Below are 144,179 nucleotides of genomic sequence, written 5' to 3' on the forward strand. Positions count from 1 at the left end.
GGCCCAAGGTCCCTTTTCCTCTACACACAAGCATTGTACTTTTGAAATGAGGTGGACAGAGGAATTAAAACAGAAATTCCACACAGCACCTAATATACCATTGTATGATAAAGCAATGCCCTTTTCTATGACAAATATCCTTTGATAATGTCCAACCACTTCCATTCAGCAAAGGTTCTTTCCAACGTTATTTGAAAGCTTCTTCTATATAGCTTCATCCTGTTTTATTGATTCCTGTTGATCAAGGCCAGGGAAGTAGTGATGAGTAGCCCATGATCTGCACTTTCAATATTCTCTGTTGTTTCAATGCCAGCTTCTCCTCCCACTTGTTTCTTCTCATTTTTCTTTCTTTGTTTAATGGCGGGTTTTAGGAAACCAGTAATTAATACCTACATGCCTGCCTGCCTACACGGGGGGGGGGGGGGGGGAGAGGAAGAGGAAGAGGAAGAGGAAGAGGAAGAGATGAGTATGGGTGGAAGCAATGCTATTCAGGGATTATTGCTATCAACAGGGAAAGAGTGAAGGCACAATCCTTGGCAGCATCCCTCTATCACATTGTTGTCAACACACCTACAGATATCAATGAATTGTGTGTGTGAAGGGTTCTTCCCCCATACTTTATAGTGTTGTTGTTGGTGGTGGTGGTATTATTGTAAAATTTGTTTAACGCCCTTTATCCAAATATCATAGGGCAGTTCACAACATCAATAATCCCCCCAAACATATTTAAAAGGCCACTGGATGTTAATCAGCCGAAGGCCCAGTTGAAGAGAAACATCTTCACCTGCCACCTGAAGATATATAATGAAGGCACTAAGCCAGCCTTCCTCGAAAGAGCATTCCACAAGCGGGGAGCCATCCCAGAAAAGGCCTGTTCTCATGTTGTCACCCTCTGGACCTCTTGTGGCACGAAAACCCAACTTCCACTCTGATGGTGCTCCTACCCCTGGGCCACTGCCACCATCCCATTTTCCTTATTCCATCTGGACTCTTAATTTGCCAAAAAGCTGGAAGCTATGGGGTACAGGTGTGTGGTACAAAGCTAGTCAGATACAGTTACTGTATTAAATTAAAGATATTAACATTTGTTTCAAGATTGTGAAGTCCACAATAAGTTTAGCTTGTTGTCAGGGACTGGGCAGAGGAGGAATAGTGGAGACCGCCTCCCCAGCCTGACCCTTCCAGAGAAGAGGAAGACAGTTCAGAATTACAACAGGGGTTTGAGGGACGTCACAGCCCAGAGGAAGATGAGGGGGAAAGTTGGGAAATCATGGGAGAGGAGGAGCAGGCAGAGCCGGAGCAGCAGCTGGCTGAAACGTTATCATTAGAAAGCATTCCAGACCCACCATCTCCTAGAACCTGGCAGGCCTTAAAAGTAGGAGAGCAAAGAGTTTGAAGCAGAGGGCATCCATAGAGGAGGTGATGCTGATGATAAATGAGGAAGTGGGAGAGAAGGGGGGTGTAGATTTACTTGTGACAATGCCATTATCCAAGAGGCTGTAAATACTGAATAAAAAGCAGACGGTAAGAAACTTTTCCTTGTCTTTGTACATGCGAGGCAACCAGCTGTGGGAGTTGCTTGCAACCGCCTGACACTAGTTACTTTAATATGGTACTGTATCTTCAAATGAGAATTGCTTTGAAAATTGGCTACTGTCACTTTAAATGGCAACTTATATTTACCTAATAATGTTAAAGCAAGACAGCTTTGAGGAAGTAGTTACTCCTATTAAAACTCTGGATATGTTTGGTAGATTTTTAATTTCTGAAATTCATTTTAGGATGATGAGCAGCTTATACATTTTTGAAATAAATAAAGAATGCATCTTACTCTTTCTGGGAAGCTTGAGGTTACTCCTCCTAGAAAGCCTGAATTACCACTTAGTACCATTTAACCCCATTTAATAACAAAAAAGTTGATAAAATTCTACAAGGAAAGGCCTTTGGTTCTGAACATGGGGAAAATTTGAGTCATTTTCGAAGCAAAGCTGCAGAAAGCTGGCCTTGTCAAAATCCATTATGCTGTAAACAAATTACCCCAAATAAGATCAGGCATGTCAATTTATTATCTACTTGTGAATCAAACAAACAAAATACCCAAACAGACTTCTATGTTTTTAGGAAGAAGTTGCATAGCTTTTAATGCATCTCATTACTGCCATTATTGTCATACAATTAAATTTATATAAGTGAGATAAATGCACAGGGAAGGCAATATGGAGTTTTAAATAGTTGCATTTACTGTGGTTGTAATGTCCCAAGATCATCATGTCTGGGGACAAGGGCATTTGTAAGAATAAGTAACCATGGGAGAACTTGACAGGTGAGTTCTTGAGATTTATTGCTGTCAACACTAGAAAAACTCTGTCTAATCAAGTATTCTAGATACTTATCTGTAGACTAGGAGTTGTGCAAATAAAGTTGTTGGCTGTGCCACTGCAGATTGCCAGTGGGTAGCGTCATAAATGCTCCCATCAGATATAGAGAGATATAGATATACACACACATGCAGATCTACCTGAAGGTAATAAACTAGGACATCAAAAAGAAATCCTCCTCCCTGATCTGTTCACTTACTATATCAGGTAACTTTTTACTGGGGGGAACATATAAAGATATGAAAACACACACACATGTAAACTGAAGTGGTACAGTCCAGAATTTCACCGTATCAGGTTGTTTAAATGGGTGTCAGACAGAGTGAAAGCAGAAAAGTGCCATGGTCACAGTGGGAAATTGTTCCCTTAGCATATCTGAGCTAAATTCCCTCCAGTAAATCATGTTCCAAAAAGAGTATTGCCCAAATATATAGAAGCAGTTACAGAAACACATGTATAGAGAGACCTGAGTCCCAAACAAGCCTGGTAACACTGGTTAACTAACTAGTACAGTTGTACCTGGTTTCCGATTGCACTAGCGCGCCAGAAACAATAGTGGAAGCCAGTGGCGTAGCGTGGGGGGTGCAGGGGGGGCCGACCGCACCGGGCGCAACATCTGGGGTTAGGGCAAATCCACAGGTTAGGGGGCGCAAATCCACGGGTTAGGGGGCGCAAATTACTTGCCTTGCCCCGGGTGCTGACAACCCACGCTACGCCACTGGTGGAAGCTGCGCCAGATGTTCGGCTTCCAAAAAAAGTTTGAAAACCGGAACACTCACTTCCAATTTTTGATCGTTCGGGAGCCAGAACGTTCAACTCCCAAGGTGTTCGGGAGCAAAGGTCCGACTGTACAGTGGTGCCCCGCAAGACGAGTGCCTTGCAAGACGAAAAACTCGCTAGACAAAAGGGTTTTTCGTTTTTTGAGGTGCTTCGCAACACAAATTTCCCTATGGGCTTGCTTTGCAAGACGAAAACGTCTTGCGAGTTCTTGCGAGTTTGTTTCCTTTTTCTTAAAGCCGCTAAGCCGCTAAGCCGTTAATAGCCGCTAAGCCGCTAATAGCCGCTAAGCCGCTAATAGTCGCTAAGCCGCTAATAGCCGTGCTTCGCAAGACGAAAAAAACCGCAAGACGAAGAGACTCGCGGAACGGATTAATTTCGTCTTGCGAGGCACCACTGTATAGACTTCTTATAACCTATTGAAGAATGCTAGTTAGGCAACTACAGAAACCAAAAATTATGCTCAGTCTATTCTATTTTCTATTCTATTCCCAGCACAACAGGAAACAGAAGGCTATGCACCAACAGTGATACAAAGGAGGCAGGCCTACTTAAAAAGGGGCTCAAGGTATCCCACTTAATGTTATGAAGCAAAATAAACATGCCAGTACCTGCAACACAGTTGAGGAGATCAAAACATGGTGCTCATTCATTGGTGTGGGACAAGGAGACAAGATGGGGATGTACTGTTGCCAAGGCATGTCCAGAGAAGAGATGCAACTTGATGACATAATTGTTGCCACGGCTGGTTGTGGCTTGTAGTCGGGATTGCCCAGTGAGTGTGAGGAGGAGCAACAACCCTCTGTCATTCATGGTCACCAGAGGAGGGGAAGGTTTCGGCCCACTTAGTGACTGTACCCATTTACTTATTTCATATATGTGAAGCACTGCCATTCATTCAACTAGAAGGGGATAAGGCATTATATTCATTTTTTCTATATTATCACTGTTTCTTCATATTTTTGTATCTTCTCTATATTCTATATTTATTTGAACAGAAACATACACCCACATGGCCCAAAAAACGATACTGCAGTTTGAGGTAAAGTATAAGTAATGGCATAGTCTGACCCATCCAACAGAGTTGGATGATAGTCTCCACTGACAAGGACCAATGGGCACCGCATTAATATATGACATGGTGCCTAATGATGGGTATCTCATTACTACAGAATAAATAATAGTACACTGAATAAGGCACAATTGTGTGGAATATTTATGCAAGTTCCCTCAGTTCTGGCCAACCTTTTAAAATCTGGGGGCTATTTGAGCTCTAAGGTGAAAGGACCGGATGGGCTCCTTAGTCACCATGACTTCCTTTTGGTTTTTTTTGGACACAGGTAATTATGTAACATTTTCCCACTGGGAAGAAGTGTAACAGAGGTGCCTGTATGTGTTTTAATAAAATTGTAAAGACAAACAAGTCCAAAGATTCTGTGGGTGGAAGAAAGAAACTAACTGCTAAAGGCAATTTAGGAGAGATCCATTAACACTCTGTTAATGTGATTTTGAGAAGGAACCCTGTAGGTTGGAAATTGGCCAGTTTAATGTCATAATTAAGGGATGTCCAGAGGGAGCTCCAGAAGATTATAGACCAGTTAGTTTAACTTCAATTTCACAGAAAGGCTTGGGCACTATTTTTAGATATCAGTTGGGAACACTAAAGAAAGAAGCGTGTCTTGATTAAGAATGGGCAGCCTATTGCAGGGAGGGCATGGTCATGTTTCACTAACCGAGCTAATAAAAGATGTCATTTAGAGATATTAAAGCGGAGGGGTACAAAGGGATGCAGCCAGCATTCTAATTAAATTTTCAGGATGCCTATGAGGAAGTTTCACTATATAGAGGAGGTCTAAAGGGGATTTCAGAGAAATGGAAGAATGTGTCTTCTGCCGAATGCCATATATTAACCTGCTGCCACAGCAGCAAATGCCTCAGCACTAGAAAAATTGTTTTAACTCTGGAGAATGATTGTCCGGGATGGAATCAGTTGAAGGTGGCACCATAGAGTCATGGGTCCCACTGGTAGGATTAGCCCCACTGTTTTCTCTGGTCAAAGAGGTCTGGCAAGTTTGGTGCGACTCAACAGAGCTTTAATAAACTGCTTAATCAAAGAATCCCTAAGCAGTGACTATAGAACAATATAAAGCAATTATCAATATACAAATAAAATCAGCATAATGTAAAAACAGATATATTACAACTTGTTAGCATGTCTAGATAGGCTTGCCAAAACAAAACTTGTTTGTGTTCAGTTTTGGTGTTATAAACATAGACGTAGAACATGGAAGCTGGCAGATCCCTGAAAATATACTCCATAGGAACAGAAGGAATAGGATTTGTCAGTCCTTTCCCTTCCCTATAGCAGACCAGTTCTTCTGCCATCCTTCTAATCCCCAGGTGGAAAATTGTTCTTCAGCACATCTCCACCGGCAGCAATTTGGGTAACCCTCTGCCAGCACCCATCTTCCTCCACCAACACCAGCTTAGCCAAAAACTACCTAGAATAACTTGGGGAAGGAGCCATTACTGGCAATGGATGGGAATGACATGCTCTTTTGTTCCCAAGATACTTTCACCTTGGGACAGAAATTAGTGGAGCACCTCCATTACACACACACACACACACACACACACACACACACACACACACACACACTTCGGATCAGGTGGCTCTTTCTCTTTCCTGGTGGTAAATGTACTGTTTTCAGCACATTTTATGACACTGTTTCATTTTATGACACTGGAACAGAGGCATCAGCAGTTAAAGGAATTTGCAGGAACCAGGGTGGGGATATAAATGTTGAGAGTCTGGAGTATCAATCTGGATGGAACCCTGGGTCCCCTTTCCAAACCTACAACCTGAGGATAGAATGTCTAAGAGGAAGCTTGCCAAACCAGTTCCTTGGTCAAAGTAATAGGCTTGACTGGCTTGTTAAATACCACAATTTAGCATATCCAAATAAGTTGCTCTATGTGATAGAAAAAATGGAATGGGTCGTTTCCTCACTCCCCACACCTGGCTGATACAGAGGAGAATAACAGAGCTGTTATGTGAAAGAGCTGCAAAGCTGGATGGGAGCTAGAGGTGTGTCTTGCTCTGTGCTGGACTTTGGGGCTCTCCTGGAATCCTAAAGGGGAAGCAATGTGAATATTAATTCTGTGAGCCCCAACATCCTACGCTCAGGTTGTATATATGTGTAGATTGAGGTCATTTTATTTGTTTTAGTGTTTTAACTATTGTATGTTTGTGACTTTTTCTCACTTATATTGTTTTGTCTTTTTTGTAAACCACTTTAATGGGCTTTTTTTTTTTACAATTAAGCAGCATATACACTTTATTAAACAAACAAACAAACAAACAAACAAACAAACCGTATGTCCTAAAGATATCATAGTCTCTGCTGTCTTTAATTCCAAGAAAAATATGTCCTGGATATGCACCTCTGGAGTCTCTTGACACTTGGAGATTTGGGTTGCACATAACACATTTTTCTTTGATTGTCATTCCAATATTAGTTTCTGAAACAGGAGCTAATATATTATGCTGAATGATGGTGTGTTTCAATGAGTAAATAATAAGTACTGCATATAACTGTTCTCAGTTACTTTGCAGTTCCAGCCTCTGGAAGTAAATTAGAAGACTTTTTTTAAAAAGAAAAAATTTTGAGGTCAATTTTGTAAGTCACCAGGGAAGGACAAATGTCCTTTGTGGTACCCTCCAGATCTTTTCTGAGACTGAAATGCACTCTGCAAAACATTATTTTATCAATTAGAATTATTACACTTTTAGCAAAGTGTGACCTATTTACAAGGTTCAGACTCTTCAATTTACCCATTAGTGGGCATGACCTAGCGAGATTTTTTGCTGCATTAGGCAATTAAAGTGTAATTCAGCTAAAATATTCTAGAAAATCAGGCAAACAACTTCATCATCATCTTGACCTATCTATGGTACCAGTGATTCTAATGGATTTCATTTACTTCTAATGCGGTAATAAATTATATACATATTCTCTTTAAACTTTAACTCAAAATATATTAGAAAATATAACATGATTATCAAGCGATATACTACCCAATCAGTTCAAAAATCCTGAAGAGCAATATATGACCTGCACCTCAGGTCAAGCAGACTATTAATTCTCAACAGCATGTAGGTCAGAGTGCGGCCCCATCAGAAAGCACAATACATCAGCTGATTCAAAGACAGGAGAAGTTGGTGACAGCATCCTAAAGATCAGAGTGTAGAAAATCTCTGTTCCCTTTCTCCCTAGAAAGGTCATTCACACAAACCCTTCCACATGTTGAAAGAAGATGTGGAAGGGTCACAGGGCAAACCCTGCCTGCCAATAGCACCATTCTCTAATGTAGTGGTTCTCCAACTTTTCTCTCTGGGCCACATTTTCAGAATAAAAATTTGCTTGCACCACACTGATTTTTTACGGATAAGAAATATATTGGAAAACAGAAACAACTCCTAGCCGTGCTTCATTTATAACACAGAACCCAACTACTTTATAATATGACCATGGGCCATCTAGAAATGATAAAACAATGCATAAGAACATGAATCATTCCTAAAATATAATTACCGTATAAACAAACCTCTTACTTATGTATCTTAAGTATGCATACAAACTCAGTGAGAGGTGTGAGCTTGCTTTTGGTGGGTAATCTCATTTATTTTAAACAATATTATCTTATTTGAGATAAACAAATGACCACATCAACACAAAGAAGTCTTTCTTTCTTCTGATCTTGCATATTTCTCAGAATTTAAAATCCCTGTTCACAATGACATGCCATGGAGAACTGTAGAAGAATAGCTAATGGTCTTGAAGAGAGGCATGAATGGTGTTTCTGGTTGTATATCAAAAGAAGAAGAGGAAGAAGAAGAAGAAGAAGAAGAAGAAGAAGAAGAAGAAGAAGAAGAAGAAGAAGAAGAAGAAGAAGAAGAAGCAGCAGCAGCAGCAGCTACTATACTATACAGGCTCTCCTGTTTTACATACAGTGGTACCTCTGGTTGCGAACGGGATCCGTTCCGGAGGCCCTTTCGCAACATGAGCAGAACGCAACCCACGTCTGCGCGGTCGTGATTCGCCGCTTCTGCGCATGACGTCATTTTGCGCATCTGCGCGAGCGCGAGCGGCAAAACCCGGAAGTAACCCTTTCCGGTACTTCTGGGTCGCTGTGGGACGCAACCTGAAAAAAAGTATCATGAAGCAAACGCAACACGAGCTATGACTGTACATTCAAAGAACGCTCAACCATGCATGGGCCATTTTTGGACCCAGAAGAGGGCATGACAGGGATGTAACGGGATGTAACAGAGGTTTGGAGAGCTTATGTGTGCTCTTCCAACACGCATGAAGACCGGAACACAACCCCCAAGCAAATCGGGGGTTGCCTGTACTATACTACACTGAAATATTTAAATGTTTCTTTGATTGTTCTTGAATCTTCCCACCACACTCACCATCCTTTCCTGCCACACCAGTGTGGAGTGCTACACACTTTAAAACCACTGTTGCAATACCTACCGTACTCATGCCAACTAGTCTGGTTCGCACATGACACTGAACTCAGGTACCAGTTGTCTCTGCACACAGACAAGTGTTTGTATGAAAGGCATTTGATTTGTGCAGCTCAACTATTTGTACACACAGGTACAAAGGGTGTACATACCCTTTGAATGTAATGTGTGATTGCCACTTCATGGCGTTCAACTCACATATATATGCATAGTGCTCTTTCAGGCAATAAGTGGCCATGATTGGGTCATGCAAAGAGGAGCTCTACCCATGTAAATGGGTTGGAGCCTAGACCTATCTCACATCTTCACTTCAGAATCAGTCTTGATATACTGTTATATTTACAGGGCAACTACCTGATCTGATGAGGATGTTTATAATTAGCTGTATTGTGTGAGGGTTGCACTTTTCTCTTTTGCATTTCTTTTCAACTAATTTACATTATTCTTGATAATGTTTTTTTTATTTGCAGGTGTTGCTACTTCTGATTTATGCCATTATTTTAAATAAATTAGTCTGAACATTGGACATATTTTTATTCAGCTCAAAAGTTGTGGCTGAAAAGCATAAACTAAAATGATCCAAAAATAATATTAATCTTTAAATGAAGTAGAGACTCTATTAAACCATAATGCAGGCTTTATTTGAGCAAATTATCCACTTGTGTGTACTTCTTTTAATTCAGAAAAAGTCAGAGAACGTGAAATGTCAAGAACATAGCAAATATTTACAGCTCTGTATGAAAATGATACAGAAGTTCCAATAGCATAAGTAAAGGGTTGCAGAGCAGTGCAGGTTAGTTTCAACAAAACCATTTATTGGAAAGTTCTTCTGTTAATGGATTGTTGGGTTTTTCTCCCTTAGTTAACTTAAGTGAGATTCTTTGCACGAACAAGAGCTCCCCCTCAAGGAGTAAAGTGAAAAGTTCACTTTCCCAATTGGAGATTACAAGCCTAGCATAGGTTTATCAAAGTGTCAGGGTAGTCTTAACACATGCTACTAAAGGAAAAACCTCCACGTTGTGTTCCAATGTGCAACAAGGACTTTCTGTGTATCACTGCATACACCCAACTCAGTGATGGTAAACCTGTTAGAGACCAAGTGCCCAAACTGCAACCCAAAATCCACTTTAACCTGTGTATCTCATTTTTTTCTGTGTGTTTCACGTTTCTTCTTTATGACTGCTGTTGTAATAAATAATCCTTCATAAATGTTATTGCATTACATTCTTCATTAGATTATCTTTCCATTGATATATAATTTTATGGTATAACTCAGTGCTTTTTTTCTAAAAAAAAATGTTTAGGGGTACTCTCATTTTGACTCAAGAAAATCATCACCGGGGCAAAATAAAAACAGTTCAAATTGGGGGAAATAAATAACGGTGAATTTCTTCTCCCGTTAAATTCACAAAATGTTTAGGGGTATGCGTCCCCGCAGGAAGAAAAGCACTGGTATTACTCCAAAACGAAGTGGTGTTATGAGCCATCAAACCTTGGAAATACATTTTTTTCCAGAAGGTTCCACAATCTTGGCCACTAGTGTACACTGGAGGGCTGTACTAAGAGCCACCCTCTCCCAATTTTTAATATGAGATAATGATTGCCTGAGTGTGCACATACAAATAAATATAGATAAATAAATATACCCAGCCAGATGGGCAGTGTATAAATAAATTATTATTATTATTATTATTATTATTATTATTATTATTATTATTATTATTATTTGCCCTTTCTTTGGCTGCCATTTGATTGCAGCCTCCCAGCGAACATGTAAACCCAGCAGCCCCTTCTTAGGTTGCCGTCTTTATATGCTTTCTGACCTGGAAGTTACGGTAAGCTCTGGTGAACTCAAGGTGGCTTACTCCCAAGTAGGAAAAACAGACCAGCAGGAGGCCCTGGCGCATCAAAAGTCAATGCCTGCTCGGCCCCTCACTCACTCGCTCGCCAGGCCCTGGTGCTGCAGGCTTTGGACGGCATACGTGAGCCCTCATCTCCTCCTCCTTCCACCCCCAGCATGGAAGCTATGGCTCTGCTGGAGCAATGGTGCACGTGCCCACAGAGAGGGCTCTGAGTGCACTCTCTGGCATATGTGCCATAGGTTCACTACCACTGCCCTAACTTGTTTGCAGCACAATTCCCCCCCCCCCTCTCTTCCTGGAATCATTCATGCTTGTCCTCAAAAAGCTCTTTAAATCTAGATTGTTTTTAGATCCTACTGTCCACAAGGGTGGTTGTGGTTACTTGATATAAGTTTTAAAATCCTCCCATTTATTAGTTCATCCATACCTTTGTCTCCCTGGACATGCTAAAAGTTAATGATGAAGGAAGTGATGATTGTGCACTTGGTAGACGCCCACCCCCAATGTCATTGGGCAGGTGTGGATACACAAACACATATTTCTGGAACTGCCTACATCTGTTTTAAAATGGGCACACTCTGGGTTAATGCTATGAGCTTTTATTTTCTGAATGAAACTACTTTCTCAGGAAGACTTCTAAGGCCAAAAAAATGCAATAAATCTAACTGGTGTGTGGACCACATGGAAAAAAAACAAGTATTCAGTCCACATTGATCCTAAAATAAAATGTTGTGTATATACACCCTACACAGGCTTACATTCAATGGAATGTGTCTTTTCTAAGTTACTTACATCTCAGTCCTGCCCATGTTTAATCTGAAGCAAGTTCTACAATGGAGCTTACTCGTATGCTAGTGGAGAGATGATCACGACCGTAATTCCCATTCACATCAATGGGGAAAGCAGATTTATATGTGGAAACCCTTACTTATTTACAGCATCTATACCCTTCCCTTTAGCCAAAAAGGCTGTCAGAATGGCTTACAAAAATGGCTGTCAGTTCTAAGACAGTTCTAAGGCAGTTTCTGCCCACAGATTCACAACCTACAAGCACATGACACACAAGGAAAAAAAGAAAGGGAGGAAGAAGGGAAAAGCTAGCCCAAGCACTAGTTCTTAAAGTTAGTTTTTAACATCACAACCAGAATCAGTGGAGGTTCTGGCTGTCTTGCTATCTGGATGAAAAGCAGGGGTTTTTTCCCTTGTCAATGGGGAAGGGGTTTTATTTGGATTCAGGTAGTCAATAAATGAAACACCAGTTTGATTTTTAATAATGCTTATTTTGCTAGATGAGAACAGAAGCACCAGCATTAGAGAAGCAGGCACCTTATGGCCCGTTGAGTTGCTGGCAAATTCCTTCCCAAACAGCAGCACATCCTCCTACCCCTCCAGTCAAAGTTGCTGTTGGAATCTCCCTACTCCTGGGCTAACTTCATGCACTTGCCTAGGCAGCTATTCAACGTCTTATCTTGACGGCCTGTAAGGGAAGCCTACCACCCTTATTCACATGGTGTGGTCCTACCCCTTCGCATGACATCATCCTTTTCTACACACAGTTAATTCTTTATGTAAGATGCAGCCTAGAAGCATTTTATTATTAGCTAATCAATTTCAGGTTACTTATACAAGGCTAACATAAAACATGAGAGAAAGAACTGTTAGATGCCACCCTCTCCTTGTGATACAGTACAATACTTTCCCATGTATTTTCCATTAAAGGTAAAGGTAAAGGTACCCCTGCCCATACGGGCCAGTCTTGACAGACTCTGGGGTTGTGCGCCCATCTCACTCAAGAGGCCGGGGGCCAGCGCTGTCCGGAGACACTTCCGGGTCACGTGGCCAGCGTGACAAAGCTGCATCTGGCGAGCCAGCGCAGCACACGGAACGCCGTTTACCTTCCCGCCAGTAAGCGGTCCCTATTTATCTACTTGCACCCGGGGGTGCTTTCGAACTGCTAGGTTGGCAGGCGCTGGGACCGAGCAGCGGGAGTGCACCCCGCCGCGGGGATTCAAACCGCCGACCTTTCGATCAGCAAGCCCTAGGTGCTGAGGCTTTTACCCACAGCACCACCCGCGTCCCGTAAAATAATTACAGGACAGTTACCTTCCTCTCTCCCCAACGTCAATGACAGCAAGCTTATGCTTCTATAAGAAACTGCTGAATTAGGGTAGCATGTATACTCCCTAATGATATGTTTGCAGTAATGTGGCTACAATCCTATGTGGTATTTCTTTGAGGAATAGTGCCTAGTGAATATAGAATTGTTCCACCGGATTGTACTGAATATGTTGTATGACACCTGGGGTGAGACTAGTACTGACCACTAGCTGCAAAGCAAATGAAAGTGAAATGATTTTTTCTGAAAACAATGAAAATGACCGGGGATATTACATACACTTTTATCAATATACATAAGGTCCAATAAAAACTAATCAGTCTTGCTGCTTTTGCATCTTTCATTCTGGTATCTTTCACTCTGGTATTTTTCATTCTTTCACACAAAGGTCTGTTCTGCATTAGATCAATGCTTTAGTGCCAAGTTTTTAATGCAAGCTCTGAGTCTTAAAGACCAATACTTTTCTTGGCATAACATAAGGGTGTGTGTAACCACCAAATCCAAACTAACCTACCACCCCAAATGCCCTGGTGGCCTCCTGTTAAACTGACAGTGGGCGAAAAAAAGAAAGAGACAGTTCACCTCCTTGATGAAGAGTAAACTGAAAACCATATGTTCAAATTCCATCTCCCAATCCATATTCCGAACTGCACTATTGGCAGTACTTTGATCTGATGAATAAATTATTTTTAATTTATCTAAGTGAGATGGTCTGTGCATCCCTATCATTTTCCATTCTGTGTGCAAAACAGAGAGCAATTGCCACATGCTTGTAAATTGGGTTTTGTCAGTAAAATATGCTTGTTTGATACTGGAGGCATTTGCATTTTATATACTTCAATTGCCATCTGCTAATGGTAATTTAATCATTCAATAAATAAAACCAAAGAGAGCAAACATTAATGAAGAAGATGGGAGAAATTCTTAATGGGATAAATTTTTTATTTATTTTTAGAAACCACAACTGCAGCTAGTAATAAAAATTAAAAAGGATAATCAATTAAAACAAGATGACAATATTAAAAGCGGTTATATTTCTGGCATATCAGCTGACTAGAGAGGCCTGGAATTCCCAAAATACAAGTCATTATTTAGCAGAGAAAAGCATATTCAGTTACATGCTGTGGGGGAAGTGCTCTGCCTCCACACTTGGGGGGTATACCAGTTGCTAGAAACCAGAGAGAGAGAGAGAGAGAGAGAGAGAGAGAGAGAGAGAGAGAGAGAGAGAGAGAGAGAGACCATTTGTTCAGGTCCTGACTGCAGGTTTCCCGAAGGCACCTGGTAGGAACAGGGTGCTGGACTAGATGGGCCACTGTCCTGATCTTACATTCTGAACTTCTGAACTGAAAGTTGGACTGTGTGGAAAGAAACTGCCTCACGAGGGACATTTCCAAGGAAGAAACAGGGTTCACAAGAAAGAACAAGCACCTCCACCTTCTACCATGTTCTTATTACCTTATCTAAAAACAGAGCTGGGATCCAATGCCTGCCTACTGAGTATCTAACTCTTCCTGTCTCAGTAAGCTGCACCCGAAGTTTCATTTTGCCATGTGAGGCCCATGTGCTGACCCCTTTTGCTCCTGCGCTCAGCCTAATTCTCTTTATGAATCATCTGCGATTCATGCACTCCTCACCATCACCTTGTGTCATCTGATTCATTATGGAAGAAAGCAGTCATCTCACAGGTTTGCAACAAATCTCAGGTAGCAAGTTGCCTGTTTGCTATTCTGGACGAGTCACCAAATGCTAGAGGTTTTCAGCCCCACATCCATTATTGAACTTTCTAAATAAGGGAATAAATACCAAATGCTGCTGTTCATGGCAGAACACCCTTGTTCAGTGACCTTTTAAAAAATTCTCAGCATAACCACTTGACAGTGTTAAAAAAAAGAAGTTTGTTTTGCTGTAATGGAAGTTCGTCAAGTCTATTTGAGTTAATAATGCAATGTCATAATTTGATAGGGAGGAATAGAAAATATGGAGATTGCTTTAATTGACTTAGTTGTACTGCAGGACTTGGCTAATGTGCTTTATTCAGGAATAAGAAGTGCTATTTCCTTAGCCCCGGTCCCCACCAAGAGGTGTGGGGTCAACTTGTAAGTGCTGCTTTTTCAGAGGTGTTTTTTTTCTGTTTTCAACACAGACTCAGGAAGTGCAGTTTCCTTAGAAAGAAGGAAAGCAAAACATCTTTGTGTGTTTCAAGGGCATATGGCTTTGAAGAGGAACAGGTTGTGCATCTAGCAAACCTCCAGCCCACGCAGTCAACTTGCAACCAGTATTACATCATGCACTCATTGCCCAACTGTCCCCTCCTTGCAGCATCCAAAGCTTCATAAACTGGGAGATATTTCCCACACAATAAGGCCCAAACTAGACATGATGTTATTTACCAGAATGCTATTAACATGCATATGTATATTTGTATTATGCAATATACAGCAGCTGCCTTGGAGGCCTCTATGAGAATGGCTTGACTCCAACTGGTGCTGCTGCCAATTGATTGGCTTGAAAGAGAGAAAGCAGAGTCAGATGACTTTATTTCCCCACAGGACCTTGGCAGGGGCTGAGTTTCCCCCCGTGAATATGCTAGACTACAGCCTCTCTCTTTCTGTCATACAGTTCAACAGAGAGTATGGCTGTGCATCCCATTGGATTAATTAGGGTCAGGGAAAGACTGCAGCATGGATAAACACCTGGTGAACGACACAGTCTATGTATACAATGCCAGCATAAAACACAGAGAGGTTACTGTCTTCCACTGCATTTCAACTTGCAGACGGACATCCTTGTACACATCAGTACAGTTGGATGTGTTTCCAAGTTGCCTGCTGTCTGCCCATACCAGTAGGTAGAGGCTGTGGATGTCTTCACATGGCTTGAAAAGGATGTTGGAATAGCAAAATGATAACAGAATGTAACAAAATGAATCTACTCCTCCGTAACTGGATCATGTCCAAACAACCTCATCCAGTCAAGTGGAAATCTAAACAATGGATTACTAGCATTACCCAGATCCAAAAGATTTTTGCCCAAAGCACATCAATTCAGGAAAGCATCAGTCAGAAAAATATGGTACAGAGGAGTAAGATTTTTCTCTTGTAATGTCATGGAGGCCACTTCTCACTCAGGCACTAAATCTGATCTACACCACTTCAGACTGCATGCGGGATTTCACGTTTGAATATTTTTCTATACTAAACAAAATAGAAGAAAAATATATCTGCAAATAGAAAACTACATGTCAATGAGAAGAGTGCTAGACTAGTTTTCTATGTGCTGCATTCAATCAGGTAAGGTCCACCTACATTCGAGACATAGAATTACCACCCCATTGAGATCAGTGACCATAAAGGCACAGAAGCTATTATTCATTAGAAATGTTCTGCACTGTTTGGGCTGAAGCTTGAATACTATGTGCAATCACAAGAACACAGCATCCTTTAAGAAGGACATTGACAAACTGGAACATATCCAGAGGATAATGACTAGGATAGTGAGGGGTCTGGAAACCATGTCCTCTGAAGAATGGTTGAAAGAGCTGGGTAGCCTAAAGAAGACAAATGTCAAAAGGATGCGCAATGGCAGTCTTCAAGTGTCAAAAGGGATGTCACGCACAAGACATAGCAGGCTTGGTCTCTGTTGCTCAGAGGGCAAGACTAAGAATAAGTTGGTAGAAAAAGCGCAGGGTAGCAGATTTAGGCTAAACATAAGAAGGACCTGCCTAACAGTATGAGCTGTTTGACAGTGGAAGATGTTGCCTCCGCAAGTGGAGGGCTCTCCTTTGCTGGAGGAATTTAAGAAGAGGCATGTCAGAAACACTGTAGTTGCATAAAGCATCCTATGTTGCAGGTCATGCATGCAGCAGAGAGTTGGACTAGATGAATTCTAAGGTGTGTTCCAACCTCATAATTCGAAGAAATCTTGTTGCATTAAGAAGGAACAGTTGAATCAGCTCAAAATAAGGTTCCTTTTGTATACCAATATGGAAAGGAGTACCCTGAAAGAAGCCAACATTTATTTTGCTTCAATTTGCTAAAATTTTCTTTGTTGTGTGCTGTGTTTTCCCTGCTGTGCTCTCACAGCTTAAAGATTTGCCAGAGGCAGATGTTGACCAATATCAGACCGTAGGCTGCAGTACTAACCGCACTTACCTGGGAATAAGCCTGTGGCAATCACACAGGGTCCCCGGACATTTGACGGTCTATTGATCTCTGTGCCACCACTGTGCTCGCTTCCCCGCTGCCACCAATCCATTACTCTCGGGTACACACTGAGTCCAGACAGTTGTTAAAATTAAACCAAATAAACAAGTTTATTTTATAAGCATTAACTAGTTTATGGTTTCTCAGATAATTTTCTTGTCAGTTTCTTAACCTTCGTTTCTTTACCGGCCTATACCTTCCTAATACCTTCTGACTGATTATCTCAACTGTTTGACTGACTCCTCTTAACAGATTCTCCACTCTCTCACATCAGACTAGCCCAACCCACATACTTATCCTCCCTCTCTCTTCTCTAACTCCAGACTGACTTCTTAACAACTCTAACTCTAACTCCTCCCCTTGGGTTCCTATAGGTTGGTCATTTTACAATTAGTTAACCCTTTCCTTATGAACCCAGTATGATGTCACACACCTAGGAGGGCAAACGCCACAAAGCCCCATTGAAGTCAGTAGGATTTCCTTCTGATTACACAGGGTTAAGATTAATAACATCAATCTTAACCATTAATCTGAATTGTTAAGATTAATCTATCACTTAAACAAAAAATTATGCCATTTTATTCCTTTAGGTATCTGCTAGATTTAGAAAGCACTTAAATTTTCAACGGTTGGGAAGAAACTACTTGAACAAAAACTGACCTTGTCTTTATATACTTCAAAGGATGAAGAAATTCTTCTTTATTTTCCCCAAAGGCTTCAAGCAAAAACTGCTTTGAGGGTTTTTTCCCTACAATTAAGAGGTATATGTGGGACGTGGGTGGCGCTGTGGGTAAAAGCCTCAGCGCCTAGGGCTTGCTGATCGAAAGGTCGGCGGTTTGAATCCCCGCGGCGGGGTGCGCTCCCGCTGCTCGGTCCCAGCGCCTGCCAACCTAGCAGTTCGAAAGCACCCCCGGGTGCAAGTAGATAAATAGGGACCGCTTACTAGCGGGAAGGTAAACGGCGTTCCGTGTGCTGCGCTGGCTCGCCAGATGCAGCTTGTCACGCTGGCCACGTGACCCGGAAGTGTCTTCGGACAGCGCTGGCCCCCGGCCTATAGAGTGAGATGGGCGCACAACCCTAGAGTCTGTCAAGACTGGCCCGTACGGGCAGGGGTACCTTTACCTTTAAGAGGTATATAAATTTTATGAAATAAATGAAATGTGTTAAGTTCTCTTCCCTCATCTTTTTGGAAAAGTTAAAAATAGCATTGCATTGCCATCTCCTCTCAAAAGATGAATAGTGTGAAGACTTTGGAGCTTGCATTAAATTAGAAACGGAAAACCTTCAGTCCCCCAAACCCAACCATTTGGCCTGTGAAGTCATTTCAGGCATGCCATGCATCCTGCCCTACACCTGACATAAGGTATGGGACAGGTAAAGGTGGGATTTGCGTAAAGGGGATTTTGAAGAGTCTTGCTGCGCATTGATTCCCAAGCACCTGGCAAACAGCTGGCTGCCAGGCAATTGCTGCACAAAGTGCTTCTCAAATGCCCAACAGCTAGGTGTTTGTGGGTACTGGAAAACCACTGCACAAAGCACTTTTACCAGCCCTGTGCTCTGCATTTCCTAAGGCTTTGCAAAGCATTTGCATGGTGCTTCCAGCTGGCTGTCAAACATTTGCGAAGCACTGCACAGGGGACTTTGACATGTGTCAATCATCTGGCACCATCATTTTGTCAGATGATTGACTGGTGGGTTGTCCCACCTGTCAAAATTGGCCACTGGGGGTTGGGAGAAGGATAAGAGTCTGGCCTGCTGGGCCAAAAAGACTCTCCTGCAGTTTGACTTCATCCCCAGAACTGCACACCATTGTCATTCAAGACAGACAGATGCCAACAATAAAAGATTAGGAGGCACTATAGCATGGCTAAGGGCAAAATTACATGTTATGAGGTAAACATGGAGTTTCTTCAAGAATGTGTGGCCAAGTTGCTGCTTCCACAGTAGACTGGTACATGAGATGGGGCATACTGTGGATCTGGGAACCATGTCTGCAGTGACACCCCAACAATCATTCATTCCCTAGCGGGGTCAAGTCAACCTTGGTCTGATTTTCTTCTGGAATGCTTCTGAGGTGTTCTAATCATTTTTATTCATACAAATGGTCAAGTGCCACAATAAAGTTGGTGCAACCTAGTAATAAATAATATAATAATAAAAGGCATATGTGCCCAGGCACAGCTGGACATACACAATGATAAAAATTAAAAAGTTAAAACAAAAACATGGTATTAAAACTTTTTACTCTAGATGAAACTTGGCCAGTGCCTGAAAAGGCAGGGTAAAATTGTTTCAGGGGCCAGACTCACTCTCCCAGCCTTGCTCTAATCACAGAACACCATTATTGTTAATTACTTTTTAGTTGCCATCATGGGCGTAGCTAGGATTTGGGGGGGGGGGGGCAAGATATATGCTAGAGGGACAGAACCAAGCTATCTGTATTTTTATTTATTTACTGGATGGGGGGAGCTGCCCCACTCTTAGTTAAGCCATGGAAATCTCCCTGTAGACTTCTCTTACTGCTATTTATTTTTACTATGATATCCAATAGAATGTTTGTTTCTCCGTATTTGTAAGAATTACAGAATTACACACAAATATTTTTTTAAAAACTCACTACCTGAGAGCTCTTTTAGATACATTCTATAAATCTTTCTTTTAGATACATTATTTTATATACATTCCTAGAATTTAAAAATAAACGTATTATGTCACACTCCTTTATCACTCACTAGGTATTTGCATGCTTCTTTTCATTGCACTATTAAAGATTTGGGAGAAATATTTTTGAACAGCTTGAAACAAGCTCTGTAGCTTTAGTTCCTTTCTCAAGTCTTATTAGTATACAACACTCATTTACTCATATGTAAGCCCCACTGCATTTATTCACAGGTGTGTAAAGTGTGTCACACCAATGCTAAGAATTAGATTGTGTCAGGGTCAATGCCTTTCGTTGTAGACATAAATAGCAAAATGATAATAATGAAATAAAAGTAACCTATAGATACCCACATAGGGACGCGGGTGGCGCTGTGGGTAAAAGCCTCAGCGCCTAGGGCTTGCCAATCGAAAGGTCAGCAGTTCGAATCCCCGCAGCGGGGTGCGCTCCCGTTGTTCAGTCCCAGCGCCTGCCAACCTAGCAGTTCGAAAGCACCCCCGGGTGCAAGTAGATAAATAGGGACCGCTTACTAGTGGGAAGGTAAACGGCGTTTCCGTGTGCGGCTCTGGCTCACCAGAGCAGCAATGTCACGCTGGCCACGTGACCCAGAAGTGTCTCCAGACAGCGCTGGCCCCCGGCCTCTTAAGTGAGATGGGCGCACAACCCCAGAGTCTGTCAAGACTGGCCCGTACGGGCAGGGGTACCTTTACCTTTACCTTTATAGATACCCACATATGCATCCTAGGTGCCATTCAGTCCAGGGTGCCCTGGCTGGCTCGGAAAGACACAATTTTGGCCAGGCCAAACAGTCGAATGGAGCCTGCCCTAAAATGGCTGGCCACACAGCAAGGCAGCCACTTGCTTGAACAACATTGGTGGGTAATTATTTGCAAGGGTTAATCTGTGTTGGCGCTGTGGGTTAAACCACAGAGCCTAGGACTTGCTGATCAGAAGGTCAGCGGTTCAAATCCCCACAACGGGGTGAGCTCCCGTTGTTTGGTCCCTGCTCCTGCCAACCTAGCAGTTCGAAAGCACGTCAAAGTGCAAGTAGATAAATAGGTACCCCTCTGGCGGGACGGTAAACGTCGTTTCCGTGCACTGCTCTGTTTCTCCAGAAGCGGCTTAGTCATGCTGGCCACATGACCCGGAAGCTGTACGCCGGCTCCCTCGGCCGATAAAGCGAGATGAGCGCCGCAACCCCAGAGTCGTCCACGACTGGACCTAATGGTCAGGGGTCCCTTTACGTTTACCTAAGCTGTTCTTTAGTCAACATGAAACTCATCTAAGGTATCTGTTGCTCACTTCACTCCACAACTATCTTCTTCTTACGTGCCCCAAAGCCAAAGGGTAGGAAGAGAAGAACCCTTTTGCAACTAAAAGTCGTCCACAATCTCCCGTCACCATTGTGAAGCCTTGCAGGGTGCCATCACTCCCTATCACCACCCTGAGGCCTCACAGGATGCTGCCCTTACTGCCACCATCTCAGCCCTGCAGGTTGTGGCTGCTACTGCTGACATGTACCACAGTCATGGCAAGTTGTTTCTGCCACTGCTGCTTCTGCTTACTAGCAGGCCTGCTGGCAGTCTAGCAGTCCCAGATTATTTGTACAGTGGTACCTCGGGTTAAGAACTTAATTCATTCTGGAGGTCCGTACTTAACCTGAAACTGTTCTTAACCTGAAGCACCACTTTAGCTAATGGGGCCTCCTGCTGCCGCTGTGCCACTGCTGCATGATTTCTGTTCTCATCCTGAAGTAAAGTTCTTAACTCGAAGTACTATTTCTGGGTTAGTGGAGTCTGTAACCTGAAGTGTATGTGACCTGAAGCGTATGTAACCCGAGGTACCACTGTATTCTCTATGACTGATCACTGTACTTTGAATTGTCCTAAATACCACCATTTGGTAAAGGTAACGGGACCCCTGACCATTAGGTCCAGTCACGGACGACTCTGGGGTTGAGGAGCTCATCTCGCTTTATTGGCCGAGGGAGCTGGCATACAGCTTCCAGAGCAGCGCACGGAAACGCTGTTTACCTTCCTGCCGGAGCGGTACCTATTTATCTACTTGCACTTTGACGTGCTTTCGAACTGCTAGGTGGTCAGGAGCTGGGACCGAGCAACGGGAGCTCACCCCGTTGCAGGGAATCGAACCACCAACCTTCTGATCGGCAAGTCCTAGGCTCTGTGGTTTAACCCACAGCGGCGCCCACAGAGGCGAACAGGGCAATGTCCTGGCAACTGCTACTACTTAGAGGTCTAAAATGGATAAATGACAATATTATCAATCATCACATGTAGCCAAGCCCCAAACCAAAAGTCCTGTTGGGATGCATTTTGGCTTGCCTGCTGATGAAACTGTGTGACGATTGATAATATTGTCATTTATCCATTTTAGACCTCTAAGTAGTAGCAGTTGCCAGGGCATTGCCCTGTTCGCCTCTGTATCACTCCATCCTCATTTCAGACATTGTGAAATGTCTATTAGTAAAAGCGAGAGGGGGTTGTGGGGGTTTTTTGGTGGAGGCCTGAGAAGAAAGGAGTAGGGGCGGAGCCAACACTCTCGTGGTCATAGCCCATACAAGCAAGAACAGAGCAGATGCTTCTGCGCACGCGCTCTGCAGAGAGTCTGACCAGAATGGCCTGTACCATTGCGACTCTGCCCGGGGGGGAGGGGCTGACCGCTCTACGTTTCCTCCCATTAACCGGAAGCCTTAGCAACTTACAATCCGAAGCACCCACGGGAACGGGGCAACGCGTTACAAAGCGGTTCAAAGCCGAAAGAGAACTTCCGTGACTGCGAAAGGGGGGCGCTAGATAATTTTGTCTCTCTCACTCCCCCCGTTTCAGGGTGGTTCCTCCGGGTGGCACCAGTCGCTGCTGGAAGAGGCGGGACCGGGTCTTCCTGAGGCTGCCCCCGGCTCCGGCGTCCCTCCTGCTGCTGTTGCTGCCGCCGCCGCCACCGTCGACGTAAATCCCGGCCCCTTCAAGCCTAGTCTCGCCCGGCCCCGGGTTTCCCCTCAGACAAGTCTCATGGCGTACAGCCAGGGAGGCGGCAAGAAGAAAGTCTGTTACTACTATGACGGTGAGGGGGGCGGGGCACGGCGCCGGTTTTTGTTGTGTTTTGTGTGTCGGTTGGGGTGCGTGTGCGAGCAAGAGCAGCTGTTCGTCTCCGCGCGCCTTCCCCTCCAGGCCGCGCTTATTTCGCCGTTGGGAATGTTGGTTGGCTCCGTCCTCGCGCGCCCCGGCCCCCTCGGCAGCCCCTCGGCTGTCCTCGCGCGCCTTCTCGTTCCGGCGCACGCGCCGCCTCTCCAGCCATCCCCCCTCCCCCTCTCTCGCTTTTACCCATTGTGTCTGCAGGGGCTGCATCTGGCTTGGAAGGAAGGTGCTGAGCCCCTGGTTTCTTAAAGCGCATCTATACCCCCCCCCTTTAATTTTTGTATCGGGCGAGCCTTTTCGCCTCCTTCGAAATCCGCGCGCATCTACTAACGAACGCTTTGCAAAAGGGGGTGAGGGGTGCGCGCCCGGCTCGGCCTAGCAACAGACCTCCTGGGAAGGGTCCCCATTTTGAGAGGGGGGGTCCGAGGCTGGCCTCGCGATCCTTTTCCTACTAAGCGTCCTTAGAGTGGGACTTGCGCGCGCGAGTAACTGCGTTGCGTTGAGACTCTGAAGGCCTCAACGTTGAATCCCTGAAAGGTGCGAGACTGGCACGCTCTGGCCAAATCTGAGAGCCCCACTGGAAGGATCTGGATGATGAATGGCCTGCCTATCGCGTCCTCATAGCTCCATAGAGCATCTTTCTTGCGCACCTCACCCTGGTGAATACAGGTTGTCCCCACTATCCATTGGAACCTCATCACTAATTCAGGAAATGGTTATTTTCATTGTAGTTAGGGGTTTATATCCTGGATATAGGCGTATTGTTTTGAACACTGTACATAGTAGCCAAAAGAATGGTAAAGATTTAAAATTATGTAGTAGAGTGGAGATAATGTAGAAAAGTGAAGATTCTACTCTTTGTGAAATTTAGTAGATATGAATTACTACAGCCATAAGAAGCACAATGTGCGTGCAGGACAGCCCATGGGTATAAGGCAAACATTTGCAGTGGTACCTCGGTTTTCGAACATAATCCATTCTGGAAGACCATTCAAGAAACATTCAAAAACTGAGGCGCAAAGGGTGGTCTGCAAATTTAATAGAAAAAATTGGGGGGGAAACTCAGCGGAAGCCGTTCGACTTCCGAGGCGTGTTCGAAAACAAGCATTTACTTCCAGGTTTCCCGCGTTCAAAAACCGAAATGTTTAACTTCCGAGATGTTCGAAAACGGGTGTACCACTGTATTAAACTTCAAATGCAACATGTAAATGTTTTGAACAGAGTGCATCTTCCTGGGCACTTAAGTAAAAGCAACCACTAATTTAAAGCAAGACTTTATTTCTCAACCACTTAGCAAAAAATAGGTTGCATATTTCAGCTGTTAAATTTTATTCTCAGTTTATTTGCTCTTAGTCTTACAAACTGCAGGTGTAAGGACATTGCAGGGGAACTTTATTTTGCTTTACCAGGCTATCCACAAATAGACAGCAGAACATGCATCTATTGAAAATAATACAAGAAATTGAAGCATCCAGCCTATTTTGTGTGTGTGTGTGTGTGTGTGTGTGTGTGTGTGTGAGAGAGAGAGAGAGAGAGAGAGAGAGAGAGAGAGAAACCAAGAGGTTGTTGTATTTATACCATTCTCCAAAAAACTAATGTTTTTTGTAATTTTTCCCTAAAGTACGTATATTGATTCTCAAAACTTGAATATGTTGGATTGTTTAAAGCAACAAATCTCTGGTCTGTCATGCGTGAAATCTTGACTTTTTTGCTTTGGAAATAAGGATTGTTCTAGGTTACTTAACTTGTATAGTGATAAAGACTTGAAAGTTGTGAATGTTACCTATTTCTGGTAGAATGTTTGCCTATGGGTGCTGTTTAAAGAAGTAGTGATAGTGTCACTCCGATTTTTCTGCTCACTCATCATTTAGGGGCATTTTCACATCAATTTAACACAAAATTAACTTTAAAATGGCATCTTGAACTGGAGACTCCAGAAATGTTTTTTCCAATACATCCTTTATTTGTTGGCACTGTGGCTCTAGTAAGGTGGACAGTATACACTTGCAGGGATACACAGTTTTCCTCAAAAATGTTAGGGACCTCCTAGAGAAGTTGATCCCACTGGATCCGGTGGTGGTGGAAATGTCATCTGAATTAAATGGGTTTAGAGTAGGAGGTTGAATTAATCTGTAGTTTGTTAATGACTGCAAAAATCTGGATAGCTCAACATTGAGGAATAGGGAAATGTCATTCATTATACTTTGGGGGCAATTATTGGTCACACATCAGCAGGCAAGTTTAAAACTGACTGCAGTTATTTTAAGATGAAATCAAGTACACAGAAAAGATTAGAACCTCACAAATAGATTCTTTATTGTGCAGAAATACGTTTGCTGGGATTAATTAAATTATTATGGTTCATTATTATTTCCATAAAATTTTATAAAAGGTTTTTTATAATACAATACAGTGGTACCTCAGGTTACAGACGCTTCAGGTTACAGACTCCGCTAACCCAGAAATAGTACCTCAGGTTAAGAACTTTGCTTCAGGATGAGAACAGTAATTGTGCTCCAGCGGCAGCGGGAGGCCCCATTAGCTAAAGTGGTGCTTCAGGTTAAGAATAGTTTCAGTTTAAGAATGGACCTCCGGAACGCATAAAGTTCTTAACCCAAGGTACCACTGTACAATAAAAACAGACTAATCTAAATAATAATAAAAAAAGAGAAAACCATCATTATCACCATGCAAAGTCATCTCTCCAGGGTAGATCGTAACCGTTGTGTCACACAAAAAGGGGTGGACCCACCTGGGAGTTTCCCTTTCTCCTCCCCCCCCCCCCACGGGAGATCTTCCATTTTCTGCCTCTAACACAGGGTCTTTCACCAACCACCCATCACCTTCATGTGCATAAGCAAGAGCAAAGCAAAAAAATGTAGAAAAGAGAAACCAAAATATAAGAATATAATAATAAAAAAGAAGAAATAAAAAGGACTTCCAATAGTTATGCATATAAATATTATTCAAAATATGCAAAATATTTATTCCAATATGATATCCAGCTGTTTCTCCTTCTGCTATGTGATATTTTCCCAGTCTTCAAATCTAGGCATCTCAAGTTCATTCATTTTTCCTTCCACACAAGTCTAAAAGAGCTTCTCCAGTTATTAATATCAATAAATGTCAACAGTAGTCTTCCTGCAGTCCAGCAAAACAACTTTGCCTCCAGTGTTGAAAAGCAATAAATCCTTTGTCTTCATTTACACAGGAGTCTATTTGCTGTTGTCATACATCAAAACAGCAATCCATAGTTATTTCCACATTGTATATTCATCAATTCACACCCAGTTCCATATACAGTGGTACCTCTGGTTACGTACTTAATTCATTCCGGAGGTCCGTTCTTAACCTGAAACTGTTCTTAACATGAAGACCACTTTAGCTAATGGGGCCTGCCACGCTGTCGCCGTGCGATTTCTGTTCTCATCCTGAAACAAAGTTCTTAACCCAAGGTACTATTTCTGGGTTAGTGGAGTCTGTAACCTGAAGCGTATGTAACCCAAGGTACCACTGTATTCCAATCTCATTTCCTGTCAGCTGTGATTTTCCATCCTGATTTAGAACAAAGAGATTCTTTTCATAATCACTTCTTCCATTCTTTTTCCAGAGGCTTGATAGTTTTCCTCTCTTAATTCACTCAAAATTGTATACAGAATCCTTTCTCAGCTCTATCTCTGCCAGCCCAGAATATTTCTTAATCTCTCCATCCATGGTTTCATTCCACTCTTCCAACTTCATAATTCCACCGTTGGACGGTTTCACTTCTCCAGGCACCTATTTGGAGGTCCTCTCCATTTCACCATCTACTGCTTCAGTTTTACCATTCCACTCTCCTGTTCTGGTAGTCCTCCAATATTATTTTCCAAAGGTTCTGTGCCGCCTTTAGCCTTATTTTTCTCTGGTCCATTTTCATTCACCAATTTATGCATCCCAATTCTGAGCTCTTTCAGTTTCACATACAGCAGTTGCTGCACGATGCCAACAGTAAATGGGGTATCTAACTGTATTTTTGCCATACTGAGTGTTCTTGGTCTTATTAATAATTCTCATTCCTCAAAATTTTACAGTCTTTGCTTTACGCCTGAGTCCCCTGGCTTCTTATCAGAATGCATTCATTCCTCTCTCATGGCAGCATATGTTAGCTTCACGTTTGCAGCCAGCACTTTAACTAGGGGGATGGAAGATTAAAAATAAAAAAGATAAAAACTTCAAACAGCCGTTTAAAATCTTTCTTGGGCACAGACAATTAAAACATGCTTTCTCTCTTGCTTTCAGCCTTTTAATTTAATTATTGTGTCTTCATAAGCTCATTTTAAAGTTCTTATTAAGTTCATTTTAAAATGAATACTGCAGGGGCAGTTTAAAAAGCTACATATTGTAGCATCCTGGGGTACAATTTGTCAGCAGATGTTTCCAGGAAACCCAGAAGTAGTGAATGAGGGCAGTAGTTTTTCCCTTTCAGCCCCCAAGCTCCAGTTGCTGGGTTTCAGTAGCTTGCTACCTCTGCAGTTATTAAATTAATTTTAATGGTTAATAAAATTGTTTCATATATTATGTTTATTATTTATTTTAATTTATCATAGCAACAGAAATTTCTAAACAGTTTGCAGGTTCCAAAAAAACCCAAAACCATTATCAAAAATACAATAAAAATTTCACATTGAGAAACAAAGAATACTATACTATTACGAATCATCATACTTTCACATTTCCCTGAGACAGGAGTATGAACATGCTCAGAATGTGGGCTTGGGAGAGCACATCCTAGTTTGAGATTCTGTCTTGCCATCAATATGCTAGCTATAATAATTAGAATAGGATTTCAGTCCTAAATGCATCTACTTGGGAAATGATTCTTAAGCAAATATGCTTAGATCATATTAAATATATAACCACCAATTAAGTGATTCTTTTCACTGAGAGAATGGATAGAATTGGGGAATCTGATAGTTATGCCCAGTGGGAGCTGGGTGAAGAAAGGATATCCTCAGTACTTTGCACACTCTGAATAGACAGTTTTGGGGTAGATAGCTGTGCATTTCAAAGTTTGACTGTAGTGCAGTTAATCTGCTTTGCAGAGACAGAAGCTTTTCAGCCTAGTATAAATTTCTAAAATGCTGCCAAGAAAGGCAGAATGGTGGTTGCAGCAGCCTTCTTTGTTGCTCACTCTTCTTTGTTTAGTTTTCAACAGGAGAAAATAGTCCTTAGTAGGGAGAGCTGTTTGTGAACTGAGATTTGGTTTTTATAGGCAAAGGATAGCGTTAAAATCTTGTTGTATGTCCAGTACTTTGCAAGAATACAGGGAGAATGCATGCTGATTTTCATACATTAAATAATGTATTTAATTGTTGTGTTTGTCATTAATCTTGTTAAACGGAAGTCCAAATATTTGACTTCAGATATTAAATATAAGTGTAGTCATATAAGTCCAAATATAAGTGTAGGCATCATTTTTCTAGGTATAACATTACTTAGCTCAGTATATTTCCTCCTCTATTTTCTAAGTGATTATTCTGTTTTCTTTTAAGAGTGTGTGTTTATAGCTCCCCTGATAGCAATGCCACAAGTTCCTCATCTGTGGTGTTCTTGGGACAGCACTATACAGGTGCAACTTCAGTCGGGGACTCAAAAGCTCTCTTCAGATAAATTGGATGGGGGTGCTTAACTTCTCCCTTGTCTGCAAGAAGTAGAGTGCTGCAGAGAGTTGCTTTTTTGCCACTTTCTTGGGCAAGAGAGTCCTTGTCTCCTGGTGGAAGACTGCCCAGAATCCATTGCTCTATACTGCTAAATAGTAAGGATGTCATGATTCATTGCTTTAAGGGGGGGAACCCCCAGACTTGTGACAAGTCTTTTGTGGGTCTTCCTGTAGATGATAGTGGGCAAATAGCAAACTCTTTTCTTCAGAGCCATTTATTTGAGTGCTAATCAAATGAGCCTTGCCAGCTTGAAGAACAACCAACCACACTCCTGCAGAAGATCTCAGTGATCAAGCTGGCATGTGACAGGGCTGGGCGATAACTGCTTTTCAATAATGTTATATATCACGATATCTGAAAAAAGGAAGGAACTACTCAGAGGTGAGCAGAACAATGTCCTGGCAACTGCTACTACTTAATGGTCTAAAACTGATAAATGATATTATCAATCACCTCATTGTCACTTTCAGCAGCAGGCAACCCAAAATACATCCAAATGAGACTTTCGGTTTTGGGCTTGTATTCGGGACAGTCCAAAATTTGGTAATGAGTCATAGTGAATACAAATAATCTGGGACTGCCAGCAGGCCTACTAGGCGGCAGAGGCGCCAGTAGCTTAGCAGCAGCAGAATCAACAGCAGCCTGTGAAGCCTTGCCATGGCAGTGGGCAGAAGCAGCTGCAGCCTGTGAGAACTTGTAGTGATGGCCTTGTGGCAGTGGTAAAAGCAGTGACAGCCTGCAAAGCCTTGTCATGGCGGTGGCAGTAATGGTGGCCTGCGAGGCCTTGTGGTGGCAGCAGGAGACGGTGGCTGTACTTTGGATTGTTCTGAATGCCACCATTTGGTAGCCAAGCCCCAAACCAAAAGTTCTTTTGGGGTGCATTTTGGCTTGCCTGCTGGTGAAACTGAGTCTGTGATGATAAATAATATTGTCATTTAAGTTTAAGACCCCTAAGTAGTAGCAGTTGCCAGGACATTGCCTTGTTTGCCTCTGTATAGTTCCATCCTTATTTCAGACATTGTGGTAGATTGCAGTGTTTAGCTGGTGAGTTATTGCAGTGTTGAAAACCAGATATCGCCTAGCCCTTACACACATTGTGATTTGCAATATATTGCCAGCTCAGATACTATGAAACAATTACCACAATGTGAACTTCAAAATAGTTTTGGACTATATATCAATATATCACCCAGCTCTAGCATGTAATGGTTCAGGCAGTGCCTGAGGTATCCTGCACTAAGTTGTTTTGTACAAGCCCTTTGTACATTAATCACTTTGTACAAGGACCATGAACCAGACTCAGTAGTAGCTGGGTAACCAATGCAGCTGTTTTAACATTAATGTCACATAGTGCAAGAACTCACCATGAACAACTCCGTCATTCTCTTCTAATGGCAATGGCGCCCACCTAAGAGATGCTGGAACTGAGTTCTATCTGAATAAAAGCTTTGATGTCACATATTCTCAGCCAGATGCCCCCTTAAAGCACTCTGACTGTTGCATTCAACACCAACTGGAGCTTTTGAACAAGACCCCAGGGCAGCCTCATATAGAGTACATTACAGTATGGTGGTACCTTGGTTTACGAACTTAATCTGTTCCGGAAGTCCGTTCTTAAACCAAAGCGTTCTTAAACCAAGGCGTGCTTTCCCATAGCAGCGGGGGACTCAATTTACAAATGGAACAGACTCAACAGGAAGCAGAACTATGTTTCTTCCCTACATCCTCTTGAGATGCAAAGGGAAGGCACAGTCTTACTTTAGGAATACTCACCAAAGCAGGAAGGCAGCCTGCCGTTACGACTAGTGTTTGTATTGTGAATCCCTGTTCTAGAGAGAGAACTTAGTTAAGTAAAGCCAAAAAAAGTGATCATTACATTTTCAAGCATGACTCATTTGCTTTCTTTTAGGTGATATTGGGAACTATTATTATGGACAGGGGCACCCAATGAAGCCTCACAGGATTCGCATGACACACAACTTGTTGCTAAATTATGGCTTGTACAGAAAAATGGAAATTTATGTGAGTATACATTTACAGTTTTGTCACTTGAAAGTTGATGAGCAGTGAAGAGACGATATTTTCCTAAGATTTTTAATTCACTTCAACACTTTCTTTGTTGTGGAAAATCCTCTGGCTGATTCTGAGATAACATTTTTCTTCCAAAGAAGAACGCAAACTGAGCCTGGGTCAGATGGTCAGAGTATGGTGCTGATAATGCCACGGTTGCAGATTTAATCCTCATACAGGAGAGCTGTATATTCCTGCATTGCAGGGGGTTGGACTAAATGATCCTCAGGGTCCCTACAATTCTATGATTCTATGAAACCTATGAGTACCTGTGAAAATGCCACATAAGGAAACAAAATTCACAAGCATTTGGTGTTCAGATATCTGCTGGATGGAAAACATGATATGGTTACAGTAAAATATATACAACAAAGTGTTTTCTGTTTATAATGTGTCGTTGAGCCAAAGCTGAAATATTTTAGAATATTTCAGCAAGTTTCAACTTAATGCATGCCTGATCAAATCTGTTTGAAGTACTTGAAATGCTACTGCTTTTTATTCTGTCTCAGATCAAATTCAATCTGTTTCTTTTCCAGCGGCCCCACAAAGCTACAGCAGAAGAAATGACGAAATACCACAGTGATGAGTACATAAAATTTCTTCGCTCAATTAGACCCGACAATATGTCTGAATATAGTAAACAAATGCAAAGATGTAAGTCTAATGCTAAAAATAACTGGTTTCCCTCAGTTTCCCACCTGGTTTTGGGAACTTGATCTGTTAAGATGGAGAGTATTATATTATCTATTTTACTGTAATGTGCAGAACCCTGTCTATATGATGTTTAATCATTTTGAATTGTTTGTTGTTGGCTATAGTGGTTATAACATTCAGGCTTGTTCAGATGTAATGCTGCCCAGTTACCAAACCATAGTTTGATAACTGAGTCATATTGCACATGATTCTTTCTCTAGGAGTTGCACATGTCTCCCTTTTCTTCTTAGGGGATAGTTACTGCTAGCCATAGTTAGCTTTTACACCAGAAGTGGAAATCAGCTTCTAATTTCATTCTCTAGTTTCAAAGCTATATATCTGAATTGGACCATAGTAACAGGTTTGCCACATGTATTAAATTAAACTAGTGTAATTTTCCATCCCAAAATTGAGAACATTAGATAGCATGACAAAAAACTGTAATATTTATCTTTTCAATTAACTTGTACTTTCTTTGATTTCTGAACATTGATTTCCATTATGAATTCTGAATGACAGCATAACTTGCTACTATCCAACTATTTTACTAGTTGGATAACTATTTGCTCACTTTAAACCACCTATAGTACCTTAATTGGTAATTGTCCTTTTGCTGAAACTTCATAAGCCATAATTTGACATATAGTGATGCTGTAAATTTAGGCATACACTCAGCTACAAACTGCTCTGAATCCATAAAAGCATATTTAAATATACTTAACTGACAAAAAAAGGTGTCTACCAAGTTTCACATCTGTGGTAATGGTTAGGTTAAGTTTTGAAAAATACCTCTGTTCTAAAGTTTTGGTTTTCATTTTAAAGATAGTGTTGGGCATTTAACGGATCAAAAATTATTTGATCCATATCACTGGTCAAGTAATAGACATTTAGCATTATTATTATTTTAGAACAATACACATAGATTCAACATCAGCAGCTTGAATGATTAACAAACAGTGAAATCAGTTTTGTAAAAGGTATTGTAACCTATGGTGTGGCCACATTTGAGATAATGCTACCAATGCAGAGGTGTTCTTTTTTTCATGGAACATTTGACAATGTTTAGTCAATTGACCAACATGCTATACTTTAAAAAAAAAATTATATACAAACTTAAGTAATAATACATTTAAGGATAAATAAAACTTGTCTTGTATAGTTAACGTGGGGGAAGACTGTCCTGTGTTTGATGGGCTGTTTGAGTTCTGTCAGCTGTCAACAGGAGGCTCTGTGGGTAAGTATGTCCTAATGTTTTCCTGGAGTTGCTAATTTTTAAAAGGCTGTACCAGTTTTTTTTCGAACATTACCCATGTGACAACTTTTATAGCTCTTGCGTAAATCAATGAGGGAGAAAGAATTTAATAGAAATATAAAGTGAAATGTTTAATTAAAAGAAAATGTTGTTATCAGTAGCTACTAGGCATGATAGATATGTACTACCTCCATTTTCAGAGTCTCTGTGCCTCTGAATGCCAGTAGCTGGGGATCATGAGTTAGAGAAGTTTAATGCACTCATGTCCTGCTTCTCTGCTTCCTCTAGACATCTGGTTAGTCAATGTGAGAACAGAATGCTGGACTAGTTGGGCCTTTTATCTTTCAGCATCTCCCATTACAAATTAATAGTTCATTCTGCTGCATGAGTTGGTATATCCAACTGTAGAAGTGCCTAACAATAAACAATTAAAATCCAGGCTGCACCACGATGTCTTACATTGAAGCTCTCTCTCTCTTTCTCTCTTTTTTTTCTTTTTTTGGCAAGACATACTGTCTACCTTTTTCATTCCTTACCTGCATTTTTCTCCATAATGGTTCTTTAGCTGGAGCAGTAAAATTAAACAGACAACAAACAGACATGGCCGTTAATTGGGCTGGAGGACTTCATCATGCTAAGAAGTCAGAAGCATCAGGTTTCTGCTATGTCAATGATATTGTGCTTGCCATTCTGGAATTACTAAAGTAAGTTCATGTTGGTGCTATATGCACAACTTGTCTTCTAGAGATGTTAAAAATATAGGCTGTGTATTGGCTTAATCTGTATATATTGACCAGAGGACTAGCGATCATTGTTCCTTGGTCATTTTAAATTATATTTTGTTTATATATGTGTTTGTGTATGCGTGCAAGCATGATATAAATCGCAAAACCCTTTTTGTTCTAAATAGCTTACTGATCAATTCAGACTCTGGCTGGAGAGCAAGCATCAGGACCAAATAAAGCAGCAGAGTTATTGTTCCATCTGAAGCCTTGCCCAGGGCAAAAAGTGAGGGGATTCAGGCTTTGGGGGTTTCTGGGGGGACATTGTTGCTGCATGGGCTGTAGGCTGGTGTAGCAAAGGCGCCCTAATTTGGTCCCTCTCTGGGAGCTAAACAAGTATGGCTAATTTGCAGATAATTTTATGTTTATTAATGAGCTGTCAGTATGGCTATACACAGTGCCCTTCCTGGTTCTTGATATTGTGTCATGATACACATAGTTTTAAGCATTATATTGGAAAAGGGAGAACAGATCTGTATACATGTAGTCACGCGTCTTTATATATCTGATTTAGTCTGGGGATAAATCTGGCAGCAGATAAACTTTTTGAAAGGTAAGTAGTGAGTTTTATTGGTACTGCTCAAGTAAAGTCTCTCTCTTCCTCCCCTCTCCCTCCAGATACCACCAAAGAGTATTGTACATTGATATTGATATCCATCACGGTGATGGCGTTGAAGAAGCATTTTACACAACTGATCGTGTAATGACAGTATCATTCCATAAATATGGTGAATATTTCCCTGGCACAGGCGATTTGAGAGTAAGTTCAAATATGAGGTTACCATTTGATTAAAGTAGCATCTTGCAAATGCTATATTTAAGCCTGGTTATCAAGTTAACAATTTTAATTTAATTAGTTTTTATCCTTCCTTCTGAAGAAGGACACTTTGAATTGATCAGGGTGAAAAAGGCTAACTCTTAACTTGATGAGTCCGATTCTATATATGGTGTATTTTTTCATCTTAATTACAGTATTGTTTCCTACACTCATTGGGCTATTATGTAAACAATGTGTGTTGCCCCTGAGTGGCATAGTGCTGCAACATTGGAATGAATGTCAGTTTTGGTAACTAGGGTTACTTTTTTCTTGTCATTTTATATCTGACATCCATTTTTCTAATCTAAAAACTGTATCTTCAAGAGTAGATCTGAGTTTCTTCCTTCCTCTCCCATCTCTTTTACCTTTTTGTGCTCTTTAGATTGTAAGCCCGCATCATTTTATTTTGATCTATAAACCATTCTGGGAGTGGGCAAAAATACTTTCAAGCATATCAATGATGAGTAAGATAGGTATACAAAACGTCAAAATAGCTGAAAAAAACTGCCCAGCTTGCTAATAGTTACTAAAATGCCATTTAAAAATCACCAGTAATCATAGTTGAAGCTTATCTAGAACGTTACTGTAGTAGAGATGCTTGCATTTGCATGAGCACACGAAGTTGTTCATTAAAAATTCTTATGCATAATATAATCCATTTCTGTTGTTCCTAGCTGTGGTATTTGTTCCTTTTTTCAACAGAAATTAAATGTGCTAGCTTGGAAACAGCTTTTTATATCTCAACCTGATTGGCCACAAGATGGTACTGTTGCTTCATGCTAAATGCAGGCCTCTAAAGAGCAGAAGCACTGACCTTAAACTAGGCTTCTCACCTGTCAAATACATGAAAGCTTAATTTCCTGTTAAACCTAATCTTCTGATATCCTTAATAATCTGTCCAGAAAGCAAATTCAGTTAATTTTGACATTAATATCTCAGCTAAACAGGAATATATTTGTTTGATTCCCATATTTTCTGAGACTTTTTTATTTTGCTTACTTAGAGCATGGTGGGTGTGCTGCCTATCATTCAATATATAATATAATAACTATAAAAATGTACTGTATAATACAACATAGTAAACTTAAGTTGCTTACATGCCTTTTGTGTATGTTCCAATGTATGCTAAGAGCATTGCGTGTTAATTCAGCTGTATCTAGATAAAACCATTGTATGAGATTCTCTTAATAGCATTTTGTTTGTTTGTTTTTTATTAAATTTGCATACTGCCCTTCATCCAAAGATCTCAGGGTGGTTCACAACATAAAAATACAATATAAAAACACAAAATACATAATAAAATAAGAACAAAAAGCAGCAACCACAAACAAATAATAAACACATTTAAAAGGGATATATAAGATGTTCATCAGCCAAAGGCCTGGTTGAAGAGGAGCATTTTCACCTGCCACCTAAAGGTGTATAATGATAGTGCCAGCCAGGGAGCACATTCCACAAATGGGGAGCCACTGCAGTAAAGGCCTGCCTCGTGTTGCCAGCCTCATGGCAAGAAGGCACACAAAGAAGGTCCTCAGGTGATGATCCCAGGGTCCAGGTAGGTTCATATGGAAAAAGGTGGTCCTTGAGGTATTGTGGTTCTGAGCCTGGATGCATCACACAGTTTTGCTTCTTATGAAATAGTAAGGAAGGACACATGGTGATAAAAAGTGACTCCATAACAAATTAGAGCTCCTCACTTTAAGATTTGACTCTTCTGGAAAGAGGTTGTTTCCATAAGAAACATTTTCATTGTATCGCTTTAAAAATCTGCTACTGTTTACATATATAAAGCTTGTACTGAAGGAACTGCTACAGTAACTCAAAAAACAAAGAAGACTGTTGCCCTGTACCTGCACAATTCTTGGAGCTAAACTGTATAAAACTTCATGCACTTGAAGTGGACCATGAAAGCTTCTGTCACAAAATAATCATTTATCCTTAAGGTACAATAATTGTGGTTCCCCTCTAGAACAACATTAACTTCCTATTAGTAAATATGAAGAATATAGTCAAACTGGAAACAAAATGTCTTTTTATCTACTGATGTACTAAACAGACGTCAAAGGTCTTTTATTCCGTTTGTAAATCATGAATGTTGAAGCAGGTACAAAAAGGAATAAACTCCATGTGTTTCACTTAGTGAATTGTGGCACATTTCTCGTAGATATAATAACATGTGATTTTACGGATCTGACACAGCAGACCCATGACATTACTCCCCATCCCCAGGTAACTGGTTGTCTTTTAAAGCCGATCTACCCATATGTTTCTGTTTTATGCCATCCCCACTCTCGGTGATACCCTATTTAAATCCCTGCAATGATTCTAAAACCATACTTTGGTGAATTTCAATAAAGTCATAAAATCCAAATTATACTTTTGGGTCTGATTCTTCTGTATTTTCACATGTCATCCTTCTGTTCTTTTGGATATATTTCCTTGTGCACTGATTTCTTCTACTGATCAAATGTTTTATCTGAAGATTTAATGCTTTATTTGAAGATTAAACTTGAAGTATTGTTTGCTTCCCTGGGCTGCTTTGGGAGAAAGGGTGAGATAAATTTAATAATAAATATCTGGCACACTTCTTATATGTGCAGTTTTGGTATTCATTACATACTCAGAATTTTTCAAATGTCTAGGTAGCATCTAAACTACTTTCAAACACTCTTGGCCACAAGTGGTCCAGTGGTAAACACAAAATGTGTTTTGCCTTTTGATATGAGTTTGTGATTTTTGTTTTTGTCTTGTTCGTGTTCTCTTATAGGACATAGGTGCTGGAAAAGGCAAATACTATGCTGTCAACTTTCCAATGAGAGATGGAATAGATGATGAATCATATGGTCAGATATTTAAGCCAGTGAGTATATTCTAGATACTTTTTTTTAGAGATGCTTCTGTGAGGCTGAATAATAGATTTACCATGACTTCTGCTTCTTTACAGATTATTTCCAAAGTCATGGAGATGTACCAACCTAGTGCTGTGGTGTTGCAGTGTGGGGCAGATTCACTGTCTGGTGACAGGCTGGGATGTTTTAACCTTACCGTCAAAGGTCAGAGAGCAAAACATTCCTGTAGAGTCACAGTTACATATGTTTTGAAACAAGTACTGAATGCAGATTTAGTGGAAATGTTTTTTTGAGTATCAGTTCTCTTGCAGCCATCTCTCTGGCTACCATCTGTAATGTTGGGACTCTTGCAGCCATTTCTAATGCTGGGACTCCACCCCCCACCCCCCCGTCACACACAAACACACTGGTGACTTTCAAGTATGCACCCTTTTGGCCATAGTACATCTAAAGGAAGATGCGAAAAATATATTCCATGTGAATGTCTTTATTTGCAGTGCTTCAGTTTTGTGTGATTTTAGGAAATAAGTTTAGGTCTTAGTAGGCAGACATCACATGTAGAAATTCAGTGATGTTTATGTGAATAAGCTATTAAATATGGCATAATGTGTGAGATACAATATGGTCAATACTTTACTATAATTAGATCAGTAATATATTAAATGCATTCACTTTATGAATAGTTTGCAAGAACTATTAAACTGAGTGTGCATCTGTTTGCCTTTATGACTCTTGCAAAAAAAAACCTTGCGTAACTCAATGCCATAAATGCAAAACAGAAGACTGGATTCCAAAATTGATAGGATACCTTATCCTATTCTGTTTTTAAGTTCTTGCATCTTTCAGTTGTGTTTAAGTTTGTTTTTCTAGAGCTGATGTTTCTGTATACAGATCTTAATTGTGTAATCTTGAAATGAATATAACTGTATGTCTTTATGGTTTGTTTGTTTTTTTAGGACATGCTAAATGTGTAGAAGTTGTGAAGACTTTCAACTTGCCTCTTCTGATGCTTGGAGGAGGTGGATATACCATACGGAACGTTGCTCGATGTTGGACCTATGAGACTGCTGTTGCCTTAGATTGCGAAATCCCTAATGGTAAATATTTGGAACCAGGGCTTCCCAAACTGGTCCATGAGCTTCATTCAAGTGGTCTAGAGCATGTCTGTAAAAATACATGAAAAGTCATACATTACATAGTGCAGTGTATTACAATTGCTACAACAGGCAGAAAAATCATTAAGTGGTCCACAAAGTCCCTCATGAAGTGGTTCATTGGGAGAATGGGTTTAGGAGCCATATGAAGAATAACATGTGACTTAAACTTTAGCTTGCCTTAGTCATCAGATCCCTCATTTCAGTGGCCAGGGAGATTGCCAACTGTTTGTATTGTGTAACTGCAAATAATATGTATTGCAGTACAATGTATCTTGCCATAGAGCCTATACCAACCTGCTACAGAGGATTGGAGACTGACAGAAAAGACTTACAGCATAACCATTCTTTGATCTACAGGGGATTTTGCTAATGGTTGAATCATTAAGAAGCGGGATATCTGTCTTGACTCATGTGGTTTCTGGCTCATTAACCAGACTCTTGGTAGCTTCAAATGGCTTACCTAGATGGGTGAACACAGATGTTTTAGAAAGTATTAATGAAATGCATAGAAATCTGCATGGACCTTTTATAGATTGTATAAATGAGTAAGTGTATTTGGTGTGTTTTATTTAAACACAGTGCGTTATTTTCAACATAGTATATTTTATTTTAAACTATTGTTTAAATAAGCTATGGTTTAAAATGTGCAAGAGCTTTGCTCCTCCCAGCTCCTGATTGTGCTGCGCAAGGGAAGAAGCAAGTCAGAGTCTGGATTGTAATGACATGTGAACCCTGGGCTCATGTTGGTTTCTCTCCAAACAACCACATCCAGAAAGTGAAGATTTATTTATGGCTTACTGATTGTTGTCTACTTTGAGGAAGCAAAGCCTAGTTTCATGACAACCTAAAGTTGAGCTTGTTTCCTCTATTTCATTCAAACCATACAATCATTTAAACTTTACATTCATAAACACCAGATTTCTTCAACATAATTTGTGGTGTGTGAAATATGCCAGTAAGTTGTTGTTGTTGTTGTTGTTGTTACTACTAATTACCCACCTTTCACCTTAAGATCCCACGTGGGTTCCAAAAACCAGCACACATTATTTAAAACAGTTTAAAGCAACTTACAATCACAGAAACAAATGAGGCTTCATTTTTATACCACAGTGGAGCATCTAGATTTCTGCTATAGAAGATAACTGTAGCACATTTAGTCTTGAAAAAATATTCTTTCTTCCTTAGAATTCAGATACTTCCTAATGTATTTATTCTGGATCAGAAAATAATTTTGAATTTCTATTAAATATTTGAGAACTGTCATATGCTGCATTGCATTCCTTTGAATTTGTTCTCTTTTCAGTATTTAGTAGAAGAAAACAAAAGCTATGCATACTATCATATCTGACCACTATAATCTGAAGAGCAATAAGGCTGTTTTAATAAGCTATTATTACTTGATTTTGTTTTAACAGAATTGCCATACAATGACTACTTTGAGTATTTTGGACCAGATTTCAAGCTGCATATTAGCCCTTCAAATATGACAAACCAGAACACCCCAGAATATATGGAGAAGATTAAGTGAGTATTAATGCCATAAAGACACATAAATACTATAACGATCTAAATCTTTGCAATGGGTAAGGATCCATTTTCTTTTTTATGCTCAATATGAAGCAGGGAAAGGGAGGGGTTAAAAGGTCCTGGGCTCTTGAGATAGCAGAATTACTGCTTTAAAAGCCAGCAGGTGAAACTAGAAAGTCAAAGACTGTATTCAGTTAGTGTCCCTCTGTTGAAGAAAGGCTCTCTGATCAGTGAATGCTTCTGTCAATGGAAGGGGGAGAAGCACTTTTCACCAGTTCTCCCTCCTTCCTGTGGCCTCCTGTGCCACCTCCCATGTCGTTCTAAAAGCTAGAGCAACCTTCTGGAATGGATTTCTGGGGCAGGGAAAAAGCAGAAAAACCCCCAAACCTCATTCTTCTGATGGAAGCCTTTGCTTGATCAAATTATCTTCTGTTGCTGGAGGGACATGGTTGGAAAAACCCAAACCTGTATTTTAATGTTTCAGGGTTGCATCCAACTAAGTCATACTCAGAGTAGACCCATTAATATTAATAGACTTAAGTTTGATTTCATTAGATCTACTCTGAGCATGGCTTAGATGGCTACAGCTCTCAGTGCTTAATGGTTGGAAAAGAAAAACCTTTTCATCTTTCAAAATTTGGTACACATTGTTAAAATCATTTTTTATTTTTGCAAAAGAGCTATTAAGTCTCAGTAAGCTCTTTTGTCAGCAGAAATGCACAAAACATGATCAAAGTATCACTATATGTTGCTTAATTTCATTATGTTGAATGCCAGCCATATGTTCTGAGATTTTTTAAATGTGTTCACCTCTAACCATAGATGTTCTGTCTGGCACATGTATTTCCTTTGGATACCATGGCTTGCCTTTTTCAAGAAAATTGCCCCTAGTCCTCTTGCTATGTAACTTGCTTTTCACCTTATTTTCCTACCATTACTAGGCAGCTGGGTATTTTTATGAGGACGAGAACTAAGAAACTCCCAAGCTATTAAGAAGAAAGTTGTCTCATAACAACTTTTCCTTGGATTACTTGCCTTGCAGACAGCGTTTGTTTGAGAACTTGCGCATGTTGCCCCATGCCCCAGGTGTACAGATGCAGGCTATTCCTGAAGATGCTGTTCATGAAGACAGTGGTGATGAAGATGGTGAAGATCCAGACAAACGTATTTCTAGTAAGAATGGGCTAACATTAATACTGGGTGGATTGTTGAAGAAGAAGTACTAAAGAAGGTGGAACAGAAGTGCCCCAATAAGTCAGATGGACATCTAAAGTGACCATCCAGAAACAAATTCACTTTAAGTGCTTTGTGAGGAAGACAGCAATTACATATCAGAACATGAAGGCAGAAAGCCTGGGAAATAAACACAACTGGCAACCAAGGGGAAGCTGCTTAATTTTTAAAGCCAATCTTGAAATCGTATGAACTTATACAATTTGCGGTGCCATTTTTGGCATAGTTCTTAAATTTTACACCAAGCTTTTTAAATTAGTTCTCCTAGCAGAGGTTTCTGCTAGCATAAGACAGAGAATATGATTTTTGCCTATTTTCCCTATAGTCCCCAGTCCTACTAAAAATGATTCTGGAGTATCGGGGGCTCTTTAGAGCAGATTTGGGAAGTGGGCACTGGTGGCTGCAGGGTGGAGGGGGAATTGGCGAAAACTGCCTCTCCTTCTCCTTCAGCAAATTTTTGCCTTGTGCCTGTTTAAGGGCACAAATTAGATACACAGGCCTTACATATTGTACCAATTCAATAAAATCACGAGACATTTGAATTGGCCTAGAAATTCTGGTTTTTACTTAGTTTCCAGGAAGGGAATAACTGAGTCAGGTAGACGCTGCAGGTGCCATTTTGCAATAGTAACTTCTACTTTGGACTTTATAACCTGTTTGCCTGTGAACGAGGACTGATGATGCTTATATGTTGAAATTTCATGTCGGTAAAACATGCTATTTCTACTGCAACTTTGGGCTAATAAGCAGCAAATTTTGCCCCAGGCCTGAATAAGAGCTAGAGTACACATTGCACTTATCACCAGTACACTGTTGAAACTGCAACCACATTATGACTTCATTCCCCGCCCACTCACTGTAGTGTAGAATTTCTTTCTAAACACAACATTGCTGTCATATGGAAAGTTTTCATTATGGTTATGATCAATGCATCAGGACTTCCTTTACTGATGCAAATTGCAGGGAAGAGTTGTTGTCACGAAATAACTTTTATTTATTTTATGCCTTCCCATGGTGAGAGAAATGGAACACACAAGAAGGTGATCTTGGAGGAATGTGTTTTCTAATCCTATTTCCTTACTTCTAGTTCGTGCATCAGATAAGCGAATAGCCTGTGATGAAGAATTTTCTGATTCTGAAGATGAAGGGGAAGGTGGACGCAGAAATGTTGCAGATCATAAGAAAGGAGCAAAGAAAGCCCGACTAGAAGAAGACAAAAAAGAAACAGAAGATAAAAAAGCAGGTAAAAGTCTAAATCAGTATTTTTCTTTCTTTTACTTTCCTTGTTGGCTATATTCCTAAGCATATCATACTCTCCTGAAAGTAATGGGATTTGCTTCCAACTAAATATTGTTGAGATTAGGTCAGACCTACTTAATTTATGGTGGCAAACTACCCATATTTGTTATACAGTGGTACCTTGGTTTTCGAACTTGTTCCGGGAGTCTGATTAGACGTTCAGCTTCTAAAAAACGTTCGCAAACCAGAACACTTACTTCCAGGTTTGTGGCATTTGGGAGCTGATTTGTTCGACAACTAAGCCATTTGGGAACCAAGGTACCACTGTATTCATCATTCTGCAAAAACAGTTGAGGCATAAAGCAGCTCACATGCCATGGTCCATAACTGTTGGTTTTCCTTTAGTTTGCATCTAAGTTGTGCATTTCTGGATTAGGCTGTTGGTTGGAATGTTTATCTTTCTGAGAATATCTCTACTTTAACCCTTTTTAAATTTGATTAAAACCTTTCACCTTCCAGGTGTTGCTAAACTACAACTCCCATCAGCCTCAGCCAGCATGGCCAGTAGTTGTAGTTCAGCAGCATGTGGTGGGGCCAAAGATTCCACACACCTGTTTTGAAAGAAGAAGAAATCAGCACTGGCAAAGGTGCTGCTTCATTCAAATTCTTCTGTCAGTGTTCATTTTCATTGTAATTTGTTAACAGCTAAGTCAACAGTTGTCATTTGAAATTTATTTATATAAACCTGCCACTTTTAATTATTTTTAGACATTAAAGAGGAAGATAAATCCAAGGATAGCAGTGGTGAGAAAGCAGATACCAAAGGGTAAGTAAATTGTGGCCATCCTATAATGTGCCTGTTTCAGAACAGCCATTAACTTTGAAATGTTATTTATGCATCTGTTATCCATTATGGATGACAATAAATCAGTGCCAATAGCTATTAAAGAATTTATAATGTGAGCAATGCAACCCTTACTGTTTTTAAATGAGCAGAGAATGGCATTAAATTGTGACCCATGTTAACAGTTTACTTTTTCCCTCCTCTAAACAGCACAAAGTCAGAACAGCTCAACAATCCTTGAATGTAGAGACTCACATCAATTAAAGGACACAATACAAAAGTGGGGGGGAAAGTTAAAAGGAACTTTTCATATGAGAAGAGACTCTTGATTTTCATTTTGTACTATTTGGCATGGAGCGTATTTATTTTCAAACAACTGTGTTTTTGTTTTTGGCAAGTTGTATTGTGAGTTTTCTAATTATGATGCAAAATTTTGTTCCTTCCGCCAGGCTTTAAGTAATAGTATTCAAAATGGATGTGCTATTATGTTAGACGTCTAAATGATCTATTAAAATTTGCCTTTTCCTGAACTGATTTTACCCCTTTTTGTAATTATATCTTTATTAAAAAAAATGTACTCAGCCGTCTTGTCCATCATTGCCTAGAAAACACATAAATGTCATGCTGGTATGACTATTATGAAGAAATATAGTGAAGGTTGAAATTGCACTGAACTACATTGGATAGTTTACAAAGAATGCTTTTTGTATAACTTTGTTGGGGCAAACAATGAATGTTGTGTTGAGAGGTTACTTTGCATGGATAACTACTAGGAGATTACTTGTGAAAATCATGTTTGGAATTATAGCACACTATTTAAACCACAGAGTTATGTTCAAGTATTCAGTAAAAAAAGGTATAGTAACCTAAGAGAATCTTAAGGGGAGAGCAGCATAGTTATCACTAACAATTTTTGATATTTTGAAATTAAATGCTCTATTCAGTACTATCAGTGATACAGAATATCAAAGAATGACTCACCAACTAGAAAAACATGCCACTATCAATATACCACTCCCTCTATCAATATATAATAGTCAAGTGCTTGAGAATCCTGTTCTTGCAGTTCAAAACTGACAGCAGAGTGTTGACCCTGGCTGGCAGGTTGTGTTTGGCTATGTAGCTCAGGTTGTACAGGCTTTTAGTGAATGAAGAACTACAGGGTTGTATGTCAAACCATCTTCCCATTAGGTCTCTTGCAATTCTTCCTCTTTTCTGCACCCCTGCCCCACCATCCAAATGCATCTTAGGTGGTAACAGTTGAGAACTCACCAGAGAAGTAAACATTAATACAGTGATACCTCCGGTTACGAACGGGATCTGTTCTGGAGACTTGGCCATATCCTGAAAATTTTGTAACCGTAGGACCACTTCTGCACACGCTCACAGAGCGCTTCTGTGCACGCATGAGCAGCAAACCCACTTCCAGGTATGCCGAGTTCCCAACCCAAAAATTATGTTACCCAAAGGTAACGTAAACCGAGGGTCCACTGTATGTAGGAAGCAAGCTTGGCACAAAAATATTATACCCTGTAAGGCTGCTTGTGTCATTTTAAACAATCTTCCTATAAAATTTGGATTATACTACTAGCATTTGTAAGTTGTATGTAGTTTTTGGCCTTTCTTACTTCCCAGGTTGCTGCAAACTGATTTAAGAATAAAAATAGTGTTTAAAGGGTGCAGTGTTGACAGGACATGTTTTATAATCAGATTCTATGGTTTTCATATATGGGACAGGTTTCTATTTTGGAGGGTTCAAGATAAAGTTTGAATCTGTCTTTAGTACAACCTGCCCATGAAGCTCCCTTCTTCCTCATTGACAGTACACCTATCTTCTTAAAAGTTTCATTTCTTTAATGGCAAGAATGAAATGAGAGTGCACTCAACACTGACCTACAACAACATCAGCGCCAGTTTTTCAGCTTCTGCTTGGTGATTACAGTTTAAGACTAGCATTCTGATTGGAATGTTAGCAATAAAACATTTTATTTGGGGAACTGATTCTAAAGAGTGCAAAGTGTCTGTAGCACTGAGAGTACTTTATTTATTTAATAGAATTTGTATACCATTAGCAGGCTCTGGAAACCGTAAAGGTGCTTGCCTAATGTCAATGGGCAGAGTGTTCCAGAGTGTAAGTGCTGCCACACTGAAAGGTTGATGGACTGTGGAGTAAGCATGCAACACTTGTAAATGCATCAGTTCTGCAGGTCAAAGTGGTTGAGTGAGCACACATACAAATGCTTAGTAGCCTGTGTAACAATTTCCCACTTAGCACCTTTTTGAAATGCTTACTCCTTCAAAATGCTTCCACACCTTCAGATTGTGATCTTATTTGAGAGACTAGAGCATTAGTAGCTTTATCAGTATCTCTTGAGCAAAGAAGATGAGATGATGCCTCTCATTGTGAGAGCTAGAATCCGAAAAATAGCAAGCTTTTGAAATGAAGCTTTGCTGATGGAACAATAATGATTGGGTGTGGTAGGGGGAGTTATGGAATGCAGCCTTGAATCAAACATAGTAACTGCACTTTAGATCAAAGAAATGGGATCATTTGAGCAGAAACTCTTTACAAAGAGTCTGATTTTGCTTAGAGGACTAGGGTAGCACAGTCTTTAGCAACAAAACGAGAAAGCTTTTGAGAGACATTTAGTTTGACTATTGTGAACAGAGTTCATAGAATCTTCCTACTCACAGAAGAGTGGGGAAGGCATTTTTTCTGATTTTTCTCTTACCTGCCTTTGGAAGAATTGCTTTTGAATATCATCTGAACAGTATAGGAGGCTGCACAGAAGGGGAATCTGCTAAATAAAAAAACCCTTCCATGGACTGCCCTTACACAAATGGAAGGAGTATCTTTGTTTGCAAAAGATCTACTCTGAATCCAAGCCGTTCCTTAGGATGCAAGCATATATTCCAGTAAGAATATAGGGTTGTGATTATTACCACAGCTCCCATAATTCTTTGGGGAAAGCCATGACTGTTTGAAGTGGTATCGTAGTGCTTCAAATGTATGATGTGACAGGCCATAGTTTGAGAGCTTCTTCCTAAAGTTGAGTACTTAAGTTTAGGCCTGCTACTACTGTTTGGCATTTGCAAAGCACTTTTATAATTATTATTTTAAAAGCACTGAATGCAGCGTCATTCCGTACCAAACTGGTCATGTTTTAACATAAAGCCATGGCTAAACACTGCATTGTAGACACAGCCCTTGATGTCCTTGTTAAGTGTCCCTTTTAATCTGTTGCAATAATTAATTAATTTTCTGTTTCCTGGAAATAATTTGCATCATTCTTCTCAGCTTCATTGGCACACACTATGGCACAGATGGCGCAGACATATACAGTGGGCAGCATTAAAAACTGGCCATTTACCATCTGCGGCTGTTTTCATGCAGTGCTTGGTATCCTAAATTGTACATGATGAATTATAAATAACACTGAGTGTATATTCTTAACAGATGCCAAGATTGGGACATCTGAACTGGCAGTGGGTAGGCAGAAATAAATGGAACCTCCCAGCTTTGAATAAGAATCCATTTCCAACCCCCCCCCCCTGCACTGCTAAGAAATGCACAAAACGAGCTGTGGGCAAGTGTTCAATCATTCCACATCACATATTTGTCAGTTGTTGAATCCAGCCCTATTTTTAGGAGAGTACGCTTTTAAATAAAGTGTAATTCTATTTTTAAAAGCTATTAGGACATACCTGCTAGTGAAAGGAGTTTTATATCATTAAAGAGAGAAGTGATAGGAGTGGATCCCAGTAGTAGATCACATGCTTTGCATTCAAAAAACACTGGGTTCAGCCCTTTCTATCTCCAGTTAGTAAAGGGTTCTGAGTAGCAGAGCTGCCTGAGAATCTGGAGAACTGTCAATCAAAAGTACTCGGCTAGATGGACCAGTTGAGCGCTTATGTAAGTTTCAGCATTCAGATTTCCCCCACCCATTAGCTACACAATCCTTTGATAAATATGGGGAACAAAATGGAAATACAGCTCAAGTTCTAAAATACTATTATACTGTTCCATGGAAGGCACCTTCTGTAAGTGGAACATCAAGATTTCTCTCTTCACAACACATATCCAAATGTAGACTGGAGGTCTTCTGCATCCATTTGCACAACTTTCTTCATTCTAACAACGAAACATTGCAGGGTTTGCAGAATCTGTAATTTCTTTCAGTGGCTGGCATTGTGGGGAACAATAGAATATTGGGGTTCTGGAATAAGGTTGCCATTTACTGTAAGAAACAAGCTTGTGCTTCTTTAACAGATGCACAGAATGGAGCAAAGATGTGTTTTTTAGCTCTTTAGAGGGAAAATCTGCTGAAATTATTCCTTTTGCAGGCAGAAGTTTCCTCTGTGTTGACACTAAGAAGTCTATTTTGCAGGGCAGCTGTATGAAAGAAAAAGGGAAACATATGCAGGGATGGAGGCTAGCCTATCATTTGAGCAAAGGTTATAGAAGTCAGAAAAGTCATATCAGAAAAGGGGGCATGCCACTCTATATAGAGGAAAACTCTTGCAGCTCAAGATGGCTTTCAGCCCTGCCAGTGGAGTGCATTGTCAGCATGGCTGTGGGCCTATATTCACTCCAACAGAAATGTATGTGGAAACTTTTCAAAGCCACGCTAAGGGCTGCATTGCATGTTATGCCATCAATAACATTCCTGTGGCAACTTTGACTTGGGCACATGCACACACCCTGCTGTTACTGTTGGAATGGCTTGCCCACAGAAAAGTGGTTGCCATTGCACTGAGTTTCCATGCTTCTGCTCCATGCTCCTGGCAGCTGCTGTTGGCCAATTCTAAACATTACACCAGGGTGCAAACATGCAAAGGACCCACTAGGGGGATTATATCTTTGGCAATAATAATCTGGTGTGTCGTTTCCTGAAGCTCTCAGATGTCGCTTTGATAGATTTCCAGGCATATTTCTGTCTGAGCTGGCACAGGCCACAGCCATACCCACAATTCATTCCATTGGTGAAACAGGAAGCCATCTTGAACTGCAAGGGACTCTCATCTCACTGAGAGGCATGTCTTTTTGCTGGTTCTGCTTTTTTCACTTCCCAGCCCCAAAGCACAGTGCATTAGGCAGGAGTAGGATATTTACTTCAGAATGACCACTTCAGCCTGTGCTGGCAATTGCTCCCTATTTGGCTCCCTGTCTACCCCCTCAGACAGCAGATGCCAACAGCTCTGGCGACTGAGAGAAAAGAGGGGCATATTGGTGTGCTTGACAGAACCCTAAGTTATACAGGAGGACAGAAGGAAATATTTTGAACAATATAAAACAAAGGGAGTCAAGAAATGCACATGCACAAAATTAGTTCCATGAGCATGGAGCAAAGTAACTGTGGAGTTTGTGTTAGCTGAGGAAAAGGGAAAAGCAAGGCGATGCAATGGAGTATCCTAGAGCAGGGTATGGCTGCATGGCAGAAACCTTAAACACACCCACTAGGAGATGAAGATATACTATCATGTTTTATTACAGGTCCACTTGTATGAGTGGAGAGGGGGGGGGGATGAGGAGCTCTGCCCCCCTGCTCACCAACCTCCCTGCCATATCCTATTGGATTTGCTTCTCTCCTTTTTTCAGTAGTCCTCTCCAAATCTCCACCTTTCCATCTCACACCCACATGGCCTTAAGTCAGCAGCAGCTTAGGTGCCATGGTGTGTGGAGGCTGCAGGCATTCAAAAGCAACTCTGCTGCCAGAGCTAGGTTAAGACTTACATCCAAGTCAATATACATAGAATTGAGCTATTTTGAAGGTATTCTCTTCGGAATCCCAGCTCTCTCTCAAAGTGCATTATGATGGGAGGCTGTTTTTGTTTTTATTTGTAGTCCGCCCCTTTCCCTGAAGGTACAGGCAGTGGCAAAGGAAGGGGTGGGGGGGTCTGCCCCGGGTGTCTTTGCTGAGGGGGGTGACATTTGGCGCACTGCCCTCCTGTGACTCCCAAGCCTACCACGAGCCCTCTACTCCACCCCCGGCTGCAGGGCGCGCGCACTGCTCTGTGCACCCGAGCAGCTATGCCACACCTAGGAGGGCACTCTCCGTTCCCCACTCCCCTCGGGAGTGAGCCCCACCCTGGGCAGCACGGGTATATGCTCCACCGCTGGGTACAGGGCAGGTACCAGGTTGAAGAGTAAGTTTGTGGAATAAAAACCTGTTGCAGCACTACAGGTGCACTAGTAAGTTTCTAATAAGTGCCATACTGAAGATATTGTGTCCATTTGACAGGTGAAATGATGGCAATAACCATTATCCTGATACTAGACAGGACACAAGTCCCTAAATGAACAAAATGTGGAGCTTTAATCATGATTTCTGCATTCTTACTTGGCATGGTTTTGCTTCTCCAATACTTTTCTCACTCGTTCCGCTATATGGTTTCCTGTGGAAGACTGCGGCTTCTTTTTTCCTGCTGAATTCTCTTACTTTTCCACTTCTGTAAATTCTTCAAGAGTTTCTCATCCCCCAGCCTGTCGTCTTCAGTATTCTGACAGAGTACCTCTGGCTTGTCTTCTAAATGCCCTTTCTTCCTAGAGCTTGTTCACTTACCTGTGTGAGTTAAATGTGCTCCGTGAAGTGACCCTCATTGCCCCTGCACACCTGGAAATCTTGTCTGGGAATGCATAACTAGGGCACACCCTGGCACTGTGAATTTTTCTGTGTTTGGAAGTGTCACAATGAAATTCAGTGACACAAAAATTCAATTAATGCAAGAGTGAAAGCTTGTTCCCAATAGCTAAGGCCTCAGTCTTGACAGGAAGACCAGTTGCACAACAAGACTTGGGAGGAAACATGGACAGAACTGAGCTGTGAGGATGCAGTTTTAATCCTTCGCTGGAAAGACACCCAATGAATAGAAAGACAGATGAAGCACTATGAACTTAGGCTGCATATATAATCACTGCACATGGTTTTAATTATCCAACTCCTTTTTCACTTATCCTGGAAGGGGTTTTGGATGTGGCAGAGGCATCTTCCGTGGAGGTCCCTGCTGTGCCCATACTGAAAGGACAGCTGGTGGAAGCTACCAATGGCCATATACCTGGTTGTGAAAATACTGAAACAGGGCATTACTGGGACACATGGGATAGCATAGAGCTAGACTAGCTAAGGATTCACTGCATGCTAAGTGGTCCAGCTACTATCAGTAGTCGAGATTTGTGCTTCCATGCAACATCAGTCTAGAACTGGTGCCACAAAGGAAGGAGCAGGATAAAGCCACTCACTATCATAATTTGCCCTGGAGGTGACACTACAGCTCTGTTCAGCCACATCTCCCTGCAGACAGGAGTTAGGATTGCTCCCTAACCTGAATTTGACTGATTTCAATGGGTATTGTGTAAATATGACTATGTCTGGATCCAGTCCTAGAAAATTTAACTATCGTGAGCGTTGACAAGAATTAGTATGTTTAAACATCATCTTTCCCCACCCCCCAATCCAGTGATTTCTTAAGAGCATGCAAACTCCAATGCCCTTTAGAAGCTCCCCATTTTCATCAGCTGCCCTGTTCATTTGTTTGCCCATGCGGATCTGTTCCTCTATTCATGAACTATCAGGTCATTTATATTAATGGAATGGTCTGTTATACAATTGGATACGTACCACTGCGCACATTTGAAGGACGCATATTAAAATGCATTTAATAAAATGAGCAGATCAAGATGTCTTCAGACATTTTGCCTAGTCAAGATAGAACAAGCAGGTTATATGATTTTCCTTTTTTTAAAAAAAAGGTCTCATGAATATTTCCAATAAAATCTTTACTAATTCAACAGCTCGCTCTGAAGTAGGTTTGCTCTCCTCTCTCTTTCCCAGCAGGTAGTCTAGAAAAATGCACTGTTCTTGAGCACTACTGATTTACAGACCCAAATAAAAGAGGCTGGTAATAAAGGGGGGAAAGCAGCAAAACAAATCTTCAAAAGGTCAGCCAGCCACTAAAGCCGAAGAGGAAGTGCCTTAATTTGGGAAAGGGGGCTGAAATACTGAGTAGGAGTCTGTAAACCAAAACTATTTGCTGAAGTGAGTGTATTACTCTGTGTCACTTGATATTTACAGATAACAAAATTAACCTATCACCTGGGATTTGAAGTTGAAGTGGGACAGTTGTTGATTTGGTAGGAAAGAGCTGACTCCTGTCAGCAAGTGTTACATGAGTAAGTAGGAAGGGTGGTTAATGGAAGGGAATGTATGGCTCCCACTTCCTCGCTTTCCCCACAGTTTTATCTATTATGTATTTATTTTATTTTTGAGGGCTTTGCCATTTCGATTCCAACTTTAGGCTTACGAAGAAAATCCCCAAATGGCTGAGAACTTCACAATAACAAAATAAATCAAGACAAAGCTCACCATTAAAATCCAGTAAGACAAATTGCAGAGCCCGAGTTATAAGAAAAAATCTGTAATTGTGGTTTTATTCTTCACATTTGTAATTTAAGATTAGTTTTTTGACTGGGGAAGGGTATGTTTTTCCCAGCCCCTAAGTCGGTGACGCGGGTGGCGCTGTGGGTAAAACCTCAGCGCCTAGGGCTTGCCGATCGCATGGTTGGCGCTTCGAATCCCCGCGGCGGGGTGCGCACCCGTCTTTCGGTCCCAGCTCCTGCCCACCTAGCAGTTCAAAAGCACTCCTAAGTGCAAGTAGATAAATAGGTACCGCTTTCTAGCGGGAAGGTAAACGGCGTTTCCGTGTGCTGCGCTGGTGCCGACTCACCAGAGCAGCTTCGTCACGCTAGCCACGTGACCCGGAAGTGTCTCCGGACAGCGCTGGCCCCCGGCCTCTTAAGTGAGATGGGCGCACAACCCTAGAGTCTGTCAAGACTGGCCCGTACGGGCAGGGGTACCTTTACCTTTACCTTAAGTCGGTGATAAGAATGTTCAAGAGCACTGTGCCCACGACAGAGCTTATGATATCCCACTTGAATCCTCACTCTAGTTAAATGAAGACCTTTGTCAGCACTGTTTTACTACAGTTTTCCAAACAGCTGTGACTCCACCTGACAGCAGTATCATCTAGTATACAATTTAAACGGTTTGCTAACCAAAATATCATGGGGCACATTGTCAAATGCTTTGCTGAAATGATAAATCACATCCACAGCATTTCTGCAATCTACTAAGCTAGTAACCCAATTAACAAATAGATTTTTCTTGGGCAGGGTTTCTTCTTGACAAATCCATGTTGGTTTCTGCTAATCACTGCATTGTTATAAAGATGCTGAGTGCTTTGTAATTTTCATGGGAAAATGGCCCAGTATGCATAATGCAAAATGAATTCATTCAGCTTGAGAAGCAGTTTAATGATGTCTGTTTCATTTGGTTTCAGGAAGACTTTCAGGTATAACCAATAATTAGGAAAAAGGACCTTCTGCCTGATAACCATTTTGTGCCAACAACTCAGCGTCCCTTCCAACTCTGCAAGTCTATGGTTCTATTGTTGCATTATAGTATTTAATTCTAAATGGAGACAACATATTACTGTATTTAAGTTGTAGTCCTATATACACACTTACCTAATAGAAAATCCCATGCTTCTGAGCAGATATCCATAGGATTGCACTGTTATTATTCTTAACAATCTGTGGCAAACTTCTTACCATTTCTGTAGCAAGTCACCCAAGATATCAATATTATAGTTGTTTTAGACTTGGGCATTTCCCAGCTACAGAAAACTGTATATAGGCTCAATAATGTGATGCTTTGGGGGAGAACAAATATAATCTGGGCTACAAAACCCACAGCTTTTATTTATCTTAATTACCAACAACGATAGAAAATGGATAGAACTGGGGTAAAGAATAAACAGCACAAGCTAATGAGCTCATCACAGGTGGAAACTTAATTTTTGCAGTGGCCACCAGCAAATCTGGAAAGTATGCTTCTACTTCTTTTGTAAGTGTTCCGGCAAAGATTCATTCACAAAAATTCAAAAAATCTGAACCGTCCAGTACTGGTGTCTGGCATCCAGAAAATCCTTAACACTTACATCTTTGAAGCTTCCTTTTAGTCTGGTGAGGATTACTAGTTAAAGATGAAAGGGTTTTTATCATTTCAAACCAGTGATACCTGGGAAGTTCCCATGAATGGAATTCGCTTCAGCCCTACCCTGTTTCGGCAGCCAGACTGTCTCTTTGTTTCCTTCAGGTGAAAGTCTTCCATTCTTGAGGCTGCAGTCCTATCCAGGCTTACCTGGTAGCAAGCCACATTGAACTGAATGCAGCTCACTTCCAAATACATATAAAATTGTTCTGTAAATCACTTGTCCTGTGAACTAGTATTCTCAGAAGAGCAGCCGAGAAGCGGATGCCAAACATCCAGCAACATGTCATGTCTGTAATGGCATCTTATGATCTTACAGGCGTATATCTGGGGCAAATGTGTGTGGAAAAGGAGCAAGGCTGTGCAAGCAAGGCCCACCCACTGTATCCCAGCACATGCCCATCTTCAGTGCCTTCTACCGGGGTCAGACTTTGGTTCCATCTAGCTCAATATTGTCTGTGCTGATTGGCAGGGTCTCTCCAAGATTTCTCTCTTGGTCCTACCTGGAGATGACAGCAATTTGATATGGGACCTTCCGCAGGGAAAACATGTGCTCTACTGTTGAGCGTTGTGCTTTGGAAACCCTGATATCAGAAGGCGCTTGGTTGTCGGGAGGCTTCCAAGCACATTTGTGGTTAGAATCTCCTTTCAAACATTTGTGTTCAATATATTAAGAGCAGAAATGGAACGTGTGTGTGTGTGTGTGTGTGTGTGTGTGTGTGTGTGCAGACATTGGCATCTCTTCCCTACTTTAAACCCACACATGTTCACATAGGTGTATGGATAGGGCTTTGACATGTGGTTGATTGCCACTGTAAAGGTAAAGGGACCCCTGACCATTAGGTCCAGTCGTGACTGACTCTGGGGTTGCACGCTCATCTCGCTCTATAGGCCAAGGGAGCCAGCGTTTGTCCACAGACAGCTACTGGGTCATGTGGCCAGCATGACTAAGCCGCTTCTGGCGAACCAAAGCATGGAAACGTCGTTTACCTTTCCGCCGGAGCGGTACCTGTTTAGCTACTTGCACTTTGACGTGCTTTCAAACTGCTAGATTGGCAGGAGCAGGGACTGAGCAACAGGAGCTCACCCCATCAAACCACCAACCTTCTGATCGGCAAGCCCTAGGCTCAGTGGTTTAACCCACAGCGCCACCCGTGTCCCTGACTGCCACTGTGCAGGGGTCTTTTAAAGGAAGCCCTGCCAGCAAACAGCATCCCAATGCACCCACCTAAATGGTGGGCAGAAGCTACTGTCACCAGTAAACCCACTTGCAGTAGCCAGCAAAAACTCCTGAAACATGATATTTGGGGGTGGGGATGGGGCCAGGCCAGGCCAGGCTGCTCTCATGGGACAGGAATAGGTCCCCAGAGGAGCATTTTCCTTCCCTTCCTACAAAGCTGGCATGAAGGGAGGGGTACCACTGATGCAACACTTTGGCGCTCCATCGAGCCCTGATCCTGCCAGTTAGGGATTAGGATTGCAGCCTCAGTTATTTTATGGTATCTAAGCTATCTTGATAACGTATTTGCTAGATAAATTACACGTTCTTAAATAAGTATGTGAGTGCAGATCTAAAGGTTTTTGGAAGTCTTATCACATGGGCATTAAAGTATTGTGTGAACCATTCTACAGATAATGCATTTTGGCTACTTAATAAAAGCAGCCATTTTCTTTTTCTTTTTTTTAAAAAGTGTGTAGTTTACCTGAAACGATTGTGCTGCAATCATCTTTGGTCTCTGTCATTTCAAGGAAAATGTGGGCTTCTCAGAGAAAAAGGGGGGGGGAATGCAACATACTTTGGAATCTGTTCAAAGTTTGAGATTTAGAAAGGAGGCCTTTTAAAAGAAGAATATTTGTGTTAAGCGCACAGGAATGTAGACTGATTTAAGTTATGATAACTTTCCAAACAAATGCCATCAAGGATCTGTTGATTGAAACTCTTTTGCACAACAATGAAGCTCCAGTTTGAACTATTAACTTTTCCAGTTTTAAGAAAAGAAGAAGAAAAGAAACCACATTCCTTTATTAACAGCATGAAGGAATGAACACACATATACAGCTGCTTACAGTATTTGCAAGTGATCTTGGTGCCACAGTTTTACTCACGGAAGTAAAGCCATGGGGATGGGGGAAAGGGGCAAGGAGTTAAAATGACCCGTGCTTCATCTGGACATCAAAGTGCTAAAGGGGAAATGGAAGCAATCTTAAAAACGCTGCTCCAGTGAGCCCAGTCAGCAGAGCTGAACTGACCCAAAGCAGGAGAAGGAGTGGAAGGATGTGGGATGGGAAGATCAGACTGCAAACACAATGATAAACATTACAAAGTTATGTCTGACATGACTCAAGATCTCTGTCAGTCTTCCTTGCTCTAATGCCCTCCAGACTACAGCTCCCATCACCCCCCAGCCAACATGGCCAAGGGTCATGGATTATGGCATTTGTAGTCTAGAACATCTGGATGGAACCAGATTGGGAAAGGTTGATATAGGTAATAAGGGAAAAGTAAAGCACCCTTGGATGGTTATGTCCAGTAAAAGCCGACTATGGGGTTGCAGCACTCATCTCGCTTTCAGGCCGAGGGAGCCGGCGTTTGTCCACAGACAGCTTTCTGGGTCATGTGGCCAGCATGACTAAACCACTTCTGGTGCAACGGAACACCGTGATGGAAACCAGAGCGTACAGAAACACCATTTACCTTCCTATCACAGTGGTACCTATTTACTTGTGCTGATATGCTTTCGAACTGCTAGCTTGGCAGGAGCTGGGACAGAGCAACGGGAGCTCACCCCGTTGTGGGGATACGAACCGCCAACCTTCCAATCAGCAAGCCCAAGAAGCTCAGTGGTTAAGACTAGTGGTCTAGTGATGGACTAGTAATGGTAGCATCATGCATCCATGCACAAAAAATCCTCAAAAGCTTTTGCAAATGCAAATAAAAGGTTTGCACACTTTGGTTGAAAGATAAATGCCATCTGTATAAATGAAATTCTTCGTAAGACATTAAAGGTTGCTTGGAAACCACCCTATGGCAGGATTCTATCCTTTGGATGCAGGGTGCACAAACACTTTATCCTCTATAGCAAGGTGTACCTCACCCTTTCTTCTCTCACACAAACACCTCTCCAAAACCTCAGATTACAGCAACTAACACAAGGAAACACATTAAAGGCCAATAGCAGGTACCTAAGAGAATGCTTGTGAAGCAAAATGCCAGAAATCTCATGGAGGATTTTCAATTCCAGATACAAAAAAAACAACCCAATATAGTAAAAAGGTAAAGGTACCCCTGCCCGTACGGGCCAGTCGTGACCGACTCTGGGGTTGCGTGCTCATCTTGCTTAAGAGGCCGGGAGCCAGCGCTGTCCGAGGACACTTCCAGGTCACGTGGCCAGCGTGACGAAGCTGCTCTGGCGAGCCGGCACCAGCGCAGCACACGGAAACACCGTTTACCTTCCCGCTATAAAGCGGTACCTATTTATCTACTTGCACTTAAGGGTGCTTTCGAACTGCTAGGTGGGCAGGAGCTGGGACCGAACGGCGGGAGCTCACCCCGCCGCAGGGATTCGAACTGCCGGCCATACGATTGGCAAGTCCTAGGCACTGAGGTTTTACCCACAGCGCCACCCGCGTCCCTCCCAATATAGTAGGTCAGGGCAATTAAGATGCTCCATCAAAAAAGGCACTGCCTGACTCTTCACCACAGCCTTATGACCAAGTCAATTACCCTTTGGGTGGAAGTCCAAGTTGTGATCCAATGTGAGATCCTTGTTGGAAAAGAAGGCATGTATAGACATAATAAGTACAAATGCAAACACCTGACCCTAGATGGAAATGGTCACCATGAAATATCTGATACATCTGGAGCAAGCACATGATCTGCACTGATCAGCTTTCATTGTTACCAAAAATTCACATTCCACCATCAAAGACAGAAATTACAGCCTGAGTTTGACCTGAATGTGTTCCCCACCCACCTGCAAAATATATTGCATTTGGAAATCTGTTAAAAAAGCATGATCAAAGATTCTTTTAAACCAAAGCAAGAAAGCTTTGGAGATTTCATTGCAATTTTTAAAAAATCAGGTCCTCTGTTTAATTGTATGATAACAAGTAAGTTAGTACAGCAAGAAGATGAACTTTGGCATCACTTGAAGGGTGCAATTGCAAAATTTATCTCTTGCCCTTTTGATCTATTCAAAAGAAAAACGGATTATAATTTTAGTGAAACTAGAAGCGAACTGTATATCATGAACTTGATGGCTCAAAGAGCAAAAAAATAAGACCTAGTTCATCCACTCATCAGAGCTTTGTAAAATGTGAACAAAAAAAGCAGCACAAAATACTGTAAGGTAACTTTATATTTAGAGAAGGAGGCTGCGGGAGGAAGAGGGGGGGATAGAAACCCTGAGGTGCAAACATAATATTTGGTTACAACCCATCACATTTTTAAAAGAAAACAATGAAAGTGTGTAAAAAGGAAACTTAACACAGTTTCTGCAAATTTTTCCACTCCAACTGTTTCACTTCTACTCAGCTAATAGTTTGTGGTCAGTGCTATAAAAAACTAGAAGGAGCCCAGGGCAGCAAACCCATCCACAATATTTTTTTTTAAAGCATCCTGAGCACTTAAAAACATTTTAAAAACAGTTACAATTAAAAAAAAAACTTCACCCAGTGATCTCAGGGTTGCTACAAATAGTATTCTTTAACCACCAAATGCTTGGAACGTTTTCAAACTCCTCCCGAAAGCTAATAATGATGGAGACAGACAAACCTCACGGGGGGGGGGGCATTCTACAACAGGGGAACCACCACTGAAAAGACCCTGTCACGCCAGCATCAACTAGGCATTGTTAATTTTCTCAAATGACCTAGAGATACATACTTATATATAATGATTACTTATTCTAAGTGGACATTGGGATAGCATAGTCATATTTTGGGTTTTTGTTTTTTTTAAGGAGCTAGATCTGCAGTTGTTTACACAAACTTCCTTGGGAGTAAACCCCATAGAACATATTGGGATTTCTGAGGAGGCAGATAATATGATAGCAGTTGAAAAGTATTCCGCCTCTTATTTTTGTATTGTTTATTTATATATCTTATTTACCTGTGTACAGGAAACCCCCCATTTATGTATGTTCAATAAGTGTGGAACCGTGCAAATGCGCATCACACTGAACCCAGAAGTGACCCCAAAATGTCACAAAAAGGAGTGGGGCAGGGACAGAATGGGGTGTTTGCAGGCTTTTTCAATGGTGTTTCAAATATACACAATTTCACTTAAACGCATGGTGCTTTGAAACATAAACCTTGCATAAATGGGGTGTTGCCTGTACAGAGGTATCATGGTTGTCAAACGTAATCTGTTCCGGGAGTTCATTCAACTCCCGGAACCGTTTGAAAACCAAGGAGCAGCTTCCAATTGGCTGCAGGAGCTTCCTGCACTCAACTGGAAGCCACAGAGGCCATGTTGGATGTTCGGCTTCCAAAAAACGTTTGCAAACCAGAATACTCACTTCCATGTTTGCGGCGTTCGGGAGCCAGTTTGTTCAGGAGCCAAGCCATTCAACAACCAAGGTATGACTGCATTTGTTTATTCATTCAATACAACTTTAAAGAGTGTAATAGGTGGAAAACACATTTTCCTTATGTTTATTTGACAAGGACCAGCTACAGGTTTCAGGTATGCCATTTTGACTAAAAAAATCCCATTCATCCTGTTACATACAACATTGTGGTTATATTGGCATCCATCTGCCTAACATTCCAAACCTAGGGAAAGGTGTGTGTGTGTGTGTGTGTGTGTGTGTGTGTGTGTGTGTGTGTAAATGAGTGCACTTTAGCAAAGCACTGAATAGTCAATAGTGAGCAAATGATTTATTTAAGTTTTTAAAAATCTACATTACATTATGCTGAAATATGTGGCAAGTTCAGACATACTTGGTTCCTTGCATTGTTTGAAAGGTCAGAATCAAAAGGTTTTCCTAGAAAACCTAAAAATAAAAATGTCAAGGCCAGAACTAGCAATACCATATGGTAAACAGCCATCCAGGTGGATCAGTTTGTTATACATATGCCAGATTAGTTTCCTAGATGTACTTTGACAAATGAATTAGGACCGGGGTTTCAGAGGAGGAAAACAACATTATCACCCTGAACTTATGAGCTAGTTTGCTGGCTGGCTTTTACATGACACACATGAATATCTAAGCAGAAAGAGTTTCATGGCTCAGCTCAAAGGTGTTTCCTGCTGAAAAGGTCTGCTGGGTGCTGAGTGATCATATACCATTTTTCAAAGAGCAACTCTTGCTGAATCAGTAAAATTAATTCAGCCATCTGAAAAGAATTACAGAAAAATTATAATGAGTACAAAAGGGGGGGAACCTCTTGCTCTGCCAGGGAGATTTAAATATATATAAGCAAGCAGTCACACATACTTCTTTTAGGAGGTTGCCTGGAACTTTATGTACTATATAGTACTAATTTCATACTGAATTGTCGGCTGATTCATGACCTTATTTCTAATTACAGGCATCACTTGTTTTTCTTTTGTTACTCTGCCTAAAACTGTTTGTTCTATTGCATCAAGAAATCATCATGTTGCTTCAAAATTGCACCCATCGATTTACAGCAGCATGCCTCACATTGCAACATCTAAATGTTCTTGACCTTCTCCCGTGCACATTCACAAGGACCACACATTTAAGTAGTAGCATATCCCTTACAGTACCAGCACTGGAGTGCAAGGGATCAGAGCCCTTGCATGGTACTGCTTCTGCACAAAGCACCTCCGTGTTGAAACCTCTGTGAGGTTCATATGGAACAGAAAGACCAAAACTCGTCTTTGGTGAATACACAAACAGCATAGCCCAACGGAGATAATGTTCAATTTAACGGTCAATTTAGACCTGGGAAATCTTGAGTGCAAATAAATTTGCACTCACAAACTCACTGGGAAGCTTCCAGCCTGCTCATGCAGTCATTCAGCCAGCTTCCACTGCTGATTGGGTGAGGAGAGAACCAACTTAAGGAGTTGTGGAGACACATATTGCTGCTTCACCAGCCTATATTGCAAATAAACCTGCTGGATCACTGAATTGTAGAGTTGAACGTGACCCTGAGAATCATCTAGTCCAACCCCCTGCAATGCAGGAATATGCAGCTGTCCCATGTGGGGATCGAACCAGCAACCTTGGTGTTATCAACCCCAAGCTCTAACCAAATGAGCTATCCAGACTGATGATCCGGCCCACTAAGAACAGAATTTATGGATAAAGCCTACCAAGACTTTCTGAACTGGCTTAATATAGTGTTTGGGGTTCCCCACCCCAGTGACTATTTTGAAACATTTCTTTTATACTCATGTAATAAACATATTCTCTCTGTGGCAGTGTATTTAGCAGCAAACTAGACAAATAGATGCACTGAGGTAATACACTACAGTGGCCTCACTGTGTCACCAGAGAGCTTTCTATAAAACCCATACTTCTTTCCATGTTCATTTTCTACATAATGATAAAATCTGTTCAAAATATGTATCTGCTTTTAATACATTGGTTTCTCCCCATTCTTGATTAAAGTGTTGCATTCAGCTTCATTAATATCAGCTTTGTATAACAGTCATTTTTTCCCCTGGAAGGTGAATACTAGTGAAAGTATAATCTATGAGGCTTACATACCTGACTTACATAGATGTTTAAATTGAAAGCCTCCCTGAAGGGGCCAATTGTGATCTAAATTTTATCCTCCATAGAGAAATACCTGTCAAGAAACAGGCACACAAAACATTACATTAAGATTCACAATCCATTTACTTTTCAAAACAGACCTCTGAAGGGATACTACAGGTAGAAATCTCACTTCTGTATGCTCCTAACATAAGTATAGCTCGGTGACAAATAACTTGACTTTGAAACTAATCCAGTGTTTTCGTTTGCTGTGCAGATCAGTGCATTGCATCTGTTTTGCTTGATTTTGGAGTACTGACACATGATTTTCACATGCAAAATTAAGAATGACAGAAAACAAAATGTTTAAGGGCAAGTACAATCTGCCCATCATCGGTTGCCTGTCATTGACTCTCCATATGCAAATAGTTGCTCCTCCAGTCCAAAATCCAGGGTGACAAATCTGTGCTAGAGAGCAGTTCCAGAAAGTGAATAAAAATAGACATGGTATGTGGATTTCCCTAGCTATCCAATAAACAGGGAGAGACAAGGAAGACAATTGCAGTGATCTAGGGAGAGGCTGCCATCCTATGCACACTTACCTGACACAAAGCTCCCCTGAGCACCACGTAGGGCTTTCTTCTGAGCAGACGTGCAATGGGTCATGTTGCGAAAGAGCAAGAAATGGAGGTTATAAACAGCAAAGGTATCATTGGCAAGGCAGGCAGGGAACAGCGGACAATTTATTTTATCACAATTTCTTAATCGTTTAACTTGAACCTATGTGTTATTCCACAATCAATTTTGTTCTGGATGTTTGCATAGGCATTGGTGTAAAAGGAAGCAAAATGTTGCAGGTAGTGGGGTTAATGACCTACCAAGCCAAGACCTAGAGTGAGAATTATCAGGATGATTGGACTGGTTTACCTGGGAGATTGATCTGACATTTTGTTCTATCCTGGACAATGACACTTCATATACACACCTCGGGTGGTTGGCCAATTTTGCCGCTTACATTTTCCCTCTTTACTCCTATTGTGTATGCAGACATCCAAAACAATGTCAGTAGTTAATATGGAGTTCATGCTGGAGTGATTTTATGAATGACTATATCCAATAATGGTATGCAAATTGGTCACAGCAGGCTAGCAAGGCTCTTCTGCTCTCTCACTCTGCCCACCCTCCATAAACACTACTGAGAGCAATACGAAATGGGCACTTCAACACTTGGATCAGCTCTACAGAGTGACACTGGGCAGATGCAATGGTGATGGAGAAGTCAGCTTCCTTTGCAATTGCTGCTACAGACTAGAGTCTGGTCCATGTTCAGTCAGCTTAAGTCTGAGTTTCTGCCCTGCATTCTAACCACCATCCCTGCTGTTCCATCACTCGAAGCTCCTCAGAAAACCAGTAGAAGACTCATAGAATCAATGCAGGAATCTCAGCTAAAACATCCATCACAAATGGCACTTTTGTGATTCAACACTTCTGCTTAAAAAACTATTACTTTTCAGAAAGTTCTTCCTGATGTATCAAGAAAGCACTTGATAAATTATGTGACCCACCCAGGTCATCCTCCTATTCCAGAGATCAACTGGGTTTGGACAGGGCCACCATTAAGGGCAAGAAATACCCCCCGAGTTTCTGGGGGAAAGATTCAGACCTTGGGGGCAGACCATCCAAATTGCCCTTAAACCCTGTGGAGGTTAGGAATTTGTTTACGCAAAGATGCATGGTCCTCCTGTTTAGCAAATCAAGTGTATGATGCTGACATATGTAGGGGACAGGTGTAATTTGAGAAAAATCCATCATTATCATGGCCATGTTACCTGATGGGCTACATGCCAGTGTAAGGTAAAGGTAAAGGGACCCCTGACCATTAGGTCCAGTCGTGACCGCTCTGGGGTTGTGGCGCTCATCTCACTTTATTGGACGAGGGAGCTGGCATACAGCTTCCGGGTCATGTGGCCAGCATGACTAAGCCGCTTCTGGCAAACCAGATCAGTGCATAGAAATACAATTTACCTTCCTGCAGGAGCGGTACCTATTTATCTACTTGCACTTTGATGTGCTTTCGAACTGCTAGGTTGGCAGGAGTAGGAACTGAGAAACGGGAGCTCACCCCGTCGCGGCGATTCGAACCGCCGACCTTGTGATCGGCAAGTCCTAGGCTCTGTGGTTTAACCCACAGCGCCACCCACGGCCCTTACATGCCAGTGTAGGCAGAGGCAAAAAAGTGGATGGAGCAACTGATACAACTTTTACCTTTGTACAATAGGTTGCATTCCAACAACAACACAAAAGTCCGCTTCCCCTTCCCACCCTTCTCTCTCTCTCTCTCTCTCTCTCTCTCTCTCTCTCTCTCTCTCTCTAGCACACAGTTCTTCATCCAAGCAAGCAAGAGGCATTATCCCTGGCCAAGGATACATTCCACTGCATAACACACTTGAGGGCTTGGAGCAGGGACATTGTGTGTGGAGGGGTGACCTGGGGAAGAGACATGGTCCGAGAACTGTCCTAAGGGCCTGATAGAAAAGCCTGGAAAGCTACTCTTCACTTCCAGGCCTGAGCTTCTCCACCCTTGGTGCACGTGAAATTATGTGGTGCATGAAAAGAGATGAAATCCTTAAGGAACTCGGCACACATTAGCATAGCTCCGGAGTTGTCTTCTGCAGTGCAGGATGCAAATGCCAGCAAACGGTTAAGCAAAGGTCAGAAAGCAAGTTGATTTCTCTGGCTGAAATCAACCAAGCACATTTGCCCTATGCAGTTCCAGGAAGGCTTGATGACATTCAAAGGCAATCTAAGACTTGCAGGTAGACACCAATGATCTTATGCAGATAGTTGACCTATACTCAGTGCCCAACCGGAGAAGGAGGAAAAGAAGAAGAACCCTCTTTTTCTTGCTTTGATTCTTATTTGGTTCAAGGATTAGTGGACTTGGATTTCTTAAAAAAGGAAGTGCATCTTAACCTGCGGAAATGGGGGGAAATCTCACATGCAACACGATTGTTCTTCAATTTAAGTTCACATCATATTCACATTAAATAGACATCTTGGTTTTGTTTTGAAGCACCCTAGGCAAACCCTTCCACACATACAGATGAGTAAATTAGCACTTTCAATGTTAACTTGCTTTCCTTATTCCAAGGTAAATTGATCAATGGCAGTTTTACTTCTACATTGTCCCATGTAGTCATACACAATTATTATTCTCATGTCTCCCTGGAGAAATTGTGGTGCCCAGAAGCGTGCAAACATACTTATTTGTCTCCAGAAAATGTTAACAAGTAACTATCAACTGCAACACTGTACAACAGGGGCGGGGGAACAGTTCAAAATAAATATTCTTTTCTAACATGTTCCAGTCTTGAGTGTCAATACTTTTGTAGGTCTTTGAAAAGGCCAATCCCAAATATATTCAAGTGCTTTCTAAAATTACAGCTCAGTTACAACCACTTTTTGATTAGCTGGCGTAAAGTGCCCGGAACAGCTTGTAAACACTTTCAAACCCCACTTACTAAATGTTGGAAATATTATACAGTCATCAGGTACAGAACCTTTAAAATAGCTTTTAGGAAACATATTTGGCAATTCTCATAATTAGTCAAGAGTATACAGGCATAAATGGATACTGTAAGTTTATCACAGCTTTGACTGTTGGTTTCAAAGCCATTCCTTCTACATTCAAGCCATATTCCAGATAAGCTAACAGAAATGAATTTGGTCGATGTTTATTTATAGGTAATGTGTGTGCCAGGGGCAGACTGAGGGAGGCCTTGGATTCAGAGAATCCTACCCAGGAAGAAAATGAATCCAGTCCTGATACTGGCATAGGGAATTTCCCTCCCATAGGAACCAATGGGCGGAAAATAAAAGAGGAAACACACAAAAATTGCTTGGGGGAAATCTGCCACCCCACAGTCTCTGCCCTGACTGGTGCAAGCCCAAAAGGGCTTGGATAGGGTAGTTTCTATGCCTTGAATGCCCCCCCCCCCAAATAAGATTGCTATGACATAGTCCAACATTTCAGAACACTTGCTGCTCTTCCATTTATTTCATTGCAATTCTTTACATAGGGTGACATCACCACCACCTAATTTTAGTGAATATAGATCAGGAAGATTATGGCTGTTGTTGTTTTTAACAAAAATAGTAGCACTGGGAGTGGGGGGCGGAATCACTGGTTATTAATCTGTGGAAGACAAAGCTTTATGGTGGATTTAGATTATCTTTGTTCTAAAATATTTGGCAGCCTGTGAAATTTCCAGTACAATCCTATACACGTTTACTCAAAAATATGCCCCACTGAATTCAATGGAACTTGGTACTAGTCGGTTTAGGAACAAGTACAATGCACTTTGCTGAAGGATGCCACTGTATAAGACTCCACAGCTAAAATTTGTTGAACAACCAGGATGTTCAGAGAGCACAAGCTGGCTATTGCACACAATCCTTTCAGAAGAATTTGTTTTAATCAGTTCTCAGCTTGGTGACAACCAAATGTGTCTTGTTGAGCAAAAACCCACTTGTGCAACAGGACTTTTGGCTTCTCTCTCCTCCAGCCTAGGGAAGTATCATCTCCAGAAGATCCCTCAACCCTCTGGAGTAATCATTTTGGGAACGGGGACTGCAGGGGAGCAAGGTCCCATTACTGTATGTGATCACAACAGACATCCATTCATGTTGTGTTGAATCTCATCTGTTATCTTAAAAACCTACTATAATTTACTATGATCAGGCTGCTGGAAAACATTGTTAGCGATCATGATGGGCCAGCCAACAGAGCATCAGGACTTAAATCTTTGCATTCAAATCTCAACTCAGACATAACAAAAATGGTCTCAGGTCAGTAACCCTGAGATTGTTACATTTCCCATTGAAATCAATGGGGATTGTGTCTAAGTACATATCTTTTGAACTGGAAGTCCAGCTCCAACCACATTTTCTCAGAAGTGGGATTTACTTCCACATCTGAAGGCAGCACTGTTTAGAGAAGTTTTTACGGACTGATGTTATTACAGTATTATGTTTTCAGGTATGTTGTAAGCCCCCCAAGAGTGGCTGAGGAAACCCAACCAGATGGGCGGGGTATAAATAAATTATTATTATCATCATCACATATGCATGCCTTGAATTACAACACTGATTCTTCATTGGTTTAAAAAATGGAAATCACGATCTAGCACATGAGGCTTAATAAGATACCAGCACCTAATTCACCCTTAGAAAGAAAGTGCTATTTAACGAATGGGCTGCTTCAAGGTTAAGAATGCAGCTTCAGTACTTTTGTTCATCAAGTACTGTGTAAGTTAGCTGCCAATTAAAAATATTCAACAGTAAATTTCCATGGTAAACTCAATTGTTCCATAGAATTCTATTGTGTGCTATTCTTTTTCAACATCCACCGATTTAATCCTCCACTTGCTATGCAGCGGCACTCATTTAATTAGGTAGTTCCACTATGGGACATCTGATAGTATATTGTTTGAGAAATAATCCCTGCAATAATTTAAAATCCACAGCAGTGTTTCCTGTACTAGGAAAATAAACGACTGTCCAACATTAAGATAAATTATCCAACTTCAGTGTAGACTGGAATCTAGCAGACTACTATAGAAGGCCACATGGCTGTCTAACCTAGCATTTTGCTTCCAACTGGCTAACCAACTGTACTGGTGTCAACAAAGCACTTTTCACTCACACTACTGCTTGTAGAAGCCAGACATGTTCAGGGAGGAGGAGCAGAAATTTGTTAACTATGCAGTTAATTCTACAAGTGACCAAGAATCTTGAGTGATGCAATAGTGGACATCTTTGGGGGGTGGATGGAAATAATTAGTTTAACATAATTAAGAAACCAAGACATGTAATCTGCACATTTCAGAGAGTGTGAATTCCAGCCATTCTATATATTGCACAAAGCAATCTTCCCAACCTGGTGCCCTCCATATTCTTTGGTTTAGAACACCTGTTAGTCCAAAGCATCTAGCAAATACCAGGTTTGGGAAGACCTGATACAGAGGCAAATCAAAGGTATTGCTCTACAGAGAACTGCTGCCCCACAAAGTTCTGAGATAAGTGTACCTTACAATACATGCGTTTCCCAGTTTGCAGCATTCCAGCTGGCTCTGTTCTATTGAAAGCAGTGGGACTTGATATACAGTGGTGCCTCGCAAGACGAAATTAATTCGTTCTGCGAGTTTTTTCGTCTTGCGAATTTTTCGTCTTGCGAAGCACCACTGTATTAAGTCTGCAGTAATTTTAAGAAGTGGCCCCAACATTCTCCAGCAGGCTACCACACCATGTGCTATGAGTTGCTCCTCAAAGTCAAGTCACAACTGCACCTCTTCAAGCAATGCACCCTGGGTATTAACAGTTTTAAGAAAAAGGAAACAAACTTGCAAGACGTTTTCGTCTTGCGAAGCAAGCCCATAGGGAAATTCGTCTTGTGAAGCAACTCAAAAAACCAAAAACCCTTTCGTCTTGCGAGGCATTCATCTTGCGAGGTACCACTGTATATAAAACTGTGTCCCAGCTAGTTTTTGGAGATGGAGAGAATTCCATTTAAGTGCAGAATATGTAAAAAAATAAAAAAATCAAGCCCAGCTTTATTTTACTGACTTAAGAACACACATTTATGACGCACCAAGAGCAACAGAAGAGAGGAGGGCAGCCATGCTGTTGTCAACATTTTATCAAGAGGTATGAATGTTGTGTTCCCAACAGATGCAGTCCAAGAACGACACCAGTATGGAAGATCTCATTTTACATCCATTTATTTCATCCCATGGCCATTTAAAGCATAATAGTCAATACATTTCTAACACTACAGAGAAATAATACCAGGGTGACCAGAGTATATATACAAGCCAAAAATAAAAAATAAAAAAGATGTGGACAGCTGAATAAGAGTATGTATTCAGTATGGAATCCATTGAACTTCATTCAGCTCAGGCTTTGTTCTTTAGGGAACAAGGTGCTAATGTGCCACTCTCATATAAAGTGAGTGTAATTGCTTCCAAAGCAAGTTACTGCTGAAAACATAGATGGAAGCAAGTTAAGTGTAACACTAAATTTCACCTATAAACCTAGGAGCAACACTTCCTTGAATCAATTTCCACCCTCCAACACCATTACTACTCTGTATTTGTTTTTTGTGGTTTTTTTGTTTTTTACAAAAGCCTACTGTTTTATTAAGGCATATTTTGCCCTGAGCAATTTTGGTGGAAATTAGCCCAAAAGTCTAAACAGTTAAAAGGCAAGCACCAAGTGACCCTTTTGTAGACAAATATAGCAATCTTTTTTGTTTGTTTGTTTGTTAGCTCACCTATTAAGCTGGGAGTAACATACAAAAAGTATTGCTCAACAATTTGGTAGAACAAAAACTTTTTTTCTTTTCTTTTTTACTTTAGGCCAAACTTCCAAGGCTGGCAAGCTTAAAGTTAGGCACTGAAGTAGATGCTGAAATGGTTAAGAAGTCGCATGTAAGATTGGACCTTTGCTGTCTTACACCTGAATTCAGGCATCCCTGTTTGAAAACTCAGGCTAAGCCCAAGATATCCCAAACAACCACAGCCAAAGTGTCAAGTCAACTCAAGCTAAGAGATAATAATCTAATGTACCATAAAGTGGTCCTCAAGGCTCTGACTACACACATATCCATTCTAGCTAAAGTCAACTTGTGCAAGCTTGTTGTGAACACATTTATCTTGTCCCCCCTCCCCCCAGATCTGACATATTAGCCAATCATATGTCCAAAGTAGCACAGGTTATTCATTCAAAAGCCAATGCACATCTCTATTTAGAAGGCCTGAATGCTCTTCCCTCTACAGATACAGCTTTTAAGTAGGGCCAGAAGACCACACAATCCGTAATTTAGAAATAAAGAATAATGTTAAGTGGCAAACAAGTGCCTTCTTTTATACAAATTTAGACAATACAGGCTATCTACTAAGCTATCAAGAGTATCCAGAAAAAGAAACACAGCCAATTCTACATTTTATTCACATTTATTTTTCGCTTTTAGTGTGCTCACAGAAAATTAGAACACCTTAAGCAGGAATTTAATAGCAATTTTGTAAGCAAAGTTACATTCCATCTCTAAGTCAAATTGGTCAAAGCTTCTCCAGTATTTACAAAAACATGATAGACAAGATGCTACACAAAAACCATTGCATCTGAAACTGGTTTTTATTCTTTATTCTGAAAGACAACTGGAAAAAGAAAGCATCGTCTGCTGTCATCAAAAACATACCACAGTATAAACAGTAACCATTCCACTTATCACAGCTTGGTTGAGTTTAAAATTGTGTGTGGTTTTTTTCTTTTTTCTTTTAAGGTCCAAGATTACTGCAATTTTACAAAAAAAATAAAAATAAAATGGGCAGGGTGGAAAAAGTTGCAAACTTAATGTGCTTCTGGATATCAAGATTTGTTTTTATACAATAGTCACAGTTAAAAACACCCTGCTGGTAATACATAATTACACTTTATTAAGGTCATAAACCAGCAATAAACAATAAAGCCTATACAACTTGTATTTCTACTTAATCACTGACTGGTACAGCTAACATGAGATAAGTGAAAGTTCCTATGGTTTAAATGAATTTCCTAAGACTATGATCTTTTTTTTAAAATCTGAGTATTGGAATTTTTCTTCTTCCTTCTTAGTCAAGACTTGTAGTGTTGTAAACCTTATAGAACATCTGCCTCACAAAATACATTGTAATAACTTTCTTTTTTAAAAAAGACTAACCCCTTATTTCTTGTGGCACATTTTCTTGGCAAATTATCTGCACCACTAATTCCCCACTGTGACCCCTTATCACTTCATTTGCTATCCCTTTATTGACCCATCCATTTCCTTCATATATGGGCATGTCCATAGATTGACAGAGAAAAAAAAGTTTACATTTTGAGTAAAAGATGCAAAGTATGCAAAAAACATTAATACTGATGCAAAAAAAAAAAAAAAAAGAGGAGGAGGAGGAGGAACGAGGCAGAGGGAGGCGTTTAGTCTCTCCTCTGCCGGTTGGAATGGTGGTAACAGAATGATCTGAGATGGGATCTGTGGGTAGAGACAAAAAAGAGAAAGACATCTTTTAAATCAATCCCTGGTTGTAGACAAGTTCTCCAGAACCAGTACCTGGCACCACTCCAAACAAACAAACGGGGGGGAAGAAAAGTTCAATCATCTCAAAATTGCCAAATTTTCCTCTCTCTCTCTCTCTCTTTTTTTACTCTGCCGACTCAGCTGGTGGAGCTTCTGGACTAGACTCGGACGGGGCTTCCTGTGTAGGAGCTGCCGCCGCTGCCGCCGGCTCCTCTGCTTTGGGCGCCTCTTGCTCAGTTGAGCTGGCTTCGGGGGCAACGCTGGGGGCAGCTGGCGCCTCTTCCTGCTTCTCCTCGGGCTTCTGCTCTTCGGCAGGCTTGGCCTCCTCCCCAGCAGGCTTCTCGGGCGCAGTCTCTTCCGATTTGGCCTCCTGAGAGCCCCCGGCCTCCTCTTTGGCCTCCTCTGTGCTGCCGGTGGCGGCGGTGGCAGCGGAAGGAGACGCCTCCTGGGCGGCCGCTTTGCTCTCCTCCTCGTTGCTGGTGGGCTCCGGGGTGGCGGCCGCCCCTTCCTCTTTGCCCCCTTCTCCCGCAGCGCCCGCCCCTTCGTTCTCGGCTCCTTCCCCAGACTCCTTTTTGTTCTTTTTAAAGGAGAAGCCGCTTAGCTTAAAGGACTTTTTGAAGGAAAAGCGCTTCTTTTTTTTTTTAGGGGTCTCGTTGCTGGACGAAGGGGTGGCTGCCTCCTCGGCCTTGGAGGAGGACTCCCCTTCGACGGGAGAGGCCGGCTCCGTGCTCTCGGCCTCGGCCGCCTCCTTCTCCGAGGCAGCCTCCGAAGGGCTCTGCTCCTCCTTCACAGAGTCATCGGCCGGAGCACTGCCGTTCGCCTGGACCTCCTCCTTGCCCGCCTCGGCGGCTGCTGGCGAGGCATCGCCATTCACCTTCACGTGGCCGTTCTCCTGGAAGAGATGAACTCAGCGTTATTCGAGGAGAAGGGGGAGCGAGAGGAAGACTTCAAGCACAGGTGGACACAGGACTATACAAACCCTGTTTGTGCCATTGAGGCACTTTCAAAGGGATATGAATCTAGTCAAAGGAACCTAGCATTGCACAAATCAGCTTGTGTGACAGAACTCCCTGGGCCAGCCACGGCAGCACGTTGCCAGCGACTTTCCCGCTGCTTTTCCCGAGGAGCGCGCGTGACGCAATGGCCGGGCTCTGGAGAGGGGAGGCGACGCCATTCAGACGCAAGCCCCTCCTCCCCGCGCCCTTTTCACTCCGGCTCGTCCCTTCAGGGCTCCCCCCACCCAGCTATTTGGGCGCGGCGTCAAGTCAGCGTCGTTTGGAAACACGCCGCGTGGCCGCCGTCCACGCTGCTTCTTCCCTTCTGCGATTTATTTAACACTCCCCCCCCCCCCGCGCGAGCATCACCCATCATCACCACCACCACCTTTTCTCAACACACCCTGCGAGAATCGAACGAGGCCAAGGCAGCGAGGAGTCTCCGCCGGCAGAGGGCACTGCGGCTCCATTTTGCCAAATCCACCCGAAGGAGGAGCGAAGCGGCGAGGGAGGAGACTTCGGAGAGAAGCGCTGGCGAAGCAGGAGGAAGCGTCGCCTTGGCCAGGATCGCCTCTGCTGGGCGAACAAAAGCTCCGTCCGCAGCCGCAGCTTCTCCCAGCCCCTTCCTTCTACCACCACCACCACCTCCTCCTCCTCCTTCCTGGTGCCAAACGGAGAGACAAATCCCCACCTCCCGCCCACCGTAGTGGAAGGAGCGGCGCCTCCGCTCCCCAGCGCACCGGTTGCCTTTTGATTTCTATGCAAAGCGCGCCTCCAGCTCCTCCGTGGAGCGGCGAGGCGACGAGACAGCAGCTGCCGCTAAGAGGCGTGGTGCAGCCCGGCGCCCTCCACAGCGTGGCGCGCACGGCCGAGAGCGAAGCGCCGCCACATGCAACATGCACATGCACGCGGTTGCAGGCGCGCAAGCCGCCCGGGCTGCCCCACGTTCAGCCCGGTGCCGTCGGCACGCTCGCGCATCCCTTAGCAACAGCTCTCCAAAGCGCGCGCACAGCAGCGCCTCTCCGAAAATCTCGCCCTAATCTCCCACCAATGCCGGGAGAGTAGCCTTGGCTACAACAATAATATGCACACGGGGGGGGGGGGGGATCTCGTAGTGCCGTCTACGATCAACCACATTCAGCGTGTGCCGCAGGCTTGTATGCAGGCAACCGACAGAGCGAAGAAGGATCCAGCAAGCAAGATGGAGAAGACGGTCTCTTAGCCCCTTCCCCAATACACACGGACAACTCTCCAGCGCCCCCCACCCACCAAGCACCGCTGTCGCTTGCCATTGCCTTATCACTACCAAGCTCCACTACACTCTCCTCACGCGCCAAAGAGGAGAAATGGAGGGGGGGGGGAGAGAAAGAACAGAAATGGGGCTGCTACAGGATAGGAAGCCATAGAGAGAGGAGCACACGATCAGTTCCAACCAAGAGCACGAATACACCAAAAAGGTCTTCAAAGATGCCGCCAGTCTATAAGAAGCAAACTGTTCACCCCGCCAAAGGGAAAACACATCTCACTGTACACAAGCATCTAGCAAATTTCTGCCTCCACCACACTACTACGCCTGAAACACTGGGTCCACAGCAGTGCGAAAAGCCACTCCTTTTCATTACCATTCTTTTAAAGGGCTGTAGTCAAGATTATTATTTTTTAAAGCCATGCATCCCCACCAAGCAAGAAAGTGGGAGCCGAACGAAACACCGTGCACACCATTTATTTCCTTCAAAGCGAGAGAGACATCATTCCATTATCACCATTCTTCGCTTCTCCCCATTGCACCCCGCTTACCTGTCCATTCGCCTTCGAAGGCGACGCAGGCACCGCTTCCCCGGGCTTCTCGGCGGCGGCTTCGCCTTTTGCAGCGTTCTTGGAGAACTGAGCACCCATGCTGGTTTTATTCAACAAAGAAACTCAACAGATCCAAAAGAAGGGGGGAAACAAAGAGCGGTGGGTTCGTATAAATGCTGGGAGACCAGCAGCCTGAAGAGCAGCAACACAAACACACACCAGAGGGGGAGGAGGAGGAGGAGGAGGAGGAGGTGATGGGGGTGGGGGTGGGAAAAAAAGAGAGAAGACAACCGATTATTTTAAAATATGTACACTCCCGGATTTTTTTTTTTTATTAAAAAAAAATTAAAAGCTGGAGAGGTCAAAAAAGCAGCAGCGCAGAAGCAAAAGGGGGGGAAAAAGGAAGGAGGAAAAAAGTCGAGCAAAAATATTAGAAGCCCAAGGTTAGTACAAAAAAAGAAGTAATAAAAAATCCCAGATTTGTAGCCGTACTGTAGACAAGGGGAAAATGGAGAAATCTCCCTGGTCGCTAATAAGATGCGGAGTCCAACGCCCAAGTGCACAGATGAATGGGCTTCCCGAGCGCTGACGGCAGCCCCCGCCCGCCGCCGACCAATCACGGCGCCGCCAGACAAAAGAGGGGGCGGGGCCTCCAATTGGAGCGAACAATGGAGCTGCGATTGCAAATAATTTGAAATCGGCCTTGGACTGATAATTAATACTCCGAAGAATATAAATAAATTAATGAGATTAGAGCGTGCACCCCGATTTCTCTTTAAAAAGCGGGGGAGGTGCGGGGGGGGGATCGAACGCTGCACGGTGGGAGACAGAGTTTATTTCCCTTTCCTTTCGCTGGCGGACGAACACTCCTCATAAAAAGCGGGGGGGGGGGTGAGGAAGAGGGAGAGAAGGTATCCCTCTTCTTGCAGTGGTGGGAGCCTCTGTTTGGTGTCTGTCTCTCCGTGTCTTCCTTCTCCTCCGCCCCCCCCCCCCCAAGCCCCGTGTTAAGTTAGAGACAATGGTTTGACTTGTGTCTGTGTGTTTGTGATTTCATCTTCTCGCCCCCGCTGCCTCCCCCCCCCTTCCCATGCCTCTTCCTCCTCCCCCTTTTCAGCTCGAAGAGGTGGGTGGGGGTGGAGGACTCAACAGATATGGAGGCTCGAGGTTTTGCCCCCCCCCCCTTTAATTGGTTGCAATTGTTCAATCGTCCCAATTTGGAAGGTATTTAAACCACGTAGATCAAGTTTCGCCAAACGAGATCACGAGTTGAACGTTATTAGGTCTGTAGGCCAGATGTGAAAAATGCTTCCACCAGCTGCTGCCGTCGCCGCTGCTGCCATGGCTAAGGAAAGGGAGAGTGCCCTTCCCCCCATCACTATTGGTTTGAAATAAAATATTTTGCGAGGAGTCTACGGGTCTAATTAAATCTCGCTGCCTGATTAACTTTGATTTGTATCTAAATTATTTAAATAAAAAAAAAGCTGCTGAGACTGCAAAGCCCCTTTAAAAAAATGATGATGATGAAATGAAGCCAATGCCATCAAGAAGAGCTGCTTGTGTGTTTTCCAAAAAGAGCGAGAGAAGCGTCCACGTGTACTTGGAAAACGCTCCTAGCCAAATGGAACGGGAGTCTTGATTCGTTTCCATGTGGTGCACGTCGGAGCCATGATGGCTTGTGTGCAAACGCGAATGGTCTGGATTTCGACAGAGGCAGGGGAGGGGGCTTCCCACCTTAAGCACCGCGCAGCCCGATCCTATACTTCACCTCCTTCCCTTCCCCCACCCATCGAAATCCGTGAGCTTTGGGCACACCTAGCTTTGCATTGTTTAGTACAACCCTAGCATAGCTTCATGGTGGGCTTTCTCTCTCCCCCCCCCCTTTCCGCCCGTTCAGTTTAAATGGCTACAGTGGAGTGATAGCAAACGCCGAGCGATCTCTCCTCTCGCTGCTTCGAAAGCAATCGCATCACTCAGGATACCAAAAAGCCGGTGGGTTGAGGTTGGGGGGGGGTTGATGGTTTTTAAAAGGGGGTTTGCAAAGCAGCAGCTCCCCAGCCCACCCTTCTCCCTCCCTACGGACTTCATTGTGTGATGGCTCCAGATTTGTGCACTCACTGCCGTTCAGTAATACTCCCCCCCCCCTCCCTTGCCAACACTCTAGTATTTTTAGCAAGATGGCACTCAGTCAAAGAATATTTAGTTTCTTGTGGGCAAAATACACCACGAGGCATTTGGTTTTTACATCAAGCTTTCCTCCTCTCTTTCCCCCCGCCCTCCCCGCTTCCTTCCTTATTCCCTCGCCTCCCCCGCGGTATTCCTTCAAATGCAATTCCTTTCTCCAGCCCGGAGGACGGGAAAAATGGATCGCGTGGTGGAAATCCATTAGTGCCAACCGCGATTTCTTTGTTTTAATCATTATTTCTCGCTCTTTTGGAAAGGGGATGGGGGACGACGACGACGACGACGGTTTTAGACACGCTGCTTCAGCTCGATGCATTATTCGCTCTCCAAGTTATATTCCCCTAGAGCCCCCCCCCCCTTTTTTTGTAGATGTGCATCGTGCCAACAAACAGAGCTTATCGCCCTTTAGGGAAATCGGGCAGGCAGCCGGCAGCACTAGTTGATGCAAACCGACCGTGTGCGTGTGTGTGTGCACATGTGGCAGTCCCCAACCGAAACGTCATCTGGATAAATCCATTAGCATCCAGGTGCAGTTTTGGAGCCTGTTGATTTTTCGTCACTGGAACACCACCATATTCCCTTCCATCTCCATTATTTGGGAGCTGTCGGTTTAAATCGCTGCTGAGAATCCTGTCTTAGGAGGAAGAGGAAGGAGGCAGCGGCGGCGACGGCCACAGGCATCTCTTGCAAGCATCTGCATCAAAGGGAGGGCAAACTGAGCTAGTCTGGGGACTCCTTTCTTTTCTCTCGGCCAGCCTCATTTGAGAAGGCTCGGCTCCTTTATTGCTCCTTTGTTACCCCGGCTGCATTGCTTTTGCAGGGTGCCTATTTACACGGTATCGGCTGGTTGCCTAGGCGACGGCCGGGGAAGATTCGAAAGGGAGGGGAGGGGCTCGCGTGAGAGGGAGGGAGCGAGCGAGCGAGCGAGGGCGAGGCGCGGCAGCACCAAGCAGATGGACCCTCAAGAGGGGCGGGGGGTTGGGTGGAGAGGAGGATGGGCTGCTGGAGTTGGGAGGAGACTCGCAAAGGAACCAGCTGGAAGAAACCCCAAGAGAGCAAAGGAGCTCTGAGAGCGGGGAGGGGGGCTCATTTCCTTTCTCTGAACAACTTCTTGGAACCATTTCCAAAGGGGGAGCCATGTTTGTTGATTATTTATTTGTTGCATTTATTCCCTACCTTTTCTTTTGCCAAAGTAGGTTAGGCTGGGAGGCAGTGACTGGTCCAAAGGCACCCAGTGAGTTTTTATGGCCAAGTAGGGATTTGAACCCTTGTCTCCCAGGTCCTAGTCCAGCACTGTAACAAAGGAGCCAACTCCTAGGGGCTGAGGTCCTTTCAACCCCCTACAGAAATATTTGAAGGGGCTGCCTCCCCCTCCCCCCCAGTTCATGGGCATTGCTATTCAAACCGTGTGCATGCACTGCATCTTGTGATAATCATAATAATTTTATTATTTGTACCCTGCACATCTGGCTGGGTTTCCCCAGCCACTCAGGGCAGCTCCCAACAGAACACTAAAAACAGAATAAAACTTCAAACATTTAAAACTTCCCCAAACAGGGCTGCCTTCAGATGTCTTCTAAAAGTCGGTTAGTTATTTATTTCCTTGACATCTGATAGGAGGGTGTTCCACAGGGCGGGCGCCACTACCGAGAAGGCCCTCTGTCTGGTTCAGTTATGATCAATTATGCAGGGTGGGGCTTACTTCCCCTCCCCAAATTTTATTCAAGTTGGCTCCCCTACATTGTAACCATTATGCTGCAATGGCTCTCGGCTTGTTAGCCTACTGTAGCAAAACCAACAATGACAAAGAGTCTTGTGGTACCTGAAAACCTTTCACACATTTACTGTGACATAAGCTCTGGCAGACTGTGTGGTGCATAGGATGAAAGGAACTCAAGTCTATGAAGACATACCTGGAATGGGAACCTCAGCCAGCATGGCCAATGTATGATGGAGCTCAGCGGCGCATGGGAGGGCCCCAGGTTCCATATCCCTGACATGATGCATTTGTTAGGCTTTCAGGTGACACAGGAGGCCTTGGCTCTCATAGGAGTAGTTGGGCAACCCCAGTGACAAACATAATTCACTTTGGAGTCCAGAGGTTGATACAGGAAAGGGAAAAGGCGAAGAAGAAAAAACAGGGTGAGACAGGAAAAGGGTGGACAAAAATCACATGCAAACTTACTCTCCTTAGAGAAAGTGTGGTAGAGCTGCCTAAATCTGGAGATAAATAGTTTCCTTTCAAGACACCAGAGGAGGGTCAGTATTTTTCCTTTTTGGTGGGACTTGGTGCCATTCAAAGCTGCAAGAGTAGAATTTCCAGAAGTTCAGAATGTCTTTGTATATGTAGATCAGTGGATGAGGAGACTGCTGTGCTTGCAGCCCTGCCTGTCATGTTGAGGCCGTCCTGTTTTCCCCAACATGGGTGGATTCAGATGTTTCCTGGTGGTAGTCATTTTGAAAGATAATTTGGGAAATGTTCCTAATACAGGCAGGTGTGAATTAAGCATCGGCCTAAATATTCACACTGCTGCATGTGAGACTGGCTAGCAGTTTCACTTCTTTCCTGGCTGATCAATGAGTTTGTCTCAGTGCCTCTTCCAAACTATTTGGCCCAATGCTACAAACAGCTCTGGGTTGAACCACTTGGCCTGAACCAGTTTGTGCCCGTAGTGAAGTGATGCACTCAGCTAGCCACTTCTCTGTGAGCTCACTGGGCAAGCCAGCTAAGGACTCTTCAGCATTATGGCTCCCGGCAATTTAGATAAACAGTGTAGCAAGTGTCTTTACACTCTTTAGTTATTATAGCTGCAGGTGACACACCAATTGTCCACTTCCATGCAGGGGTGGTGACATTTTAACCTGCCTTAAGTCAAGCTAAATGCAAGAGTTAGTGTCTGGATTACTATGGAGTTCCCTATTTCACCCTCACCATTCTCAGTATCCATGTAAATGGAAATAAACAAATCTTTATGTAGCAGCATTCAAGTCTCATTGAACAGAACAGAACTTATGGCTGCATAAATCTAGGTTGGGCTGAATATCATAAAAGAATAAGACTGCACTCCTCTGTATGCTTACTCGGGAATAAGTCCCATTGAATTCAACAGGGCTCATGCCTGAGAAGATCACACTGTACGTGCATTTTCTACATTTATAAATGATATGATATATAATAAACCCGGTAAAGACAACTTTACACTGAAAGGAAGAAGACAAATGGAAGAGGAAGTTGCATTTAAACATTCGTTTAAAAGTCACACTACAAATCTCCAATAAATGTGCTATAAGCACCAGGCATCCATGTACCATCCTTTTACTCCCCAAAGGATTTCACAGTGCTTAATTAATTGAGATATAAATATAAGCTATATGCACAGGGAGCACTTATGATTCCTAGCGGGAGTATATGCAATTTGGAAAATTTACACCCTGATCCTGAATACATTAAGTTGGAGTAAGTACCCTTGATTTTGGAACTTACTTCTGCATGCTTTATTCATCATATTTGTCTCAGACATTTTCTGTGAGATGCTCAGAGAAGCCTGGTGTGTATTTACTTGCACTACCAAGCCCCTGATGTTAAGTTAGGCTGGGAGAAAGGGTTGTACAACTCAATGTGCTTCATTGCTGCATAGGCAGATGCCCGACAGGGTTCCCCATAACACTCTGGTCACTATGTTACACTAGCATAGATAAGCAATGCATTCTGCTTTATATTGAGTTATATCACTGATCCATCTAGCTCAGTATTGTCTACACTGACAGGCAGTACTGTAGTTCTCCAGGATTTCAGACAGGAGTCTTTCTCAGCCTTACATGGAAATGCCAGGAATTGATTCACGGTCCTTTTGAATCAAAGTGTGTTCTGAATTATTCACCCTTCCCTCATGCTGGTCCTTTCAGTATATATTTTCTTGCAAAATATCACCATCATATCACACTTCTTTTGAATTACAGTAGCTGCCAATTGCCTACCAGCCTGGTACCCGGGAACAAATCCCAATGGCTTGGGATACCACCAGGATACCTTAAAAAGAGTCCCATTTCTTATATATCCAACTAATCACAATACTCCACAGAAGAGGGCATCCTGAAAATATTATCTTATCATTGGGCCTTTGGTGTAGTGGCACCTGAATTTTTGAACTTCCCCCAGTTGCGAATCAGACAGGAAACATCTCTGTTGTCTTTTTGGTGCCCGATGAAGACTTTCTTTTTATTTTTACCACAGTCCATATCTGTGTTGGACTTGAAATTGTTTTTTATATATGTATTATATATGCGTGCGTGCGCGATTCTTTATATATGTGATTTTTTTAAACAGTTTTGTGTATGCCATTGTTTTATGTGTGTTTTTACAGCATTGTGAAATCACTTCATGATGCTTTATAGGAAGTGATTCATGAATAATAATGATGATGATGATGCTGATAGACCAGGATTCTACACATCTGCCTGCAAAACGCTTACATCAGAACAGTCCCACTGAAGTGTTAATTTAACTGGATGATGGACTTAAGGAGGCAAAACACTTCATTGTTGATGTAAAATGGACAGAATAATTATGTGTTTTATCTTACACAGAGGTTGCTGAGCATGCATCCCCAAAACCTATGTGTCTATATTAGCATTGTTTTGTAGATATAGTGAGTACCTGCTAATTAGAAGATGTGTTTGTTGAATCTCCTTGATCTTCCTGTTGATGAGTCAGAATGATCAAGCTTGGATCTATTGCATTTACAGATGCATCTTTCACTTCTTGTAGATCAGCCAGACAAAGAGGTAGAACTGACAGGTATGATCTTGTTACAGATGGGTAGCCGTGTTGGTCTGCCATAGTCAAAACAAAAAAAATTCCTTGCAGTAGCACCTTAAAGACCAACTAAGTTAGTTCTTGGTATGAGCTTTCGTGTGCATGCACACTTCTTCAGATACACGGATCTGAAGGTATGATCTTGTTAGACTTGAGCCTTGGACTTTGGGGTTCAAATCTCAATGGGTGGCTTCAGGTGGGTTACTGACTCTCAGCCTCATTTTCCCATCGGTAAAACAAAAACAAAATCCCCTGGAATTTTAATATCTTGTTTTGTGTGGGCAAAAGAGAGAGCGAGATAAAGATAGGAAAGTACTTTGGTGCATTGCAAAGTGCTATGCACGTGATGAATTATTCTGCCAAGTTTTATGTTTTATATTCCAAAGGGAGAATATCATGTAAAACGTGCTATAAATATCCATTTCCACAGCCCATTGCTGTGAGGCAGTTTCAACATCTTTATTTGGCAGACGGGGGGCTCTGATCACGGAGTGGCTGACTGAGATCAAACAGTAAATAACTAATAAAACAAAACACCTTCAGGGGCCACATCTTAAGGTTTTGCAGAATGGATAAATGCCACTCGACAAACCTGGATACTTAGTGAGATGTACCAGCAGTTCCTTACTTATGTTGCTAGTTGATTGAGCTTCTTCCAAAGAAAAACATGTTCCAGGGCATTTTGGTACCACCTCTTCAATATGAGGCTTGGAAAGGAATTAGCGCTGAGCACCTGCAGACTCATTTAGCACCGGTGAAGAAACTTTGTTTATAAGGTAAGCTGCAGAAGAGACTGAGCAGGCCAAAAACAAAAAAACAAAACCCAAAAGTTTCCTCCTGTAAAATTTGGTCTCTTCCCCCTCCCCCTCACATAACAACTCACTTTGAATAGCCAGCAACAAGGATAGTCCAAGATTTAGTGGAACTCTAATGCAAGAGAGCCAGATTTGGACCTAGATTTGGAATAACTGGCTTTCCTGGTGGCTGTAAGCAGAATCTTGGCATGAGTAGCCTGGTGTGCTTCTAAAATGTCTGTGATTCATGGGGCTGGGACTGGTTTTGCCTTGTACAATTTCACCCTCTGTCCCTTGAAGGAGACCGACCCTGACCTAAACTGATACCTGGATAAGAATCAAACTTAACCTAACACCGAGTTCCGAGTAATCTTCCTCCTGATATTTCTGTTTTTCTTTTGGAAAAGTCTAGCAAAAAGAGGCTGTGATCTGGTGCTGAAGAGAAGCAGAGAAGAGCTTTCTTTGTAAGCCTGCAGTTTGAAGGGGTTTCCACTAAAACTTTCCCATAGTTGTTCCCAGACATGAGGAAAAAGACAAAATAAAATAAAATGTAATGATGGGATGGGATTTTAGTGGAAACCTGCTGAAGGATGAAAGAATTAGAAGCCATAATCTGGACAAAACACCTGTAGAATGAAGTTTCTGCAGCTGAATTTTGTAATTGTCATAAAAACTCTACATCTGACTCGGCATCTTGGGTAATAAGGTTCTTACTGCTACACTCCAATTCTCACCATACATGAATCCTAGGAACTGTAATTTAAGGATGTAGGGAGTCATAGTCTGGAGGTGATAAACTATACTTCCCAAGGAATCGCTTTAACCATGAGAGTTAAAGTGCTATAAATGTGCTTTCAATGTATGGTGTGGCCTCTGGGAGAATGAGCAAAGCTGTACATGATCACTCCAGGTAATCTACAGATGATGCTATCTGTTATTTTTATTTACTTTATTTAACAAGGTGTTTGTAGCTATACTACCTGCTCTCTGGACGCCAAGCCCTTCTGGGATGTGGGTAGCGCTGTGGGTAAAACCACAGTGCCTAGGACTTGCCGATCATATGGTCGGCGGTTCAAATCCCTGCGGCGGGGTGAGCTCCCGTCCTTCGGTCCCAGCTCCTGCCCACCTAGCAGTTCGAAAGCACCCTTAAAAGTGCAAGTAGATAAATAGGTACCGCCTTATAGCGGGAAGGTAAACGGCGTTTCCGTGTGCGGCTCTGGCTCGCCAGAGCAGCAATGTCACACTGGCCATGTGACCCGGAAGTGTCTGCGGACGGCGCCGGCTCCCGGCCTCTAGAGTGAGATGAGCGCACATCCCTAGAGTCTGTCAAGACTGGCCCGTACGGGCAGGGGTACCTTTACCTTTACCTTTACCTGCTCTCTGGACCCCAAGCCCTCCTGGCTTATTCAAGCAAGCAGCATCCACAGTCTCTCTCTCTGGTCCAACACCTGGTACAGACCCTGCAAGTCCACTCCAAGATCAAAAGGTTTTCTGCTAACTACCCACTACCAAACAGACGGACACACTAGCATCTTCAGCCACATGTTTTGCCCCATAAAACCATAACAATACAAAACAGGGTGAGTGGAGCTGGAGGTAAAAGTGGGCAGAGCAATAGATGTGACCCTTGCTTTTTGTATGGTAGCCACCCCCAGTGCTTCTCAAACTATCTGATGTGGTGGACAGAAAACGCCCCCCTCACCAATGTGCCAGGGACCAGAGCCACATTTGATCCCTGAAGCATCCCACTCAACCTGAAATGTGGTCAAGTCGCTGGAGATGGATGGCTCACAAACTGGCATGGTCCTGTGGCTCACTGCTTTGAGTAGCATTACAGGAGGCTACATTCCAGGTTTCCACGCACATACATATTTCTCTTTCTATCCTCTTAGGCAGATGAAAAGTCTTGCCACAGTTCGAGGCCACTGTCCAAGGACAGTTCAGGAAGAGTGTGGAGCAGAGTCAGCGGAAGTTGAACACCAAGGAAGCCTGGGCTGGAGAGAGTCTGAAGGGCCTAATAGAAAGGCCTCAAGGGCCACATTATAGAGGCTGCACTCAAACCTAGAAGTAAGCTCCACTGAGCACCGTGGCACTTAAGTCAGGAGAGGAGAACCTTCTTCACAGCAGTCAACCTTTGTACAGTAGGCTAGTTTCTACACACACACACACACACACACACACACACACACACACACAATTTCTCTATCCATTATCAGAATTCAAGGACACATTCCAGCCAAGCAAAAACCCCTCTGAGTGTGAAGCAGAGCTAGTGATGGGTGTGGCCTCTATCTGACTGCCCAATAGAGAGGCTTGGAGGACTGCATTTGGTTCCCAGGCCTAAAATCCCCCACCCCTTTTCTAAGTAAGCATGCATAGGATTGCACCATTCATATAAAATGGTTTTCCATGATCTTCACTTCTATGACCCCTAGGAGGAAAAAGGTAGGATATGAGCTATGCATACAAAATTTTGCTCTAGTGAAGGAACTAAAACATGCCTATTCTTTGCCCTGAGAACAAAAGGTGCTTTCTGGCCTACGGCGGCTTTGCTGATACTGATCTCTCAGGCACTGATCCAATGCAGCCAGTTCCAGGCTGACACACAGGCTAATATGCTTGCAAAGGTTCTCATTAATGTTGCAATCCTGTGCATACTTATGTGGGAGGAAGCCCACCTCCACTTTGAACACCATGTTTCCAAGTCAGCATACCCAGGATGGTGCTGTAAGCGTCTTGAGTTTAGAGTATTCCTTTCTCACATAACACTGCAAGTGGACTTTTAAAAAAAAAACCAAAAAGTTAACAGCATTTTTAAAGTAGGGAAAGGAAAAATATTTGGATCAAAGCAACTATAGCCACTGTGTAGTATGTGTTGGTTGTTGGCATCTGCCTGTCTCGAGATACAATGGAGTCCACCTCCAATGGTGAAGACAAACCGCTGCATTAGCAGCACTGAAATTACCTCCCCAAGGCACAAGCCTGGGCAGTGTGTATGGAAGTCCTGGGCTGCCCAGATGACAAAGCCACTTCCGGACCTGGCCCAGGAGGTGGGGTTGCGGGCTTCACGCCCACCCCACATGAGCAGGGGCTGGTTTCAGCCCCCGCAAGAGCAGGGGAATCCCGGCCGCGTCGTCCACCCAGCCAGCCAATCGGGTAGCTGGGGGGCGTGGCCTGCCCTATTTAGGGCCGGCGCGGCCGGGGCTCACCCTCTTTTGCTGGCTAGCCCCCACGTTTTCCCACCCTCCCTCCCTTTAGGTAGGTAGGTTTCTGACTTTGCTATGGACTTCGGTCTATCGCCGCAAGGGGCTTGGTAGGAATTTTTCCCAACTGGCAATCTGCAGCCATTTGGTTTTTCACCTACCTCGTAGCAACTCGTCACAACTCCTCGGCATTGGCGGTTAGGCATTGGTAAGAAGGGGTTAAGAGGATGTGTGTGTGTGTGGGGGGGAGGAACGCCATCACCTCCCCCTAGAGAATGAAGGGTGGTCCAGTAAAGGACTCCGGGGGGCGTGGCCCTGTCCGAAGCCTATGGAGGTGTGGGCTTAAGGCACGCCCCCGAGCGGTGACCCGGGGGAACTCCTAGTTGACATGCCTCAGCAGGTGACTCCCCCACTATGGTGTTAACCCTTCCCGTGTCTCCAGCAAATGGGCTGGAGCCAGATAGTCGATAGGACCAATGCCTAAGCCAATGCCTCTCATTCCTGAATTCAATAAAGTTGTGGCCTAATTTGCCCATTTAACCTTAAATTCTGGTGTCTGGTGTCTTTATTTATCCTTGGTGGGGGGCGGGAACTCGCCACGCAAGACCCCTCTCTCGACCTTACAGATGTGGTCCAAAGGAAAGCAGAGCAATACGTTTTGCACCAACTTGGCTGTAGGAGTTGCCAGAAAGAGGCATACAAGATGCCATCCAACCATCTTTGGGACTTCACTGGATCAGTGTTGGCTTTACTCCTTAGCCTTTTCTTCACCTGAAGATATCCTGCAAGGCAACAGAGGTTTAGAATCAATGTTTTCCTTCTTCAGATGGACTGCCTTCCTAATCCACTGAGAGTTTGAGACTCATTGGCTACCCTCACCTGGTTTAGCCAGCCAGTTGAAGCAGTTTCCTGAGGTGAGGCCGCTGTTGCATGCTGACAGCTTCTAGAAGCCACAGGTAAGAGCTGAGTGCAGGGTGGGGACCAAAGATGGACAAAATATGATGTGTCTCCCACCTGAGGTTCTACTACTCCTTGTGTGCTGCTTTTGTAACTGTGTCCCCAGGATAATTTCACAAAAGTTACTGAAAAGTTCTGACCTCAACAGTTATCTGAGAACATACTGAAAAGGCAATTCTTTGGTATGCACTGAAAGCCTTCCTATTGAAAAAGAAAGTAGCAACAATTAAAAACAAGTGATCACAAGTTACATTAACAAATGATGTTCCCTATGTATCAGCCTTCCCTGGAGCCATTCTTTCTGTTGTCCTCTTCCTTGTGCAAAAAACAATGTAGCATTTGCACAAGAAAAGGTGGGGTGTCATTGTTTTTCCACGGACCCTTCAGCTTTTCTGATGAAAAACAATATAGGTGTTGTTTTGTGTCAGATGTGCTCCCCCTGCTCCCCAATACTGAACAGCAGGCCAGTCATTTGGGTAAGAAAAGCAAATTTACAGGACCACCTTGTATTTACTCACTCCTGTTCTGGATTATGACTTCTGTACAATCCATCAAATGTTGTTCTCCTTTTGTTATTTCTCTCCCTCTCCCAGCACTGTGCCACACAATTCAAAGCTTTGTTATCTACTATAGCTGTTTAAGGCTGGGTTCAGCCCTTTACTAATATTTACCAAGCTTTTATGAGGGAAGGCCAACGTTGTTTGCTAAGTAAGGTCTACATTGTTTGCATATCCTTCAGAGGAAGATGAGAGATCAACAAGACCTAGTGATGTGTAACAGGGATCCAACCTAGACCAGCTGATGCTACAAGCAGATGCCCTTATCAAACAGAAGAACCTACCTTAGCATGTTATACCTTTTTCTCCAGAACAAGCAAAATAGCATCACGTTGAACATCATAAGGGTTTGTTTTTGATGCAGCACTGTTGATATTCCTGGCAGCAGTCAATTCAAGTGTTAAATAGCACATGATCTTACTCCATTTAGGACCCATCCAGATTGGTCCCACCCCCTAGAGGTCTTCTTCAACATGCCATTGATGAAATACTAGTACATTAGTGGTGGATTTATCTCAGACCATCAACTCATCATTTTGATTTGTGGTGTTTCCCCAATATCATTGTCTTATTGCTGTCTGGAGGGAGACTGTTGTGCTGTAGTGCAATGAAAGCAGGACAGAAAATAAACTAGAACATTTTGGTGGAAACAGTTAGGTTTTCCACAGGAAGTTATATGACATGCACTGATTGGAAATGAAGCCGGATGTCCACCCCAAAACCTTTGCATGTGCAAACAGTATTGAAAGCAGGGTAGTGTGTAACCACCCTGATACCACCAGGTGCACAAATAATAATGAATGCACAATATAAGGGGCACATGGAGGACTCTTTAATGTAGGGGCATAATTATGATCAAATGTTTAGTGCTCAGACACCATGCTCAGACAAAAAAAGATACCATGTTCATTTCTTCAGTTCTCCTGTTGATGCCGTGGAAGAGGTTTTCCAGCAATTAGCAGAGAAAGTGGTCTCATTAAGGCAGCGCTTACAAAGTGTCAATCCTACTAAAGCTCAAATTCTCATTCAAATCTGGGCATCAGATGTCCTTGCTAGCCATCTAGAGCAAGACTCAATATGCTCTTGCATCACCTGTGGGAGATGGTCCAACAGAAGGGTGTGGAACATTATGTGTAGTGGCACATCGAAGAAGTAACACTGGATATAGCAGGAAATACTGCTATCCGCCTGTAAGCATAAACCCAAATAGTTTTTTTGAACCTCCCATCTCCTCCCCCCGATATAATAGTTACAAACTCAAAATATTTTCCTCCTGCTGAAAGGAAGACTCCTCTTCTTCTTATCCACTGGACTGCAAATGGCTTGCATCAATCCTCAAGCAATCCATGTGGCTTCTTTATTGACAAAAGCAGATGGCCATGTCCCTCCAGTCAATTTGCGTGCTCTTCTTACCAGATGGCGTGCAAGACGCTAGACATACTGCTACTGCTGAAGAAGCCAAGTCCCCTTACAAGGTTCACCATTACTTCTGTGTAGATTTCGGCATAAACTTTGCAGCTTACTATTTGTTATGGGTTGGCTGATGACAAAGTTCATGTTTACCCTACGTTGATTATAAATTTCAGAGAGGGAGCCCTGTTGCAATCCTAATACAGGTTTGCTACCATTAAACACAGTGGGAATTACCTTTGAGTAGACATGATAGGAATGCCCTGTGGAAGACTTCTATAGCACCTGGAAGTCAAAAAGCAAGAAAAGAAAAATCTATTGCTTTGCGGCTCAATTATTTATTCCATCATCTTTAACATGATGTAATTAAAAGCTTCTTTCGTTTGTGTCCTACCCTATTTCCACGGGGTTCGGAACTGTGGCATATTTTCACAACAACCTTGTGAGGTGGGAAGGTTAGGATGAGCGAATGAGTAATTTCGTGAAGACCACCACTTTGACTATTGCTAAATGCGGAAGATTTTGGATTTGGATTTGCAGGCTCCTTGGGACAGGGACCCGGCCTCTTTTACTTTGCAAAGCACCATGCACACTGATGGTGATAGGTGCATAAAAATGAAATATTTATTATCTATTATATTTATTTGTGACATTTATATGCTGCCCAATAGCCAAGTTTCTCTGGGAAGCTTACAATTAAAGTTTAAAAAAGGGACATGACAGAAAAAAATGAGAAACATAAAAACTAATGCAGTGTAGAGGAAGATAATATCAATATTGCAGGACTCACAACATTTCACTGATCTTAAAACTCCATGACCATTCAAAAGATCTGTAAATGACTGAAAGATTTTATGATGATAATGATGATAATAATAATAATAATAATAATAATAATAATAATAATAATAATAACGGTAATGATAATTGTTGTTATTTGGATGGCTCACATCCAAGCCAACACTATAGTCCAGGATGCACTACACTGACTTGTTCCTCAGAATTTATTAATTAATTAAAATACTTCTGATTCACCTTATATCAGTTGATACCTGTGCATCATAGTGTTAGCATTCTGTCCTTTGAACTCCCAACATAATTTTCTTTTACAAGAGGGAAATGTTTCTGATCAGGAGTGCTGTGTGGAACAGAGTGAGTTTAAACTTTTCCTCCATGCTGTTTTCACCACTAAAAACTGCCACCTGAAGCTAATAGTTGTCAAAACCTGTGAGCACAGCCATGTATGCCCATCGGTTTCACCAAGAGGGACCAATAGGAGATAGGCCACAATATCAGTGGGGATACAATGCACCCGGTCCATTCATGACGTTGTCTTAATCTGGCTCAGGGCACCTGGCTTTTTGTGTAGCAGGAAAATACATTAGGAATTCTAATCACAGAACTTGCACAATTTGTTTAGTTTGATGCATAAGTGATAATTTATGCTACTGCTATTGACTGAATATTGCCACGAAACATTTTGGTTTTGTTATGGGGTGGAGTGGGGCAGGGGTTGGGTCCGGTCAATTTTTAGAATTCTCGTCCAGCATTTTTCTCACCACTTGTTATTATGTATTACATAACAGTCACCACAAGGAATTCCTGAAAAATGTGTACACCCTGGAAACTGTGACAATTCCATCTGTTCAGCTAACTTGTCTCAAGCAAGCTAGCAGCACACTATCATTTGGAAATGTTCTCTGGGGCTGTAATCCTTAATTAATTTCATTTTTAATTAATGGGTTATGGATTAACGCAGAGATATGGGAATTCATCCAATCACTTCCAGCCTTTCTCTGAATTTTTTTTAAAAAAGATTTTACTTTGCACTTAAAAAGGGAGAAGGGCAAGGGGCCTGTAGAAACTGTATCAAACAAGTGCTTTATTTGCTATGCATAATTCTCTTCCAGTGAGCGAATACACAACATACAATTAATGAACCCTACCTTTTTTAATGAAAAGGTTATGACTCATCACTTATTTATCACGCATATCCATCCACCCACCCATCCATCCATCTATCTATAACATCCTCTTATGAACTAATCAGCTAATATTTTTCATATACAGACTTTCAATTACTTTCCATACTAAGGCACTGCGGATACATAATACAGTACTGGAGAAACGTGACTCAAAGAAGTAGGAGGCCCAGGGTTCGCTCTGATTGTTTAGAAATACACAATCGCTTTGAGGTCCTCTCCCCTAGCATGGAAGACGAAGAGCAGACCCCATTTGAGGATCTCTCCCTCATTACAGTCGATCAGGTATATGAGGACAAGCAGCAAAGTCAGTCCTCAGGGAATGTGCAGGCGACCTTGGAACGGACAGCTCACGGAAGAACCCCGACCAGACCTAAGAGGAGGCGTGTAGTGGTGATAGGGGATTCCCTACTGAAGGGAACAGAAGCAGTGATCTGTGGGCCTGACAAGATGTCTCGGGAAGTGTGCTGTCTCCCCGGGGCTAAGATCCAAGATGTAACTGAACGACTGCAAGGAATCATAAAACCCACTGACAAATACCCCTTCCTCTTGGTTCATGTGGGAACCAATGACACTGCAAGCAATAGCCTCCAGAGGATCAAAAGAGACTACGAGGCTCTGGGCAGGAAATTGAAGCAATTAAATGCACAAATTGTCATCTCATCTGTCCTCCCAGTTGAACGACGTGGCCCAGGGAGAGAGGGAAAAATAGTGGAAGTGAACAACTGGCTTCACAAATGGTGTAAACAGGAACGGTTTGGATTCTTAGATCACGGGCTGCAGTTTCTTAAAGATGGACTTCTGGCAAGCGATGGGCTGCACCTCACAACGGTTGGGAGGAATGTTTTTGCCAAAAATCTCAGAAACCTCATCAGGAGGCCTTTAAACTGACTAATGTGGGGGAGGGAGACAGTGCTCCTGAAGGTAGGAGTCTATCAATTGATGAAGATGATCATCCAAATGTCATAGACCAAATGGAGCAACAGCACACAGACCTAGTGGTGGGAGGAAAAAATCCTTAAATAAGAGACACGGGGGAATGATTAATGGACTTCAATGTCTGTACACTAATGCGCAAAGCATGGGAAATAAACAAGATGAGCTTGAGCTCTTGGTACAGCAAACTAAATATGACATAATAGGCATCACTGAAACCTGGTGGGATAAGTCCCACGATTGGAATGTAATAATGGAGGGATACAATCTATTTCAGAGAAACAGACCAGACAAGAAAGGAGGAGGAGTGGCGTTATATGTCAGGGATGTGTATACCTGTGAAGAGATCCAAGATTTAGAACCTCAAAGCCAAAGTGAGAGCATTTGGGTCAAAATTAAGGGAGAGAAGAATAACAGAGACCTCATTGTGGGAGTTTACTATAGATCCCCAAGCCAAACGGAGGACATAGATGATGCCTTCCTGGAACATATGGCCAAGCATGCAAAAGGAAGGGAGATAGTAGTAATGGGGGACTTCAATTACCCGGATATTTGTTGGATGTCAAACTCAGCCAAGAGCATAAGGTCAAACAGATTCCTCACTGGACTTGCAGACAACTTCATTGTCCAGAAAGTGGGAGAAGCAACAAGAGGAACAGCCATTTTAGATCTGGTCCTAACCAATGTTGATGACCTGGTTAGTGGGGTAGAAGTGGAAGGATCATTAGGCGCGAGTGATCATGCTCTTCTGAAGTTTACTATACAGCGGAAAGGAGCAGCCAAGCATACTAGGACTCAATTTCTTGACTTTAAGAAAGCCGACTTCATAAAACTTAGGGAAGTGTTGGGTGAGATCCCATGGACAGTAATACTAAAAGGAAAGGGAGTTCATGATGGCTGGGAGTTTGTTAAGAGGGAGATAGTAAAAGCACAACTTCAGGCAATACAAATGAGACGGAAACATGGAAGGTGCCTAAAGAAGCCAGGGTGGCTATCTAAAGAACTTTTAACTGAGTTAAGATTAAAAAAGGATGTGTACAAAAAATGGAAAAGGGGGGAAACCACCAAAGAGGAATTCAAACAAATAGACAGCACGTGTAGACACAAAGTCAGAAAAGCTAAAGCACAGAATGAACTCAGGCTTGCTAGAGAGGTTAAAAGCAACAAAAAAGGCTTTTATGGGTATGTTCGTAGCAAAAGGAAGAACAAAGAAACAGTGGGGTCACTCAGAGGAGAAGATGGTGAAATGCAAACAGGGGACACAGAAAGGGCTGAACTCCTCAATGCCTTCTTTGCCTCAGTCTTCTCCGATAAAGAAAACAATGCCCAACCTGAAGAATTTGGAGCAAATGATTCAGCAGAGGAAACACAGCCCAGAATAACTAAGGAGATAGTACAAGAATACTTGGCTAGTCTAGATGTATTCAAGTCTCCAGGGCCAGATGAACTGCATCCAAGAGTATTAAAAGAACTGGCAGATGTGACCTCAGAACCACTGGCAGTCATCTTTGAGAATTCCTGGAGAACAGGCGAAGTCCCGGCAGACTGGAGGAGGGCAAATGTTGTACCTATTTTCAAAAAGGGGAAAAGAGAGGACCCAAATAATTACCGCCCAGTCAGTCTGACATCAATACCAGGGAAGATTCTGGAGCAGATCATTAAGCAAACAGTCTGTGAGCACCTAGAAAGGAATGCTGTGATCACCAATAGTCAGCATGGGTTTCTGAAAAATAAGTCATGTCAGACTAACCTGATCTCGTTTTTTGACAGAATTACAACCCTGGTAGATGAAAGGAACGCAGTGGATGTAGCCTACCTTGATTTCAGCAAGGCATTTGACAAGGTGCCCCATGATATTCTTGTAAAGAAGCTGGTAAAATGCGGACTTGACTATGCTACCACTCAGTGGATTTGTAACTGGCTGACTGACCGAACCCAAAGGGTGCTCATCAATGGTTCCTATTCATCCTGGAGAAGAGTGACTAGTGGGGTGCCACAGGGTTCTGTCTTGGGCCCGGTCTTATTCAACATCTTTATCAACGACTTGGATGATGGACTCAAGGGCATCCTGATCAAATTTGCAGATGACACCAAACTGGGAGGGGTGGCTAACACCCCAGAGGACAGGATCACACTTCAAAACGACCTTGACAGATTAGAGAACTGGGCCAAAACAAACAAGATGAATTTTAACAGGGAGAAATGTAAAGTATTGCACTTGGGCAAAAAAAATGAGAGGCACAAATACAAGATGGGTGACACCTGGCTTGAGAGCAGTACATGTGAAAAGGATCTAGGAGTCTTGGTTGACCACAAACTTGACATGAGCCAACAGTGTGACGCGGCAGCTAAAAAAGCCAATGCAATTCTGGGCTGCTTCAATAGGAGTATAGCATCTAGATCAAGGGAAGTAATAGTGCCACTGTATTCTGCTCTGGTCAGACCTCACCTGGAGTACTGTGTCCAGTTCTGGGCACCACAGTTCAAGAAGGACACTGACAAACTGGAACGTGTCCAGAGGAGGGCAACCAAAATGGTCAAAGGCCTGGAAACGATGCCTTATGAGGAACGGCTAAGGGAGCTGGGCATGTTTAGCCTGGAGAAGAGGAGGTTAAGGGGTGATATGATAGCCATGTTCAAATATATAAAAGGATGTCACATAGAGGAGGGAGAAAAGTTGTTTTCTGCTGCTCCAGAGAAGCGGACACGGAGCAATGGATCCAAACTACAAGAAAGAAGATTCCACCTAAACATTAGGAAGAACTTCCTGACAGTAAGAGCTGTTCGACAGTGGAATTTGCTGCCAAGGAGTGTGGTGGAGTCTCCTTCTTTGGAGGTCTTTAAGCAGAGGCTTGACAGCCATATGTCAGGAGTGCTCTGATGGTGTTTCCTGCTTGGCAGGGGGTTGGACTCAATGGCCCTTGTGGTCTCTTCCAACTCTATGATTCTATGATTCTATGATTCTATGATTCTACTACTCCCTACAGCAGCCAACCAGATGCCAGATTCATGAGGCTAAGGATGTGGTGTGATTTCTCTAAATACAATGGTAACTCGGGTTACAGATGCTTCAGGTTACAGACGCTTCAGGTTACAGACTCAGCTAACCCAGAAATATTACCTCAGGTTAAGAACTTTGCTTCAGGATGAGAACAGAAATCGTGTTCCGGCAGTGCGGCAGCAGCTGGAGGCCCCATTACCTAAGTGGTGTCTCAGGTTAAGAACAGTTTCACGTTAAGAACAGACCACCAGAACGAATTATGTTCTTAACCTGAGGTACCACTGTAAACTCTATGGTACAGTGAAGGCACCTGCCTGATATCAAACAGCAGGGAGTTCCATAGTGTGGCAGCACACAAGTATGCCTTTTGATATCAGGCAGATGCCGTCACTGTACTTTTTCCAGCAGTTGCTCAAAACATTTTGTTTAGGCAGACCTATCCAGACATGTAAAAGCTGGCCTGGCTTTAGCTCACTGTTTATTTGAATTATTTTTGAATGTTTCAATAACAGTTTTACTGATAATTTTATTGCTTTATTCTTTTGGTCAACCACTTCAAGGTTTTCTATTACAATTAGGTGGTACATAAATGTTGTTACAAAAACCCCACCAAATTCACATCCTCAGGATATTATGAACCACTTAATGCCTCTTCTAAGTGTGGTACCCTGACAAGAATCTGTGTGCAGGCTTGTCAGTTCTGAGTAGAGCAGTACTATCCCCCCTCCGCTGCCTTGTAAATCATGTTGATACATTGGTTTGGAATGTGTGACATTTGTCTTTATTGAATTCCTTTGTATTGCTTTCATACCCATCTGTCAGCAGAGCTTTTAATCCTGCCTTCCATAATGATTGCAGTTCCTCATAGATCTGTCTGAGGGAGATGCCATGGGTGAGCTCATACACCATGCCACTTGCCTTTCGTTCCCTTTCTGTCTTTCTGGGGTCCAGAAATAAGAGCTGGCATTCAAACATCTGTGTCACATCCTCCCAGTATTCTTATAGGCCTGGCACCATCCTGCCCAATTCCACGAGCATCTACAAGTTCAGCTGCTTCTGCCAGGCCTCAGGTGACTGGTGCTCACAGCTCAGGGCCTAGGAGCTCCCTGGAAGGACCCTAGGACTAAACAGCACTGCTTGGACATTCAAGCAACATATGGACAAGTGTGTAGGGTGCATGGGCACATATGTTGATCAAGGAAGTCGAAAAGAGGTGTCTAAGCACATAAGGATGAAAGTGTTTAGAAGTCTCCATGTGACTGGGAAGCCTAGAATGCAAGGTTCCTGACTATGCAGAGATTTCTAATCCTCTTCAGCTAAACATGGGTAGGAATTCTCTTCAGATCTTCCCACTCAATGTGCAAAAGCCTCTTACAGGACAGGCACATCAGGGAGCAGGGCTTGTGCACATGACCTTGCTGCCCCCTTCACACTTTGACTCTGAATGCCCAAAGAGAGCTATTATGTGTGCTATTCATATATCTCATCCACCAGAGATAAGACTTGTTAAGTGCATTCTTGGTAACAGTCTATAAATATTTATTGGTTTATCCAGCCCTTTCATTTCTTTAAATTAGGAAACATTTTGCATTTTACTAGATCATTAAAAAACTATGAAAGGCAAATGCTTACCTTGCTAGCACTCCTAAAACTGCCCACTGACAATATGGGGTTTTTTTCTTTCCGAAGCACAAAGGCAGGTCATCAGAAAGAATGGCTAGAAGCTCAACAAAGCTTACTCCCAAGTCAGCATACATCAGGCTGAAGTCAAAGTGTGCTTAACTCATAGCCTAAGATTTTGGCTTTTATTAATCTTTGGATGCAGTCTTCTGATCTGTTTCTGCTAAGTCTGTCACAAGTAGTCCAACTGGGGGGCACTTCTAGGCAGGTGCTTAAAATTGTAAGTAGGGTGTTCATATATCTCAAAAAGGTCGTTGGCAACAGGATTTTTAAACCTTTGTGGGGGAAATCCAAATTAAATTGCAGGGACACACACATACACACAGAGAGAAGCTGGCATTTTAATACAACTGATGTGTGTGCACTGCAAAACATTTGCATGCATGAGGAGCATCCATCCCACAATAAATGCCCTACCAGAAGCACCCCAAACGTTCAGTGAAATTACTGCAGGATAGAAGTCTGGGGTGCAACCATGTTATTTTTTATTTTTAATGGCTGAGTGAGCATTCCTGCCCTGAAATGCTATTCTGGAGGAAGACTTGGCCTCTAAATGTGTTGTTAGCCAAATTGTCAGACATAGGCAGGGGAAAGGACTGTGTTACACATATCCATTCACATATTAAATCACTGTCCCTGATACTTGTGCGGGTGCAATCATATTCTGCACTGCAATGGCAAAGGATGCACAAAAGGAAAATCAATATTTTTCCAGGAACAAATAAATAAATAAATAAATAAATACAACACACCCAGAACTATAGAAACAAGATGCCTCTGTAACAGAACTATAATTTTGAATGAATATTATGTGGACTGGACTCAACAAAGAGACGACAATGTGCCCCTCTTTTTTTTTTTTTTTTTTAAATAATTTTTATTCAGTTTTCAATTTTTTTAAAAAAAAAACCAACTTGCATAAAAGAAATCCAAACAAAAATAAATCAAAGACAAGACAAAACATAACCAAATTTTCATTCCCTTCTTTCAGTGACTTCCCCGCACTCCCCTGCCCACCTTCCATTTTCATTACATAACTCAGCAAATTATTTATTAAATCTCTTAAAAATTTTTCAAATCTTTCCTTCCAATTTATCTGTTTCCCATTTTTAAAATTGTCATACTTTTACATGTTCCCTTTCCCATCTTGGATCTATTCTCCAAGGTCGGCCTAATTTCTCTCCCACAAACTCATCCTTCTTTATATTAAATCCAAAATCATAATGTTTCAGTTCCAAATCCCAGGTTTTTACCACCTTACATTCCCCTCCCCCCTGCCCCCGTTTTGCCCCTACCCAAATAAGTATCCTCAAAATAAGACAACAGTTTTAGCCCGGATTTCTCACGTCCGAGGCCCTCAGGCCCCAGTTAGTCTCTCCCCGCCGATTTTGTTTATAGTCCTTTTTGTTGGTCTTCCCTTCTCCATGAAGTTCCGTCTCCAGCTCCTCATATTTTCTTTCTTCCAGGTCAAACAAAGACGGTATCTGTCCAATAGGAACAAATCTCCCAAAGTCCAACCCAAGAAAGAAGTCCCCATCAAACTTGTTCATTCTTTGTTGGCTCAGTAATCTGGTTATTCCGGGGGCTTCTCTCTTCTTCTGGCCCTGCAGACTTGTATTCCCTTGGTTATCTTCCCTGTTTCTTTGGTTCCCAAAAGTTGCAGGTTTCTGTTTACATTCTTGTTGAACTCTTTCTTCTTCTCCTTCCCCCAATGGGGTTATCTCTCCTTCTGTGGCTGCAGATTTTTTTTCCACTTGTTTGGTCCCGTCAACAGAGATGCTTAGTTTAAGATCGAAGGTCACCAGCTGTTCAGTCATGATTGCGCTCTGTTCTTGCAAGGTTCCCACCAGACAAAACATTTTTTGTATCTCTGCCAGTAATTTTCCTTCGGCAGCCATTGCAATGTCATCAGTTCCCTCCAGGGGGATTTCCATCATAAATCTCACCCAACAGTCAGTTACTTTGTTGTTAAAGATTATTTTGTTTCCAATCAGTTCAAACAGTTCAATTTCAGTGTAGCACTTAATCCAAAAAGGCAGTTGTAACACAGTTCCACGTTTCGGCTAGTCGTTTGACAGCTCTTTTTGACAGCTGTCAAACTCCTTATTCTGTTTCTCGGGCTCCCGCGCAGAGCGCCCCCCGGGTCTGGGGGGGGTCAACTTGAAAAGCAAAACCTCTGGAATTCCTCTCTCTTCAACTCCTGCACAAATTACTTCTTAATTCAGTTTATGAAAGTTCTCAGTTTAAGCACCAAAGTCTTTCCGACCTGGTGCTCTCTCTTTGCTTTAAGTCTTTTGGTGGGGAAGGGGGAGTGCGGACTTCCTTTTTGACACGTCCCCCCGATCGTACTCGAATTCATAAATAAGAAACTTTTAGTGCCGAAATTTCCTTTTACTCACGGGTTGCATTTCCAATCCAAATTTCAGGAAGAAAGACAGCGCTCTCCGGTCATGGCTCGCGGCTTCGCTCCGCCAAGGCAGCGATCGACTCTCAGCTCCACGCCACTCTCCGGTCCACTCCGTAGCCTTTAAAAAGGCTCTTCGCGGGTCAGGGAGGGCGCTTAAGGAGCCCACCGAGTCACCATGTCCGCAGGCTTCAGCGCCTGCGGTTTCTGAGGGTCCCCGTGTCGCCGGCACGGCAAGACCCGTCCTTAGCGGAGCCGATTCCCTCCGGAGCTCGGAGGGAATCCGCCATTACCCGTTCGCGCTATCCCGGAAGTCCCGACAATGTGCCCCTCTTGCATTCAAAAGCAATAATCTGGAAAGGCCCTAAGATAAAATCTGAAATGGTTCATTATTTAAGAAGTTAGTAAAAATAGCCCCATAAACAGCTAATTGAAATGAGGGTAAATTTATTGTGGAGAATGTCTCTATGATCTTATAAACACTCCTCCACAGGGTGAAACAGACATACAATCAGAAGACAAGCAACCATGGATATGGCACAAATTCATCTGACTATCTAGAAATCTCCAGTATAAATTAGAATTAGACTTATATTGGAAATTATTAGTTTCTAATTTTTGTTATTTCTTTTCTGTAGAGCTTTCTAAAATGTTAGGCTTGCTGGACTGAACAGGGCTGACTCCCATGTAAGTGTGAATAGGATTGTGACCACAACTGTAGATCTTATAAGCAGAATATAATGTATGTAATTAGAAATGCAATAGTTACTTTAAAAGCATAGTCCATTTCATTTGGCTCTTTTATTTTAAATTCCAACACTTGTAAAAAGGCAAAGAAAAAACACACCACAAATCTGTGATTCATTATTTTAATTATCAAGATGCTTCAAGGCTGGCATGCTGATGCAAATTTGGGGTGGGGAGGGGATGAACTGCATAAAAGAGACTTCAAGGATATATTAGGAAAATTAATGATTTGTTATAAACCGTAACTGATACGCCAAGAAGTACTCAAACATCTAACACTTAATGGCCTTGTGTACATTAAGATATTTTATCATGTATAAACAGAGTTTCAAACAAAATGCGTAAGCTAGAATGAGATTGACCATGACTTTTTGCAGAGTACAGAGAACATATTTTCACTATTAAGTCAGCCACTTAGACAACGCCAGAGTTAGTGTCAAAAACATTGTAGTGTTAAGAATCACAAGGGTGTTGGTGGGAAACCATTTGTGCGGTTCCACATATATAGACCCTGCACATCTGCATACACACGAACTTATTTAGCAGAACATTCTCCATGCTGTCTGCATATGCATAGAGACAGAACAATATAGGGAAACAGCAACACTCGGGGCAGACTTTGGTAATTTTGTGCTCTGGTGTAGGAATAAAATCCTCCCCCCCTCCATTTATTATTTTCACAATAGTTCCTTTTGTTGCAGTTGCTTTTTAATGGACCTTCTCAGCAGGCACCTGCTTAAATATCTGTTATTGTTATTGTTATTGTTATTATTTTGTGCCCCCTTGGCTCGGCACTCTGTGGAGGACCTGGCCACACTACTCTAAATCTGGTGCTGAGCAACTCTGGAGTTGCTCAATACATTTGCAGGGCCCTGTGCAATGGGACACCAGCATTACCTCCCAATTCCAGTTTATGTCTTTTGCCCATCCCAATCTGAGGCTCTTTCTGCAGCTGAATAGAGCTCTGAAGTAACTGAAAAAGTTTGTGGCAGACAAGCAAGCCAAAGAAAGTGGGTAAAAAAAAAGTCCTGCTAGAGCTTCCTCTTCCCCCCAGAGCCTAAGGCCTCCAAGGAGCTACATGGCGTGTCTTTGGTGATGGTCACAAGTTCTGGGTTTTGAAGGCAACCGTGAAGATAAACTAAGAGAAGATCACCGACTCAATCCGTTTCATCAAATTTCATACGCCAGCTCAAAACCCTGCCATGTGACAACATCTGAGTGCCTGGGATAAAAATTACTGGAAGTTTCAGCAGCAGACTGTTGACATTGGAGCCACAATGCCAAATTGTACCACGATGTAAGCAAACTCCTCTTTCATAAATATTTGGAAATTCTCCTTTCCCTTTGCATTAGACAAAGCGAAAGAGTGAGAGCTTTGCAATTAGAAGACAGGTGTGATCTAAACACCAATGACATTTTAACCTCCATACTACACTACTAATGAAGCCACCATTTGTTTCATTGTCCCCTTAATATGTTTAGAACCAGGAGACGCATTTGAGTTCATTCTGTTTGCATTAGTCATCTTTCCACATAAATCCAGCCCAACCCTATGCATGTATACTCAGAAGTAAGTCCTACTCTGTCCAATGACCCTTTTATCTGATGCTTGGGACTCTTCTCGGGCCATGCAAGGTCACATACTCTATCTTCAGTGGCATTGCTTCATGTTTTCCCTGATGGCTCTGGTTAGAAAGTGGCCTTGAATTGTCACAATACCCCTGTTTGCTGGGATGGAGGATGAACAAATGGGGTGGGGATATGTGTACAGTGGTACCTCAGGTTACATATGCTTCAGGTTACAGACTCCGCTAACCCAGAAATAGTACCTCGGATTAAGAACTTTGCTTCAGGATGAGAACAGAAATCGTGCTCCGGCAGCGCGGCGGCAGCAGGAGGCCCCATTAGCTAAAGTGGTGCATCAGGTTAAGAACAGTTTCAGGTTAAGAACAGACCTCCGGAATGAATTAAGTACTTAACCCGAGGAACCACTGCATAAGTAAAAATTCTGATTTTTGCACAGCTGAAATACAGCATACTGTACAACACGCAGTACTAAGGTAAAAGCCACACTGGCTGTGCTACCCACTTTTGCCTCTTCCCACCTAGTGGCATAGCGTGGGTTGCTGGTGCCCAGGGTGGACAAGCCACCAATGCCACCAGAGTGCCCACTCGAGTCAAGTGGGGGCACCATGTGCCACTTGCCACAAAGTTTGCCCCTCTATCCACACCTGCTCACTGTGAGCTTGAGCTGCTCAGCTGGCTTTGTCATGGCCGGGCAGGGATCCCCATGGAAGTTGGCACCTGTGTGTGGGCAACTGGTTGTGCCCCCTCAGAATTTTGTGCCCAGGGCCATGCCCCCCCCAGCCCCCACACTACACCACTGTTCCCACCCACCAATGACATTTGGCTCCCTTGAGGTTGCCCATGAGGAAATGTGGCCCTCAGTTGTAAAAAGAGTTCCCCACCCCAAATCTAGGAGGCATCCTTTCCCTTTGGGCAGATGGAAACAAAATTGGTAGGTTGTGGTCAAGCAGCAAGCACACAGAAGTAGTTGGTGTGATGACAGAGCACCCAATGAAATGTCTGTCAGAACATAAAACACATGCCCACAATGTGATGCCTCAAGCAATTTAGTGAAAGCCCTGAGGTCCCTGGCCCCCTCTCATAGTTATCTCCTTCACAAGCACCTTGTCAGCTCACTCATTACTTAGTAGAAAACAATATCCAGGTCATCTGAAAACTGACCTCAAGGAATATTTTTTTCCCCATGGCCACTTCTCAAACCATGCTGCTAGTTGTTTTTAGTGTGACAGATTAGGATGATATTGGGGTCTTGGGATGTCCTGACATATTATGACAGGATCAAATATTTCATTTTCACTTGTTAGCCCATGATGTTCAACAGTTGGCCTTCCAAAATCCATGGAAAGCCATTAAACCCAGGATCAGATTCCATAGCTGGCATGAATTCCCTGAATGGCCTTAGGCAAGTCAGTGTCTTACACATCTTAAACTGGAAACAATATTTTGCTGCCTCACACAATTCCTTTAAATACTGCAAAACACTTGAGCGTGATAAAAATGCTAAACAGAAGAAAGACAAAAGAAAAACCCTCACACCCTCTCCCTCAATGAACTAACTGAAAAACCCGAATACACCTTTAATATCAATCAGTAACGGGACCATAAGGCTGGATTCTTTTTTGGTGAATTTTGCGTTAATTTCATTACTCATGTGAGCAGACCCCCGTAAGACATAGGCCATGAATGACCACAATCTACCTGGGAGCAGGGAAATGAATAGCTGGGAGTGCTGCTGTATCAGCAGTTCTGCAAACAGGACACTTTGACACAGTTTCTAGCACTGGCTTGCCAAAACATATGATGCTCTCACTTTTGTTATGGCTTCGTGGTCATTTGCTGTGACTCTTATCATGATGCCAAGGTCTCATCTAACAGCAACTAAAGCAGCAAAAGTTTGCATAAAGTTCCAGGCAGCTTACACAAAAATCAGGACACAGTCAGGACACAGTATCATTCATCTTAATTCATCATAGTTGCTCATGGTGTGCATTAAACTTACCATAACTGCTGGCTATGAACGCCTACTAGGGCCCGTATTAACCACAAATGAAGCCCGTTAGTCTCCAATGAACCACTGTTGCCTGCTTTGTTCAAATCAGGAAGCTTTGGTTATCAAGGCCAGAATCTTATCAAGTTGGTTTAAGATTCTGGCTTGTTCCAAACCTGCTAACCATTGTTTCTGATTTGGACAAAATATGAAATAATAGTTAACTGAAGATTTCCAGGTAACATCTACTGGATACCACAAAGGGGAGCAGGTAAGGGGCTTGGCATGTAGTCAAAAGTCTTGTGCTTATTAAGCCAATATATGATTGTCTGAATCAGACCATAGAAAATACAGACTATTTAAACCATATTCCATACCTACTTTTTCTGTGTCAGTGTTGCTCCATAAATAGAACCAGCTTCACCAAGTACATAATGCTTCTTCTGTTTCCATTTGGAAGCAATGAATCTGTCACCATTAGTGTTCTAGCGATGACAGTTGTCCCAGGTAGATGAAGTATTTTTATGACACTGCATTTTATTCACTGAAGAGTTTGGTGCCCATATTTCTAACACTTAAGGGGAAGTGTTATTGAAGAAGACAGTGTAGTCCTGTTCTAACCTATTAAACTACCCCTAAATTTACTATCAGACACTTAAAGTTGGTTACAGACTCCCCCGTGATAAAAAACGGATCATCGCTCTGCAAATGGAAGAGAAGAACATAAATTGGTTGTAAAAGTAAAAGCTTAGAACTCTGAAGGAACGACTTCGGCTAGACTTTAAAGTAGGTCACTCCTCAACCCACATGGTAAGGGTAGACTCAATGTCTTTACCTTTTTCTTTTTAAAGTTGGGTTTATTTGGATTTTAACTTTGACTGGAACAATGCATAGTGAGCTGTGCCATATTTGACCAGTGCAACGGAAGCTACATAGCCCTGATATCAGGGTTGGCCCAGGCAAAACAGAAAGCTGCTTCTGTTGTATGTATTTACAGGGTGCTGATAAGGGGGATTTGCCCTTGAGGAAGAGATGTCTTGTTTCTAAAATGCATCAGACAACAGTAAAGTATTCAGAGTACTTTGATAACTTTCCCTTCTCTGGTTTATGCCTACATTCAGCACCCCCCTTTTTTCATTGTTAAGAGTCAGTTTACCCCCTTTCCCTTCCTGTCACAATCCTGAAAACGCACACACACACACACCCCCCGGTACTGCAGATACCAGCAGAAGAAAACATTCATTGGTGCCAGTGTGAGCTTTCCCCCATCACTAAGAGCAGCATGTGCAGTGGGGGAAATTTTGCCAGAAACATGGTGAAGGAGGGAATGGTTAAACCTCCCCTTCCTATGCACACCACTCCCAATTTAGAATAGATCTGCGCCCATATGCTTAGTATTGCATAATAAACAACAACAACATGGCAGTGCAAGAGGCACATTTAATGCCATGTGTAGCTAGGCCCTTCTTAGGAAGGGCTATATAAACATGTTAAGCTGCCAAGTCTGAATTTAGTCGGTGTTAAAAGGGCAGCAGAATTCTTAAAAACTAAAACTCTAGTATTAAGTTGATGGGAGGGAGGGGCTGAGGGAAGAAAAAGATATCCTGTCTCTGAGGGGAAACCTTGTGCAGATTTGGGGTGGGGCCTAGCAGTTTCTGACAGGTCTAGAAATAGCTGAGGCAGGTGTGAGAGCCTAAAGACGCAACCAAGTGCAAAAACTCCCTCTTCACCCAAATTGGGCAGCTATTAAAAGGCTGAGAGGAAATATGGTCTTGCCTGTAGCTTTCAACAGCTCTCAAAATAAACAAATAAACAAACAAAAATAATAGTCAAGTGCAAAGGATTTTATTTTTTTTGCTTCCTCTTTGGTTGGGCAGCTTGACATGGGAAATTTATTTGTTTGTTTTCTAAAATAGCAATTTTCACAAAATTGTTATATAGATAAGAAAGCAACTAATTCAGCATTATTAGTAGAACAGAGTGTACATTCAAGAGAATTTACATATGCCACATGTATGAAGATGTTCTAGATGTTCACCATTTAAATTCCTAATGCAAAACATTTGCAGTTTGGAAATGTGAAATTTAAGCCACAATTGATATTTTGTGTTTTATATGTCGGTGTCCTTTGATTTTGTGGGCCATCAGGCATGAAATTTTCATAAGCTGCGAGCCTCTAAAAACAAAATAGCATTGCATGGTATGTCTCAAAGGCAATTGAGTAGCAAATACCCTTGCATACCAAATTAAATACCATTACACGTCATCTCTCAAGTACTATTAGTTATCTACCGTCACATAAAGCTGATAACTTTAAAAGGGAATTTGACAAAGAGAATGTCCATTTTAGAGGCAGTTTTCTGAGAAAACTAGCAGGAGAAAGCTGTTGCCTTCATGTCCTGCATATGGGCTTCCCAGAGAGGCAACTGGTTGGCCACTGTGGGGAACAGGATACTGGGCCAGACTGGCCACTTGTCTGATCCAGCAAGGCTCCTCTTAACTGAATCATAGATGTTGACTTGGGTATCAAAGATTTATTGAATGTTCAGCCAGAATACCACATCCAAATATGCAAAGAAAAATTCAGTGGACAGTTTACGCAAGCAAGTTTATTCCAGCTCTGCCTCAGACATCTTTCTTAAAGCATCTGGTTCTTTGCTGGCATTCACTTTGAAAGCAGCATGTATTGTGCTTCTAACTGTAGAGCGAAGCCTTGGTCTGTCACATAGCTTTGCTGATGAGCTGTCAGAGTCACTCTGAGTTCACTGATGCCCAACTTTGCTTTGTCAACTCTTTTTGTCCAAGTAATTTACATAACTGAGCTGAACTGGTGCAACTCCTCTCAGCAAACACATTGAAACTAAATATATCAGTTTCATCAAGGCTCTAGTATATGTGACTAAAACAAAGCAGTCTGGAGTCAGGGTGGGGGTCCAATTCATGTGTGGGTTTTTTGTTTTAGTATTGGCCACTTGCTGGAAATCACATTCCCTTTTTGATGTGTTCGCTTTTTAGCTAAGAAACACAGTGGCATCAGACTGCTTTCAAGTCTAGTTATAACTTACTCTCAAAAGAGGTAACATGCAATTGATACAATTTTATTCCATGACAGTGTTATATATATATATATATACAAGCACAGTGTACAAATGCAACACATCAGCTCTGAATGATATTTGACCACACAATTATTATTTTTTGCACATTTTATGGAAAATTGGCCTTCTCCAAAACCAACCCAATCTTCCATGTGGTGATGGTACAGGAGAAATGTCCCAAAGTGAACAATGGCTAGATCAATGCAGTTTGTTAACACACCCAGTATTTTTTCTCTGCATTGCAGTGCTGAGATCAGAAGAGAAGTTTCCTCAGGGCATTGTGTCATTACAAGAAAGTCTTAGAGCTTCTTCCTGTTTCTGGCACTATTTCCCCCCAACCCAATGGTGGCGGTGGGATACTAGAAGTGGCTCTTTGGTCTGAGATTAGCCCATTGATTTGATACCCTGGTTGTAAATGCATGCAAACAAACCTACTGAGTCATGCTTCATAGTCTTCATGTGTTGGTGGGGACAATTAAGAAGTGTAGAGCAATTATTTTTTCCTAGCATGTCTTTAATGTAATGTGCAGGCACCTTCTTGGGAGCGGGAGAGGCTATTAAGACTGGAGTATCTTGGAGTCAGAAATCAGTCAGTTAGTGATTCTTGGTAAGAGTGTAGCATTGTTACAAGTGTCGCTATTTTAATCTCTGAATCTTGGGAAGTTACTTTTATGAATTATGGGGGGAAATGGATAGACATATGCAGGAATTACTCCTAAAACTGTCTGAGATATGATTCACATGCTACGTCACCTACCTATAACATTTTATTGGCACATCAAGGAATTGTATATGCACAAGATAAATGTATGTATTGAGCCACATATACCAAGGAGCCAAGTAAACGCACTTAATCTGCACTCTGTCATTTGTTCAGTATTGCACCAAGTATATGAAATAAATTTGCTACCAATATATTTTTAAAGGCTTTTTGGGGTTTTTTAAAAAAGATGTTGAAATCCACTGACTTTTACATTTGACATAGTATTATACCAGCTGCACTGAAATTCTATATTTTTATAGAACCTCTATTTCCATGACACAAAGGAAAATCCATGCCACATAGTCCAGCATTTAAATTTTGTCAAGAGAAGATGAAATAAAAATCTGTTGCTAATGCAGACAAATGGTCTGCTGCTGCAGAATACTTTCCGTGTGGAACCCTATTGCAGGTTGCCTGGTTAAAATGGTTTACAGTTACTTGGTCCTTTTGCCAGGACCAAAATATCTTCTGTTAACTTATATCCATGTGTGTTAAAAATCATTTCATGTGGCAAGCTAATGTGTGTGTGTATGTATATAATATTTTATAATTGCAGTTTTTCTATACTCCACACGAATCCATGGCGATTAAGAAAGACTCAGCAGCTTAAAGAGCAAAACAAACTGCATCAGTTAATTTAAGAAGAATAGTGGAGCTGGTAGGATTTTTAAAGGAGCTGTCAAACACAACTAGATCACACATGACAGATGGCCATCCAACCTCTGCTTTAAAACCTCCAAAGACGGAGAGTCCACCACCTTCCGAGGGAGTCTGTTCTACTGTCAAGCACCTCTTACTGTCAGAACATTCTCCTGATGTTTAGTCAGATTTGCCTTTCTTGTAACTTGAAGCCATTGGTTTGGATCCTACTCTCTGGAGCAGGAGAAACCATTTGATAGCTCTTTAGATATTAGAAGATCGCTATCATATCTCCAGAAAAGCAATGACAAACCTAGACAGCATCTTAAAAAGCAGAGACATCACCTTGCCGATAAAGGTCCGTATTGTTAAAGCTATGATTTTCCCAGTAGTGATGTATGGAAGTGAGAGCTGGACCATAAAGAAGGCTGATTGCCGAAGAATTGATGCTTTTGAATTATGGTGCTGGAGGAGACCCTTGAGAGTCCCATGGACAGCAAGAATATCAAACCTATCCATTCTGAAGGAAACCAGCCCTGAGTGCTCACTGGAAGGACAGATCGTGAAGCTGAGGATCCAATACTTTGGCCACCTCATGATTAGAGAAGACTCCCTGGAGAAAAACCCTGATGTTGGGAAAGATTGAGGGCACAAGGAGAAGGGGAAGACAGAGGATGAGATGGTTGGACCGTTTTCTCGAAGTTACCAGCGTGAGTTTGACCAAACTAGGGGAGGCAGTGGAAGACAGGAGTGCCTGGCGTGCTCTGGTCCATGGGGTCACAAAGAGTTGGACATGACTAAACAACTAAACAACAACAATCATATCTCCTCTCAGTCTCTTCTTTACCAGGCTAAACATTCCCAGCTCCCTTGACTGCTTCTCACAAGGCTGTGTTTCCAGGCCCTTTAACAACCTAGGAGAGATGACACTGTGGGTGCCAGAGGAAGCATCTGTGGACACCTGTGTGCCCCATAGTACCATGTTGCCAACCACTGCCATGAGTGCCCTGGGTACTTCACATACTTCTTTGAATTCTGAGAAAGGCCCAAATAAAATGCCCCTCCATTACTGTTCAGTCAAACTTTTACCTTTATAACTTTGGTTGGGAAAATTTGTCTGGCTCTGGGGCTCACTTGAGCCTGTGACTGGGCCTAGAGTTAATTACCGTTCACAGCAGAACCACATCATTCTCATTCCCGTTGTGATAATCGACATTTCCCTTGTTCCCTTTGCAATTAAATAAAATTAATAGAGTTGAAAAATGAGTGGTTATTACACAAAGGGATTGGTAATGAGTCACTATAGGGCACAACTACAGTATAAACATAAATGGCAGTACTGTATGGATTGTTCCTAAGAACCATGGGAGCTGTAGTTTTGTTGGTTTACTTAGGCCCAATCCACACATTACAAGACAAGACAACGCAAATAGAAATATGGAAACGTTATTTAATGTGGAAAGCTGTTTATGTGGTGGCCTCACATACGATTATAGTTTCAACCATATTGCTACAACCCCATGAAAAAGAGTAGAGGTTCCAATTCTTTCTGTTGTGTGGAGAGCTGTTTCAATGAGGTAATTTAAACATCAATGTAGGCAAATGTTACAGTCCTTCTAAGATTATATCACCTCTAGAACAAACATGATGGAAACGCTATTTAAAATAAATATTCTATTCAGTTTTAATAATTACTTTCATTAATTGATGTGAGGGTTTCTTTTGAATTCTCTTGCCACGTACAAAGCTATCATATTAGGAGGAAGCCTTATGGCCTAGGTTTTTCACTAATGCTTTAAATGAAGTCTCATACTGGACTTACATACCACTCATAAATATCTGAACCAACTTCATATGAACAACATCCTGTGTTGAATGAAATTTGTATGCTTGCATTTTCAAGTTAGGGGCTACACTACTGGGTATTTGAATTCTCTGTGAAATACTAGTCTTCTTCCTCCTTCTCTGCTCAAGGAAAGGGTCCTGGCATCTGCCTGAAGCACTGCTGGGCTGGTGGATCTGACTGATCCATCCCTGCTGCTCTACACAGATGCTCTTCATCTCTAGCCCTTCCTGGAATCCCCACATTTTCTGGGTTTTTGAAGATACCTCATAGGTCACCTAGTCCAACCTACTCCAAGTGAAGGAATTCCACCATCACCAGCCTTTGGCAGAAAAGACTCAGAAGATATATCAAAGTTAGTATTGTGGTTCAGGCTAGGAAAAGATGTATCTCAAGAAAAACACATGGCACTGGTATACAATTATAAAAATGAGATGTGCTAATGACTTGCCCAGTGTTGTACAATCTGTGTCCATTCTGTCAACATTTATCAAAATTTAAGTTTTTCGTGCCAAGCAAACGTTAAAGAAAGATAGAAGGGAAAAGGAGTTTAACTATACATTATATATACATTGGTCAGGGTCCAGCCTGACTCCCTCCTCTGGCAATCTGCACAGAATTTTGCTTAACGGTTGCCATCAATTTGATTTTAATTAATTTTTAGAATGAAATGTTTTTAGAATGTTAGATTATTTGATTGTTGTTAGCCGCCCTGAGCCCGGCTTCGGCTGGGGAGGGTGGGATATAAATAAAATTTTATTATTATTATTATTATTATTATTATTATTATTATTATTATTATTATTGCTTATGTAGCCATGACTTGATACTTTCTATGCCCAGCTCTGGCTGGTACACCAGCTGTGGTTATTCCTGGACCTAGATACCATGACTTATGGATTATTATGTATAGAACATTATGAATTATGCTCCAATAACTTCACAATTGGACTGTTGGGATGCCCTCTGTGTTGGGCTGCCCCTGAAGATGGTCTGGAATCTGCAACTGGTGCAGGATGATGCCAGATTGTTGTGCTGGGCAGCAAGATGGGATGACATGTAGTAAGTCCTTAAAGAACTGCATTGGCTTCCTCTGACCTACCAGACCAAATGTAAGGTATTGGGATTGGTGAAAAAGCCATGCACAGCTTTTGAGATCACTGGGAAGACCCTGCTTGTGGTCATGTCAATAGGTGCAGCCCATGGAGTAGTGACATGAGACAAGGCATTCTCAGTGGTGGTGTCCCATTTGTAGAAGCCCATCCTTCAAGGATGTTATATGATTGTATATCATATTCATGAACAGTCATTTAACTGCTACAAGAAGTAACAATTAACTAATGAGCAGCCCAGTGCATCTTCTGTATGCTAATGTCCACTAGTACAATCTCATGTATCCAAATAGAATATTACTCAATTTAGTTATTCATCTAATTACTCTTGGCATTACATCCTCTGCTATAATCAAATCAAACATGAGAAAGCATTCTGTAATACTGACATTTTAGTGGCTCAACAGTGAATGAAAATGTGGTAGTTATGTTTTATTCATATATAAAGTTAACAAATAAGAAAAGGGAAACTACCACACTACAGCACATACTTTTCTCAAGTGTTTTTCAGTCATCTCTCAGTTGAGTTCAAAACCATCAGTTCTCAGGAACTGGGAATTATGTAAAGATGGATCTTTTGAAAACTCAAGAAAAACAGGAAAACCACAGCAGACTTGATATGATTTTATTACATGGCAACCAACAAAACTGTCACAGTGCAGCCACATGTTAGCGCAGAAGTAAAGAACCTGTGTCCTTCCAGCTGTTTTTGGACTACAAGTCTCATCATCCCTGACTATTGGCCGTGGTGGCCGGGGCTGGTGGGGACTAGAGCCCAACAACACCAGTGGGACACAGGTTGCCTATCTCTATTTGGGCAGGTTGTAATAAAGGCAACCATTAAACTAGCACAGCTATCTCTAATTTTTGTTTGCCTACAGCTTTGTCTTCACAGCAAACTCCACTCTAGAGGCATGAGTTTATTACAGTTATCATTCACAAACAACAGGCCGCAGTTGAAGAATTGCATGGTTGACTGGTGCTTCATACACAACATTTCTTGCAGACAGAAAGCGAGAGATTAGGGAGAAGTGTTCTAGCCAGCATGCTGATATCTTAGCTTTTTATATGCATGGATGTCCGCTCCTACCCCCAGAGAGAGTGACAGGGACAGAGAGTGACAGAGAAGGAAGGCTAGAATTTTACAGAGAACTCAAATGGAAAGGAATTTGTATACGAATGCCTGCCCAAGCCCCACAGAATAGAGATCCCTCACTTGCAATCTGAATTGGTACAATCCATGAAAAGGGGTCACCCCCAGCCCCCTCACCTACAAATTTCTAATTACGTGAATTAGGAGCCAGTGACTTCACCCTCTTTCATGGGCTAGTGTTCTTTAAAATTGCAGGGTTTTCTGATTTCACATACCTATTTCAGTTGGTTTGTCCACGCTATAGGGGTCGATCGGCAACACTGAATAGCTAAAAAAATTTTTTTAAAAATTATTTTTTACAGCAACTTCAGAACTTGGCTACAAGACATGTAGGCACATGAATGACAAATCACAAGCTATAGGTGACCTATGGGCTACTTCTTTCTGCATTCAAGTGGTAATGAGCTAGAATCTATCAACAATATGATAACAGAAGGCATTTGTCCTCTGTAAATGCATCTTTGCTGGGTCATTGATGCTAAACCTGAGCTCCCTACCTTTCCTCTTGCCCAGGGCCTTTCCTGCCCCCCCCCACTGGCTTGGTTCTAAGCAATAAACTTTGCTTGGCCTTGATGTCCCCTGAGAAACAATATCCACTACACTTGATGCCTCCCCACTGCCAGCTGACCCATGGTGACTGTGTTCACACTTCACCTAAAACCACTGCTCAAGGGCAAACCACAAATATGAACAAGCTCATTTACTTGTATGGGGATCACAGCACAGTTCCATTCCACTGTGACAAAAGGCTTAAGGGGGGTATTGTGTCATTTCACTGAGTGGTTAGACATGCCCCCTCTGGACTAAGTACTGTGGAGATAAAACCAGTTGCCTTCACCTTTCTTACCTCCTGCTTCATATTTGTGGAACTCAGGGCATTTTCATAAGATATAGGCTTAATAGTTGAATCTGAGAGGTGAAAATACTAGGAAATGCAAAGATAGATTTAAGTGCCACTTGTGAAAATGGCCTTCGGATTTCTTTGTTTTGCTTTAAAACTCCTTATTGTTTGACAGTCCAAAGTCTAAGGCCATTTCCATCAGAGAAAATGGCCCTATATTTTTAGTTTTGTTGCTGCTCTAAATAACATTTTCTATAGGACTTTTCTACTGCCGGCTCTAAATTCATAATGTTGTGTATGCTCTTTTAACATTATGAAGCTTTCAGCTGCTATTATATTCAGTGCTGGATTTTACAGCGCTGCTGTCTGAGGAACGAACACTGCTGTCTGTCATCATCGCCTCTTCCTCTTCTACAGAGGCAACTGTTATTCTATTAAATGTGTGGGCTTGCGTATATGAAAGCTGTAAGAAATCATTGTAAATGGCAGTCACTGTTTGCCACAATAGTATGAACCAAGTTCACCCTCCTTTGCCATAAGACACAGCTTTTATCAATCTTTGTATTATTTACCAGGGAGGTACAAATATGTGGGGGAAAGCTGTCTCTCATTGGTAGAGCATCTGCCATGAATGCTCAATACCTGGCATCCCAGGGTTTTGCTATGATTATTTTACTGTTATTGAATTTATATAACGCTCAACACCAATAATAATAATAATAATAATAATAATAATAATAATAATAATAATAATAATTTTTTATTTATACCCCGCCCATCTGGCTGAGTTTCCCCAGCCACTCTGGGTGGCTCCCAATCAAGTGTTAAAAACAGTACAGCATTAAATATTAAAAATTAGGGAAACAGGGCTGCCTTCAGATGTCTTTTAAAGATAGGATAGCTGCTTATTTCCTTCACCTCTGAAGGGAGGGTGTTCAAAGGGTGGGCGCCACTACTGAGAAGGCCCTCTGTCTGGTTCCCTGTAACCTCACTTCGCGCAATGAGGGAACCGCCAGAAGGCCCTCGGTGCTGGATCTCAGTGTCTGGGCTGAACGATGGGGGTGGAGACGCTTCTTCAGGTATATGGGACCCAGGCCATTTAGGGCTTTAAAGGTCAGCACCAACACTTTGAATTGTGCTCGGAAACGTACTGGGAGCCAATGCAGATCTCTTAGGACACGTGTTATGTGGTCCCGGCAGCCACTCCCAGTCACCAGTCTAGCTGCTGCATTCTGGATTAATTGCAGTTTCCGGGTCACCTTCAAAGGTAGCCCCATGTAGAGTACATTGCAGTAGTCCAAGCGGGAGATAACTAGAGCATGCACCACTCTGGCAAGACAGTCCGTGGGCAGGCATGGTCTTAGCCTGCATACCAGGTGGAGCTGGTAGACAGCCGCCCTGGACACAGAATTAACCTGAGCCTCCATGGACAGCTGTGAGTCCAGAATGACTCCCAGGCTGCGCACCTGGTCCTTCAGGGGCACAGTTACCCCATTCAGGACTCAACTTGGATACCACCCTCCCCCATAATCCTTGGGATATACAGTCAAGGATCATCACAGGACAAATATAAAGTGTTGAGAGCATTGTGCATTGCATGTGAAAAGGTACATTCAGGAGGGATTCTGAACCTATTTCCTTGTTGGAACTCCCCCCATGAAATATCTTTTCCAAACTGCTTTTTCTTTGCCTCAGCCAATCTCCAAATTTTGACTGGGAGAAACGAGGCAGCAGGGACACAGTTTTAGGGACATAATATGTGTCAGAGGAAGGGTTCAGGACCCCTCTCCAAGTGAAATTCCCTCTCCCAATATATCTGTTAAGCACAAGCTGTGTTCTAGCACATGGATCTTGCTGCCTTCTGAAAGAGAGATGTTTGACATCTCTCCTAGCAGGGACACAGAGTAGGTGAGGTTCTCAGCTCTTCCAACCTTAAGAATCACGCATGTAGTCCAGCATAACGTATCTGACAGTTAATAGTATTAGGTTCCTCCAAACATCTGTAAATATGGATTGCTCCATCTTCTTACCAACTTTTGAAAACAAAATAAAGTTAGGGACATCTTAAAAATGGAAATGTGTTCACTCAGCCGTGTATAAATCCAGCCATCTGGTTGGCAGAGGCAGCTGAAAGATTTATGGCAAGGCCATTTTTACAACCATGAGAATCTTGGCTTTCATTTTTAAAAATATACGTGGCTCAAACCTCTATGGGAAACTATTGTGGCATCTCTAGAACTTATTTTAGGATAGCCTTCCCATCTGGTGCCATCTTCAGAACCTAACATGGACAATGTGCCTCCTGAAACCACATTTTGGCAAGCAGGAGAGGTTTATTAAGGTAAAGGTACCCCTGCCCGTACGGGCCAGTCTTGACAGACTCTAGGGTTGTGCGCCCATCTCACTCAAGAGGCCGGGGGCCAGCGCTGTCCGGAGACACTTCCGGGTCACGTGGCCAGCGTGACAAAGCTGCATCTGGCGAGCCAGAGCCGCACACGGAAACGCTGTTTACCTTCCCGCTGGTAAGCGGTCCCTATTTATCTACTTGCACCCGGGGGTGCTTTCGAACTGCTAGGTTGGCAGGCGCTGGGACCGAGCAACGGGAGCGCACCCCGCCGCGGGGATTCGAACCGCCGACCTTTCGATCGGCAAGCCCTAGGTGCTGAGGCTTTTACAGAGATGTTATTGAGATCTTACAGTCCAATTTTGCACATGTTTACTTAGTCCCCATTAACTTAATGGGGCTTAGTCCCAGGTAAGTTGAGTAATTAGATTATAAAACTCACAAGTACATGATGCCCTTCTTTGACTGAATATCGTTCTTTGCCTCTTCAGTGATGGAATAATGTGGGTGTGAAAACTAGTCTGTAACCCCCCCCCCCCGACAAAGCATGTGCATCTAGCCATGTGCTAAAGTACAAGATGGAAGAAAAGCTCCCTCTGCAGATGTACAACTACTCATTGGTGAGTCCCCTGAATGTATTGCCTGAATACAAGACTTGCTATGTCTAAATAATGAGAGCTTGTTCTGCTTGCTCTCAAGGCATTTTAGAACTTCAGTGAGTGTGGGGTTAGGATTATGGGTGGAACATATTTAATTACAGAATGCAAATACATTTATTCTGTTTGAAACAGATGGGAACATGGGAAGCTGTCTTATACCAAACCAGATCATTGGTCCGTCTACTGATTGGGGCTGATCCTCCAGGACTTCAGATGGGGGCTTCTCCCAGCCCTACCTGGTGGTTGCGACCAAATCCAAATTCACCAGGGAGTATATTCCATTGAACACAGTGGATCTCTTCCAAGTAAATGTACATATGATTGTACTGCTTGTCCTACTGAAAACAATGGGACTGAAATTAGGCATTGTAAATGGGCTTTCCTGGTTTCAGTGAGACCTCAGCTGCAATCGTGTATGCTTTACCTGGAATCTACAGTTCTTGCTTCTGAGCAGACTTGTATAGGATTGCACTGCTAATCACAACTTTGACATCAGCTAATGTCTTTTTCTGTGCATATGTCCACAAAATAGCTAACACAAGATCTATTAGTTTTAATTAGAACTTGTAGCATAATTTTAAAAGCAGATTGACTGACAGATAGGTTGTTTTTTTAAAAAAGAAGAACATAAGGGAACCAGACATTAAATGGTTGAAAATCTGCCATGGCATTTGCTGAATCTTGTTTTATGTAGTACTAAAAACCAAAGACTCTGCTAAATTTGATTCTTCGTGGAGTAGTGCAAACTAATAAGAGTCATAAAACAGATACTCTCTTGGGCAGGTGGCCATGTGTTAAACTGTTTGCTCCTGCTGCTAGAAAAAGTACAAATAAATTCTTAACATTATTGCTTTGCTGTGCCTCATTCGCACTGATCTAATGCAAGATATCAGCACATTCTATATTTCCTTTAGATCTTGTACATGGTATCCCAAAATTATCATCTTAATGGGCCTGATCTGCTGACATTAAGAACTTTAAAATCCCATTTGTTTCATTTTTATTAGGAATAGTAAAAGTACAATAGTGCAACCCTATGCATGCATGCTCATAAGTGAATCCCAGTGTTTTTAACAGTCTTACTTCCAGGATTACAGCCTGATTCTTCAATATAATTTAAGAGATTTTCATTATTAGCTATGATTAAAGTGAGCACAGGTGACTTTGGCCACACACACACACACACACACACACACACACACACTTTTATGTATATAAATTTGTCCCAAACCTTGTGGTTCTCCTAGGCAAATTCTCACAATGCTGAACTAAATGAAACTAAACTATGGTTTAGCATTATATCTGAACCAGTTCATGGTGTGTTATGAAGGGAGAGAAAAGGCCAGCACTTTCTCCCCTCCTCCAATCTCATGTAGCTAATGCAGGAAAATACAGCAAAGTGACAGCTGGAACATGTTCTTCACAGTCTTCATTTTTTCCACTGCAACCACAACATAAATTTGCAATGCAAGCAGTGATACCGAAAGTGTTATAGATGGAGGGAAACATGCTAGAAGCTCTTTTAAATCACACAGCTATGCAATCTAATAATGCAGTTTGTATACTGGGGAAAACAAAAAACTTGAGAAGTGGTGTAATTTAGGGCTGTGTGATCTTTATTCCGCTTGCATTCTGTTCATGCCAGTCAGCTCACCAAACAAATCTAGACCCTGATAGTCTGGCAACAATTAGCTACATCAAAACACAACGTGTTCCTCATTGACTAATTGCCGTGCCACTTGAAACAGTCTTGCATATTCGCAACAGGTTTCAAAGGCGTGCAGTTGGAGGGCCCTGGTAAATGACACACAGATGTGAGTCGTTCTCCAAGGAGTGATGACTCTACTGGTGCAATCTAAAGTGCTGCCATTGCAGCAGTGATTGCTGGCCAGCTAATGAGGTCCTTTTCTTTTAAAAGCAAACAGTTCCCTTTAGCACGATTTGCATTTCAAAGGCATATATGCTTCATTAAATATCTCCTTCAAGTTCTCTGCCATTCCGCTCTCAGTCCATATGACAAAACTCCACCAGCTGGAACAGACTGCCAGCCACCATTCACCTCCTCGTAGCTCCTTTCACTGGCACATTATCCCTTAATGATAGTTGCTGCTGCTTCTTTTCCTCAATTGAACATGCCTTCAGTAGAACAGCCAAGATCTTGTGATCATGAACAAGTTGATAGGGACCAAATTCCTCCATAGTGAAAGAATCCAGGAAGTGGCATTTGGACCATTGGTTCATCTGCTCAGTACCATCTTCTACACTGACAGGTAGTGGTTTTCCAGGATTTTTGGCAAGGATTTCAACCCTACCTAGAGATGTCAGGTACCTGGGACCTTTTGCATGCAAATTTTGTGCTCTACCGATGAGCAGCAGGCTGGTAGGTCTGTGAAACACATAACGGACTGCAGTTGTGCGTGTGCATGCATGTGTACACACAGCCCCCAAAGGTATGCACACATTATTGCTTTCTCCACATCCGGTGCTCCCACGCTGCTAGATTCGGAAGTTTCATGCACATGATGTTATCTAAACTCCATATGGATCCTGTGGTTTCTTGAGAAATACTGTTACTTGATGCATTTCCCCTCCTCAAAGCAGCTTCAGTCTGCCTAGGAAACTGAAGCTGTATTGACTCTGTTCTTAAGCCAAGTGTGTACATTTGAGACAGCCGTTGCATATGAGCACATGCGTAAGATGGCAGCTTCATGAATATGAGTTCCAGGGTGGGTGGGTTGCAGCGGCAGGGAAACAAAACAGGGCATGTGCTTAAGGTGAAAGCACCCTTGTCTGAAGTATATAACATCATGCAAATGTGACTTGGAACACCACACAGTGGTGGGGGAAGGACCTCACTTCATTTTAAGCTACTAATGTGTACATACCCACAGTCTCTGAGCATATTCACCCAGGTTAGGCCCAGGTTAAGATCCCTTTCGTTGGACCAAACTCAGATCCCATTCTGATAGGTTGCCACCATTCAAGAGCAGGCCCTGCTGACATCACACACACCTCCACTCCTCCAGTCTTCCCTGCATGCATCTGAAATAATTTGTTAAAGCTGGAGTGGGAAAACTTTTTGCTGTTGTTGGCTGTATTCCTCGGGTGGGGAGTAACCTGTCTTTGTCAGGGGCTGTATGGGTTATCTCCGATGTAGCACAGACTTCTGTCAGGGCAAGGATTTCAGCTAGTGTTCCTCTCCCCATGCAACCCCTATATCTGTTCTGTGGTTTTGGGAAGTGACATGTGCCGGGGGAGGGAAGAAAAAGAAGGTCCTGTTGCACAATCTGTGTTCCAATGGCCATTGCCATAAGTGTGGAGCTGATGATAAAGATGTTTGGATTCACAAATCTGGAGTTTTTACTATAACCACCTCAAAGCAAAATTCTCAATCCTATATAGGTCTACTCAGAAGTGAGCACCACAGGATTTGGTAGAGGTAGAGTTACTGTACACTCAAATAAGTCTACAGAGGATTACGATGATTTCCTTTCTGACTAGTCTGATGCACGACCACACGCACACATACAGAGCAGAAACTACCAATTTGTTCTCAGACAGCTGTGGAGGAAAACATCTTTCCCTTGCCATACAACCAGGGAAAATGTTTTTTTTAATGCTTATTTATGTAATGACTCATAGACTGCTTTTCAAAAAAAAAAAAAAAAAAAAAAAGCACTTTGTAAACTAAGAACCAGCATAAGCCATGCAGTAACAACCATGTTACTTTTCTCCAATAAAATACTGTCCCTTCCAATTGTTCTGAAATGATACAGAACCAGACAGCACGTGCACTTGCGCGCGCACGCGCACACACACACATTAAAAAGCCAAGAAAAATAAGGAGAAAACAAACAGGGAGGAAGGAACTCTGAAGGTGTTAGAAGAATGGGGAAGCTGCAGAAGGTGGTTTTTGTGTGTGTGTGTCTGGGAGAGACAATAAAATGAGGTCATGGGCTGCATGCAGCTTCTGGAACAAAGGTTGCCCACCTGTGTGTTGTGTTAATATGCCATCTTCCCTTTCCATACACAGACACAAGTAAATTGCTCAGGAGGCATTTTCTGCTGGAAACAATATACTACTATCATACTCAAAAAGAAGGAAGAAAAGTTTTCTGAGCATTAACCACAACCCTTGATCATAAGAATAACATCCAGCAGGATTTGTTTCTCAGTAGCAGAAAGAGTTTCATGGGAACCAAGCCTCAAAAGAAACAAATTATATGCTGTATCCATTTATTTGATGTTAACAGGAACTTTATAGGCTTGGACATGCTAGGAAAACAGCTGTGTCACCATTTCCATTTTGGCTATTCCTCTGTTCAAGAAGTTTTGCTTGCTATTCTTTTTTTTTTTTTTAAAGTAATATGGAGATCAATTATCTGTGAAATAACAGTGATAACAAAGGAAGCATCATTAGCATTTACATGGCTAGAATATGGTTAGAGTGCAATTCAAACGTTGGAAAAGACACTTTGAATATTTCTATACAGATAGGTGCAAGGGAAATGAAGAGAAAAGTTATTGTAGAGACATTGCAAACCATTATGCGATGCTACAGCTGATTGTTGCGTAATATTCCTTTTCAATTAGGGGTGAGGAACCCAAGGTCCTCCAGATGTTGCTGGACTTCACTTTCCATCACTCCTGGCCATTGGCCTGGATGGCTGAGGGTAATAAGAGATGGAGACTAGACAGCCAAAGATGTTGTATCCCATATTTAAGTCTTGTGGAAGATGGTACATTAAAGTTTATGGCTTAATACCTTCTTAAACTATAAGGACACTGGTTGTCCGAATTCCCTGAGTGTGATTATTGCCGTCATTATTCCATTTTAATGGTTAAGTATCCATTAAGCATTAAAGTATATGGAATCACTTCAGTATGGAGTCTTAATACAATAGAAATTCCAGGTCAGTCAACAGAACATGCCTATGACTTGCAAATGACAAAGGCGCCTGAAGTTGCAGCAACAGTGAAGAGACAATCTTATCTTCATATCAGTTTGGGATAGTAACCTGAGGCAGATAAAAACCAAAAATGGAGCAATAGAATACAAGATCTTTCCACCTTATGTAGCACATAGTTATGAGTCAACAATAAAATCAGGATTCCACATTCCAGACGAAAAGGAAGTGTGTGTTCCCCAAATACATTTAAAGGTTGATAGGACATCAAGGATCCGAAATGTTTCTCAGAGGCTTTCCTAACATTGGTGGAATGTTTGGTAGACTAGTAATTCAAATGCTACTGTTTGAATTGTTCCAATCAGCCTTTAAAAAACAAAAGAACTTGCCGCTGCAATTACCTTAGCTCTTATATGTGGTAATAGTTAATGAAGACAACAGAGAAATTTGGCTGCAAAAAGTAGAGTTTGGTGATGCTGTAAAAACCATTCTGATGACTAGAGTCTACTTTGTCAGATGTATGAAGTCCTCTGTTGGCTGGTCCTCAAAAGCATATGTCATTATAAAATTTGTGTGAGGTGCCACAAGACTCTTTGTTGGTTTTGTTGCAAGAGAGTAACATGGCTACCCTTCTGGAAATTGATATTTACTAGTGAGGCACAGTTTTGCTACAGGGAATAGGGAGGGAGAAAATGGTTGATCCAAGGTCACTCAGTGAACTACATAATCTGACACTGTAATTACTGTACCACCCTGGCTCTGTATCTTTTCCTTTTATATCCCAATCCCTGTCCAGATCAATTATTATTTGGGGGTGAGTGGGTAGGTAGGAAACACAAGAGATAGAGTGGGGGAAAGGAGGGGAGGGGGGTGGAGAGAGAAACATGCTTTGTATCTCACTTTCTGCGTTTATGTATCATCCACTAGTGGTTATTTTGAGTTTTCACTTGATAGAAGCACGTTGCCTGGGAGCAGCATGCCCAGAGTGAGTGTGCAAAACTGGCATCTTTTAACATTTAATAAAAAGGAAAAGATGTGTCACGTTCTACACATTTGGGTGGGAGTGAGCAGCAAAAAGGCGCAGCAAAGGGTGAAAGCGCTGAAAATGGATTTGACATCACCTGCATCACTTGCTCCTCGCTGTCAGCTTCGCCATAGCTGCTAATCATGTGTTTGGGAAAATCCTATGTTGCTATGGAACAAACTGAGATTCTGCCTTAACCTAAAGCACATTAGATGGAAACAATTTATTCTGCATCACCCAGCTGAGGCTTATGCTCCGACCAGGTTGCTGGCTTTTATTTTTCCTTAAAGATCCCTGAAAGCACATGCTTGGCCTTGGCCTTAATACAGAGCAAAACTGGCCTGAACAATCAGCTAAAACCATCTCCCACTTAACACCTGACATTTTGCCATTCTGAATTATGCTCGTGTCTGAGCTTTAGTCTCTCCACAATATTGCAATTGTAGTGACAATTGTTCTACGACTGTGGGAAAGATCAAGGGTTCGCCCTTCTTGTTTCTAATGCCCAAGGATATAGTGCGGTGGCACCGACTGTAGGGAACACTCCACTTGGAAATCAGGCAAACAATGGCAATTTTATGTTTTCAACATGTGCTAAAAATGTATTTGTTCACACAAGCATTTTCAGAGGAGCCATATTAGTCACACATATTACTGGTCACTGTGAAGCTGTGAAATTGTATTTGATTCTGTTTTTATACTGTTTTATTACTTATTGTATGTTTTCTGTTCTTTTATATGCTGTTTTGAATTTTAAAATATTAAATAGGTTTCTAAGTATTTCAAATAATAGATAGTTGGATAGCACTACAACCATGCAGTTTGATTGACACTGGACAAAGGCCACAGCAAATAGAGCTTTCCCTGGAAAGATGCTGTTGACTGGACCTATCTGTGTTGCTCTTCACTCCTAAATGGCACCTTTTAAATGGGGAAAGGCCATAGCTCAGTGGTAGAGTCAGTGCCAGATTTATGTATGAGCTAAACAAGCTATAGCCTAGGGCCCCACTCTCTTGGGGGCCCCCAAAAAAATTAAAGGAAAAAAAACCTGGATGTACATTTCCAAAATAGAAGATAAAAAACAAATAAAATAAAACCTACATTCAGCAACAGTATTTTGTGTTGTGTAGACTTTGGATACTTATTAGGCAAATGGCTATAGATACCTATTAAAGGTAAAGGTAAAAAGACGCCTGACAGTTAAGTCCAGTCACGAACAACTCTGGGGTTGTGGCGCTCATCTCACTTTAAAGGCCGAGGGAGCCAGTGTTTGACCACTCCACAGACAGTTTTTCCAGGTCATGTGGCCAGCATGACTAAGCCGCTTCTGGAGCAACAGAACACCAACACCAGAGCAGAGCACGGAAACACTGTTTACCTTCCCACCAGAGCGGTACCTATTAATCTACTTGCACTTTTTTTTGGCGTGCTTTCGAACTGCTAGGTTGGCAGGAGCTGGGACCGAGCAGCGGGAGCTCACCCCGTCGCGGGGATTCAAATTGCCAACCTTTTGATAGACAAGCCCAAGGCTCAGAAGTTTAGACCACAGCTCAACCTGTGTCCCAAGATATTAGGTCCATAAATTACCATATAGCATATATTCAGCACAAAAAACAGTGACAATTAGTTGTTGACAAAGGACAGCTGGACATATAAAGGGCCCCATTACCATCAGTAGCTTAGGGCCTCATCAAACCTAAATCCTTCCCTGGGTAGATTTATCTACTCTGCATGTAGAAGGTCCTAACTTCAACCCCTGCTATCTCCAGATAGTACTGAGAGAGACGTTTGCTTGAAATCCTGGAGAACTGCTGCCAGTCAGTGTACACCATTCTGAACAAAGGTCTGACTTGGCAGAAGGCAGGTTCTTATGTTCCTATGCTTGGAAGTGAAAGCTGTGGGTCACTCTAATATCCCTAGCTCTATGGCCCAGAACATCACTCAGCATATGCTGGTGTTCTTTCTTGAGACCCCACTCCTGTTAGTACATGGATAACCTGCTTCATACTAGGCACACGTTGCATCATACAGAAGAATATGGAAAGCCACTGTGTTGCAAAGAAATAAATAAATCTTATCAATGGAATTAATATTCAACTTGCAATCAGTCAGCATTGTTTTCCCTGTACTGAGATGGTAGTTGATGCCTGTGTTGTCTCTGAACACTTCCTTAATAAGATCTCTTTTTAGGAAGGTTTGCACCAAAAAACAGCAATAAAGAGGAGGAAGAGAAGGAAACTGTCAGGTGTGCCTTGTCTTTGGAAGTCAACAAAGAAAACACAGCTGCATTGATACAGAACATATTTTTAATTAGCCATACTAAAGCAAATGTAAATGACAGCCATCATATTTTATTCTTTTATTCTTCTGCCTTATGCTGCCTGGACTTCCTCATTGTCCACTAAAGAATAATGAAAATAAAGGAGCAAATGACAGAGATCCTTTTAGCTTTAGGGCAGGGTTACCTCAAGGCTACTAAGCGCATTCTACTATGGTGACACCATTCAGTAAAAACTGTGGAAGAACCTTGCATAGATATTCATCACTTCTTCTGTGTTCTGTACAGTACCTAGCATACTACAGGTAGCAGGATTTAAGGAACAGCAAGTAAACCTCTCCGCTTCCCTTGGGGCCATGAGATTTACAGGCTGCTTAGATATAAATCAGCCCTTTTCTCCATGTTGCGTAATTCTGGTGACCCCTGACATGGCTGTGGAAACGCCCCATGCTGTTGGCCTAATCGAAATGATAAGCAGCTTCCAAATCTTACAGCCTCCACATGGAGTCACAATGTTTTGGAGTCTTAATGCATGAATCAGCCTATAAATCAGATGGACATAGTGCTTTTTAGTGTGACTGTCTGTTAATTAATCAATTAGCCCATTAAGATCAAGCTGGATTATTGAATGGAAACTCTATGGTTGGTTGACAACCTTATTTATTTATTTTTACTTACATAAGAGGGAAAAAAGGAAAACTGTACCCAACTTCATTCTTTCATCCTGCTCTTTGGCTGAGTAAGAGCCTTCTGTTATGGTGAGTGCATCTTTCATTCTGCATTCCTGAACTACATTTTGTGCAGTTGGCCTGACTTCAGAACCCTGGCAAAGAAGGCAAGATTATGTCAGGGGGAGCCCTGGAATATGTGTCCCATGGCTGGAAAGGGCCAGTTTCCACAGACGTCTGGATTAGAAAAGATACAAACTATTTGACTGTAACCTCAAGAGTACAGCTGCTTGGGATGGAAAGCATTATTTCTGTAATGCGGAGAGAGAGAAAAAGTCCTTTGAAATGTCCTCATTAGGAGAGTACAGTTTTCAGTGTTTTCAGAATGGATTATTTATTTTTTGTTGTTGGCAGAAAATATTGCTGACACAAAAGATGCCCCAAGCCAACCCACACTATCAGAAATGCAGGCACCCTGAAACGAGAGAAACCACTTTAAAAGCACTTTGCACTCATCAGCTGGGAGAGTGTATAATGTTTGCAGTACCAATCATACACCACAATTAGAACCATTTTCTCTCTTATTGATACATCTGGACTCAATGGGCAATGGTGGTCTTCCCAGAGCGCTCTCTCTCTCTCTCTCTCTCTCTCTCTCTCTCTCTCTCTCCTCTGTATTCCTGGCATTTAAAATGGCAGGCACTCTTTTGGATAGGGTGGGTGTTTAGCTTCAGAGCATAACACCCCCCCCAACTGCTCAAGTTTCAATACAATCTAAAAGTTTGACAGGTTAGAATAAAGCAGCTTGAGGGCCATATTTCCTTCTGGGTGAACTTTCTGGGGCCACATTCTGACAAAGTGGTCAGAGTTACGCATGCACATTTTGCCCTTGTGCAGTAGGCTGGCTCCTACACACACTCACACTCCCCTCTCCTGCCAAGCATGAGCCAAGTTCAAGAACAAAATCCAGCCAAGCAAAAGCATTCCAGGAAGCTACAAAGCAGGGCTGGCAACCTGGGAAGAGGAGTTGTGGGAGGGGACATATTGAGGGTCATGCAGAGAGATCTGGGAGGTTCCATTTGGCCATTTGCAGGCCTGAGATTCCTCATGGCTGCAATAAAGGAAGAGGAAGGGCAAGGAAGCCAAAGCTATTGTTGTTGTTGTTGTTTAGTCGTTTAGTCGTGTCCGACTCTTCGTGACCCCATGGACCAGAGCACGCCAGGCACCTCTGTCCTCCACTACCTCCCGCAGTTTGGTCAAAAAGCCAAAGCTAAGGGATGAGCAAATGAAGTCACGCCTCCTTTAGACCTTGTTAGGGCTAGAAATCATGAGACTGGGTGGGGTGGGGTGGGGGATGAAGCAAAGGCCTTACTGTGGGGCTTGAGGAGGGACTAGAGGAAAATATATAGTTAGCATCATGTAGGTTCTAGGAAGAACAGATGTTCCTCCATCACAGAATGGATGTTGTGTTATCATTGCTGAGACCAATTGAGTTGCCTTTGCTTCAGGGTGACTTGGATAGATAGCCTGTTGCTTTGTCAGGGTTTCCTGACTCACCGATCTGACATTTTATTAGTTACATATCTTGTTAGGAAATATCCATTCCACATGATTCATCTTGAAAGGATTTGAATAATGCCCTTGCCCTCATTTCATCCCTCTGAGACCCTGGGACACCACACCCAACGCTGCATGAATCCTGTACATTCCATCAAACAAGGTCTGCAAAGATGGGAGGGATGTATCAAAGCCTGACATCGGTCTTTCACTAAGGAAATTTATTTCTCTGCTTGCCATATATAGATCTCAGGATATGATCAAGGTTTACAGTGTCAGAAAATGGATAATTCCACTGTATTTCTGTGGATTTGGATGGCTGTGCTGTGCAGAATTCCAAAATTCATACAAAATCATATAAATCATGCTTAACTTGGAATTTAGGCCTGTTGTTGTTTAGTCGTTTAGTCGTGTCCAACTCTTTGTGACCCCATGGACCAGAGCACGCCAGGCACTTCTGTCTTCCACTGCCTCCCGCAGTTTGGTCAGACTCATGTTTGTAGCTTCGAGAACACTGTCCAACCATCTCGTCCTCTGTCGTCCCCTTCTCCTTGTGCCCTCCATCTTTCCCAACATCAGGGTCATAGCTTTTACTATACGGACCTTTGTTGGCAAGGTGATGTCTCTACTTTTTAAGATGCTGTCTAGGTTTGTCATTGCTTTCCTCCCAAGAAGCAGGCGTCTCTTAATTTCGTGGCTGCTGTCACCATCTGCAGTGATCATGGAGCTCAAGAAAGTAAAATCTCTCACTGCCTCCATTTCTTCTCCTTCTATTTGCCAGGAGGTGATGGGACCAGTGGCCATGATCTTCGTTTTTTTTGATGTTGAGCTTCAGACCATATTTTGTGCTCTCCTTTTTCACCCTCATTAAAAGGTTCTTTAATTCCTCCTCACTTTCTGCCATCAAGGTTGTGTCATCTGCATATCTGAGGTTGCTGATATTTCTTCCGGCAATCTTGATGCCGGCTTCGGATTCATCCAGCCCAGCCTTTCGCATGATGAATTCTGCATATAAGTCTCCCTGCATATAAGCAGGGAGACAAAATACAGCCTTGTCTGTAAATTCCCCTTTACCAAACTCGTGCTTAGGACACAAAAGTGACATTACTTGTCAACAGCAGGTCTGCAGGTCATGATAAGCCACAGTCATGCAGGGCCCCGTATGACTGTCTTCCCCAGCCTTCACCCAGTGTGATGTCCGTTTGACTCAAACAAGCCATGCTATGGCTTGCTATGTCATCTGAATCCAGAATGTGGTTTGTTTCTGGCATACCATTCATTGTTTGTTGAAACAAAGAAACTACATTCCAGGTTCAGATGTTTGTTTGAGGTGCTGTATGACCGTGTTCACAATCAAACCTTGGTTTAAGACAAACTGGAACTTATCATGACATGCAAGCGAGGTCAATAGCAAGGTCAATGATAAGTCCCACTGTGTCTTAAACTATGGTCATCAAAAGCAGTTTTAGGTGGAGTCATGTGTGTGAACTGCTTAGGATAAGATGAAAGTTCTTTTTAATTGTTTTGCTGTACTGGAGGGTTTTTACCAAGCAATGCTCTGAATTTGTCTGACAATGCTTACGAAATCTTGAGTCACACATTATTTAGTTGTCACAAGCAGTTGAGCCATTTGACATACCTTAAAATACATGTGAAAGTCAAGCCCGGTGGCCATTTTCAGAGTTCCAGAATTTAGGTGTGCAGTTCCTTCTGTGTAAGCAGAGAGCACTAGGGTGACCTTTTTCAACTCGGAAAGGTGGGACACAAAACAGACCTATCATCATTCTCCATCCTCATGATTTTGCTATGATTTTCACAGCAGCACTTAAAATAATGAAGTGTGAACTCAACCAAGCACAGCAGGATAGCATGGTTCATAAGGCATAGGATGGAAATTAACTTTATTAATATAGACTTGTTTCTAAAGGGTGCCATTATCTTATTAACTGACGATTTGAAAACTTTCAGTACTGTACTGGCAACGAGTACCAGTGTTAGAGAGCTGCAGCAAAAAAGAAAAAAATATCCCGTGACTCTTACATTTTCTCAGCCTTTGGTTTTTGTATTTTGCAATACATGCTTAAGTAAAAATTGCACACTTACCCTAGCAAGTGTGAGGGACACACAATTTCAGAATTAAGCACTATTCTGTTTTTGTTTTGTTTTTAAGAGAAAAAAATCAGAAATGGCATTCAGAGGTGGTATTTCTGAGTTTGTTTCTATAACTCACACCTCTTCACAGTCAGGATACAAAAAGTAAGAATCTGCCCTAAGGAGTATTTTATTATTGTTTGAGAATGGGATATTCCACTTGGTGTCACAGCAATTGTTGCTCTTAGTCTGGTGCACTAAGCTGTGTTGATGTTGTGTGACACAATCACAGAATCATAAAGCTGGAAGGAACCACAAGGGTCATCTAGTACAACCCTCTGCAATGCAGGAAACTTTTGCCCAACACAGCAAAATTAAGAATCTCATGCTCTATCAAGTGAGCTATCCCAATGACCCAAGATTTCCTCTTTGTTCTTCTGTTAAATCTTTAAATCTCCTTGAGTGTGTGTGTTTGAGAGAGAGTGTGTGTGCGTGTAAGAGAGAGCTGCACTGCATCAGTGGTTAACTTACTATACAATAGCTAGCCTGTGTGCATAAGGTGTTCAGGTTTTATCTATAATGTTTCTGAAACTCCAATACAAATCATAAGGCCACAAACCCACACACACTTTTGAATGAGTCCCATGGAATCCAATTGTAGCTACTTTGGAATAACATGCATATGATTGCATTGGGAAAGGGTTGGTGGTGGCTTTCCAAAGACGAATCCAGTATATGATAATGGATGATGCACTCAGCTGGGTGGGAGCAGCTGGGATTGGATTTTGGCAGAGCTTGAGCATTTACAACCATGCACTGATATGATTGTGAGAACAGGCCCTTGGTGTAACACATTTTGAGAATAGTTTACTTCACTGCTTATGTTTCCAATTCATAATGATTAAATGCAGATTTTTGTTTCCAGCTGGAATTAAATTATTTGGCAGTCTAAATCATAATCTTATAACTGAGCCTGTAATTGGACCATCCACTGATCTTTCCCAAGGTTCTTTTTGCACGTGTGCAGGAAGACATATTTTTAATCCTTTGAGGTGAGATACAATAATCATCAGGAGGGTGTGTGTGGAAACTTGATATCATCCTGGATTGTGACTCCATCTCTGATTTCTTGATAAACATATCTAGCAGCTGGGTAATTAGCATATAGGCAGAGGTTTGTTCTTTTAGGGATGGGGTAACATTGATGGCAAAATGTGAATGTGCCCATGTCTCCAATACTTCAGCTGTTTTGGGGAGCCTTTGCATACAAGCAGCAGAACAGCTGGATTTCCAAAGTATGAAATGGAAGCTTTACAGTTGGCTCCTATTCAACTGGATCGAAAGCCACTGGTGAAAGCTCTTTGCAATTGCTAATGCAGGCACCTGCTCCACAAACAGAAAGCAACTCTCTCCTCCTCAGTTGTATCATACATCTGTTTTTCTGCTGACATGGAAACTGGACTAACAATTGGATTCATTGCTAGCTCACTAGGGTGATTCCAGTTACACTGACAAGATTTCTGTGTGTTTAGTCTGCAGTACGTGTGAGAGAAAATCCTTTTGAGAAAGATGTGCTGTATGTACATTGCACAGTGACTACGCAAGTATGTAAGGAAGGCAGTCAGATGTAATGTTTGCTCACATCCTTTTGGATTTAGAGATTCCATTCACTGCTCCTGAAGGCTAAGCATGCTTGTCCTTGGAAACTTGCTCTGTTCCCATCTCTGACATATTTGCGGCTGGCCACAGATGGGGGTGATGACACCATTGTGGATAAAATGCCATTTTTCATGTACCTTTGATTGCCTCACCTGCACTGTGCCTGCTGATCTAACTGGGAGGGAAATTAGGATAACATTCCAATCCTCTGAGCAGTCTCAGAACAGCTGTCACTAAAACTCAAACCAATTCACCAGGGAAATGTTTTCTTGTTTTTCTCACCCAAATGTGAAATTTCTCTATTAGACATACGGTAACCCAAAACCAAATCAGATAACAGAGTCACAACAGGAAGACTTGAATTTTTTAGGTTACGTAGCCTTATAAGATTTTGCTGTATCAGAAATTTAAGGATTGCCCACTAGATATTTGAATTATCATTTTAAGTTTGCATTTGTCAGTTTCATATTGGATGGTCACCGGTCAACCCAAACCACTGGACTCTTATTAAGTGAAAAGAAAAGCCACAGTTTGGCCAATGTTAAGCACTTTCCCCATTTATTTTCCTGCAAAAGATCAATCATGTGTCTAACTCTCATTTGAAATCAATGGGACTTAAACTAGGCTGCTCTTAAACTTGACTAACTCATTCACAATATTTATAGGAATCAGACTTGGATGATCATTGAATCAGAAACAATTCAGATAAAAATAATAATCCTTGCTACAGGGATTGTAAAATGAGTCCTGCTAGATCAGACCAGCCATCAATCCAGTCCAGCTCCTGTTTCCTACAGTGCCCAGACAGATTCCTCTTGGAAATTCACAAGCGGAACATGAAGGCAATAGCCTTGCCCAGCTGTTGTTCGCCAGCAACAGTATTGAAGGGCATGTTCTCTCTGACTCTGGAGGTAGCATATAACCATCAGGTCTAGTAGCCATTGTGCTAGTCGTATCCTCCATGAGCTGATCTAATCCCATTTTAAAACCATCAAAGTTGGTGGTCATCACTAGCGATGGGGTAGAAATCTGCAGAACTCAGATTCCAAAGTGCTCTCACCTGATTCAGTCCAGGTGGATCATGACCCAGGTTGAGTCATGAGTACACTTTAGAATCTGCCATCAAACAGATTCCTTTATGGAGTGATCTGAAGGCGCAGATCTGTCTTTGTCCCTGTTTACTCTTATAAAAAGCAAAACTCCAGAGGTTTTCAATCCACCTGCCACCTGGAGAGGCTAGTGGGTGGTAGTGTGGGAGAGACAGTTTGCTGGCACAGCACACTTTGGATAGAGTATAGGAGCAGGTCCCCCTGGGAATGATGGGACTGGATAATGGCCCATCGCCCTCAGAGGGAATTGTATGGCAACCATGTGTATGGCAACCATGTGTAAACAATGGCCTGGCCGTAACAAAACAACCCTGATTTCAACAAAGCTACCATTTTAAGTCATATTAGAAAATGATAATTATACTTGTCACTAATTTCCAATGGTGTCAGGGACTGGGCAGAGGAGGAATGGTGGAGACTGCCTCCCGGGCTTGACCCTTCCAGGGAGGAGGAAGAGGAAGACAGTTTAGATTTACAACAGGGGCTTGAGGGAGGTCACAGCTCAGAGGCAGATGAGGGGAAAAGTTGGGAAATAATGGGAAAAGAGGAAGGGGAAACACCAGGGGGGCGACAGCTGACACAGTGTCTTTAGAAAGCATTCCAGACCCATCCTCTCCCAGAACCTGGCGAGCCTTGAAAGTAGGGGAGCAAAGAGCTCAAAGACAGAAGGCACGTAGCAGCACCCATAGGAGAGACGATGCAAATGATGAATGAGGAAGTGGGAGAGATGGGGTGGTGGTGGAGCTTCACTTGGGACAAAGCCATCATCCAAGAGGCTGGGTTCTATAGCCTCTCTCTGTAAATACTGAATGAAAAGTTGACATTAAAAAACATTTCCTTGACTTTGTACATTTCTGGGCAACCAGACAGGAATCGCTGGCATCAGCCTGACAAATGGCTACCTGTGATCATCTGCATTCTTCTCTTTTGGCTCCTCCAGCTCAACCAAACTAGACTGCAAAGATTGGTTATCCACTTTCCACCCACTCCCAACTAGATTATATTTCCAGCTCATACACTGCCTGCATGAAGTCACTTACCCTGATTGCAGCAAAGTCATTGTGCACCGTATATTGTTAATGAACAGATAATGAAACCATCTCCTGATAAACCATCTATAATGAACCAGTTCCCGTTCATTTTGAACTGGAGTTACAAGTGTTTCCTCTCTTTTAATATGCTGATATACCTACTCATGTGGATGGTGTACTTAGGTGGCTGTTCAGCAGGTGTGCCATCTCGCCCTCAGGATTGTGGGTGCCCACCACAGGCGTGGGCATGTGACCTCACACATCCACATTGCACAGGCTGCTGCTGGTGGTGGCTCCTCTTCCTTCTCCTCTCTGCAGCCAGCAAGGCGCCCTTTTCCATGGGGAGGGGCTCAGACTCAGAGGCAGAGAGACTCTGCCTCTGGGTCCAAGCCCTTCCCCCCAGAAAAGGGCGCCTCGCTGGCTGGCTGTGGAGGGCAGACCTGAACTGCTTCTCTTTTGGAGGCAGTGCTGCTGCCACCTCCCAGGCTTTCTCATTGACTTTGTGGGTGCATGACCCCCACAATTATATTATTGGGGGTTCCCAAGCACCCATGGCCCCCTAGAGTTGGCTCCTATGCAGTTCAGTATTGAAGAAGGGGATGGCCGATGCCAAGGGTTATTATACTTTGAAGGAACAGCCACCATGGCATCCTCCCAATGTTGTTGGACTGCAACCCCCATCAGCCTTAGCCTGGAGGGCACTGTCATACTGGCTGATCCTGCACTGCAGTATCATCAGACAAGTGTGTGTGGTGCACAACTACTTGTCCCGTGGTTCCTGAAACACAAAAAGGCCTCACAAGTAGATTATATCTGAGAAGAAATCAGAACTCTGGTTTACGCATCCAACATAGTACCCAAGGGTTACATGGAGAGGGTATCCTCCCCCCCCCCATTGTTCTGTTTACGATAAGCTAATGCAAAGCATGCTACATGACAAGTACTGCTATAGCCGTTGAGACATTTTTCAGAAGTTAATGTGTTGCACCACATAAATTATATACACAAATGCTTTTTGCTCTCTCACTCTGAGGCTGAGGTCATTAATGCAGAATGAAGTGAAGGATCTCTCGGAAACAACCTCCTTTTCCATGGCATATGCCCCCTTCTGAAAGAGACTCATGATGCTTCCATAGAAGGGCCTCCTTAAGTGCCAGTAGTAGTAACAATTGACCTCCTATGCTTCCGTTTACAGCATGAATAAGCAGGTGGAAATGATGTCTAAAGTGGAATACAGAGGAAGATTCTCGTTCCTGAAACTTACATCATCAATCGGCTTGACAGAGCATAGGTTGACCTTCAAGGCACTGTAGAAAGGTCAATCAATTTACTCAGCCTTTTGCCTTAGGGACCCAACCATAAGAACTTACAATGTTCAGTATGAGGCGGTATTCAGGAAACAGGATTCAATGTAAGCTGACATTTTATCAATTAACTGTAGATTGTTTTAAGGGTTTTGAGCATTCAGAGAGAGTATATGATGGCTGGATATTTTGTTGTTGCTGTTGTTTAATTCACAGATAAATAAATAATATAGCATCTTCTAAAGGCTGCATGTAGCGGCAGTGAACTTCTGTTGAACTGCATGAAACTAAGTATGTTTTATTAATAAGCAGTACATAAAACATACTGCGGATATATTATAATCTAACATAGAATATTCACAATGGACCAACATGGCCCCATATGTCATAGGAAATTGCAAATGCTGATTACACACTTTTTCCAAATCAGATTTTCCAAAAGATATTAAAAAAATGTGGCTTATCTCCATCAAATGCCATTCCCACTGTATGATTTTGGGGATTGGAGAAGCATTTAATATGACTCACCTTATTTTCTTCCTCATTTGCATATCTTTGTTTCTTTCTGTATGTCTACATTGATGGGGTCTGAACTGGCTGCAGTGATTCAAGGGAGAGAACTTGGATCAATGTTCCTACTTTGCTACTACAGTGGTACCTCGGGTTAAGAACTTAATTCGTTCTGGAGGTCTGTTCTTGACCTGAGGTACCACTTTAGCTAATGGAGCCTCTGGCTGCCGCTGCACCACCGCCACACGATTTCTGTTCTCATCCTGAAGCAAAGTTCTTAACCCGAGGTACTATTTCTGGGTTAGCGGAGTCTGTAACCTGAAGCATCTGTAACCTGAAGCGTCTGTAACCCGAGGTACCACTGTATAGCTATGCTGGCACCCCAGGCAACCTGGGTCCTATGCTACCTGGGGAAGGGAGATCCAGTCCAACAAAAAGTCCCCCTACTGTTCACCCCCACTTCCTCACTTAGGAATTGTTAGTACCTGAGTTGTACACTTAGTGGAACTAAATATAGACTACCCATTGGACAAACACACTTTACATAAACTGAGGCTCTGGGTTTAGGAAAATAAGTAAACTAAGATTTATTATTGGAAATACATGTTTGATAGAAAGGATCCTAGTTGTATCTGGCTAAGGTAGAGATGCAATGACCCATGCTAGCCCTTTTCATCTCCAGAGAGGAGAGTTCCAAGTACAGTGGTACCTTGGGTTAAGTACTTAATTCGTTCCGGAGGTCTGTTCTTAACCTGAAGCTGTTCTTAACCTGAAGCACCACTTTAGCTAATGGGGCCTCCCGCTGCTGCTGCACCGCCGGAGCACGATTTCTGCTCTCATCCTGAAGCAAAGTTCTTAATCCAAGGTACTATTTCTGGGTTGGCGGAGTCTGTAACCTGAAGCGTATGTAACATGAAGCGTATGTAACCCAAGGTACCACTGTATGTCTGCTCTCATCAGATAGAGAAGAACATACAGTCATACCTTGGATCCCAAACACCTTGTGACTCAAATGTTTTGGTTCCCGAACGCCACAAACCTGGAAGTAAGTGTTCTGGTTTGTGAACTTTCTTTGGAACCTGAACGTCCAACGCGGCTTCTGCGGCTTCCGATTGGCTGTAGGATTTCCACCAAAAAATGAAAAGAACCATGTGCTAAATGCAAATCTATTTTCTTTCCCTAGTTACATTCCCTAAGGCTGCAGGTATATGATATTTTGCTATTCTCCCTCCCAGGCATGCAAACTTTTGTTGTCTCCAGAGTTCCACTTTGAACCTCTTGCCCCAAAGCTAGCTACTCCTAGAAATAGTTTCTGCCTACCTGCCGCTGTAAATCACAGGCTCCACCCAGCAGATTACAGGCACCAATAATTTTTGGAGTTTTTAGTTCCCAGAGCTCAGAGGAGAAATGTGCCAGTTGCCACATCCTCAATGAATTCTACCACCTTCATTTGAGCCCCAGGCTCTTTTCTATAGCTCTCTATTTAGCAAAGTATCAAACTGAAAGCCAGTGTAACTGGCCCAGGACTGGAGCAATGTGTCCCTGCGACCTGCACTAGTTAATAACTGGTTGGCTGCATTCTAGTAGAGCAATTGGGCTTTGTAACTAGGAAAAAGACACAACTGAGTAGTGACATGACAGGTTTATAAGATAATGTAGGGCTTGAGGGAATGAATGAACAGAGAAAAGTATTCCCACATAAAAACGAGGAGCTATCCTGTAATTAATAGGCAGTAATTTTGGGGCTTGAAAAGAAATAATTCTTCATATATCACATACCAGTGGAGTTTATTGCCTGAAGACGTTTCTTTGGCTACTAGCATTTTATTTTAACCCCCCCCCCACACAGAGATTTTCCATCTGCCAATTAATATGCAAAATACAATGGAATCCTACATATATTTACTCAGGAATAAACCCTACTGAGTTGAGTTTAATGGGAGTTATCCCCAATTAAGTATATAGGATCACAGTCATATTATCCCCCCTTATAGTTTGGAAACATTATTATAGTTCCCATGGTTTTTTAATATAAAAATTAGAATTTGAACCTTTATGTGACTCCAAAACTTGCAACTAGACCGCGTCCTGAGCAGCCTCAAACCAATCAGACTATTGTATTTCCCCATTTTGATTTTTGTTTTAAATAGCATTGCCTCAATGCAGTGGGCAATTTGGAATTTGCATTTATTTAAATAAATTGATAATATCTAAATGAATTTTCTTTAGGAGAGACGGCGATGTTCTGAACCTGTTCTGTAACAACTCCCCTCCCCCTTCCCCCTTTTCAAAGCCTGGTGGTGGCCTTTTAGATTACAGTGTAATGAATGCTTTGTTCTTTGAAAAGGAAGGGGGGGGGAATATGAACAGTTTTGAATATAATTGCAGGATGAATGAAATCCAGCAAACGATGGAATACACAAGCAGAGGCAATTGTAGGAGAAAGGAATAAAGAGTCCCTTTGACTTGGAGGGAAAGGATTAAGTGAAACATTCTAACTAGCAGAGCAATCCAAACTACTGAAGCCATTATAACCAGGCTGGTGTAATTTACCCCATTCCAAACTACCTTCAGGAGCGAGGTTAATGCCGGCTTAGCAGAAGGGAAGCAAGTCTTTAAAACAGAGTGTGACTTAAACCACCCTTTTAGCCAGTGTAACTTCTGTTGGGTTGTTAGGTCATGTGACCAAGCTGAAAGGAGTTCGGAACACGGATGGGTCTCCCCTTCTCCATTCTGCCCTCACCACAAGCATAGAAGCCCCCATTTTTAAAAATTACCGCAGCCTTGACTGAGCCAGGATAGAAGACTTAAGTTGGGCTAGTCCAGGATCAGCCAGAGATCCAACTATTCCAACCTCCCCCCTCCCCCCCACTCATTCCAGTGTCATTTGGGTCACTGTGAATAGCTGCCCAATGATATGAGAGATAGCAGAGAGGGTTTGGTTTAGGAAAACTATGGCAGATCCTGTCAGGGCATGTCAAATCACATGGGATACAGATGGAGGTCACGAGCTGCAGGATTTCCCAAATACAGTATGCCTTAGGCCAGACTCGGCCCTCCAGATGTTTTGGGACTACAACTCCCATCATCCCTAGCTAACAGGACCAGTGGTCAGGGATGATGGGAGTTGTAGTCCCAAAACATCTGGAGAGCCAAGTTTACCTATGCCTGCTTTAGGCCAATCCCTGAAGAATAAAATATTCAGAAGAAACAACCACTGTCTATGTAGAACATGAACTTTATGTGCCTGCCTAATCGTACCATTATTGATTATTCGCAACAAAAGTTTCACATTGTTGTTTTTTGCTTCAGTTATTATAGGATTTTTTTTACCCTTCAAAATGGATAGGATTTCATTATGATTATTATTTTGGAATTTATTTTTAAAGTACCATATGTCTTTCCATATGCTTTGACTGTGGACAGTTTCTTATCATAGATCAAAATCCACACAGTATTATATTTAAATTGCATTAGAAGGCTCTTGTTAATAGAAATTCCACAAGAGTAAAGTCAAGCCAGATGCCACATTATGGTACCTGCCAAAAATACAATAATAATGTTGCGCGCCACCTCATATCTGCAAGCAGTGCAGGATTCCAGGGCTTCCAGGTGAGCTTACCCTGGGTTCGAGTTTCCTTTTGGAACTGAGACACAGTGGAGACTGTGGTGTCTTTATGATATATGGTTTATTTACACATATATACAGCCTGAGCCTTTGATGGATGAGTTCATAACATCAACACTCCAAGGAGGTTTTGTTTCTTCCATAGCCATAACCTTGGATTCAAAATTAAAGCATCGTGCTCTGCAATATTTTCCAGTCTACAACCTCCCCCAACCAGGTCTTACATCACAGCCAACTCAACTCTAAATTCTGGCTTTGTCTTCTATCTAACCATGAGCTAGGGGAGGGGCCTGGCCCAACTGAACAGATCCCCTTCTCCTTGGCTTTCTTAATGGCCCATTACCTTTCCTTTGTTTTCTTTATGGCTCATCTCCCAGGTGATTACTCATGAGGAAGCTGACCTTGCTTATATTTTAACCCTTGCTGTGTCCAAGAATTTAGGGGAGTGTGGCACCCACAAACGCATAACAATAGCATTCTGCTGTGTGTTCCTCTGTGTGCTACAATCTTTGCTAGTTACAGCTTTAATAATAACAATAATTTTATTATTTATACCCCACCCATCTGGCTGGGTTGCCCCAGACACCCTGGGCAGCATATTAAAACATCAAACATTAAAAACCTTCTGATGCAGGGCATGGCAGAAAATTTTCTATATTTTGATTATGTGATGGGCATGAAGGTTGCTCAACACCTGTAGCCAGGACAGGGATTATCTCAAATTAATCGCTCCATGTGCACTTGCAATATTCTTATAGATAGAAAAATATAATTAGTTTCCCTGTTACTCAAACATAAAGATGGCAATCTTTTGCATCTCATTAATTCTTGAAGGTTCAGATATTATCTTACTAAAAAAATGAAACTAGCTGCCAGATAATGCTAAATTTCTATCCTCCCCCTTTAAAAAAATGTATCCTCTACAGTTGCACTCATCAATGGAAAGCTCATAAATATGGAAGTCTTCTGAACTTGACATTAACTTTTCTGAATTGATATCCATTCAGTAAATGCCGTGCCATGGAGGCTGAGCCGAGCCACATGAATGAAACTACAATTTTGCTATAGATGAAGAGGCATTCAATGTGTTTAGGATTGCCAATGAACATCTCTGTTAGTAGAAGTGTTTGGTGTGTGTGTGTTTGTATACACACTTCCCCCCCCCCCCAGCCTGAACTTACAGGAACTCAGTTCTGGCACCTCTAAGGTGAGTGCCATTGCAATTATAAGAGAACAAGGGAGGTGAGTTCCGTCACCTCTTTTTCTAGAAAAATAGCACTGCATATACACACATGCAAAGTACGCATCTCGCTGCAGTTTCAAATTGCATCTACTCCTTGCCAAAGATGGCTGGCAGCTGTCATTTGTGATGCAAACAGATACAGATGGAGCAAGAAATTCAGGATAGGCTGAGCTATTTGTCAATGCAGGCTTCCTTGGGGTTTAGTATTTTGCCAGCCATCCCAGTCCCGAGTCCTTTTAGTTGTTCATATCAGCATGGCAAATCACACCCAGGAGATTGAGTTAATCCCCTTTTCAGGTTCTAGGGACTGCTGTCCCTTTCTGAAATTCCCTTTTCTTTTGCCCTTTGTTTCTCCCTGCTTTGTGTTGCAAGTTAGCTGCCACATCAGAATGCATTAGCCTACTGGCATACGGTCTCCATTTTTATCTTGGCCTCCTGGCGCATGGCAACATAGCACAGTTGAGAAGACCAAAATAAAATAAAATAATAATGATGATGCAGAAGCTGAGGCATTCCTGCAATTTGTGTTAAATACATTTTCCTAAAGCGCATTTTTGTTAAATTTGTTACAACTGTGCTTGAGAGTTTCTCCTTGTCAGTCCGGGGAGCTAGCTAACCCCCCCCCCTCCCTCGGGTTTCTAGCACCCTGTTGGCCTTCTCCAGCTGGTAGGCTGAAACATTAATCTTTCCCATAATTCACCATGAAGGCCCTTTTCACAGATAGCCCAGGGGGAAGGGCTCACATAAAGGTAAAGTCAATAGCTTCTTTCCTAAGACCCAAGGCTTTCCTCTGTGGGACACAATCAACACTCTTATTTACTGCTAGCTTCATGTGTGGAAGACGAACTATGGCTAGGAGTACCCACCCCAGTGCTGCAGCAGCGCTCGCTCCCCACACGACCCAAATAAAAGGTGGCTCTGGAATTTAAGGCTTTCGCACGGGAACTGCTGGTAAGGCACAGGGTCTGCCCTTGATTTACGTTTACATTTGATCTTTGCAGAGTTCTCTGCCAGCTTTACGAGGCAATAAATATGTTATACGATGGAAGCTTACATTCAGGAACATACTCCACATCCTCCAGAAGAATTCAGTGCTATGCTATCGATTTATAGATAAAGTGTTAAGAGAGACAAAGTTGAATGTTTACCATGTGTTGCCTTTGTCAACATTTCCAACTTAAACCTTGGCCTCTTCAGCTGAAAGGAGAGGCCTGGGATCTGGACTTCTCCCACCCCAGGATCAACTCGCTTAAAAAAAAATCAATTGGGACAAATGAAACGTCTTAAGATAACTGCGGAAAGACCCTGGCCCATCTTGGCTTCTTAGAGCAAGCCATGAGGGCGTTCACTGGGTGGGTCCAGGGAGTGGTTTAGGCTTCACAGCCCATCCATTACAGTTAAGAGCACAAGCTTGACAATGTTGTTGTCTCCCTGAATTTCTACAGACCTTCTTCCCCAGTCCTGTCAGCCACCAACCAATCCTCTTAACTATTGCTATCTTGTGCCATGGGTGTTCAGTACATATGGCTAATGGTGGCTGGTTAGGTCACTTCCCCCAATGGAACATATGGACCATCTCTTTGGATCTTGGAATTTCTGCAATAACAGGTTCCAAGTTTCAGCAGTTTGGCTCTGAGATAGCGGCATACTTAGCAGAAAAGGCTGCTTGCAATTCCATGAATAACTCAGGAGTGTCAGCCATGTCAGCAAAATGGAGGGAAATTATTATGGAGTCATTCTAATCAGGTTTTGCCCTCCCCTATATTAGGATAATATTGAGGATGTCAGAAGTTGTAATTTTACCAGTTTGTCTCAGAGAATTGATTCCTCGAGGAATGGGAAAAGACAGGGAAAATAGAACATGTGTCAGTCTGACAGAAAGAGGGTTTGCTTTGCAATTGTATCAGAAACATTTCCCGACAGCTGTGTTTTCATTCCATTGTTGAGAGGCAGCATTTAGTGATTTCAGGACTGGCAGGCCAAGTCTTTTTTGCTTCTCAAATCTGGCATTTGATGCACATCAGACAGGCCATGATGTGCATTCATCCTCCATGGCGCATGCTATGTCCTGCACTGCTTCCACTGTTGTGAGGACCACTTGGTGAATCTTTATTGACCCATGGCCATGAAGCTCATTGGATTACCTTGGACCAGTTCCTGTTGGTCAGCCTAATCCACCTCAGCAGGCTGACGTGGAAAGACAATGGAGGTTAGGACCCATATATACAGTGCCTTAAACTCCTTGGAGGAAAGAAACACACACACACACACACACACACACACACACACTGCCATTATGGGTCACGTAATGGATGCTCTGTTGTTCCTATATATCGAGGTACAATATGTAAAGCACATTCTATGGCAATGTTTCCTTCGTGGAAACATAAATCTTAGGTGGTCGTCTGTGTGAATATGATGTAAGATCCCATTCTTTCACCAATTTTATTTTTGATTAAATCTCACTCTTTCACTGGTAGGATTGTCAGATGACACCACATGGCTTACACGCAGAATCTATATACACTTCTCTCAGTTTATGTATTTTCTGTCAACTGCAAAGTATCACTTAAGAGTTTACAAGAGATGGAAATCTATTTTAGAGTGTGAATATATAAAGAAAACATTTACACTCAAATGAAAATAAGGCCTGGCTTTTTAACTCTATTAAAGTGCAATATATACAATATCTCTGACAGGCTGGCAGTAAATCATGTTTTGCAAACGGATTTGTAATGATGCTTTTAATTTGTGCATCTAATAAATAGCGTTCACTTATATACAAATGGTTGCTTCACACTAAAGGCACTTTAAATGTAATGGGCTTGATTGCATAATGGAATCACTCAATCCACTTAGGACTGCCTCTGATTAAGAAGGAAAAGGAAAACCACTCTACCAAAAGCTAATCAGTTCAAGGCAAGGAAGACCTGCAGAGCCTGAAGGAAAAGAGTAGCAACAGTTACCTTTTAATGGACTCTAATGACCAGTTGGAAGGAGTTAGTATTAGAAACAAGTACAGACTGGACTCCTAAATATTTCTGCTGGAATTTGTTGCAACATGCAATGTCAGCAGAAGGCTTATTCGGTCTTGTGATCAACAACATGGGAGCAAGGAATAGGAACAATGGTGAATAGCCATGCCCTCAGTGTCATGTGCTCATCCCCTGATATATGCAGATACATCACCAATCATTTAGGATTCTATATGCACACTCAAAGTTCCCATCCCCACAGACATTCACTGTCATGGCACCGTCAGGCAAGGAATGTCCAAAATGAGGAACTAACTCTTTATTGTCAAAAGTGCACTGTGGGTTAAACCACAGAGCCTAGGACTTGCCGATCAGGAGGTTGGCGGTTCGAATCCCCGCGACGGGGTGAGCTCCCATTGCTCGGTCCCAGCTCCTGCCAACCTAGCAGTTTGAAAGCACGTCAAAGTGCAAGTAGATAAATAGGTACCGCTCCGACGGGAAGGTAAACGGCATTTCCGTGCGCTGCTCTGGTTTGCCAGAAACGACTTAGTCATGCTGGCCACATGACCTGGAAGCTGTCTGTGGACAAATGCCGGCTCCCTTGGCCTATAGAGTGAGATGAGCGCGCAACCCCAGAGTTGGTCACGACTAGACCTAATGGTCAGGGGTCCCTTTACCTTTACCTTTACACTTACAAGTTAGGAAAAAAGCAGGTTCATCAGTCCTACGTCTCTCAGCCACTCCTAGATGTGCACCCAATAAGGCAGTTGCAGCACCGCAGAGGCCCTGCCCCCGGCCTCAGCTTGTGTATTTTCCTCACCTGAGCTGTGTGCAAGCAGGCAAAGACTGCATGTGCTTGTAAGCTGCTTCTGCTCTTCCCTCTCCTGGTCCTGGAAGACAGTGGAGCAGGAGAGGTAGGGGCCCTTGACTCTCCATCAGCCTGACCTGCCTCTCCTTCTTCCTGTGCCTGTTCTTCACTCTCCAGTCCTGCAGCTTTTCTTGGCTCTAACTCTTGTCTCCTGACAGTTAAAGGCTCCCCAAGATCACAGATCCCTTCTTAGAAGCCCCTCTCAAGCTCCCCCTTCTTACTGTTTGTTTTCTGGAAAGGCTCCTGTGTCTTCAACACTAGAAGAACTTCCAGAAATTAAGCTCACATCGCTGCATTACTGTGGAAAAAGTCAGCAGCTGAATTTTACTCACTCATATCTGTGTTGAAGGCAAATGTGCACTGACAAAAAAAATGGTGGCAACCTGAGTATATATCCTGCTTAGTCTAGCTTTTCAACCAAAGGGCACCACATCTGAATTCTAGTATGGTCTGTGCTGTACCATGGACATCTTCCCCATCAATATTTAAGCTTGCTTTGTTGGTCTTTGAAAATAAACTGTGTTCAATAACTTCAATTTTTAACAAAACAGAGATAGTTAATTCATATCTGATTGCGTGATCCACTCAAGCATGCTGCGTATAGAAGGGCACGATGTCTATCACTATTCATTTGCTTTCCCAGGTGAAGCCTTGTCACAAAAATCAGTCACTGCTACATTTTGAAGAGTATTACCCATTCTACATTGGCATTTAGAAGCAGCTTCAGGGCTGTTTTTTCTCCAACAGATTCTCTCTCTTTTTCTTTTTCTTTTACTGTTTATGACATTAGACAGGTGTTGATGATTTTGCTCAGAAAATAGATGGGCTTGACCTTTCCTCCTTATGTTTTAAAATTTCCTAATCATCATTATTGTCACCATTGACATATGAAGAGAGTTTTGCATTATATTTGTCAGTTTAAACTGATTGGATGTGGATTCTGTTACTTCAGAATACACCAGATGTATTTTGTATACTTTCCCTTAACCCTTTTATTAACACAATTCTTCTACTAAAAAGGATAATAATAATAATAATAATAATAATAATAATAATAATAATAATTTATTCACATAAGAGTTATAGAAAAATAATCACAAGCAATTAAACCATGCAATCTCAAAACAGCAATTCACCATTCACATGTTGGTTCGGTTCTCTGACTGCAAATGAAAAACAGCAATACTGCAAACATCAACATCCTACATGGCTTCCCTTGAGAATTATGGGAATGGTAGTTTACCCCTCACAGAGCTACAGCTCCTGGAATCTGTGTATTCAAAGCACTCCATGCACATTAGCTGGTTGTAATTCTTACAACAGCCCTGTAGTGTAGTGATATTATTGTCTTCCATATTGTAGATGGGGTGCCTAATGGTAGTCCACTTGTTGTTACTCAGCACCAGTCAGGTCATGGCCTGCTGACTCAAGGCCAATGTTCTATAAAACTACTATAAAGCTGATATACTCTGCACATTATCTTGATATCAGTCTCACTGAACCAAGTATGACAGTTCCAATCAGGGACATTTAGGACCTGGCTGCATCTTTGCAAAACTTTTGCTCTGTTATATGTTCATTGACTATTTGTCAAACATTTTATTAACCATTTAAGGTTACTTACTTGCAAGACAGCAGGTAGTATAACAGTAACAAAGGCTGCAGTACTGAAAACAACTCTGACTGTAGCAATGCTTGCTCTGAGAAAAGGTACAGCTGAAATTAGCTATGTTTTTCCACAGCTAGGGATCTTGGGTAGCCTTAGGTGATTTATGAGCCACTATTACTAGGTTCAGTGATGGACAACCTCCTCCTCCTGGCAAAGGGTTTTTAGGGAGTACAGTCTCAGTTTGTCTAAGGCAGATTTGGGAGCTGCAGGACTTGTGGGCTGAGCCCTTCTAAGCTGGATAAAGGTCACTGTGAGGGCACAGAGTCAGGGGCCAGGTTATGACAGGATCCTTCAGGGTTGCTTTTCCTCCTTTCTAATAAGGGAACATTCATTCATGACTATGGTGCAGACTCAAAACATGATGTGACTAGGCCTCACAGTCATGAACCATGGGAATTCTCACAGGTTCTGAAAGATAACGTTGAGAAACCAAGAATGTTACCAGACCAGACTTGTGTCATCATTCCAGAGTAGTTTTTTTGGTGTGTGTTTTTTTAAGCAAGAAAATCATGGAGGCTGGCCACAAAGCAGTCCTAATTGACTCATGTAAAAATTCCTCAAGAAGAAATGTTCTGCATTAGTGGTTTACTCACTTGGCAAAAGAATGTGCCATCCTTGTTCACAGTGTCTTTATTGGCTGGTGTGGATGTAGAACAGAGACACACTCATTGTCCTTTACACCCACATAAGCAAAGCACATTCTCCTGTAATTGGGTCCTTTGTTATCCAGTAATTAGGTCTCCCACAGTTAGATGTCAGGCAGGATCTCCATTGCTCCAGCCACTAATATTTTATCCAAGGCTATTTGGCATTGTAGGGAAGAGAACTGCCGGCTGGTTGGATGTGATGGTACTATCCCATCCATACTTCATAAGTATAATGCACACCACCATCTCCAGTAGTTGCTAGATTAGAGATATATGCATCTTCAACTTCTGTTCACCATGTACTAAAACAGAGGAAAATCTCATGAAATATCCTGCATAACATGATTCATATCCAGAACTGATCTCAAGGAAAATATTACATATATCTTGTCCATAATAAAATATAATGCACTCAGTAGGCTGTAGTTATGTGACTGCCTCATAAAGCTTCAAAGCATAATGCAAATACAGTTAAATACTCCATATGGCAGTAGGTTGCTGCCAATGGTACATAGGAAAAAACGGTTTTAGCTACTGTTTGGGGCAACCAACACATTCCAGGACAGAGGTGTCTCAGCAATGCATGGGTCAATGGAGATTGTGCATGTGTTTCTCAAGAAGCAGAGGCAAAACACTTAGGACTATCATATGGTTAAATAAATTGTCACAAATTCGTCATTTGAGTTTTAGGAAATCAATCAGTTCGGCTTGAATATGAGTTCAGAAGCAATTATTCTGACACACAGAACATCTGATGAGAGGGAGGGCATTCCATGGGGGGGGGGGTACTACCGAAAAGGCCCTCTGCCTGGCTCCCTGTAACCTCACCTTTCACAATGAGGGAAGCGCCAGAAGGCACGTGGAACTGGACCTCAGCATTTAGGCTGGGATGATGAGGGTAGAGACGCTCCTTCAGGTATACAGGGCCAAAGTGAACCACTAACTCAGCATTGCCCACTCACCATGTGCAATACTGCACTAGTAATACTGGTCTACTCTGCATCAGCTTCAGGTTACAGATGCTTCAGGTTACAGACTCCATTAACCCAGAAATAGTACCTTGGGTTAAGAACTTTACTTCAGGATGAGAACAGAAATTGTGCAGTGGCGGCGTGGTGGCAGCAGGAGGTCCCATTAGCTAAAGTGGTACCTCAGGTTAAGAACAGTTTCAGGTTGAGAACGGACCTCCGGAACGAATTAAGTTCTTAACCCGAGGTACCACTGTATTTGTGAAATGGTATGTCAGTGTTATAGAGCTGCCATATGTCCAGACTTAGCAGGGATTCGGCACTCGTAAACAGTGCCTGGGCGAAAATCGTTGAAATGTCTGCAAAAATCCAGAAGTATGGCAACCCATGTCGGAAGTGTAGATTTCCTTAAAAATAGTTCAAAACTATTTCTGGAAGGAAAAAAAAGCTCAACAATTAGGCAACCCTAGTTAAGAATTGCTATGTACAAATGAGCAGTAGCTTTAGGGGCAGTTCAATGAAGTGTGTCTATCATACTGTCTCTCACTCTCCACTTGAGGCAGCTGGAAGTACATAGTAAAAAAGGTAAAGGTACCCCTGCCCGTACGGGCCAGTCTTGACAGACTCTAGGGTTGTGCGCCCATCTCACTTAAGAGGCCGGGGGCCAGCGCTGTCCGGAGACACTTCCGGGTCACGTGGCCAGCGTGACAAAGCTGCATCTGGCGAGCCAGCGCAGCACACGGAAACGCCGTTTACCTTCCCGCCAGTAAGCGGTCCCTATTTATCTACTTGCACCCGGGGGTGCTTTCGAACTGCTAGGTTGGCAGGCGCTGGGACCGAGCAACGGGAGCGCACCCCGCCGCGGGGATTCGAACC

The 144,179-nt window shown here is 42.4% G+C and overlaps 2 protein-coding genes and 1 long non-coding RNA gene across 4 annotated transcripts; 1 reads left to right on the forward strand and 2 right to left on the reverse strand.

Moving 5' to 3' along the window:
- The first annotated feature begins 22,241 nt into the window (after positions 1-22,241).
- HDAC2 (histone deacetylase 2) lies at positions 22,242-43,428 on the forward strand. Its single transcript, XM_028723213.2, has 14 exons — positions 22,242-22,611; positions 30,294-30,406; positions 30,991-31,108; positions 32,307-32,381; positions 32,965-33,103; positions 33,800-33,941; positions 36,766-36,858; positions 36,943-37,051; positions 37,804-37,944; positions 39,420-39,528; positions 40,574-40,704; positions 41,852-42,007; positions 42,772-42,829; positions 43,058-43,428. The coding sequence occupies exons 1-14, from the start codon at positions 22,560-22,562 to the stop codon at positions 43,086-43,088; spliced, it is 1,467 nt and encodes a 488-aa protein (XP_028579046.1). The 5' UTR covers positions 22,242-22,559; the 3' UTR covers positions 43,089-43,428.
- A 9,144-nt stretch (positions 43,429-52,572) lies between these two features.
- On the reverse strand, positions 52,573-62,925 carry LOC114594060 (uncharacterized). Its single transcript, XR_003705868.2, has 2 exons — positions 60,579-62,925; positions 52,573-59,235 (listed from the first exon to the last, which is right to left on the reverse strand). It is a non-coding gene; the product is annotated as an uncharacterized LOC114594060 (long non-coding RNA).
- A 4,404-nt stretch (positions 62,926-67,329) lies between these two features.
- Positions 67,330-73,262, reverse strand: MARCKS (myristoylated alanine rich protein kinase C substrate). 2 transcript variants are annotated; one of them, XM_028723211.2, is made up of 3 exons: positions 72,966-73,262; positions 72,474-72,665; positions 67,330-70,573 (listed from the first exon to the last, which is right to left on the reverse strand). In XM_028723211.2, the coding sequence occupies exons 2-3, from the start codon at positions 72,570-72,572 to the stop codon at positions 69,806-69,808; spliced, it is 867 nt and encodes a 288-aa protein (XP_028579044.2). In that variant the 5' UTR covers positions 72,573-72,665; positions 72,966-73,262; the 3' UTR covers positions 67,330-69,805. The 2 variants fall into 2 exon arrangements, with proteins under 2 accessions (XP_028579044.2, XP_077782202.1); XM_077926076.1 differs by having other exon boundaries at positions 72,474-73,262.
- Positions 73,263-144,179: the final 70,917 nt, after the last annotated feature.

Source organism: Podarcis muralis, chromosome 3 (assembly GCF_964188315.1).
Source record: "Podarcis muralis chromosome 3, rPodMur119.hap1.1, whole genome shotgun sequence".
In the NCBI taxonomy this organism is placed as follows: Eukaryota; Metazoa; Chordata; class Lepidosauria; order Squamata; family Lacertidae; genus Podarcis; species Podarcis muralis.

Bases quoted from the DNA above. Each gene is read 5' to 3' on its own strand.
- HDAC2 (XM_028723213.2), top strand. From the start codon at position 22,560: ATGGCGTACAGCCAGGGAGGCGGCAAGAAGAAAGTCTGTTACTACTAT. The intron at 36,859-36,942 runs GTGAGTATATTC...GCTTCTTTACAG, and splicing joins ATGGTCAGATATTTAAGCCA to ATTATTTCCAAAGTCATGGA. The intron at 42,008-42,771 runs GTAAAAGTCTAA...AATTATTTTTAG, and splicing joins AACAGAAGATAAAAAAGCAG to ACATTAAAGAGGAAGATAAA.
- MARCKS (XM_028723211.2), bottom strand. From the start codon at position 72,572: ATGGGTGCTCAGTTCTCCAAGAACGCTGCAAAAGGCGAAGCCGCCGCC. The intron at 70,574-72,473 runs GTAAGCGGGGTG...CATCTCTTCCAG, and splicing joins CTTCGAAGGCGAATGGACAG to GAGAACGGCCACGTGAAGGT.